Below are 120393 nucleotides of genomic sequence, written 5' to 3' on the forward strand. Positions count from 1 at the left end.
GTCTGAAGATAATGGCTTATCTGTACAACACTACAAATACATACTGTACCACAGCCATTGTTACATAGCATTAGAATTAATTAGAACAGACATTCCCATCCAAAGCAGTGATTGGGTGAACAACAAGTAGCCTCTTTTCACAGGTGATGTATCTCTGACACAACACCTCTTATCCTTGATATGTGCTTTCTGAAATGGACCTCACAAAAATTCTTAGAACTACTGAGCCTGAGAAAGCTCCTTCCTCACCCCCAAGGCAGAGCATTTTACATTACATTTTAGTCATTGAGCAGATGCTCTTATCCAGAGCGACTTACAGTAGTGAATGCATACATTTCATACATATCATACATTTTTTTTTCCTGTGCTGGCCCCTCGTGGGAATCGAACCCACAACCCTGGTGTTGCAAACACCATGCTCTACCAACTGAGCTACAGGGAAGCCCCTCACAGCAATGATCTAAGGGCCTATGTCTCCTCTAGTAATTCTAAGGTCTATACAAATCTCTAAAGCAGGGTTTCACAAACTGCCCCCCCAATGCACGTATTACTTTTTGCCTTGGCACTAAACAAGTGATTCAAATAACCAACTAATCATCAAGCTTTGATTATTTGAATCAGCTGCGTAGTGCTAGGACAACAACCAAAATGCGCTCTTGCCATTTCAGTGGAACTGTTAGCCTGGTTGCATGGCCGCCCTTCAGACGTTCTTTGGGACTGTAACGTTGGAGCCAGGGAAATTTCCATCTGCAAAATATGAATAATTAGTCAGATGCTGTAAAAGACTAAAGTACAGTAATAGAATATGAATTAAAAAATACATTCTCAATATTTATCTTAACTTCAAGTACTAAGTTTCAATAAAAATGCCTTTAAATAGCTAAATGAACCATAAAACAGTACATACCTTGCATAACCGCAAACCCAGTCACCTCTATGTCAAGATCTCTAACAGTTCACTTGATCAATTTACACATTTAAATATTACAATTTCAACATAAAAAGGTAAGTATCACTAACATTTTCTATAAATAATGTGCTTTTGTACACTATATACCTGTTTAATTAAGAGAACAAAGCAAAAAAAGAGAAATGGTAGTTGTTACAGGAGTCTTCGAGTGTTAAGTGGAGTGGAGATGCAAACCGCTGTGCTCCCTTGCCCCCTGCTGGTGGCAACAGGCATAAACCATTCCCAATTGAAATCCTTGGAGGACTCATCCCAAAATAATAGTGGATTAAAACCATATTCAGACCGTCATAGATTACAACAATATCTAAACGATGTTTTAGAAAAACAATGTGATTCCATAACCTCATGGGCAGCCACAACTATAGTGTACGAAAATAAACATCCATACTTAGTTTTCTGTGCATTTTCAAAACGTGTACATCACAAATTATAATCCTACAATGGTCTATGACATCTCAATCTAATTTCAAAATGAGATGGTGACATCTACAGTAGATACGAAGATCTGACAAAGTAATCATAAGGTTTCCTAACACTAAATGAAATTAGAAAATAATTCATCCCTACATGTGAAATGTATGTATTGCTTTAAAATATATGGCATGTAAAAATAAAGAAGTTTCTGGAACACATTTCAAAGCAACAACATTTTTTAAATAAATCTGAGTACATTTTTCATGATGAAAATACATATTCATATTATTCTTTTTGTATGGGGGATGTGAGATGTATATGTTATTAAACTAGATCATCTTAGATTTTAAAATGTTTGTCAGGTTTATATGGGTTTTAAATATACGATCATAAATTAAAATATATGTCACGGTCTTTGATTTATAAGGCCATATACACTTCGGAAAGTATTCATACCCTTTGACTTTTTGCACATTTTGTTACGTTACAGCCTTTTTAAAACTGATGAAATTCTTGTTTTTTATCTTCATGAATCTAGACACAATACCCGATAATGAAAAAGCAAAAACAGGTTTTTAGACATTTTTACAATGTTTTTAAATACAAAAAACGGAAATGTCACATTTACATAAGTATTCAGACATTTTACTCAGTACTTTGTTGAAGCACCTTTGGCAGCGAACACAGCCTCGAGTCTTCTTGGGTATGAAGCTACAAGCTTGGCACACCTGTCAAGTGCTGTCAGGTTGGATGGGGAGCGTCGCTGGACAGCTATTTCCAGGTCTCTCCAGAGATGTTCGATCGGGTTCAAGTTCGGGGCTCTGGCTTGGCCACTCAAAGACATGCAAAAACTTGTCCCGAAGCCACTCCTGTGTTGTCTTGGATGTGTGCTTGGGTCGATGTCCTGTTGGAAGGTGAACCTCCACCCCAGTCTGAGGTCCTGAGGTCCTGAGTGCTCTGGAACATGTTTTCATCAACGATCAACGATCTTCCCTGCCACTGATAAATATCCCCACAGCATGATGATACCACCACCATGCTTCACCGTAGGGATGGTGCCAGGTTTCCTCCAGACATGACGATTGGCATACAGGCCAAAGAGTTCAATCTTGGTTCCATCAGACCAGAGAATCTTGTTTCTCATGGTCTGAGAGTCGTTTAGGTGCTTTTTGGCAAACTCCAAGTGGGTTGTCATGTGCCTTTTACTGAGGAGTGGCTTCTGTCTGGCCACTCTACCATAAAGGCCTGATTGGAGGAGAGCTGCAGAGATGGCTGTCCGTCTGGAAGGTTCTTCCATCTCCACAGAGGAACTCTGTAGCTCTGTCAGAGTGACCATCGGGTTCTTGGTCACCTCCCTGACCAAAGCCCTTCTCCCCCGATTGTTTGGCCGGGCAGCCCGCTCCAGGAAGTGTCTTGGTGGTTCCAAAGTTCTTTCATTTAAAAATAATGGAGGCCACTGTGTTCTTGGGGACCTTCAATGCTGCAAAAATGTTTTGGTACTCTTCCCCGACACAATCCTGTCTCGGAGCTCTAAATCAAATCATATTTTATTTGTTACATGCGCCGAATACAACAGGTGTAGACCTTACAGTGAAATGCTTACTTATAAGCCCTAACCAATAACGCAGTTTAAATTCCAAAAATGGAAATAATTAAAGAGCAGTAGTAAAATAACAATAGCGATGCAATTTACAGGGGGTACTGGTACAGAGTCAATATGCGGAGGCACCGGTTAGTCGAGGTAATTGAGATAATATGTACATGTAGGTAGACTAATTAAAGTGTCTACAGACAATTCCTTCAACCTCATGGCTTGGTTTTTGCTCTGACATGCACTGTCAACTGTGGGACCTTATATACACTGCGTGCACAATTATTAGGCAAATTGTATTCCTCGGGATTAATTTTATTGTTGAACAAACACAATGCTCTCAGTCAATCCAAAATGTTATTGAACCTCAAACCTGAATGTTTTACAAAGGAAAAGTGAGTTTTGTCTTTCTCAGGGAAATATATAAGTGTGCACAATTATTAGGCAACTATTAGTGTGCAGAATTATTAGGCAACTAAATTACAAAAATAATTTCTCTCAACTCACTTGTTTATTCTCAATTTTTAGAGTAAGTGTAACAGATAAGTAACACAAAATGACAATTATATAACATTTTTGGCCTTTCAGAAATATTCAGTGACCAATATAGCCACCCTTATTTTCAATAACTGCCATGAGCCTTCCATCCATGGAGTCTGTCAGTTTCTTGATCTGTTCACGATCAATTTTCGCTGAAGCAGCAACCACAGCCTCCCAAATGCTGTTCAAAAAGGTGTATTGTCTTCCATCACTGTAAATCTCACGTTTGAGAAGGGCCCACAAGTTCTCAATAGGATTTAAGTCAGGTGAGGAAGGGGGCCAGGTCATTATTCAGGCATCTTTGAGGCCCTTGCTGGCTAGCCAAGCAGTGGAGTACTTGGATGCATGTGATGGAGCATTGTCCTGCATAAAGATCATGGCCTTCTAGAATGCTGAGGACTTCTTCCTGTACCACTGTTTGATGAAAGAATATTCCAGAAACTGGCAGTAGGTTTGGGAGTTGAGTTTCAGTCCATCTTCAACCCGAAAAGGTCCAACTACCTCATCCTCAACGATAGCAGCCCATACCAGTACCCCTCCTTCACCTTGCTGGCACCTGACTCAAAGTGGTGCCCTGTGTCCATTACTGATCCAGCCACGGGCCCATCCATTTGGTCCATCAAGAGTCACTTTCATTTCATCTGTCCATAAAACCTTTGAAAAATCTGTCTTCAGGTATTTCTTTGCCCAATCTTGACGCTTCAACTTGTGAATCTTATTCAGTGGTGGTCTTGTTTCAGTCTTCTTGACCTTGGCCATGTCTCTGAGCACTTGACACCTTGTACTTCTGAACACTCCAGGTAGGTTGCAGTTCTGGAATGCGGTGGCACTGGAGGATAATGGGTTCCTGGTAGTTTGACGTTTAATTCTTCTCAAGTCTTTTGCAGTTCATTTGCACCTTTTCCTCCCCATGCGTTTTTTGCGCCCCAGTTGACAATTCGCAACAAAACGTTTGAATGTCCGGTGGTCACACCTCAATAGTTTAACTATTTAAAGAGTGTCGCATCCGTCTGAAAGGCATTTTACATTTTTGGCTTTTCAGTGTCAGTTAAATTAGTTTTTTGGCCCATTTTACCTGAGGTAATGAGGCTGCCTAATAATTATGCACACCTTGATATAAGGCGTTATTCACTTTCACCACACCCTCCCTCATTACACAAATACATATCACCTGAAAATGATTAAATCCAATAAGCATTCAAGTTTATATGGTTTGGAGTTCAAAAATGTGAATAGAAACAATGATAAGATCAGAATACTCACTTGCTTAATAATTGTGCACGCAGTGTAGACAGCCTTTTGAATCATGTCCAATCAATTGAATTTACCACAGGTAAATTGTAGAAACATCTCAAGGATGATCAATGGAAACAGGATGCACCTGAGCTCAATTTCGAGTCTCATAGCAAAGGGTCTGAATACTTAAGTAAATAAGGTATTTCTGTTTAGAATTATTAATACATTTGTACACATTTCTAAAAAACTGTTTTTGCTTTGTCATTATATGGGGTATTGTGTGCATACCCAATAATGAGGAATTATTTTTTTAAAGTATTTTTTAGAATAAGGCTGTAACGTAACAAAATTGGGAAAAAGTAGAGGGGTCTGAATAGTTTCCGAATGCACTGTCTGCACAAAAGTATGTGGACACCCCTTCAAATTATTAGATGTGGCTATTTCAGGTGTATAGAATCGAGCACACAGCCATGCAATCTTCATATACAAACATTGGCAGTAGAATTGCCTTAATGAAGATCTCAGTGACTTCAACGTGGCACTGTCATAGGATGCCACCTTTCCAACAAGTCAGTTCATCAAATTTCTGCCCTGCTAGAGCTGCCCCAGTCAACTGTAAGTGCTGTTATTGTGTAGTGGAAACATCTAGGAGCAACAATGGCTCAGCCACGATGTGGTAGGCCCCACAATCTCACAAAATGGGACTGCCGAGTGTAGAAGCGCTTAAAAATTGCATTCTCTGGAGTGATGAATCACGCTTCACCATCTGGCAGGCCGACGGATTAATCTGGTTTTGACGGATGCCAGGAGAACGCTACCAGCCAAAGGCATAGTGCCAACTGTAAAGTTTGGTGGAGGAGGAATAATGGTCTCGGGCTGTTTTTCATGGTTTGGGATAGAACCTTTAGTTCTAGTGAAGGGAAATCTTAACCCTACAATGACATTCTAGACAATTCTTCGCTTCCAACTTTGTGGCAACAATTTTGGGAAGGCTCTTAACTGTTTCAGCATGACAATGCCCTCATGCACAAAGCGAGGTCCATACAGAAATGGTTTGTCGAGATCGGTGTGGAAGAACTTGACTGGCCTGCACGGAGCCCTGACCTCAACTCCATCGAACACCTTTGGGATGAATTGGAACGCCGACTGCAAGCCAGGCCTAATTGCCCAACATCAGTTCCCGACCTCACTAATGCCTTTGTGGCTGAATGGAAGCAAATCACCACAGCAATGTTCCGACATCTAGTAGAAAGCCTTCACAGAAGTCACAGAAGAGTGGAGGCTGTTATAGCAGCAAAGGGGGACCCACTCCATATTAATGCCCATGATTTTGGAGTGTATTACTTTTCCGTGTGGCTAACCATGATTGTGTTCCAACTCCAGTGCAACTCAGTGTAAACAAGCATAACGGTAGGGTCGGAATTTTCTGGCAACAACCCCAGAGGCTCTGTAAGAGGCCTATACACTACTGATAAATGGCTGAATCAACACGCTCAGTCGCTCAGCACGCCTCCTACGTTGCCGACTTCTATTCTGACATTGCTTTTGTGCCAGATGATTTGTGCCAGAACCCTGATTTACCAGGAGTTGGCCAAATGCGGTACTGTGGAAGTATTGTTACGAAACCAGCTAGCCAGCTTTCTGAAATGTCTACTCTCGCTATGTTTAGGGTTCTAGTCCTAATTAACTTAACCTGTCTTAATGTGTGCATTTAACATTAAAGTAAGAGTCCATAGACAGAGTGTTGGATGCATGTGTCTAGGCAACAGATTACTCATCAGGGTCCAGGGACAGCTTTGTCTGGATGCCAACAGCCAGCCAACCCAAGCAGGTTATGAATTGCTGGCCTTCCGACACTAAAGATTCAAACAAAAGCAGAAAGGCCCCGCCAAGTTCCAGAGGCTACTGTTCAGCCTCACTGCTCTCACCTACCACTCCCCTGCACCTATAAAGCCTGGCCCCGTTGCTGCTGCCACCTAGGTGTGGAAGTGTAAGGGTACTGTCTACCTGTGCACCTAATCACTTCCTTACATGACTACCCTCCATTCCTGAAAGTGTTTACACTTTGATTTAGCTTATGCTATAACCATACTGCAGTGTGTGATACTATGTCTTTTGAAAGTTAACATCATCATTCATTCTCTTCATGTATACTGTAGCTAGTAAGAGCTGACAGAACATGTCCCACAACTCTGATGTTTGAATGAAATCCTAGAGAAAAGCATGTGTTGAATCATTATAGATACCGTACGTCATAGATACTATAGTTTCAGATGAGAATGCACTTGTATAAATATTTATTGGATGTGTATTGCCTGCACATGGAGAGAAGAATCACTGTATGATCAGAGACCCAACACTGAACCGACAGAGGTTCTCAGTCAGATAAAGATGAAAAGGAGAGGCATGCAGGTTAAGTTGGGTGTGATGAAGCCAGGTTTCACAGTGGCTGCAGCATTAGCACACAGACAGGCAGGCAGTGTGGTGGAGAGAGACAGAGTTTCTTCATCCCCTCATTCTCCTGTAAAACCCAGGGTTCTGCCCTACTGGGTGTTACCCTCCCCGGCACCCAGGCACATTTTTTACAATGTGCGCTTTTCTTAGAAATAATAAAATGTCCCGCCAACTGGGAATTCACTTTTGTTCTCATGTAGCTTGGGAAAAACATAGACTTTATGTTTATTTCCCTCTTGTTTTATTTGTCTTGGATTCTTTTTGTGTGCAAGAAGCGGGACTGTTGTGTGACTTTTGTATTTTTCAACTTTGTTGCTACTTTACACAGAAATCCAGCTCATCTTTGGATGGGTGTTTTATGGTTGTTCTTCCAATTAATTCATGACAACAGCCAAATCTAATTGGCTAATGACCACTGTGTGTACTCACAAAGACAGATAGATATGCAATTTAAAAGTATGGAAAGGATATTATCCATATGGTATGTACACCATTACGACATGTTTTTCAGTGAGCTATTTCTCTTTTACTTTATGGTGTTCATACAACGTGAGTCACATATTAAAGTGCTGAATTTTCTCCATATTTCTCCAGCATTCCGTAAATATAGTAGAACACTGGCCTCTAGTGGAAGCCTTTCTCAATGACAGTAATAATATCCTGATGGACTCATTAAAAAATATATAAAATTTGGTGGGTGCTTATATTTGTTCTATTTCACACATGTACACGTTTATTTATACACGTGTGAATTGGAAATGTGTTTTTTAGCATATCCCAGCTACATATTTACCAGTGACAGTTTATACAAGTGTCATTTGTCTCTGATCTACTGTAAGTGTAGAGTGACAATGGGTGAAACCACCACATGGGAAAAAACTAGCGTAGAAAATGTTAAAACTTAAATTACATAAATTAATATCTTATCATATTGGAATTTTACATAAATGAGCCATTTTACTCAAATCTCACAGGAACAAGAGTATATAAACAAATAAATATGTTAATTTATTACACTATCTAAAACACATTGTGCATGAAATACAAATAACAGAATAATCACTGTTAAAACATTAGGGTACATTTTGTTTGGTAAAAGTATGATCCAAAATATACAGTATAATTACTACATCTCAAGAAAATTAAGAGAAAACATATAGACATTACATCCATTCTTATTTACAAAAAGCTTTGCCAGGTAATATACTATAATGTGAATGGGGGAGGACCATTCAAGTCCCTACACTTTCAAAACTAGGTAGTAAAAGACAAGTCATTTTCTCCAGGATAACCGACGACCTTTAGTTTGACTTTCTAACTGAGCCCCTTGTGCTCATAGCACCAAGCCATACTGTACTACATGTACCTGTCCTGATGTGACATCAGGAGGACATTGAGCGTGTGTCTTCAGTGTCTGAGGAATCACACTCGTCTGCGGACTCTGTGAGGGCAGGGTAGGGGCGTGGCTGGTCCAGATTGACATAGGTGACCTTGAGGCTGATGTAGTGCTCCCCCTCAAGGCCAGACAGGATGGTCAGGACAGCAGACACCAGCGTTGCAAAGCTGGGTCTCATCTCTGGGTCTGGATCCCAGCACTGCAGCATGATGGCATACCTGGAGAGAGTTACATATAGCACTTACTATGGGGCTTTCTTCTAACAATAGAAGTACAAGTCATACACTACCATTCAAAAGTTTGGAATGTCCTTGTTTTTGAAAGAAAAACTTTTTTTTTTGTCCATTAAAATAACATCAAATTGATCAGAAATACAGTTGTTAATGTTGTAAATACAGTTGTTAACATTGTTAATGTTGTAAATGACTATGGTAGCTGGAAACGGCAGATTTTTTATGGAATATCTACATAGGCGTACAGAGGCCCATTATCAGCAACCATCACTCCTGTGTTCCAAGAGCATGTTGTCTTAGCTAATTCAAGTTTATCATTTTAAAAGGCTAGTTAATCATTAGAAAACCCTTTTGCAATTATGTTTGCCTTGCTGAAAACTGTTGTTCTATTTAAAGAAGCAATATAGCCTTCTTTAAACTAGTTGAGTATCTGGAGCATCAGCATTTGTGGGTTCGATTACAGGCTCAAAATGGCCAGAAACAAAGTCATTTCTTCTGAAACTCATCAGTCTATTTTTGTTCTGAGAAATGAAAGCTATTCCATGCGAGAAATTGCCAAGAAACTGAAGATCTCGTACAACGCTGTGTACTACTCCCTTCACAGAACAGTGCAAACTGGCTCTAACCAGAATAGAAAGAGGAGTGGGAGGCCCTGGTGCACAACTGAGCAAGAGGACAAGTACATTAGAGTGTCTAGTTTGAGAAACAGACGCCTCACAAGTCCTCAACTGGCAGCTTCATGAAATACTACCCGCAAAACACCAGTCTCAATGTCAACAGTGAAGAGGCGACTTCGGGATGCTGGCCTTCTAGGCAGAGTTGCAAAGAAAAAGCCATATCCTCAGACTGGCCAATAAAAATAAAATATTAAGATGGGCAAAATAACACAGACACTGGGCAGAGGAGTTTGAGGTGTTTGGATCACAAAGAAGAACATTTGTGAGATGCAGAAAAAATTAAAAGATGCTGGAGGAGTGCTTGACGCCATTTGTCAAGCATGGTAGTGTGATGGTCTGGGGGTGCTTTAGTGGTGGTAAAGTGGGAGATATGTACAGGGTAAAAGGGATCTTGAAGAAGGAAGGCTATCACTCCATTTTGCAACGCCATTCCATACCCTGTGGACGGCGCTTAATTGGAGCCAATTTCCTCCTACAACAGGACAATGACCCGAAGCACAGCTCCAAACTATGCAATAACTATTTAGGGTAGAAGCAGTCAGCTGGTATTCTATTGATCTGTTGTGGGAGCAGCTTGACCGTAAGAAGTGCCCATCAAGCCAATCCAACTTGTGGGCGGTGCTTCAGGAAGCATGGGGTGAACAATTTGACAACTAGAATGCCAAAAGTCTGCAAGGCTGTAATTACTGCAAATGGAGGATTCTTTGATGAAAGCAAAGTTTGAAGGACACAATTATTATTTAAATTAAAAAATAATTATGTATAACCTTGTCAATGTCTTGACTATATTTCCTATTAATTTTGCAACTAATTTCATGTATGTTTTCATGGAAAACAAGGACATTTCTAAGTTACCCCAAACTTTTGAACGGTAGTGTACAAATTGCTTAACTGAAATAAAACAATATTGTGCAGGCTATGTACTTATTTCAATTTAGGGACCGAAATGACTAAGCAAAAGCAATATGGAGACGATTTATGGCTTTTACATATTTGATGTGTTTTTTCCCCACACAGAAAAGTCAGCCATTATGTTTTGTTATCCTACTCTACTGTTGTTTTCTCAATTGTTAATCTGTATTTCAACACTTCCTGTTTTTCACTGGGAGAAGGGACACATTAGATTAGACTGTAGGATGTATCATTGGTAAGTGAACGAGGACAAATGGAAAAACATGTTGACATTCAGATGTAATCTCACACCAGTAAATGTGTGTGCGTATGAGGATATCTTTCAAGTGAAGCATATTGATGATCATTAACTCCCAGACGACATTGCTTAACAATATTTGGATATGTGTGTGGTGGACATTTACAGGTTTAACACTGCAGGTTGACCTTTACAACATCCTTTAATTACTGGCTATACTTTCCTGTTCCTCTTTGGTGCAACTGTAGAGGTGGAAAATTCATCCAGAACCTTCAGATTTTTTTAAGCATCTATGTTACTGTATAACCATATTTACTATAGACATATCATTTGTTTACTTTGAAAAGGGCTTCTCTTTTTCTTTTGAGTTCTACTATGAGGATTTTCAACAAAATTAACTGTTATCTAGACTATCATTACCACTACTTACAAAGGGTCAGGACAGAACTGGGGTTGGGGGAGTCTCCTGCCTTTCAGCAGGTAATGTGTGATGTCATAGGGGTCCACCTCTGGGTAGGGGCTTGCTCCTCTGGTTATCATCTCCCATATCAACACCCCAAAGGACCACTGTAATAGGAGGTCATAATGAAAGTTAGCATGGTGAGAAAAGATTTGGGTGTAATATAAAGTTGCTCTTATTGCTGTGTAGTAACACTGTAATTAATCAAGTAACAACATTGCCAGTCCTAATTCCACAAATGCTGCCTAATTCTTATTATGTTATCAGAAAGCAATTCCTTCACTTACTACATCTGACTTGGCAGTGAATTTCTGTGTCTGTAGGCTCTCAATGGCCATCCACTTGACTGGTAGCTTGGCCTTCCTGTGGTCCTGAACACTGTAGTACTCCTTATCGAACACATCCCTGGCCATGCCGAAGTCTGCCACCTTCACTGTATACGACTCATCCAGCCTGCACAGACAATAGTAAGGGCAAACGTATGGGTCACAGATTGGTGATCTGTGAAAGCAAGCCTGCAACTATAGTACAGTAGCATTGCTAAGTAAAATAAAACCAGTTTGCTTATGTCAGGACTAATGTATAGTTTAAAGTGGTGACTAGCCCCAGTCACAGAGAACTGAAGTTACTGCTCAACCCTGACTTACATGCAGTTGCGTGCTGCGAGGTCTCTGTGCACAAATTTCATATGTGCTAAGTACTCCATCCCCTTGGCAACCTGAAGTCCAAAGCCAATCAGGTCTTTCACCGTAGGGTTCTATAGGAAGAATCAATACCACACAATAAAGATGTCGGTCACATAAGCCTTGAGATATATCACTGAGGTGTTAAGGAGATCCCTTGTACGCTGATCAAAGTGAACAGGTGGTAGTATTGTAGCTACTGTTTTGGCGCCGGCTTCCTCACCCTTTTCTCACAGCGTATGAAGTGGCGGAGGTCCCCGTGCTTCATATAAGGTAGCACCACCAGGGGGAGCCCCTCCTGAGGCAACAGGATGCCCAGCAGAGAGAGAACGTTGGTGTGATGGAACCCCTTCATCAAGATGCCCTCCTTCAGAAACTGCTCTACCTCTTCTACATCTGTTATCCCTGATATGGCACACACACACACACGACACATGCACAACACACACACACATACAAATGCATGCTCATATGCAGGGCACACACACACAAATTAACGTAAAAACTGCTTATGAACAGTCAACATTTACAGATAAAGCTTAAAAACCCTAAACAAACCACATTAAACCTAGTGTACATGTTTAATTATTCCCGCGTATGAGCAGGGTTGTTCCATGTTTACCCAGCTGGTCACATGTACAGATGACTAATGCTCAGTCCACCTGGTTCAGCTCTAGAACATTGTGAATCAGGAAGGAGGCGCTCACTGTTCAATGACTTGACAGCACAGTGTATTTCTCTGTTGTTATGGTCTGTGAAGTAGCCATGGTAAACTGTGCCAAAATGACCTGGGGGAGATAAGAGAACATTATTATCATCAGAAACAAAATTCAACGACATACTGTATATCACATCATCGGTGTGAGTCCCTATTATAATCCATGAACTTTAAATTGCTGATTTATATGCTATAATAACACCCTCTATCCATCAGTCAAGGTGGTATGGGAGTAGTAGCCTATGTGCATTTGATTACATATGTACACACTGTAATGAGACTGACCCTTGCCGATGATCTGGTGGTGCTGGACGATGAGCATGTCTGCTGGGATGAGCACGTCCTTCACCTCCTCCAGGAGCTCTGGTCTGAAGCTGGAGATGGAGATCTTCTCAGGGGGCATGAGGGGGGTGAGGGTGGGGTCCATGCTGCCTGCAGCATAGGCCGGGCTGGGGAACACCACTGGGCTTCCCAGAGCCGAACTTGATCTCTGAGGCAGGACTACTAGAGTGGTGAGGGGCAAGGTCAGTAGAGTTACTTCAGCATGTGTAGATAATTAATTTATGTCAGTATGTGTAGATTTCAACCACTGTTGTTGAAACCTAAGAATAGAAATTGAATGAGACAAAATGGATTGATAGATTCCCTACATAAAATATTATATTAGCCAATTACAGTCTCACCTCTTCTGTAGTCCCCTACAGGGGACAGTTCCACACTACTGCTGCCGGAGCGGTTGTGGTTATGGGCCAAACGGGTCTCCACCTGAGAGGCTGGAAATGAGTTTTCAATCATAAACCAAGGGAGTAGGGAACAGCATCAAAAGTCAACAAGACAATGTTAGCTACCACTGTCACTTTGCATGGCTGTGGATGTCCTACTGAAACCAGTTGCATAAGACATCCTCATTACCAGTCATTGGGGTTGTGTAAGATGGCCTGATTAAAGTCCAGACAGACAAGGAAACCCACCTTTCTTCTGCTTCCTCAGGTGCTTCATGACTACGAAGGCCAGCACGGCCCCCGCCACCAGGGCCCCCAGTATCCCCAGTACGATGCCCACCATGTAGTGGTTACTGACCAGGACCACTGTCCCAACGTTGTGAACCTGCCCATTGATGGAGATCTGGGGGAGGAGAGACAGTGGGTCAGATCAAGACTGCTGCCAGAGACTACTGTCTTGTTCTCCTCACTTAAACACATATTTAGGGAAAACAACCAATTGGAGCCCAATAGTAGGATGTTTATTGTTTGAATCTATGTAAAGCTGTTGACATACTCTGATGTTGAATGGACAACATAGTGTCCAGTTACTGACTTACCTTCACAGGCAGTCCACTGATGGTTACGTTTCTAGGGATCCTGCAGGTGATTTCATTGTCCAGAACTTTCGCGTCACAATCCACTCCTCCCACTGTCATAGTGATTGTCATGCAGGAACTCACAAGATTCAGTTTCTGGTGCTGTGAGGGGGAAGAAAAAGAGAGTTCTGAGTTTTTCTTCTTGAAAAGGTTTAAACAGTATGTAAGCAATAAAAACAATATTCTTACTCCTTCTGACAGTAAGTTGCAGTCAAATAGACATGACACCATTAACATTTTGTTGTTATGGCACTGTTGTATTTACATGTAGTGACACTTCATCTTGTCCATGGTACAGCCTAAGTACATGGCCCTCAGTTTCAAAGGGTATTGGTTCGCCATAGGGGTGGTAGGAGAACTCTCCATTCCACAGTCCAACAGCTCCATCCATATCAAAGGAGAGCTCCCCTTCCTCTGTCTCCTCCCGGGGGAAAGCAGGGGTTATGCACTCCATCCGTGTGGGCAACGACTTGCCTTTGCACTCCTGGAGGGAATTAGAAAAATAGCTGTGTGAATATGATTATATTATGTATACTATAGAGATAAAACATGTCTTCATCTCTATCATGTACACAGTATGTGGTAGTATAATCTTACAACGAGATCTTACTCTGGTGACAGGCTTTAGGTGGCTCTCCTTGGGCCTAAAGCGGATGATGGTCCTGTATACAGAGTCCAAGTTCTTCCCCTCAATGATTATCTTTGACCCCCTGGAGAGTGGAGAGACGATAACATAACAGATTCTACAGAGACCCAGCAGCAGGGCTTAGATCGATCCATCTTGTCTCATGGTTGAGGTGGTAACACTGATCATAGAGACTGGTCATTCCATATAGTGAAGAAGCCTCACTGGCTTGGCCTACCTGTCAAAACTGCAGTCTGGGAGGACGGCTGTGACCTCGGGGTTCTCTTTGTAGTAGAAGACCTTGGTGGTGAGGACAGGGGACTTGTCTATGAACACACTGAGGGGGACGTCCCTCACCTCCGTGATGGGCTGAGACAGGCAGATGATGGAGGACATGTTCCCTCTGGGCGCTGTGACACTGGAGACAGGTGGAGTCGAGAGGAAGTCCAGGGTTAGTGCTCCTACAGGCTATACTATAGGATTTAGGTTCACCTCACTCTACATGTGGCTTTCACATCTGACACATTAAAAAGTTTAACAGACAACTTAAAAGATATAAAGATATATTTCCACCACAGTGAGTTAGTCATCAAAACAACTCGTTTTTCATTCACTCCCTGTAATTGAAAGGTTTAAAGGTAAAACAAATGTAATAATAAGTAGTCTGAGCACAGTCAGATCAAAATCAGTTTCCAATACTAACATTACTGTACAAACAAATGCTGGGACAAGCATGCGGCTCTCACATGTAAATAGTATACAGTGAATTATGTCATAAACTCTTAGAAAAAAGGTGCTATCTAGAACCTAAAAGGGTTTTTCAGCTGTCCCCATAGGAGAACCCTATGAAGAATCATTTTGGGTTCCATGTAGAACTCTTTCCACAGTGGGTTCTACATGGAACGCAAAAGAGTTCTACCTGACACCAAAAAAGGTTCTACCTAGAACCAAAAAGGATTCTCCTATGGGAACAGTGGAAGAACAATTTTGGAACCTTTTTTTCTAAGCGTGTACAATCAGGTATTTTAGAAGTCCAGGTTAGAGAAAACAGACTTTGGGTGAAAACATCACAAGAGAGACATAATAACATAACCAGTAACTGCATCTGCCCACCTGGTGATTGGGCAGGGCTCTCCATTCAGAGTGACCCTTCTGGTCTTCCCAGCGTCCAGGTGAGGCCCAGTCACAGTGATCAGAGTTCCCCCAACACGAGGCCCGTAGTTGGGCTGGATCTCTGTGATGTTGGGAATCTGCCAGAGGGAGCAAAATGTCACCAATTTAATCATAAGGCCATTCATCAAGTATTGCTGAAAAAGTGATGGTGACTTTGTATGTACAACAGAGGATACTTCCAAACTCACTTGATATTTACAATATGTTTCTGTTACATGCAATAATATATCTTATTATTAACAGAGGCATAATCAAATGAATCACCCAACTACAACTAAGCAGTTAAATCAATGGTAGGTTCAAATTACCACAAAGGTAAATCCTGGCATCTCTGCTTTCCCGTGGATGGAGTAGCGGCCCTCCACCTTCCCCTCTTGCACCTCTACAGTGATGTTAACTGGCTTGGACAGCTCAATGGCCCCAGAGCGAATCTTACACACCAGGCTAAGGAGCGGCACAAGAACAGGCTCATCAACATGTCAGTGTCAAACTAACATTGATGCAGGAGAAATCACCACGAGACATGAATAAATTTCAGTTCAATTAACATCTATGCTGCATTACTAGTTGAGTAAAACCTACCTACATATAATAAACCTACTGCATACACTGAGTAAACAAAACATTAAAAACACCTGCTCTTTGCATGACATAGACTGACCAGGTAAATCCAGGTGAAAACTATGATCCCTTATTGATGTCACTTGTTAAATCCACTTCAATCAGTGTAGATGAAGCCTTAAGACAATTGAGCGATGGATTATGTATGTGTGCCATTCAGAGGGTGAAGACCTGCAATGCTGCTGGGTTTTTCAGATTCAACAGTTTCCTGTGTGTATCAAGAATGGTCCACCACCCAAAGGACTTCCAGCCAACTTGACACAACAGTGGGAAGCATTGGAGTCAACATGGGCCAGCATCCCTGTGGAATGCTTTCAACACCTTGTAGAGTCCATGCCCCAATAAATTGAGGCTGTTCTGAGGGCAAAAGTGGGGATGCAACTGAATATTAGGAACGTGTTCCTAATGTTTGGTATACTCAGTTTATGTCAATATGTCTAATATGATTCACTGTGTATCTCTGTCATTGTGAGTGGTACTCACTGAGAGTGTTCAAACTTAGTCCAGGGCTAAGAGAGTATCCACACTTAAACATTCTAAAGTGGGCTAGCACCAACCTTGGCCCAGGACTAGCTGGCCCTGCTTTGGAGCAGGATTAGCACCGACTTTTCGGGGCTAGCCAATCACAGAGTTCTATTGTTACCTAATTTGAATATTCTACTCCAGAAAAGTGACAGTTGGTTTCAGTTAGTCCTGCTTGTGTGAACACAGGCTAAGTTAACCCAGGGCCAGTCTTTGCCTGGGGCTAAGAACAATGAAGTGTGAAAAAGCCTACTGTGTGTTGTTGCTCTTCAGCGGCAGCACAGCACAGGCTGTCTGTCCCAGTCTGACCAGGTGGGTTCTGGAGCTGATGGCAGGCCTCAGGGGAGACTGGAACTCCCAGCCACACAGAGTCAGCTCTGACTGACCATCAGGGGGAGCCATCTTGGGGAAGAACTAAACCAAACAGGAACAAATAGACTCAGCATATGACCAACAATAATAACTTAGCATAATCACAACATACAAATACAAAGTTATGGTGACGTTATGCTCAGGTAATCTGTGAATATGGACCATCTCAAACAAATCTTTATGATAACCAAACATGCATATGACTAATTACATTTCTAGCCAGCATTAACAACCATGGTATTGGTGGGTAGCAAATTGCTCCAATCTAAACTGCATTAAACAAACACATCCCTCTTCCCAGTTCTTCTCACCCCGGTGATACCAGGGGGGCAAGACTCATTCCTCCAGTGGCCACTGCACTCCTCCTTCCAAGAGCACTCTCCAGAGCACCAGCCACAGCCCATGAACTCAGGGGCCATCAGGCACATTGCACAGGTCATGAAGTGCTGGCAGCCTGGCCCCCTCTGAGGCACCTGGATCACCTGCCAGCCAAAGAGAGAGATTTGATTAACTTTGATAAAATCAAAGAGTCACTTTGATTGCTGTGTACAGTGTATTTACTAATTGTAACTGATTTTGAACAGGCTTTTCCATACCTTGTCTCCAACCACAAACAGTAGAGATTTTGACGAGTACACAGCAGCAATGGAGGAGACCCTCTGGTTCTCTACCAAGGTGTAATTAGCAAAGATAGTAGGGCTTGATCTTCTCAAAACAAGCTGACAAGAAGACAGAGCAGATAGTTGGTAATCTATCAAAGAAGGGCCGGACTGTGTTCACATTTTTCATTCATTAGATCAAATGGATCAGGATCACACACTATTGGGAGCTCTCTGTCCCCCTCCATACCTGCAGGAGCCGTCCAGTGGAGGTGCCAATGTGTGCCACGGTCTTGTTCTCAATGGTGGTGACCAGCAGTGAGGTGAGCAGGACATCATTCATCTGCTTGTTGAAGAGGTCCACTCTGTAATAAGGCTTAGATACCATGCTGGGGTGGTCCCTGCAGGTGGCGTTGTTCTCCATGCTCTAGTAACAGGGAGATAGGCCATAGTAGATAGGGAGACGATGTACGTTTTTAGTAGGGCCAGGAGTTTTTTCTGACCACGGGCCCAGACCAGGAAAACATTTGGGGTCCAAGTTATAGCCCATAACAAGGGCCCAGGGTTTTTCTGGTCAGGAAACCATGTCCTAGTTATGAGTAGTATGAATCTATCAGAATCCTTCTGGGCTTCAAACAGAGGACACTTAGGGGTATGAAGGACACTGCATATATAAATCTACTTGTGCTCTTCAAATAGTAACATAAAAAAGTACATACACAATATTTAGATAACACTCTTAGAAAAAAAGTTGTTATCTAGAACCTCAAATGGTTCTTCGGCTGTCCCCTTAAAAGTACCTTTTGAAGAAACCTTTTTGGTTTCAGGTAGAACCCTTTCCCAGAGGGTTCTACATGGAACCCAAAAAGGGTTCTACCTGGAACCAAAAGGGTTCTACCTGGAACCAAAACGGGTTCTACCTGGAACCAAACGGGTTCTACCTGAAACCAAAACGGGTTCTACCTGAAACCAAAACGGGTTCTACCTGGAACCAAAACGGGTTCTACCTGGAACCAAAACGGGTTATGTTATGGGGACAACCAAAGAATACTTTTGGAATAATTTTTTCTAAGAGTGGAAATAACAGAAAGCAAAAAATATATTATCTTGATGCATGTACAAATTGCGTTCACATTTCGCAACAAAAGTCCTCCAGATACAACCTGTTGGCTAAAGTGCTTTAGTAAACGTAGGGCAGTAAATGAGGGTACTTGACATTAGGCCTTGAGGCACTACAGCCTACTGCTGTTGTTTTGTAAACAAATGTGGCATGAAAGTTCTAGGAACAAGGAACTGGATGAGCAGCTTTTCTGATGCCAAGTGAACAAGGAAGAAAAAGTTGTAAAGTAAATGCACCCAATCTTGTAACTCTTTAGAAGGGAACACTTTGAGAAAAGGCTAACCAGTGAGTTGCTCCACAGTTCTGATGCTATTATTATGTCAGTTGTAGTCTGTGCATCATTATTGACTCATTCTGCCCACCTTCCTCATGAGACCAGAAAACCACAATGGTGTCTGGCCTCAGAGGCCACAGTGATTCATAGTGCTACTATATTCTAGTGATCATTCTGACGTGGTACAATTAAACCTATTATTCGATCCATCTAAAGAGGTACAAATAACATGATAAAGAAGCAATCATTGTCTCAGATTTCAAGTTACAACAGTCAAGAATATGCACACAAGCAGTTGTGCAAATTAGGAATTCTCCAAAAAGGCAGTTGAATCAAAAACTAGAAGAAGAAGGATATAGCCAAGGAACAGTATATGCTCATTAGTTCACCAGAACTGCTTGTGGTGTTTGGGAATCAGAATCTGTACTACTGACACAAAATGGAATATGTCGTATGATCAGAGTGTTTTTTCTGACTGTCTCGGGAACTTATAAAAAAAGTGTTTTCTCCCACAATACTGTACTAGGAAAAGATTGGTTAAGGTGGGTTTATTTCCATGGTTTCATAACATCTGGGTGTGCTGGAGGTAGAGGGCAGACAGTGTGGCAAAGACCAGTCAACAGTAAGCACTCAATGCCATGGGCCAGTAATAGTACACTGAAACAGACTTCAAATTATACAGTCGGGGCCCAAATTATTGGCACCCTTGATAAAGATGAGCAAACATTTTTACACATTCTATTATTTAAATTATTTACATTTTAATACTAATACAATTGGTCAGAGGTTTTGTTTAACAACTAATAACCTCCGCTTGCGAGGATAATGACACAGCATTTTTCTCAAATATTTTATGAGATTGGAGAACACAATGGGAGGGATCCTTGACCATTCCTCCATACAGAGAGATCATTCCTCCATCTTTCCAGATCCTTGATATCCTTAGTGTGCACTTAAGGACTTCCTCTTCAATTCAAACTACAGGTTTCAATGGGGTTCAAGTCCGGAGACTGAGATGGCCATTGCAAAATGTTGATTTGTAGTCAATTTACCACTTCTTTGTAGATTTTGTTGTGGGTTTGGGGTTATTTTTCTTGCTGGAAAATCCACTTGTGGCCAAGTTTCAGCCTCCTGGCAGAGATAACTAGGTTTTTGACAAAAATGTCCTGGAACTTGGAAAAGTTCATGACGCAATTGACCTTAACAAGGCCCCCAGGACCAGTGAAAGCAAAATAGTCCCAAAACACCATATTTTGCAGTATGAGGTTATTTTCTGCATATGCATCCTTTTTTCGACAACAAACCCATCACTGGTATGTGTGGCCAAAGAGCTCTGTTTTCAAGTCTTCTGACCACATAACAAAATATATCCACTTCAATAATGCCTACTACACAACAGATAATGACACTAAAAGGAAGTGTAGTTGTTCTTGTGAGAAGCAGGGTTATTGGTTATTTTGGAGAGGAAGGGGCCAGGTTTTCAGATTCCTGTAAATTCCACCTGGCAGGCCACTCCTGCCCTGAATTGTGAAAACAGACAGGAACAAAAAAGTACTGTAAAACATGGTAGAGGTGGCCTCAGTTGCCTTCACCTGGAATTGTAGTTTTGCAGAATGAGAATCTAATGAAGGACTATCATTCATCCACCCATTTAATGTCAAGTGTGACTAATAATGGAGAAAACTACACAATCAACATGTTAGGTCTTGAGCTTCTCTTAGCATTCAGCTAACGATGTCTGAAAGCGATCTACCTGAAACGATCTACCTGAAAGCCACATCCATTTTTCCTCCCACAAGTTTCATGACACTTGGATTAACATTAAAACTATGTTTTTTAATTCCCTATTCCTGGGCCATAATATTTCAATTTTATATCAATGTTCCGTGAGCACAGGAGTTCGTTGGCAAGTTCTTAATTTGGCATAATACTTCGCTTATAAATCTGGCAAAGACAACATTTCAAGCTGTCATCCATCTTCAATATCATTGGAACCTCTAAATTGAGGCAATAGTTATCTGATCAAGTCAAACTCTCCAACGGCCTTACAGGAACCTTCCACATTCAAGGAAGTTCATGGCCAGGCTTCCTTCAGTTCGCAGGAGGCTGAATGTATCTCACCGGAAAAGCATCCGAGTGAGCGAAACAGCACCCCTCTGTCTCAGTATGTGTACGCCCTCTATCTGATGCCGTCTGGTCAAAAAGAGTATGACATTTTTGCCACCCGTAGCATTGAATGTAAGGGAAGCCAGCGAGCATTTCGCTTCCCTTGATAATTAAAAAAATATAATAACAGCCAATCAACGTTGAGCTAAACTGAGTGAGCTCAACTGTGAATGATCCTGGCACACCAAAAAAACGTGTCAAGGGAAGCCAGTTTGGATTTGGCTTCAAACCAATCACAAGCCAAACGTAATTTACAGAAAAAAATGGAATTATTGCATCTCGTTGTGTCATTGTCCTCCGGTGGCTAACTAGCTAGCTAAAATCGTCCCTTTCCTAAATTACCCATGGATCGAGATAGGGATTTGGGCAAGTGGTTTTACTTAATTCTCCGTCCTGGCAAATTATTATAATGCCGATTCTATATTCTATATATTGTGTCCCTGGCCTGAGAGGATGGAAGTTCAATATGTAGCTAGAGGTAGTAGGCTAATGTTAAACTAGCTGGCCTGGCGCATCGTTGCCCATCAAAGGAAGTTAGACTAACGAGCAAGCATTTTAACCAGGTAACCTAGGACAACAAAAACTAAAAGTGTGTACTGTATGACAGAGTCATGAAAGAGAGGAGGATGGCATTTCTGGGTGAGTCAACATGTTTTTTTCTACTTGAACGCACACACACACACACACACACACACACACACACACACACACACACACACACACACACACACGCACACACATAAATCATTACCATGGACAGCCATATCATATCTAGCGTACGTTGACTGGACTAAATCGTTTTTGGTATCTTAGTTGTCACTGTATTAGACTAAACATAGGTGATTTGATGATGTTGAAATGCTGCTGGAATAGTGGAGGCAGCTCCTGTTTTCTTTGCAACTTGCAGTAACACTCTGTGGTTCTAAATCAATCGTTCTTTTAGTAGTCTGAAAATGTTGGAAACATTAACTTGCTTGACCATGCTGTAGTAGGTCATGTAACTGTTTGTTTTGTGGGCTTCACCAGGCCGATGTTGCTCTCAGATTTTGTGATGAAACAAATGTGTGGTTGAATATTTCCGCCACTGTGGCTTCTTATTGTCTCAGCCTTAGGTCTATATATCACGGTGTCAATGCATATGAACTAACAGGTTATAGATCAAACAACGCAATTATCACAACACATAGGTTGTAATATGGCTTTTTTTCCTGGCTTGGCTTCTTCAGTAATTTTACCTATGCACCGCTACTGCACAAAACATTGTATTTTACCCAACTTAACAGAAGAATGTCCGAACCAGAGATCTGTAGAGGTCTGGGAATGTTTGCAGAGTCAAATGAGGTGTCATAGTGACACTCATTGGCATGTTTTCAGCTACGCCTATTTGCTGACTTTCTTGGTCTTACACAAATAAAATTAACAACAACAAAATGTACAATCAACAATGTTGTTTAATTTCCAGATTAATGAGGCATAAAATTCATTTGACTGACAATAGAACCTTGCCAAAGGCACTGTTAAAGTACATGTGCCATCAGAGATTTATTCAAAGACACATATCTGGAAACAAGTTTAAAACCTAACTAACTCACAAATACATTGGCCTCTGTCCAAAATCCGGTTCCTTTTCAGCTGTTTTCTTGTGTTGGAATAATGGTGTGTCCTTTTTCCATAAAGCAGTTTCACATCCTAAAAAAGAGCTTCCGGACAAATTGATTGCTCCCTAGAGGAGTCAAGGAGTCAGAAGTAGGGTTGCAAAGCTACCGGTAGTTTACCAAAGTTACCGGAATCTTCAGGTATTTTGGTAATGAACAGAAAATCTATAGCAATCTATGGTCAATTTTGTAATTTATACTTGAATAACTTAAAATATATATATATTCATATATACTATTCATTTTTTTATATCAGTGTCCATATTGTCCCTGAGTTTCTAATTGATACGCCATATGGTTCAAGAGAAAATTGCCTTTTTAATGAAAAAAGGATCTAATCATCAACAAAACAAAGAAATCACAACTGCCACTGGTTTGATGCCAAAACATTGACAAAAAAATACATATTGACATTGTAAAATAAATAAAATTGTGTAAAAAATATATAAAGGATATTTCATGCTGAAAACCTCATACTAAACACCAATGCTATTCACTAAGTTGAATAGACAAAATATTAGCTGACAACAGAAGAATTTTGATTAAGCCTTATGGATGTGTCATCAAGGCAAAGGGTGGCTACCTTGAAGAATCTCAAATATAAAATATATTTTGATTTGTTTAATACTTTTTTGGTTACTACATGATTCCATATGTGTTATTTCATAGTTTTGAAGTCTTCACTATTATTCTACGAAGTAGAAAACAGCAAAAAATTAAGAAAAACCCTTGAATGAGTAGGTGTGTCCAAACTTTTGACTGGTACTGCATGTAAGGTATTATTATTTTTATTATAAATTTGCAAAAATGTATAAAAACCTGTTTTCGTAGAATAAGGATGTAACGTAACAAAATGTGGAAAAGGTCAAGGGGTCTGAATACCTTCCGAATGTACTGTAGAATATACAAATGATCTTATATCTTCATCTACACAGGAATGAGAGTCGTTAAAATAATCTGGGTTCCTGCCATAAGATTAGTACCGAATGTTCCAGTCCTCTAGACAACTCCCACTTGTCTCCTGGTGCACTCATTATCCTTCACACTGTTTCATACTTCTGTAAAACTTTTTTTATATAGTTATCAGTGGATCACCCACTCTCGCTGACTTCACAGACATCCAAGTCTCCATTTTACCAGTCCAGCCAGGCATGTACGCACGCATCTGGGCTTCCTCTCTGTACTGCTCAAGCAGCCAAACTAACTAACGTTTACTCAGTCTGTCACAAATATTAGAGTGCAGTAAGCCTGTAAGCGAAAAACTACATGCTATATATGCATTGTGGAGACATACTGAACAGACGGAGTATACATACAGTATATAACACAATTTATCAACACCTCTCTGGAGAAACCTGTGTGAGTGCTGAGTGGGTGGGCTGGTGAACTCACCTCATGAGGACAGCTCTCGCAGGCCTGGAAGTGGCACAGTCCCCGGGACAGCTGCTCTGGGCCGGACTTACAGCAGTCATCCACCCCGTCATCGATAGCCTTGTTCACGTTGTCCATGGGAAAGGCACAGAGGGCTGAGTCGTGTTCTGTGACCCCGTTGTCATCTGTGACAGCAAACACTCCATACAGGATGTCATCCTCTTCCTCTGCCCCTAGTTCATCTGCCAGCTCCCTACCTGCCTTCCCAAAGTGGGCTGCCTGCACCACATTGTAAACCACATCCTTAAAGGCCTCGTTCCCGCTCACCGTGTTCCTCCTCCTCCTCCGCTTGGGTTCGAAACGGCACTCCAGAACCACCTCCCGGTACCTTCTCATCTCCCACTCGCTCCTCGGCAGGCGGCCCAGCCGAGTCTGAAACGGGGAGAACTCCTGGTCAGGGCTCTCTCTCTGGACGGACAGGAAGTAGACAAACTCCTGGGTGAAGAAGCTGTAGACATACTCAATGTTGTAGGTCCTGCGCAGGCTAGGCAGAACGGTCAGTCCCCGCACGTCGCTGTAGAACCCATCTTCTGTTGCCAATGGTCGTCGCACTGATATGGACTTCCTGCCATATCTCTGTGTAACACTGTCGTTAACAGTGGCAGCCACAAAAAAGTATACAGTCTGCCCCTCCTCCACCATGGTGACTTTGGTGCCCAGCGGGCTGGCAAGGCAGTCAGGGCAATAGGCAGCAGAGTTAGATTCTTTTCTGAATAAACATTTTGAAGAATTCTTATTGGGTGCTTGTCCATCTGTCTTAAGTTGGTGAAAATGGCACACACCATATTGAGAACTCCCACAAGAATATAAATACATAAAGAACGTATCCAACAACAATACCTCATTGTCGGTGTTCTCTAGGAAGTTGGGATCCTTGTCAACATCACACAAATTGCAAATCTTACACTCAGGGCTGCCCACAGGGCCTGTAGGAAGCTCCCACACCTTCTCCAAACTCATGTTCACAGCTTCGACCACATTCTGAGATGCAACATACACTTCCTGGTACATTGAGTTGGTCACTATGTTTTGGATGGGGCTTTTTGTTTGGAAGAAGGGCATGGTGTAGACCACAGAGAAGTTGACAGGGCTAGGGGCTGTGGAGGGACAGGTGTCCAACGCGGAGGCCAGGACAGTCTGGAGCCAGACACATGTCAACCACTGGGTGGCCCAGTGGACCATCTCCAATCTGGGACACAGAGAGAAGGAAGCACTGATGTCTTTGGGTTACCTCCAGGTCTGATGGTTGGACAATGTCATACTTATTGAGACCAGCTGCAGATCTCTGAAGAGACAAAAAATTATGAATTATTAAAGTAGGACGCCCAGACAGTCCACAAGATTGCAGTCAATATGACTCCTGAACTGTAAACATAATGGGATTTTATCTGAAAAACAAAGAGCTGAGTACTTTCTGGTCAAGCCAAATATGAGAGACAGTGCTGAAGAGATGTGTGGTGATAAAGAGCCAATGTTAAAAGCTTCTGCTGAATCATAGTAAATAACACCCTAATAGGAAATGTTTAGATACCGGTAGCCAAAGAGAGCTGTGTTGGTGTTACACAGTATGTGTCTGTGAAACCTTTTCTTAATTAGCAATCTGAAGTATTTCATACAGTGCCTAAAAATGTCATGCTCTGTCCTCTGTCCTCACAACCTAATAATGTAAAAGCCCTAGTAGTGTCAAAAAGCATCTATCCCAATGTGTTCCATGTTCTCATACAAAGGTTATAGTAATTCAAACCCTCTGTCTTTCTAGTTCGATACAGATCAATAATCCAGACTTCTTCTAATTCAAGAGGATAGTAATCTCCCTGGAGGTTTTAATTTCCCTAGAGGTCTTTACATTCAAATGATGAATTGGTTGAAATAAATAATTGCTAATCAATACTGAACAATGTAATTACAGCTAGTACTGAAGTTGACCAAAGCACGCCATGTCCCCTGGACATTCTGCATTTGAATTGAGCCTGATCCCCTGGGTTGATGTTTAACTGGATACATCATAGCCATGTAGTACTCAGGGACCTGGGCCTCTCTACTTTGCATTCCTGTCACAACCACTACGTGCCTTTCTGGGAAAAAGATGCACACGGACTGATGGTCATACAATACGTGCCTTCTAAGTCCCACATGAACATGGGAGCTTCTCAAAAACGTGTTGTGCAATTTCATCAACAGAATAATTCTAATGAGGTTAACTACCGGTATAATCTTCATGATACAGTAAAAATACCTAGAATACTTTGCCTTTAGACTTGATTGAAAATTGGAAATATAAAATGTTGAGTCTATATAAGACATCAATAATTCATAGAATTGCACTGGTGTACATGTTACATCTTAACACCTGCAACTTCATGTCAAACCAACTGAGGTTTAGTGTTTAAAACCAGAAGGGACATGGGTATACATATTAATAGGACTGATTGACTTTCTGCATGCTCATGGTTAATAAATCAAAGGTTTGAAATTGAGTTTCCATTCATTCACATTTTTAGGTAGGCATGTGATGCATTGTAATCTGGTTTTGGTAATTGAAAAGTCACAAATAGCATTACCTTCGCCTTTTCAGGTGCTTTCTACAAATGCCATTAGGAGAGTAGAGCATTACAATAGGCTATGTATCAATGAATACAGCAGAGTACAGTACTTTGTCTATGCAGCTTGGTCAACTGTCTGAGCCATGGGTCCGCCTGGGAACATCTCCAATAGCACTAATGTAATAGCTATCCAACTAAACTGAGATGTGATTAATAGGTTTATAATTCTCACAGCTGCCCTGTTAAACATGCAATAAGGCAATAAGAGTTTATCTGAATTGCAGGAAATGCCATGTGTATATCATTATGGAACAGTTAAGGTACACAATTCCTCCATAAAACCAGGTAAATACATACAGTAGTAGTCAATACACTATTATATATATATATATATATATATATATATATTTCAGCATATCTCAACCTAGTTCTAAGACTGACAAAAACAATATAAACAGAAAGAATGTTGTCCAAGTGGAGTAGAAACAACACACTTGACACACACTTACTGATTGAATCAACGTTGTTTCCACGTAATTTCAACTAAATTAAATTGAACCAACGCGGAATAGACGTTGAATTGACGTCTGTGCCCAGTGGGAGGTTTGAAACACCCAACGTAGACCAGTTACTGGGAATCAAAATCGTAGATTATATTTCAGATTATTAAATCATATCAGTGTGAATATAACCTTCTTCTGAATCCAAATTGAATACATTCGATGATGTCTAAATCACAGTATAGTTGGGTGAGGAGGGAGAACGAGGAAACTCATCTCACATTATATAAAGCATTTTACGACACCATAGCGTTTCGCTACTTACCTGTTTGAGCTAATGAAAATAGATCACGAATCTCTCATTTGTCTCTGACTGCATTGCCAAACTCTTGACGGCGCGCGGACTTGAACATGTAAGCCTACTTTTTCACTCCACCGATAGGCCTATTGATTCTAATACAGCATTACATGAGCCTGAATTTTCCCAAATAATATAGCCTACCCTATTCAAAAAAGTATATTCAAAAATGAAAACAGTTCTTAATTCCATGCACAAGTTGAACCATAGACTACATGCAATACTCCTCAAATGAGGGAACGCACGCCCCTTCTCTTGGCGCGCACTAGTAATACAGTGTAGCATCTGCCAAGTGCATAAAATGACAGTGAAATTGACGACGCTTGCCACTTGACTTCAAAAATGTATTTCCTATTTATTTATTCACAAAGAAAAAAATGTTTTTGATTTAACATAAATATATGAATGAGTAGTCCATGTGAAATTGTTGAAAGTAACAAAAAACTATAAAAAACGAATTACAATAAAATCTTACCAACGAGGGGTTAAAAAAAATATGTCTCTTGTATGTGGTTAAATAGTTACTGATGTCAGTTGTCCTATAATAGCCTACAGACAAAATTCTCACAATGTGTTGTATTCAGACATGAACACCTACACATTACATATGTATTATTTATCCTAATATTAAGTCACTAATCCCTAGGAACATTTGTAAAATGTTAGCAGATCTACAAGCTAGACTTGTGGCACAAATGAACAGTGGAGTAAAGTACTTAAGTAGTACTTTAAAGTATTTTTACTTAAGTATTTGGGGGGGGTATCTGTACTTTAGTAAATATATTTATGACAATTTTACTTTTACTTCACTACATTCCTAAATAAAAAATAAATGTACTTTTTACTCCATACATTTTCCCTGACACCCAAAAGTACTCATTCAATTTCGAATGCTTAGCATGCAGGAAAGTGGACTAATTCACACACTAATCAAGAGAACATCCCTGTCATCCTTACTGCCTCTGATATGGCGGACTCACTAAACACATGCTTCGTTTGTAAATGATGTTGGATATCCATAAATTACACAAAACAAGAAAATGGTGCCGTCTGGTTTGCTTATATAAACCCAGCCAAAAAATAAACGTCCCTTTTTCAGGACCCTGTCTTTTAAAGATAATTCGTAAAAATCTTCATTGTAAAGGGTTTAAACACTGTTTCCCATGCTTGTTCAATGAACCATAAACAATTAATGAACATGCACCTGTGGAACGGCGTTAAGACACTAACAGCTTAGACGGTAGGCAATTAAGGTCACAGTTATGAAAACTTAGGACAATAAAGAGGCCTTTCTACTGACTGAAAAACACCAAAAGAAAGATGCCCAGGGTTCCTGCTCATCTGCGTGAACGTGCCTTAGGCATGCTGCAAGGAGGCATGAGGACTGCAGATGTGACCAGGGCAATAAATTGCAATGTCAGTACCGTGAGATGCCTAAGACAGCGCTACAGGGAGACAGGGCGGACAGCTGATCGTCCTTGCGGTGGCAGACCACGTGTAACAACACTTGCACAGGATCGGTACATCCGAACATCACACCTGCGGGACAGGTACAGGATGGCAACAACAACTGCCCAAGTTACACCAGGAACGCACAATCCCTCCATCAGTGCTCAGACTGTCCTCAATAGGCTAAGAGAGGCTGGACTGAGGGCTTGTAGGCCTGTTGTAAGGCAGGTCCTCACCAGACATCACCGGCAACAACATCGCCTATGGGCACAAACCCACTGCCGCTGGACCAGACAGGACTGGCAAAAAGTGCTCTTCACTGACGAGACGCCGTTTTGTCCCACCAGGGGTGATGGTCGGATTCGCGTTTATCATCGAAGGAATGAGCATTACACCGAGGCCTGTACTCTGGAGCGGGATCGATTTGGAGGTGGAGGGTCCGTCATGGTCTGGGACGGTGTGTCACAGCTTCATCGGACTGAGCTTGTTGTCATTGCAGGCTATCTCAACGCTGTGCGTTACAGGGAAGACATCCTCCTCCCTCATGTGGTACCCTTCCTGGCATGACCCTCCAGCATGACAATGCCACCAGCCATACTGCTCGTTCTGTGCGTGATTTCCTACAAGACAGGAATGTCAGTGTTCTGCCATGGCCAGCGAAGAGCCCGGATCTCAATCACATTGAGCATGTCTGGGACTTGTTGGATTGGAGGGTGAGGGCTAGGGCCATTCCCCCTAGAAATGTCCGGGAACTTGCAGGTGCCTTGGTGGTAGAGTGGGGTTACATCTCACAGCAAGAACTGGTAAATCTGGTGCAGTCCATGAGGAGGAGATGCACTGCAGTACTTAATGCAGTTGGTGGCCTCCAGATACTGACTGTTACTTTTGATTTTGACCCCCCCCTTTGTTCAGGGACACATTACTCCATTTCTGTTAGTCACATGTCTGTGGAACTTGTCCAGTTTATGTCTCAGTTGTTGAATCTTATGTTCATACAAATATTTTCACATGTTAAGTTTGCTGAAAATAAAGTTTTTTTTTTTAGTTTATAATATTTGAAATGATTTATACTTTTAATTTTGATACTTAAGTATATTTTAGCTATTACATTTACTTTTAATACGTGAGTATATTTAAAACCACATACTTTTAGACAAGAAGGATTTTACTGGGTCACTTTCACTTTTGAGTCATTTTCTATTAAGGCATCTTTACTTTTACTCAAGTATGACAATTGGGTACTTTTTCCACCACTGTAAACTAATCAGCTACAATACCCTAAAACCCTAACAAGCTCCAGCCATCACACCCTATTAGCTTAGCACAACTCTGAAGGTAATTAGGTAAGGCATGAAACATGAGGGAAGGCTTTTGATGACTGTCAAGGTGAATGTGAAAATTACAGTATTTTTCTTAATCAAATGTGATGGACCCATGAAACACTTATAATTTGTGAGATAACAAAAATCATATTAATACAGACAACTCAGAGATTCCCATCTTAAAATAAAGATACTTTTCCATTTACATCATCTTTGACGGTGAAAATCCATGATCAAGACATTAATCCAAGCAAAAAATGAAGACAAATTATCATTAAAAAAACTTTCAAAATAATATTTTGAGAAACAACAGTAATCATGGTAGAATTTTCACATTACTCTTGCAGTATGCAGACAAACAAAATAATGAAATTAATAAGTATATTTTTAAGTATGTGGATATGTGCCTAAGTAGCGAGCATGGGGCTAACTGCATTAGTCATTAAGTGAGATTAATCTTTTTTTGGTTTCATCAATTATTGAGCTAACGATAAGGGACTATTGACAATATTGACTCTATTAAGTCACAGGAATGTGCTTTCCCCAGAAAGTTAACCGTTGCCCTTGACATGCATCCCCTAGCCAAGCAAGAGCATCTTGGTAAACATAAAACAGCCCCTCAAGCGCATACTAGAGTTAGATAAAAACAAATGTAGTTCCTTTTCAAGATGGTCAGTCTCTATTGGCTATGTTTGTAGGTTACTGCTAAAACAACACACAGCATTCCTCATGTCCAGGTAGTGATTCCATACAGTGAGTTTAAAATAATAATCTTATAGCAACACGGACAGCATCACAGATGTTATTGTTATTAATTGAAATGTCTGCTGCGTAACTCTCGATTCCAATAGGGCAATCACCGTAGTTGAAGCAAACAATTAAAATAAAAAACTTATGTTTGATAAAACATAGCTGTACCCTCATTGTGATGATCTCATTGGACCCCCTGATGACCATAGACTGAAGGGTCTGCAAAGAGGAAACACAGACTGCATATGCACAACAGTGATGCATGATGGTTTGTTGGCATTATATCCATGGCCTCCAATAGTGTCCATCAGACTTCAACGTCATGAGGTGGGTTTAGAGGGCCAGGGCTTCTTGGAACTGTAGCTAGGTCAGATGGGGGCTCAGTATGTCATAGGACTAAGGATGAAGAGGCGGTCCTCCTCCCTCCTGATCCACTTCAGCAGCTTATTAACAGCAGCCACGGCCATGGCCTTGGTCCCAAGAGGACTGAAACAGAGGTAGAGCTCAAAGCCACTGGTCACCTAAAGGAGAGGTAGGGTAGAGGTGGTGGAAGAGGGTTTAGAGGGGAGATGAATAACAATGGTACTACAGATACCCCCTGAAGAGATCCTTATGAACCAATATCTTTATTATGCACTGCAAGACTGAATTGTAACATCTACAAGATGGTATCAATAAGATGAGATGTATAACAATGCAAATCTATAGATTGGTATAACACTATGCTTACCCAGGCCAGCAAGTTCTCAGTCTCTCCACAGCGGTAGATGGAGCGCAGGGGACGTGTCGGTTGGTGCAAGCGGCTGTGGAGGTACTGGTACAATCCCATCAGCCTCTCCTGCTCCTCTAAAGATTGGTATGGCAAGGGTAGCTCAGGGCTGATAGAGAACACAGAAACAGAATGGTTTAATTGGTGGTAAGTCAGGATAGGAGATCATGTGTGCCATCATGTGTGTCTGATGATCCATACTCACCTAGTGTAGAGCCCTGAGCTCTTGGACTTGTACAGAAAGTGCCTGAGCTCTGGGATGCCGACTTGGGTGACAGAGTAGCTGGGGCACTTCAGCGCCTCCTTCAGGGACTGGTAGGCTGTGCGTCGGCTCAGCCGCTCCAGGAAGCGGCGCTTGCAATCAGACAGGTTAAAGAAGTCTTCCCGATCGGTGGACACCAGGATGAGGCAGAGGTCAGAGGCAGGCTCCAGGTAGGAGATGTGGGCGTGGAAGAAGCCAGCAGTGTTGAATTTAGGGAGGCAGATGGGCGTCCAGCCTTCACCCTCGCGGAATGATGACGAGGAACCCACCAGGTTGAAGAGCAGGTGCAGGTCCATGTGGTGCAGGTACTGGTCCTTCTTGCGCACCAGGGTGACCAGACGGTCCCCAGCCAGGAGGATGGAGAAGACCAAGCTCTTGGCCTTGGCGGCCTGAAGGCTGGAGGAGACCAGGTCGCGGGTGGAGCTGGCCAGGGGGAGGCAGGTGACAGCACTGAGGAGCAGGCCCGGGTCGCGGTCCAGCAGACGCAGCAGGTTGTCAGTGAGGTGCTCGGAGCCTGCCAGTAGGCGGCGCAGGTCGTAGTTCTGTTTGTGCTGGAAGATGTGGTTGAGCTGGGTGAGGGTGAGCAGGCTGACAATCTGGTAGTAGATGTACTGCAGCTCACGCGTCAGCTCTCTGTCTGACTGACAGGTCTGGGATACGCCCACCAGGACCAGAGGAGTTTTGCGAAGGAACACCACTTTGTAACCGTCTTGAACAGAAGATTTGAATAAAAGGGCAATGAAACATCTACAGTACTAGTAGATAGGTGCAGCCTTTCTTGCAATATGGCATGTCTTACTGACAGAACTACCGACTGAGCTTTCAATTATGTAGCCTACTTCATAGTTGTTCACCATGTTTCATTGACAAAAACTGCAAGGCTACTCTAACTAATTTGCCCCTCCACAGATACTCCCTACATCTTCTACTTACCTGCGTGAATGGAGCGGATGATATTCTTATCTGCCTCCACAACAGAGACAAGTGCCATCATGACCCCCATGGTGCTGGAGAGGGCTTCCTCTGTGCCGTAGCGGGTGTAGATGGGCTTGCCTGCCTCGCTCAGTACAAACACATGCTTCCTGTGGCTACGCCAGACCTCACTGCACACATCCTCTTCCTTACTCCTGTTTTCTGGGCGCTCCTCCTCTACCTCCACCTCCGGCTGCTGTTCCTCCTGGGTCTCCTGCTCAGCTCCCAGACATAGAGCCTCCTCCTCTGCTGACTCTCCAAGCACAGTCTCTCCTTCAGGTTCTGGCTCAGTAGTCGGCTCACTGTCAGCAGTCAGGTCCTCAAAGGACTGTGCGTGAACAAACATGGCACTCTCCTGGCCAGCACCTGTGGAGATGAGATCATGTTTTTAATACAGTGATTCTGTACATAAACCCATCCTCATCAACATCTGAATACAGGGGGGAAATGTATGGCTTAACTGACTGTCCTGACAGCAAACCCTGGGTAAAATATTGGTATTTTATAATATTAATTGATGAAACAGTGACATCTAGCAGGCAAAAATATTAAATGAGTACAAGCGTAATAAAGCAAAAGTGAAATCAGTTTATGGATGTTCTTGGAAGGACAGAGAACTGAACTGCTTTGACTACAACACTAAAAGCCATTCCAGACAGAGGTCATAAGTGGTGTGCATTATGATAGCCTCCAGGAGAACAGCACTTTGACGTGAGTGCCTAAGGGGAATGGGAAAAAGAGGGAGGCCATCTTTCATTGAATGATGTAGGAATGTTTCCTGGACAGCAAGTCATATCCTATTTAGATAATCTAATCTAGATGACACTTCCATCTGAAGTAAGAGTTCCCAAGCCTTTTCCCAGGTCAGACTAGGATTTAAGTTCTCCCCTGGAAATATACAAAAACAGCATGCGAGAGAATCTGAGGGGGGCCGAAATGATGTAAAAAAATATATTTTCAGCTTTGCTTTTCCCTGGGTGCTCTTAGTCTTTGTTATTTTAGCTAATTTTTTTTTTTTATATATATTACATTTCAGCTTTTGGTTTTTACCATGGATTAGTCTCTACAGTCCTCTTGTTCTCTGCTTTTACTGTTTGAACTCCCATGACTTATCTACAGATTGTCTGTCACGTGCTCTTTTTATTGTTTTTATACATTTTCCGGTAAAGTGCATTGCGTTGCATCCGTGTCTGAAATGTGCTATATAAATAAAGTTGGATTTGAAAAATGAATGTACCCCTGTTAAATGCCCACATCAGTTGAAATAAATGTTTTCGTACTGAAAGACAATGGCCAGTGCTTACCCAAGATGTTTCACAACAATTTAAGTCGATAAGTCATCGTTTTAGTCAAAGTATGACATACTTGGGCTTGAAGTGACAAATCCGAACTGCCTACTTCTTGCAAATCCGTGTGAATGTTTTTTCCTATGATATGACATACAAATTCTATTCAACCTACATTTCAGGGCTGGGTTTTATTTTAATGTTACCACCTACCAGCATGGCATCGTTAATTAAATAGAAACAGCAGCTGCAAAGTTATTCCTCTTAATGACTGAGATGAGCCAAACAGCCTTGTGTCCACTTGGCCACCTGAGCCATGGAACAAATAAAAATAGGGGCTGCAAACTTGTGTTTATGCACATCCACTTTTTTATCCATCTTTCAATAGTTATCCATATTACCCGAGCGTCATCTTATTTTTTCTAACTATTTCTATGGCGGATTCGCAGGCGCAATTTATGGAAGATGTCAACATTTTGGAGATCGCAATCTATTGTTAAGTCAAAGATGTTTCCATCTGTGGAAAAGTTTTCCCAAAATCAATGCTTCTCACAAATCCAGCTCCAGAACCAGCCACAGAGCCAACTGGCTAATCTTTTGAATACAGTGTAGTAACAACAGATAACATTAGCTAGCAAGATAAGGTTAACATGCTCGCTAGCTACACTGACAGCTGTCAGTGCCCTATTTGTTAACGTTTACCAAATCAATGTGGAAATTCCCACACCCAATTCATGAATACGTATAAGCAGCCTTTGTTATTTTTCAGAGGTGGAACCTCAACGTGCATTTCATCTCTAGGACAGGAAATGACGTCGATGCCAAGAGGCGGGCCTTTGAAATGTTCCTTTCCAGGGCCCGAGACTTAATAGGTTCATTGGCCATGCACTGCCAAAGTATTGGTAAAACTCATTGTATGCCATTTTTATCCCACTCAAGTTGTGTTCTGATTATGACGGGGTCCCTGAAGAATTTGCTATCATAAAAAGGGGTCTCCGGCCCCAAAAGGTTTGAGAACCCCTGCTTTAAAAGAAAGTTGAAAGTCATAAACCAAAAAAGAAAGAGATTCAACACTGCAAGCCAACAAAAGGTTCCCAGTCGTAATGTTGTCCTATTTTCTCAGTAATGCTGGTGTTTTAATCAGCAGAGCCAGCAGCATGAATCACTCCTGAAGAATAGAGTACTGTAATTCCTTCCCCAAAACAAATCTGTATCATGACCTTCAGAAAAGGCAAATAAACAAACGTACCATATCAATCATAATCCAACATACTCTCAGTCTGACACAGAACAAATAAGACAAGCAAAACCTACCACTTATTTCAAAGACCACTTATTCTAAATCCAGGAAGCAAGATATGTGGATGAGAAAGGATACATGTGAGCTCTTGTGCAGCGACATTCCTACTCCTTCTTATCCAGCCAACACACACTGAAGGTGTGTTCACAGAGGTTGCATGGTTCAAAATGTGTCAAAGCGGTTACTTGGAAAACGTCACATGATGAAATTGAGTTAATGGTAGATTCAACAGTTATTTCATGCTGCCGTCGCTCTCGTGACATTGTGGCACAGCAAGAGCTGTTAGCCCAATCAATAGAACATGTGGCTTGTAAAGTATTTACTTGAAACTATTTCCAATGAAGTAAAATAATAATAATAATTAGGTCCATAGTTGGCCAAGTGCAATATTATAAGCAGCCCATTTACCCTCTGATCAAGTGGACACATATTGCAATTAGAGAAATATTCATTTTCTGTCGCCATAAAGTGGCATTGTTCAGAACTATGACTGGATGTGTAATTCCGACAGGGGAGCTGGTCTGTAGGAACATGACATCTACAGTAAGTAGGCTACAAGTGGATATCGGTCACTGGAAAGTGATGCCATTATTAGAGTTGCCATGCCCACCTGGTTCTGTGCCCACCACCAGGCCTGGAGTGGGGCTTTCAGACCTCTCGTTGCGGAGATGGTCCACTGGTGCCAGGGTGCCATTCTGCTGGACCTCCCACGGTATACCTTTGTTGTGGACATATACAGCCATCACTGCTGCATAAGTTACTACAGGGACAACCACCTGTAACACGGGATAGTAGATACCAAATCTGTCAACATCTGAAACAGTGAGTTTCAGTATTCGCATCGGCCTAGTCTCGTCTTGTTGTACACATTGACTCCAAGTTGAGTATACTGACTGTGTTTTTCTGTGACTATGCATGCATGTAATGTTAAAGCTGAGAGGGAAAGACGATTGGTACAACAGTCGACAACTTGAGCGGATCTTAGAGCTGTTCTTGCTGAGACAACACTTAGCTATCTAGCTAGCTAACGTTAGTTTGTTAGCATAGCTAGCTAGTTCTGCAGGTAAATAGGATATTTAGCTAGCTATTGCATTTTCCTGTGTACACATTATTTTGAAATCATAGCTAAGTTACCTTTAATTTCTTCCAGAAGAATTTAAATGCATGTTAAATGTTGTAACGTTATCGTAAACTGTTGTTTGACTCTGTGTGTAGAATAATACCACCTCTAGCGGGCGCGCATCTCCTGACGGAAGTACAGTGCCATTATTATTGAATTATGGGGAATGAAGTAATTTCTCACCATTTTGAGTGCATTGGGTACGTTCCCGAATGCGTCTATTTTCACTTTACGAGGGTTTGCATGATGCTGCGTAGATTTGTTCATATTTTGTACATTTACAATTTTCAGTGTGCCTAACTCGCTAGTTTTGTGGTGGTTAACAATATTTCAATTTAAAAAGTATGCGATGGTCTAGCTCAGACTAATCAATTTCACGGCATAGCTCAGACAAAGAAAGCAAAAAAAAGATATCTGAACGTACCCTTTTGATGACAAGGGGCAGATACTTTTACTTAAACCTGCTAGGTAAAATCGCAGTTCAAGTAAAACAAAAAAACACATAAATCAAATCCTTTACCTGTTTTTTTTTTTTGTCTGCCTGTTTTTCCCACAGGGGGTTTCCCATGAGCACCCTCATAGATATCACCCTGACCAATTTGCCCTCTAAATACACCTCTGCTGTCTTCAACCAGGATCTCAGCGATCACTGCCTCATTGCCTGCGTCCGTTATGGGTCCGCGGTCAAACGACCACCCCTCATCACTGTCAAACGCTCCCTAAAACACTTCTGCCTTTCTAATCGACCTGGCCCGGGTATCCTGGAAGGATATTGACCTCATCCCGTCAGTAGAGGATGCCTGGTTGTTCTTTAAAAGTGCTTTCCTCACCATCTTAAATAAGCATGCCCCTTTCAAAAAATTTAGAACTAAAAACAGATATAGCCCTTGGTTCACTCCAGACTTGACTGCCCTTGACCAGCACAAAAACACCCTGTGGAGTACTGCACTAGCATCGAATAGTCCCCGCGATATGCAACTTTTCAGGGAAGTCCGGAACCAATACACACAGTCCGTTAGGAAAGCAAAGGCTAGCTTTTTCAAACAGAAATTTGCATCCTGTAGCACTAATTCCAAAAAGTTTTGGGACACTGTAAAGTCCATGGAGAATAAGAGCACCTCATCCCAGCTGCCCACTGCACTGAGATGAGACTAGGAAACACTATCACCACTGATAAATCCACGATAATTGAGAATTTCAATAAGCATTTTTCTACGGCTGGCCATGCTTTCCACCTGGCTACCTCTACCCCGGCCAACAACTCTGCACCCCACCCGCAGCAACTTACCCAAGCCCCCCCCCCCCCCCTGATTCTCCTTCCCCCAAATCCAGACAGCTGATGTTCTGAAAGAGCTGCAAAATCTGTATCCCATGAAAATCAGCTGGGCTAGACAATCTGAACCCTCTCTTCCTAAAATTATCCGCCACCATTATTGCAACCCCTATTACTAGTCTGTTCAACCTCGTTCGTATTGTCTGAGATTCCTAAAGATTGGAAAGTGGCCGCAGTCATCCCCCTCTTCAAAAGGGGAGACACTCTAGACCCAAACTATTACAGACCTATATCCATTCTGCCCTGCCTTTTTATAAAGTCTTCGAAAACCAAGTGAACAAACAGATTACCGACGATTTAGAATCCCTCCGTACCTTCTCCCCTATACAATCTGGTTCCCGAGCTGGTCATGGGTGCACCTCAGCCACGCTCAAGGTCCTAAACGATATCATAACTGCCATCGATAAAGACAGTACTGTGCAGCCGTCTTTATCGACCTGGCCAAGGCTTTCGACTCTGTCAATCACCGTATTCTTATCGGCAGACTCAACAGCTTTGGTGTCTCTGACTGCCTCGCCTGGTTCACCAACTACTTCTCAGACAGAGTTCAGTGTGTCAAATCGGAGGGCCTGTTGTCCGGACCTCTGGCAGTCTCTATGGGGGTGCAACAGGGTTCAATTCTCAGGCCGACTCTTTTCTCTGTATGGACCCTCTTCTTGGATTGACTCTGGGGGGAGGAGTAGATCTCTCCGCCCCAACCCTTCATTCCTCCTGACGGTTCTGTCAGACTGACATGTGAACATCCCTTTTATCCTGAAACGTAACCTTCATTACGTTTCACTATATTGGATTACTCCAATCCTCTACGGTGCTAGAGGCGCCTCAAAAATGATGTAGAGAACGTGTGTCGTGGCCTTGGGGTCTATATATAGTGGTGGACCCCTGCCGTGACACAGGTGTACACAGGAGTAAATCTGTAAATCTTCACCTCGGATGTATCCCTCCGCCACGGAGTGATACCAATATATTGGAGTGATACATACGTAACCTTCGTTGTCTAGTTATTGTTAAATGAAAATAGTTTTTACCCCTTCTGCAATAGTCTTCAGTGGTTTCAGACTGCTCCCAACAAGACCTGTCCACAATGTAGAAAACAGGTATTTTATTTTACCTTTTATATAACCTCTTTTGGCGCATGAACCGCTAGCGGAACACCTACGACAACATCCGGTGAAATTGCAGAGTCCGAAATTCAAAATAGAAAAATTGTAATATTAAACATTCATGAAAATACAAGTGTCATACATCATTTAAAAGCTTAACTTCTTGTTAATCCAACCGTGTTGTCAGATTTCAAAAATACTTTACTGAGGACAGCGCCCCACACCAAAATACTTTTTCAACCAGCACAGGCGTCACACAATCACAAATGGCGATTAAATAAATCACTTACCTTTGAAGATCTTCCTCTGTTTATAATCCCAAGGGTCCCAGCTACACAATTAATTGTCGTTTTGTTTGATAAAGTCCTTCTTTATATCCAAAAAAGTATGTTTAGTTGGCGCCAACGATCTCAGTAATCCACTCTTTCAACATGCATACAAACGAATCCAAAAAGTTACCAGTAAAGTTCATCCAAACAAGTCAAACGATGTTTCTAATTAATCCTCACGTACTCTAATATCTAAATAAACAATAATATTTAAGACGGAAAATAGTATGTTTAATAGGGAAGATAAATAACGAAGAGCGCGCACCTCATTCACACGCCAAGACCACTTTTCTAATGAGAGACCTTGTAGTTCTACCAACTACTTGTTCATTTTTCAAAAAACAAGCCTGAAACCCTTTCTAAAGACTGTTGACATCTAGTGGAAGCCATACGAACTGCAATCTGGGTCCTATCTATTTGTATTTCCCATAGGCAAGCACTGAAATGGCCTGTGACCTAAAAAAAAAAATATTCCCGGATGGATTTTCCTCTGGTTTTTGCCTGCCATATCAGTTCTGTTATACTCAGGCATTATTTTAACAGTTTTAGAAACTTCAGAGTGTTTTCTATCCAATACTACCAAGTATATGCATATCCTAGCTTCAGGGCCTGAGTAACAGGCAGTTTACTTTGGGCACGTCAGTCATCCGAAATTCTGGACAAAAACCAGTATGCTAATGAAGTTAACTAGGCAAGTCAGATAAGAACAAATTATTTACAATGACAGCCTAGGAACAGTGGGTTAACTGCCTTGTTCAGGAGCAGAACAACAGATGTTTACCTTGTCAGCTCAGGGATTTGATCTAGCAATCTTTCAGTTACTGGCCCAATGCTCTAACCATTAGGCTACCTGCCGCCCCAGGTAGGACTCGCTATACTTGTGTCCCCTTCTGAACACTGGTATTTAAATCTGCATGCATTACATCAATCCCATTCATCTCAAAATGACTCTACAAATTCTTCTTCTGCATCTTTATCTTTATCTGGACTCTACCCTCAGGCTAGCATCAGACACATCAACAAGTTGTTCTTTGACATTCATGGTGAAGAAGAGGGATCCTCTGCTGACCCAGAGAGTTTGCAGGTATGCCTATACCAGGAGGAAACACTATTTACTCATGTTGTGACAACATTGAATAGCCTATTGTCAGTGTCACTCATGGCATGTGGATTGGGGTTAATATTATTGTATGATTTGGCGTTTATTCAGTGTTTCGTTAATTTCTTCTGCAGAATGAGCTCGATGGAATGAAAGCTGTTTTAAGTACCGAAGGTAAGAGGCCAGTGAATAAAACTGATGCTAGCTTTGATAGACCATGTGTCATTATGATGGTGTAACTATTTTGCATTTGGTACGGCTGAAACATTTACTTGTATTTTTATTCTCAGAGACTCGATGGACAGACTGAAGATAGTAGGGGGCTTAAAGGAGACTGTGGACAGGCAGAAGACCTGGACATTGTGAGGAAGGAGATTGGAGATAAAGAGATTCTCAGCTCACAGGGTAGGATGCCAAGTTGTCAAACACAAAGCCAAATGTATTTACATGCTCCTGTCTACCTGCCATGTCTCTGACGTATAGTTTTTTTTTTCTTTACCTGTCCGAAAAGGATGAAATACCTGGAGAACCAGCAATGTGAGACCCAGGCTGCCAAGGAGGAGGCCCGACGACTCCGGACCAAAATGAAAACATATGAGAGGTAGCCCGCAGCACACTCACACAATAATAATTAGCACACTATCATGCCAACATTAACCATACTTTGCTGGTTAGTATATTTTGTTTGTGTGTGTGCTTCCCAGTCTGGATGTGGTGTTGCAGGGTCAGAGAACTGGGGTGGAGTCCATGATCACTGACATGGGTGTTGGCCAGGCTGCATGTGGAGCAGCTTTCCATCTACTGTATTTCTCTCAAGAAGTAAGGAACATCAAACTCATAGCTGCTGTGTGTTACTGTTGCACTATACATTGTCAGGGGCATCAGTGTTATGTAAGTATATTTATTAAGTAATCCTATTATCCTTGGCAGAGAGTATGACAAGCCGAAAGGGAGGTGTTTGCTTCAAACAACAAGGTAATGCATGTAAACAAAATGCATGAATTGAAATTTTCTGGGATAATGTTGGTTGTGTCTCTACTTCTGATCTCAGACTGACCGTTCCTCATATCTCTGTAGTTGCATAAAGCCACAATGGAGTTGAACAGGACCAAGGATGACATGAAAGCTGTCCAAAAATGACTTGACCAACACAGACAAAGATTACCGTAAGAAGCCCCCCTTCTTGAAGTTATAAGCACTATATAATTTGCAAAGCTATGTTTCATTTGTATAATAAAAATACAAATTTAGTTTACTACTCACTACTTTGTCTTTTTAATATTATGTTAGTCTGAAGAAAAAGTTGTGATTGTTCAAAAGACCCTGAGCACACTAACCCACACTAACGAAGCTTTGAGCCGACTAGTCTTCGAGAGGTTTGTCACTTCACCAATCGATTCTCTACACAACACGTTACTTAGTATACAGTGCATTCGGAAAGTATTCAGACCCCTTGACTTTTTACAACAACAAAAAATGTTACAGCCTTATTCTAAAATTGATTAAATTAAACATTTTGACAAATTATACCCCATAATGACAAAGCGAAAACTTTTATTGTTATTATTATTGCAAAGGTATAACCCCCCCAAAAAAATAAATAACTTATTTACTTAAATGTTCACACTGTTTGCTATAAGACTCGAAATTGAGTGCAGGTCCATCCTGTTTCCATTGATCATCCTTGAGACATTTCTACAACTTGATTGGAGCACCTGTGATAAATCCAATTGATTGGACATGATTTGGAAAGGCAAACACCTGTCTATATAAGGTCTCACAGTTGACAGTGCATGTCAGAGCAAAAACCAAGCCAGGTTGAAGGAATTGTCCGTAGAGCTCAGAGACAGAATTGTGTCGGCACAGCTCTGAGGAAGGGTACCAAACATTTTTTTGCAGCATTCAAGGTCCCCAAAAACAGTGGCCTCCATCATTCTTAAACAGAAGAAGTTTGGAACCACCAATACTCTTCCTAGAGCTGAAACATGGTGGCAGCATCATGCTGTGGGAATGTTTTTCAGCGGCACTGGGACACTAGTCAGGATCGAGGGAAAGATGAACGGAGCAAAGTACAGAGAAATCGTTGATGAAAACCTGCTCCATAGCGCTCAGGACCTCAGAGTGGGGTGAAGGTTCACCCTCCAACAGGATAACGACCCTAAGCACACAGCCAAGAACGCAGCAGTGGCTTTGGGACAAGTCTCTGAATGTCCTTGAGTGGCCCAGCCAAAGCCCAGACTTAAACCTGATCGAACATCTCTGGAGAGACCTGAAAATAGCTGTGCAGCGACTCTCCCCATCCAACCTGACAGCGCTTGAGAGGAGCTTCGGAGAAGAATGGGAGGAACTCCCCAAATACAGGTGTGCCAAGCTTGTAGTGTTATACCCAAGACTCGAGGCTGTAATCACTGCCAAAGGTGCTTCAACAAAGTACTGAGTAAAGGGTCTGAATACTTATGTAAATGTAATATTTTAGTTTTCCTAACCCTGTTTTTGCTTTGTCGTTATGGGTTATTGTGTGTAGATTATTTAAGGAAAAACACAATTTAATACATGTTACAGCCTTATTCTAAAATAACAATGTGGGAAAAGTCAAGGGGTCTGAATACTTTCCGAATGCACTGTATAGATACCTTCTTGGTAGATCTGGTGTCAGTCACTGATGGGTTCTTTCCCCCCTTGTCTTTCAGCCCTGCCCCAGTGGAGCTGAAACAGCCCCGTCTCCACCAGCCTGCCAACAGTGAGGACATTGCCCTCAACATGACCTTTGACATCATCACCCCTGACCCGGTGTATAAAAGGTTGCCACAGGTCCCATCCAAGAAGATGTGTCTGGACCCAGTTGCGTAAGTCTCCCTCTAGTGTGTCATTGACGAGGAACATGTGCTACTGACACTTATTTTTTTAATAAACAGTTCTGATTAAGTATTGATCATAATTATCTTATGTTTTTGTTTCTCAGGTTGTCGTCCTCACCGACCAAACACCAAGACAAAGCCTTGTTTGGAAGTAAGGTATTTTACCACTTCCAAGGGTTCACTTAACACATGAACAGACTTTTCTCTGGATAGGATCATTTGTGAAATTACTAATGTAATGTTACATTTTAGCGCAAGGTGTGTTGTACATTAGTGTGCATGGCATGCCATAAGCTTCTGTGTTTATGAATTCTCTCAGGCCAGAGGAGGCGGCGCCCATGGATACCTCCTTCCGTAACGCCAACCTGTTCAGGAAGAAGACCTTCGTCAGCATGCTGGACCCCAAGAGGATTAAACTGGGAGCTGTAGGTTTAACCTGACTCCCTGTCTTGTTCTTGTCAACGATATGACAATGTATCATTATCATATTCCAGGTCAGAAGTGGTTACGGTGGACTTGGGGGAAGAACCAAATTCGTCCAGCCTGTATCTTTTCTCAAACCATACAATTCAGGTGTACTGACAGGTATTTTTATTGATATGGGTATTGAAGTAAATATTGTGACTATTTTATCCTCTGTCTATTGACAAATATATGTCGTTATACATTTTCTTTAACTAATCTCATAGGAAACCATAGTGGAGGAACACGTGAATACCATTTGTTATGGAATACCACTTTCCTTAATTCAGCCCCCCACACCAGTCTCTTTTGTCAGATTCGCCCGCTCATGATGAAGGCCAAGAGAAAAAAAATGGTTCCCGACCAGCTCCTCCCAAGATCTCCACCTGCCTTACTCTTAACAGTTTTCTGGTGTGACCTTTCCATCCCTGACTGATGCATGTGTGTCAGTTGCACCTCTGACACTAGGGACCAGCCCGTCTGGGGCAATATAGAGGAGCAACCTGAATAGGTTTACCAGTCAGGTAAAAAATAACTGACCTCTTACTGGAGGGCCTGCTCCAAGCTTTGGGCATGAATGGGCATAGCTGCTAGTTTGAAAATATTTGTTTTGGTGTATTGAGACTTCATTTGGCTCATGAAACCCCCTGTCTGTGTTTAGTAATTTTGTGTTGAGACATTTCATTTTTTTCTGGTTTATAATTTTGAGTGTGGAAGAGTTATCTGCTGACTGAAACATATTATCACTAGCATCTGTGAAATGTCAGGCATTTGCCTCTGTGGCACATTACACAAATCCAAATTTTATCCATCTTTCACACTTGAACATTTCTTGATTTACTTACTGTCTGAATATTGTAATACAGCGTTGTATTGCATATTTAGAAGTTGTTTCCCACTTGGGGTGGCAGGTAGCCTAGTGGTCAGAGCGTTGGGCCAGTAACCAAAAGGTTGCTAGAGCGAGTCCCGGAGCTGACAAGGTAAAATCTGTCGTTCTGCCCCTGAACAAGGCAGTTAACCCACTGTTCCTATGTCGTCATTTTAAATAAGAATTTGTTCTTAACTGACTTGCCTAGTTAGATGGATAAAAATAAAAAAAATCCCCATAACAGCATCTTGTTCCAAGTGTAATTTCTTTTAGATGCTTACTTTTACTTGTGATTATTGCGTAAGATCTCTTGTTTGTCAAATAATAAACTTGTTTTTTTCATAAACTGTTGATTGAGTGTGGTGTGTTAAACTGTTTGTTTCTCCATTCTACACAGACCTGGATAGGGTTTGCTGCAAGATGTCTCACTATGATACTGTAGTGGAGACATCTCCACAGGGCAAGTAATGTGCCACACTAGTCTCCACACTACAGAATGGCTAGCTTACCCAGTAAGTAGTTCTATTTTACTGTACAGTTTCACTAAATCTCCCACAGGGGGCAATGGTAGCCTCACTCAATGGAAGAAAGCTATAGAAGTACAATACTTAGGTGGAATTGTGGGGTACTATTGGGCTTTATCAAATGGAGTTGTCATTATTCATATCTTAGTATATAACCGTATTTGAAAATATAAAATGCCTATCAATATCATTTAAATCACCTTTTTCCCTTAACCTGAGCATAACCCCGGCAAAGTAAAACATCTTACTGCAAATAACAATGTTGCAAACTGAGCTACCACTGCATGGCGTTCGAACTCACAAAATAGAAACTCAGTACCCCTCAGCACAGAGTGAATGCTGCATGTGTTCTGGGACTGCTAGAAATGTGACCTTAAATGGGCTATCGTGGTTTTGTGGACCATTATGGTGCCAGAATATTCATTTACAAATAGGTTTACATAAAATCACAATGTAATTTCAATTAAGGAAAACTTAACATTTTGATACAACAAACCTGTGATTTTATGGCACAATATTGAAGAACAAAAGTAGTCATTGGAAACACAAATTATATTCCCAGTGAAATCTAGTGTTACCATAACTGTTCTCACAATCACAACCCCAGCAGCACTAAAGATATTTGGAACAATCTAGGGAAATGCCATTGTTTTGTAGTGTCTACCATAAGTTGTTCTAACAACTCAGGTGCCTTACAGAACACAATATCCTGTTCAGAATAACTGGTTTCCTGTTTAGAGACTGCAGCAGCATATACAAGTCATTACCGCTAAAACAATTAACACCAAACTGAACCAAAGCATTTACTGTAGATGTTATATTAAAATGGTCCCTTACATGAGGTTTGATCTGGTAGGATTGACGTCAGTAATCAAAATTCCCTACAATTGTTTCTCTCTAAAAGTATGTCCTCCAAGAACCCTACACGTATTCCAGGATTTAGTAGTGTATAGAAAAGCTAGTTCCTTCCGGTGAAATACGTAAAAAAGAACGAGTCAAAGTCGTAACACTCATACACACAATACTATGGAAGCATTCATATAATGTACACACAACCCATGCAGTGCTGATAAATCAAGCAAACAAAGTTTTCAAAATATCCTACTTTGGATCATCCAGTCAAAGGTTTATCATTTGATCAACTACTGACCCAAATAATTGTCCTGAGGAGAACAATCTGACTATTTCATTGCCATGGTCAATTTGAGATATCCTACTGTAAAAGGAGACAGTGTCCTGAAGTCTGGCAAAGCTGTCTTCAATGTTCATTGTGTTCTGTTCAGGAATCAGGATGATCCAGGAGGATGATCCAATGCATCAACTGTTCCGTTTACAGTCAGGTCACAGCACTTGTTGCGAGTCAGTCAGTGTTTATTTAGAATGACAAAGTTAGCATCTCCTTTTCATTTTATTTCCATCCCACCCATGTGACAGTGTAGCCTTCACCATTAATCAAAAGCTGTGCTTTGTAAGGCGCCAAGTGTCGCATTCATCTCCGGTTTCCTGCTGGGTTATCTAAAGTGATTGAAGAGAGAGACAATTACTATTGTCTTAGTGAAAAATGAACACTAATCTGTTTCTGTCATTGTGAATACATACAGTAACACAGGTGAAGGTTCAGTGTACACAGAAAAAAGGGTTCCGAAGGGGTTCTTCGGCTGTCACATAGGAAAACCATTATTGGTTACAAGTAGTTAACCTTTTCGGTTCCAGGTGGAACCCTTTTGGTTTCCATGTAGAGGTTCTACATGGAACCCAAAAGGTTTCTAAATGGAACCGAAAGGGTTCTACCTGGAACCTAAAAGGGTTCCCCCATGGGGACAGCCGATGAACCCTTTAAGGTTCTAAATAGCACCTTTTTCTAAGAGTTCTGACTGGACACCGTCTCTGCTTTACTCACTGTGATCTGTCAGGGACTATGGCGCTACTTTTGGACTCTCCGTTCTGCTTGTCTTCTTTCTGGGAGAGTTGTGTGGTCACTGCTGAAGCCACAGCCTTGAAGCTGCGTTTGCGTTTCTGTACGTTCTGCTCCGGATGGAAGATGATAACATAGACCTTAGGGATGTACAACATGCCCAGGGACACAGTGGCACTCAGGCTCATGGACACCGTCAGGGTGGTGGTCTGGATGAACATCTGGAGCAGATAGAAGGCAGGGTGAAAGTTAATAAATACCTCAGTATAAACCTATACATTTTACAATAGGGGTTGGATTGCCTGTCTGGGTACTACGTGAATTGCATGTGTTGCATTCATAACTCAAAATATTAATTTTCTTTAAACAATCGATCCTATGCCAGTAATTCCTTCTATTAATCAGAGAATAACCTGAGAATGAGTATATAGTATTCTGAGAATATGCTGAGAATACAGTAAACATTCAATAAACAATGTATGGAGGTTGTCTTACATAATATTTTCCATGGCAATCCCCATGACACCTTTATTATGCCTAACTACTATACGATGTCTGAAGAAGCTATATGATGAGAAATCTCAGAGGTACACAGCATACAGACGTTGTTTCTTCATCTGAATGTTCAGGAGCTGTTCTGGATGACTGTGTGATAATGCTCTCGGTAGCTGATGTGAGCAAGACCTTTAAACAGGTCAACATTCACAAAGCCGCGGGGCCAGACGGATTACCAGGCAGTGTACTCAAAGAATGCCCAGACCAACTGTCAAGTGTCTTCACTGACATTTTCAACCTCTCCCTGACCGAGTCTGTAAAACCTACATGTTTCAAGCAGACCACCATAGTCCCTGTGCCCAAGGAAGCGAAGGTAAGCCGCCTAAATGATTACCGCCCCGTAGCACTCACATCGATAGCCATGAAGTGCTTTGAAAGGCTTGTCATGGCTCACATCAACACCATCCTCTTGGATACCATAGACCCACTCCAATTTGCATACCGCCCCAACAGATCCACAGATGACGCAATCTCAATCGCACTCCACACTGCCCTTTCTAATCTGGACAAAAGGAACACATATGTGAGAATGCTGTTCATTGATTACAGCTCAGTGTTCAACCCCATAGTGTCCACGAAGCTCATCACTAAGCTAAGGACCCTGGGACTAAGCACCTCCCTCTGCAACTGGATCCTGGACTTCCTGACGGAAGGGTAGGCAACAACACATCTGCCACGCTGATCGTCAACACTGGGGCCCCTCAGGGCTGTGTACTCAGTCCCCTCCCGTACTCCCTGTTCACTCATGACTGCGTGGCCAAACAAGACTCCAACACCATCATTAAGTTTGCTGATGACAATAGTGGTAGGCCTGATCACTGACAACGATGAGACAGCCTATAGGGAGGAGGTCAGAGAACTGGCAGTGTGGTGCCAGGAAAACAACCTCTCCCTCAATGTGAGAAAGACAAAGGAGCTGATCATGAACTACAGGAAAAGGCTGGCCGGAAAGGGCCACCATTAACATCGACGGGGCTGTAGTGGAGCGGGTCGAGAGTTTCAAGTTCCTTGGTGTCCACATCACCAACGAACTATCATGGTCCAAACACACCAAGACAGTCATGAAGAGGGCACAACAAAACCTTTTCCCCCTCAGGAGACTGAAAAGATTTGGCATGGGTCCCCAGATCCTCAAAAGGTTCTACAGCTGCAACATCGAGAGCATCTTGACCGGTTGCATCAACGCTTGGTATGGCAACTGCTCGGCATCGAACCGTAACTACAGAGGGTAGTGCGTACAGCCCAGTACATCACTGGGGCCAAGCTTCCTGCCATCCAGGACGTATAAAATAGGCAGTGTCAGAGGAAAGCCCGTCAAATTGTCAGAGACTACAGTCACCCAAGTCATAGACTGTTTTCTCTGCTACCGCACGGCAAGCGGTACCGGAGCGCCAAGTCTAGGACCAAAAGGCTCCTTAACAGCTTCTACCTCCAAGCCATAAGACTGCTAAACAATTAATCAAATGGCCACCAGGCTATTTACATTGACCCCACATTTGTTTTGTACACTGCTGCTACTCACTGTTTATTATCTATGCATAGTCACTTCACCCCTACCTACATGTACAAATTACCTGTAACCTGTACACCTGCACACTGACTCGGTACCGGTACCCCCTGTATATAGCCTCATTATTGTTATGCTATTGTTACTTTTTATTATTTTACATTTTTTACTTTAGTTTATTTGGTAAAATTTTTCTTAACTCTTCTTGAACTTCACTGTTGGTTAAGGGCTTGTAAGTAAGCATTTCACGGTAAGGTCTACAACTGTTGTATTCGGCGCATGTGACAAATAAAGTTTGATTTGATTTGATTTTAGACGGCTGTGTTTTTAGCTGAATAGATTTATAACCCAGTAACTATAAACACTGAGGAGTGGTGCTCTATTCATGGGTAATTTACCTAATCATCTTGGTGTTCCTCTGTTGTCAGCCTGGCAACAACAATAATGAGAACAGACTTGTGGTCTGAGTCCAGTGCACTGACAATTCAAAAGCAGTACACCTCATGAATTAAGAAATAGCTACATGGCACAATATCCTGAGGGGATAACCCACATATCTTTTTATTTCTATATTCTCTGTCCTCTTCTTTGTTATGGTTTTTATTGGCTCTCAATGACCTGGCCAGCACTGATGTGGCAACGCATGAATGAACAGAGAGCACCGTTCACATTCGTTAATATTAAAGACATCACTGACCCCAGGCTAGTGCTAGGTACAGTATGGCTCAGCAACTAAGTGGCATTGAAATATGACAAAGAGCAGTTCTAATGAGACCCAAAGGCAGTACAGACCAGAGAGAGATATATATCTTATCATGTGCATCTGCAATCAAGTCAACCATCCACACCAAAACAACACACATTGAAGCAAGTCAGTAGAAAATGTAAAACCATAGCCAACCCTAAGTTTGCCGTGCTCTCCCAAATCTAACCCCTTCCATTCACACTTCCCTAATGATCAACATGCAACTGTTGACACTTTTCTGAGTACCTCTCAAAATGTAATGCATCAATACCCCTGCATTCCTATCTAATAACACTGTTCTACTCTTATTGTGCTGTTATAATACTGTCTGCAACTAATGCAATCTGACAACTAAATGTTATTGATGCTATATTTAGACATTCTAAGCTATGAGTAACTGTGTAATTGAAAAGCATGTATGGGGTATTTTTTGTCACTCAGGGACCCATTTTGTCCCTGAGCTCATCTGACCTAATTTCTGAGTTCCCCCGTCTTTGATTAATTTCATTTCCATTTGCAGAGGGTAAAATACTTTTAATTCACCTGGGGGTTGGATCATTTCAGTTTGACTGACTCTTAATAACACACCCTACTAGTCTGAATATACTTCCATCTTTTAAATCCTGACCATTGTTCCACTGCTTTGTAAGCATAGAAATAAGCCACAAGCTAAATTGGCATCTGTCATTTAATGAAGAGATACTGAACATACTGTGAGTACGACAGGTAACAAACTAGCATTTGATAACAGTGTTGACAGTTCTTCAATAGAGAAGTTAGCTCTAGAACCAATTCTAGAAAACATAGTTCTATGGTTGCTTTTTTTTAAAGGACATCAAAAATGAACTTTTTTCCTGCAGGGTAAATACCAGCAATTATATAAATATAACATTGAATTTCAAACCTTCTCAGTAGACTGGGCTGTGCCAAAGAAGATGGGAACAAAGGCCAGCCACACGATGCAGGTGGTGTACATGGTGAAGCCAATGGGTTTTGCCTCGTTGAAGGTCTCTGGCACCCCTCTGCTCTTGATGGCGTACACAGTGCAGGTCACCATCAGCACGATACTGTAGCTCAAGCAGAGGACCAGGGCCAGGTCGGACATGTCACATTTCAGGACCCCACGTGCAAACTCTGGGTTGGGCGGGCGCTGCTCCTCATAGTCTATGATGGTGTGTGGGGGCACCACTCCAAACCAGATGAAAACTCCAAGTAACTGTGGATATACACAGAATTAGCAAAATATTGATGTGGCCCATGGTTCAGCAGTTCGAGCTAATTCTACTGTATACCATTCCAGACACCATTTCCTGTTTCTTTAACAAAAAACACTTTTGTATTACTGCCTCGTTTTCATCACATGCGGTAGGAGAGAGGCAGAAACCCACTCACCTGCACTCCAATGAGTATAAAGGTGATGATCAGCTGAGAAGCAGGGCTGATGAACGGAGGTGGCGTGACTGCTTTCTTGCCCTGCTCAAAGATACGGTAAATGCGGTTGGTCTTGGTGAGCATAGCTGAGTAGGTAATACACATGCCCAGACCCAGCAGCAGCCTGCGGAACGCACACACTGGGGCGCTGGGCTCTGCAATCATGAGAAAGGTGATGAGGTAGATGAGGAAGATGCCTGTCAGGAGAACATAGCTGAGCTCCCGGCCAGAGGCCCGGACGATGGGGGAGTCGTTAAAGCGGATGAAGGTGATGATGCATCCAGAAGTGGCTAAGATGCCCAAGACAGCCAGGAACACAGGGATGATGGCCCAGGGGGAGCTCCATTCCAGCTTGATAATGGGTGTGGACCGGCAGCCCGTCCGGTTTGGCATGGGACGCATGTCGAAGGGACACATGTCACAGTTTAGCTCATCCAGCTGGTACTGATATCCGTCACACAGCTCGCAGTGCCAGCAGCAGGGAACACCCTTCACCATCTTCTTCCTCTCTCCTAGCTCACAGGGGAAACTGCACACTGAGTCAGGAACTGCACTGTCCCCACCCGACCACTGCATCTCCTCAGCCTTCCACAGAAACAGAGACAGAAATAATGCTGAAGAACATCAAGTGATAACAACACTGATAAAGTGAACATCAACATAGCTAAATTAAATAGGCCAAAACAAATGTTTACATTGAGTCGCAGATGGTTTGTCCACTGGCCAATACACCGGTAGCCAGGGTTGGTGGTGTTGGAGAGCTGGAACTGGAAGATGTCATAGCGACCAGGAGCATCTCCATTCTCATTGAACATGACCCCAGTCCCTGCACTGCCTGTTGGATAGAGGAGCAAGGATTTTCAACAGGGCTACCCACTATTGGGCAGTATATTTAAGTCGCTCTGGATAAGAGCGTCTGCTAAATGACTTAAATGTAAATGTATATTGTATGCATCATAAAGGGTCAGCAGTGTTCCCTGGTGCAATGCCTTTACCTTTGACCAAAGAAACATGTAACATTAGAGGAGGTGAACCTATAAGACTCGTGTCTTATGCAACCAGGGCAAAGCTGAGCATAAGATTGTTCGTGTGGAGGGTTCTTTTCCATACATGATGCTATTCTTCCTGTACTCTCTGGTCTGTTGCCTTAACACTATAGTTTGAATGTCTGAACGGACAGGCAGGAACAATCAGAGAGAGCTTTCTATACAAAGATCATCCACTAAGAGGGAAAGGGAAATTGCTATGCTTTCATAGAAAGCTCCTTGGACTCCAAACAGTGATAAAGAAAATTATTTTTTATGAAAGATGGAGATAAAAAGAGGAGTGTGTCTTGTGTATGAAGAAAGAAGAGGCAGCCCTGGGGAAGAAGAGTACATTGAAGGGATGTGCTGTGTACTGTGGCTTAGTACATTAGCAGAGATCCCAAGGCTAATGCAGAGTGCAGTGCTGTCTTCAGACTGAACTCCCTCCACACTCCTCTCTTAAACCCATGGGACGTGATGGGAACCAGGAGTGGAAAAGGCTTCACGAAACCATGCATTAGGCACACCATGTCATTTCAATGTGGAAATTTGGGTAACATTTGGTTGAGAAGTTGATCAGTGAGATTTCAACATGTATTCACCCACTCAGAGAGGCAGCCAGAAGGTTGTTGAATTCTCAATGTGATATCACTATGCTTTCAACAATCTTAAAGCACAACCAAATTCCAATGGAAAAACAATGTCAGAATGTTGGTTTAGTTGTCATCTAAATGTATTATCACTAGACTTTCAACCATTTAAAGCACAACAAAGTTAATAACCTTTTACTGCAGTTGGCTAAATCAGGGTCACACAGAGTGTTTCTTGGTAGTCTTAAACAAATCTACTTTGAAACAAAAGTGTACACCTCACACACATGATTAGGGGCTTAAAAAAAGAAGACACCTGTATCACAATATTACACGTTATATAAATCACAGAACACTGAAATATAACAAAACAGTTTGACATAGAAACACCATATTTTCAGTGTTTAAAAAAAAAAAAAATTATGTTGATTAATTACAAAATTATGAAAAATAAAAAACATTCCACCCATGAGTCCACTAAAGGGTGATTTGGTATTTTGACTGCAGGAAAGGTCTACAATGGGAATACAAAGTCAGATATTTTGTATTATATCACTGTGCTTCATCTATTAACACAACTAAATGACCTGGATTGCAGTTGAGATTACATTAAAAGTGCAAGTGATAAATGCCGTTCAAGATTCTGCACAGATTAATGTAGCAATTGTGAAGATCTCCACAGACCTGGGATCTTTGCATGCTATCTCTTCAACATGCACACTTTCTATGATAACATAAGAAAACATTTATAGTTACAGTAACCTCAAAAATGTGGCCATGGACGTATTCCTCATTTTAGGTTGAATAAATACTGATACATTAGTTTGTAAGATAGTCTTAATTTTAGGCTATTTACTGTATTATGAAAGTCATATTGAATTGTACCCAACCAAATATCACAAATTAAAGGAGATTTATCTAATACTTGGACAGTTCCATCTGAGCCTCTGGCTTCATCCTATTCTTTAACTCGTTTTTGGGATTTAGTTAAACTCGTGAATCCAACATATGATTTATTTGTCGACAAGTTCATAGGCTATTTACTGTATTGCAAAAGTTATATTGAATTGTGTTTGGTTGTCAACGCATCAAAATATTAACATTCAAAGGAGATGTATCTTTTGTGCCACGGCTGTCGAAAGGATCGGACCAAAGTGCAGCGTGGTTGTAGTTCCAAATTTTTTTAAATCTGTGAAACTTTGCAAAACATAAATAACTGAATTTACAAAACAACAAACCGTGACGCAGAGAGAAACAAACACTACTCAAAAGATAATCACCCACAAAACCCAGGAAGAAAAACCCCTACTAAAATATGATCTCCAATCAGAGGACCAACTGCCTCCAATTGGAGATCAACCCCCCAAAAAAACATAGAAATAGAAAAACTAGAACTTAAACATAGAAATAGAAACCATAGAAAAACACAAAACATCCCCTGTCACGCCCTGACCTACTCTACCATAGAAAATCACATCTTACTATGGTCAGGACGTGGCACCACGGAATTAGTCTGGCTTTAATTCCAGTTTGTCCGTATTCATGTTTCCATATCAACCAATAATCTAAGTTAAAGAATAGGACTAAATCAAATCAAATGATTTAACGTGCATTTAAAGTTTTATTTGACTTCATCTTATTCTTTAAATTAGATATTTGGTTGAGATGGAGATGTGAATCCAACATATTAATTATTAACTTGAACATTACATTTGAAATCAACTTGAAACCAGCTTGAAACATCAGGGCCTATATATATATATTGTCTATTTTTAGTTTAATTCTAGGTTGAATTGAAACAATAGCTGTTGATGACTTCGCAAATGCGTTATAGGCCTAAACAGCATAATTGATTATACAGTTGAAGTCTGAAGTTTACATATGCTTAGGTTGGAGTCATTAAAACTTGTTTTTCAACCACTCCGCTTATTTCTTGTTAACAAACTATAGTTTTGGCAAGTCGGTTAGGACATCTACATTGTGAATGACACAAGTCATTTTTCCAACAATTGTTTACAGACAGATTATTTCACTTATAATTCACTGTATCACAATTCCAGTGGGTCAGAAGTTTACATACACTAAGTTGACTGTGCCTTTAAACAGCTTGGAAAATGATGTCATGGCTTTAGAAGCTTCTGATAGGCTAATTGGCATAATTTCAGTCAATTGGAGGTGTACCTGTGGATGTATTTCAAGGCCTACCTTCAAACTCAGTGCCTCTTTTATGACATCATGGGAAAATCAAAACAAATCAGCCAAACAATTGTACCACAAGTCTGGTTCATCCTTGGGAGCAATTTCCAAATGCCTGAAGGTTCCACATTCATCTGTACAAACAATAGTACGCAAGTATAAACACCATGGGACAAAAGTATCTATATAGTAAAATTAGTCCTTTATCGACATAACCTGAAAGGCCGCTCAGCAAGGAAGAAGCCACTGCTCAAACTGCATAAAAAAGACAGACTATGGTTTGCAACTGCACATGGGGACAAAGATTGTACTTTTTGGAGAAATGTTCTCTGGTCTGATAAAACAAAAATATAACTGTTTGGCCATAATGACCATCGTTATGTTTGAATAAAAAAGGGGGAGGTTTGCAAGCCGAAGAACACCATCCCAACCGCGAAGCACGGGGGTGGCAGCATCATGTTGTGCGGGTGCTTTGCTGCAGGAGGGACTGGTGCACTTCACAAAATAGACGGCATCATGAGGGAGGAAAATGATGTGGATATATTGAAGCAACATCTCAAGACATCAGTCAGGAAGTTAAAGCTTGGTCGCAAAGGGTCTTCCAAATGGACAATGACCCCAAGCATACTTCCAAAGTTGTGGAAAATAGCTTAAGGACAACCAAGTCAAGGTATTGAAGTGGCCATCACAAGCCCTGACCTCAATCCTATAGAAAATGTCTGGGCAGAACTGAAAAAGCATGTGCAAGCAAGGAGGCCTGACTCAGTTACACCAGCTCTGTCAGGAGGAATGGTCCAAAATTCACCCAACTTATTGTGGGAAGGTTGTGGAAGGTTACCGAACCGTTTGACCCAAGTTAAATAATTTAAAGGCAATGCTACCAAATACTAATTGACTGTATGTAAACTTCTGACCCACTGGGAATGTGATGAAAGAAATAAAAGCTGAAATAAATAATTCTCTCTACTATTATTCTGACATTTCACATTCTTAAAATAAAGTGGTGATCCTAACTGACTTAATTAAGACAGGGATTTTTACTGGGATTAAATGTCAGGAATTGTGAAAACTGAGTTTAAATGTATTTCACTAAGGTGTATGTAAACTTCTGACTTCAACTGTATATACAAAAGCATGTGGACACCCCTTGAAATTAGTGTATTTGGCTATTTCAGCCACACCTGTTGCTGACAAGTGTATCAAACCGATCACACAGCTGTCAAATCTCCATAGACAAACATTGGCAGTAGACAGTGGTGGGAAAAGTACCCAATGGTCATACTTGAGTAAAAGTAAAGATACCTTCATAGAAAATGACTTAAGTAAAAGGGAAAGTCACCCAGTAAAATTTTACTTGAGTAAAAGTCTAAAAGTGTTTGGTTTTAAATATACTTAAGTATCAAAAGTAAATGTAATTGCTAAAATATACTTAGGTATCAAAAGTAAAAGTATACTGTAAATCGTTTCAAATTCCTTTTATTAAGCAAACCAGACGATACAATATTCTGTTTTTTTTTATTTATTTACGAATAGCCAGGGACACACACCAACACTCAGATATACTTTACAAATCAAGTATTTGTGTTTAGTGAGTCCGCCAGATAGGAGGCAGTAGGGATGACCAGGGATGTTCTCTTCGTAAGTACGTAATTTGGACAATTTGCCTGTCCTGTTAAGCATTCAAAATGTAACGAGAACTTTTGGGTGTCAAGGAAAATGTATTGAATAAAAAGTATATAATTTCCTTTAGGAATGTAGTGAAGTAAAAGTTGTCAAAAATATAAATAGTAAAGTACAGATACCCAAAAAACTACTTAAGTAGTACTTTAAAGTATTTTTACTTAAGTACTTTACACCACTGGCAGTAGAATGGCCTTACTGAAGAGTTCAATGACTTTCAACATGGCAACGTCATAGGATTCCATCTCTCGTACAAGTCAGTTCGCCCCGATAAGTACTGTTATTGTGAAGTGGAATCTTCTCAGTAGCAACAACAGCTCAGCCCCGAAGTGGTAGGCCACACAAGCTCACAGAACGGGACCGCCAAGTGCTGAAGCGCATAACACATAAAAATCGTCTGTCCTCCGTTGCAACACTCACTACCGAGTTCCAAACTGCCTCTGGAAGTAACTGTTCGTCAGGTGTTTCATGAAATGGGTTTCAATGTCCCAGCAGCCGCACATAAGCCTAAGATCACCGTGTGCAATACCAAGCGTCAGCTGGAGTGATGTAAAGCTCGCCGCCATTGGAACAGTGGAAATGCGTTCTCTGGGGTGATGAATCACGCTTCACCACCTGGCAGACGGACAAATCTGGGTTTGGCGGATGCCTGGAGAACGCTACTTGACCCAGTGCATAGTGCCAGTTTGGTGGAGGAGGAATAATGGTCTGGGGCAGTTTTTCATGGGTTGGGCTAGGCTACAGCATACAATGACATTCTAGATGATTCTGTGCTTCCAACTTTGTGTGAGATGTTCGACGAGCAGGTGACCACATACTTTTGGTCTTGTAGTGTACTTTATACAAGGTTTGTCTATGTTGAAAATTTGTTACAATGATGACACAATCCTGTGGTTGAAATTTCACCCTCAAAACAACAGTTGATAACTTCTTTCAAATCCAATGTGTTTTCCATTTAGATTCCACGTCACAATACGTTGACAAATTACGTTGACACAACATTGATTCAACTGGTTTGTGCATTTTCTCTATACACTTTCTAACCAATTTTGTTATCATTTATTTTATCAAGAATATATTCTGATTTGACAGCAACAACAAAAATAAAAGTCAGGATGGAAAATGTATTTTCAAACTTGATTTAAACAAAGTCTATAGAACGTTCCAAGACCTGATTGATTGCTGCTCCAATGGAATCCCTCAAGACCCTAAGAGCTGTTGGAAATTACCGCCTGCCTGAAATCTCTACCTGTTTTGGTGGGATGTAGTTTTGGCCTTCCATGGTGACATCATCATGCACTAAATTAGTTAAAAGACCACTCAAACCACTCCCAGAAAGTCCTAGCACAAGTTGTGCTTGAGAAATTGCCCTTTGCTATGAAGCAATTTTTGTACTTAATTGTTATCCAGAAAGGATTTGATATTGTGCTAAAAACGGACCTTTAACGACCCGTGCTCCCTACATTTCCAACTCACCATTAAAGTTGACTGAGCGAATGTATTGGAGCAGCTTACTCCCTTCCACTGGGTCCATCTTCTCACAGACACCCATGGAGCCCGGACAGAGGTCCAGGTTCATGCTGTGTAAGGCATGGGCCATGACATACACCGCGTCAATCACAAACTGTACCTTCCCTTCCTGCTCATACTGAGATTCTTGAGCGATTCTCTCTTCACCTAAAGAAGGGAGGAAGGGTGGCATACAATGGTTAAAGCCAGTGTAGCCTATAAATAAATCTGCTGATTTGAGATATAAAATATGTCAGAAATAACCTCTTCTCCTACCTGTACATTTTCTCCTACCAAGGTCGTACTTGATACCTGCTCGGGTCAGTTTACATTTGAAGTCGTCCTCCCAGTATTCAGCAAACCAGATGTTCCTTCTGTTGTTTTCCAGAGATCTTGAGGTGAAGTAGTTGTCGAACCCTTGGCAAAGAACCAACAGAGGACAAACAGAGCATCACTATCACCATATGTTTAAGACTTTCCCATCACCCACTGAAGTTAAAGTCATACTGAATACCAAAATATAATGTATCTCTGCAATACCTTTTCCATATGTTTTCCTTACCGTCGATGGAGGCCCTCTTAGGGAGGATGGTGACAGCTCCCTCAGCCACATCCTCCTGGTCCAGGATGGGCGAGCTCTTGGCCCCCCAGCTGTCAGAGCCCACAAAAAGGAAGTGACCCGTCAGGTTGGCCCTCTTTGCTGCCTCTAAGACACGTCTGTGAGAAGTGGTGGTAAGGCATTAGCACACTGGTCCTTTAGTAGCTCTAGACTCTATAAGAACTTGGTTCTGTAGAGCTTAGAGAACAAGTAGCATGGTGGTTATGTGACAACCTTCCTAGGGAAAGGAAAGGAAAAGTTACTACTAAGTTACCACTCACCTGATGTCATCCTCATTGGCAAAGATGATGACCCCACGAGCATTAGAGGTCTCCATTAGTCTCTTGATGATCTTATCAAAGCCCCCTGGTTTGGGCTCTCGGGGGATTTTAATGGATTGGGCGATGCATAAACCTCCTGAATAAAGGGAGAAGAAAGACACAAGATCCAAACCATCAAGGTGTTTCTTCATTGGACCTCATATCCTCCCCATACAGTACCATCAATTGCAACACCATGGTGGCCATGGTTACACTACATCAGAAAATGTCAATTTACCACTAAATTCAGTACAAACCTGCCTCTCGAGATATCTGGAGGAAGGCATCGACACCGCTCTCTCCGTAGTTTCCTTCTGAGGCCAGTGTAGATACGTAGTTCCACCCCATAGCCTTGACGATGTCCACCATGGCCTGGGCCTGGTAGGAGTCAGGAGGGACCACACGGGAAAAGAACTCATAACGGCTTTTGTCACTCAACTCTGGAGCCGTGGACGCATAACTAATCTGGGGGATCTGAAAGATACAGATGTTACATGATGTTAATGGCTGCATGTGCTGAATTTTAAGAAGAGACCAGAGACAATCATTAGATTCAAAAGGAAGGTTACTGGATGTTGGAAAGTTACTGAACCATGTGGGCCTTTCTCTGCAGCACCAGACACCATGTGTCATTTATCAAATCAATCTTCGTCTGGATAAATCATACACACAGTTGGTAACAAACGAAATAATACCTTATGATGACACATTGCCAGGCATTTTGTCCCAAAACAACACTATAATGGAGGATGCTGAATAGTTCTCACTTGTCCAGCCAATTTAATCCACTGGAACATTCATACAGTGTAATATTGCTACAGCTTTAACTACTGGTCTTTGTCGGCCATAAAAGCCAACGTCATGGTAAAATACAGATGATAAATTTCACCGCAGTAAAAGCATTTGTTTGGAAAGAAATTGATGAGAAGATTAATTTACTGGTGTGCTACTTCCTTAATGACACAGTTTATGTGAGTGGTCTTGGCTTTGTCCCCACTAATGCCTGCCCATGTTTTAATGAGAGGTTCTTTAGAGGATGAGGAGAGAAAGGTAGACACAAGGGGTTGTGAAGGGAGAAGGAGAGAAGAGGGAGAGAACCATTTCACAGATTATCTGGAAGGATTATATGGGTTTTAGTCAAATTACGTTAAGCACAGAGGGAGAGAGACAGAGATCAAGAGACAAGGTTACCATTTCTCAGCTGTAAGCCATACAATATATTTAATTCTGATGGCCACATGCAGCTTAAATTTGTTGCTTTACTTTCACACTTTCCCTCTAGTGGGAACATTCATATATTACTCTGATACAGATCTAAGATCTTAATTTGATCACCCTGCTGCAAGTGAACTTTCCTACAATGCAGAACATTTTAATCTTGTAGTGTATTTGAGATTTAAATAGGCTTCTGAAGTTTGTAATTTCCACTTTGAAATTACAGACTTGATTTTCCCATAAGAAAAATATATCAACCCCTACAAAAATGTCCATTAATTATAATCCCCATAATAATTCACATTAACTGTTGCTGCAGGATTATTTTCTTGCTGTTGTAAACTGGCTCAAATTAAGATCCCACATCTGCATGAATACCATATATGGCTCTTACTATATAGTCTTCTGTTGGGGTAAGTGAAATTCAATACACCAAACATTGATGTGATCAATGATAACATCAATAGTAACATTCATTTCCAATATTTACATTCCAACACTAATTCCTAAAACAACATTAAGCCTCCTTTAAACCAAAAGACAAGGATGGCATCAAATATCTTCAGAAATCAATTGATTATGGCTGTCAGACAGTCTATCAAAAAATAAATAGACTGTTCTGCTATGTTGCAACCCTATCATGCTATTTGGCCATGCCATGTATATTGTCAGTGCCATGTGTGTTGAGTTCAATGACATTTACAGGGATCTCTGACCTCAACCCTATAGACAAACCTTACCCTTCCCAGAGCTCTTACAATTCACTCTCAAGACCAGGACAACTCAAACGTTTAATAAATATCACAGAGAACATGTAGTTCAGATGTCATGTTAGAATATTATGTATTGTGATTCAAATGAGAGAACAATCATATTAAATCATGAAAATTACAATTTAAACAAATTCTCTCTGACTCTGGTATTAGATAGGTGATACAATGCGTATTAAATCAGACTGAGGACATCACACATCAGACTCTATCTGAGTAACTGTGCAAACTCTAGAACAGTACATTATGGGATGGAACTTAAGGATTTTGGGCACTGGCCAGCTTGTAGACCACAGTTTTAAGTAGCCTAGTTCCAAAATCTGTGCCATGCAATATTTGAAAACACAGTTTCTCTAGTCAGCAGGCTAGTTGGATACATTTTCTACAAGCCTGGTCTAAAAAATACTAGCCTCTGGCTAGCGGGCTGACTTCTATCCCTGAGTACATGCGTACAGGACAAGCCCACCATTTAGTTAAATCTGCAGAACACCGGTTAGAAAGTTGCTGATATCGTAGAACCAATGTCATCCCTCTGGCCCGATGCTCTATTTTCAGACTGGGTCCTGAGCTGCTGAGGGGCTTAATGGAGGATGGGATCTATAATTCTGTAGTTAACATCTTCACGATATGCAATGTGACTCCTTGTTTCACAACTAATGCTCTCCATAAAGAGAATTAACTAGTGACAGAGGACTAGAGATGGTATATGCTTAGCTTCTTGAACCTGAAGATTATTTAACCTAGTTGAAATGGGTTTTCTAGATTACTAGTTGGTTATTAATGAGTCATGTCACTAAGTCACTGAGGGATTTAGGCAGCCTTAGTGTCCCGTTACAGCAATCAGCAGTGTTTCTTATTTTGAGTTTGTGTGAAATGAAACAGTTGAGGAAAATGTCAGGGTGTGAGTTCACAGCTGATTCATCAGAGGGATGACATTTAGATTTAGTAAAGGTATATTAAAGGTCCAATGTAGCTGTTTTTATCTCAATATAAAACCATTTCTAGGTAACAATTAAATAACTTACTATGATTGTTTTTAATTAAAATGGTCAAAAAGAAACAAAAATAGCTTTAATTTCTCAAGAAAGAATTTAGCCAAGATTGTGTGGGAGTGGTTTGAGTGGGGAGAGAAAAACTGAAAATGTGCAGTTATTGGCAGAGGTTTGGAGCTCTCTTTCTTGTTGGTCTATTAACTGTATGGCGATGTCAACATAGAAGGCCAACACTCCTTCCCACCAAACCAGGAAGAAATTTCAGGCAGTTTTTTCAAACACTTCTTACACTAATGGCATTATCATAAGTTCCACAATTTCACAGTATTATTCCAATCTCATAGTACGGAAATATATATAAAACATAGGCAAACCAAGTTTTTGACTGCACTGGGCCTTTAACTCTGATGAAGAATATATATACGTGTGTGAGGATGAGGCTGTAGCATGGGAATATAGTACAGTGAGGGCTGACAATGCACAGCACAAGAAGGAGTCTCACCGCAAAGAGTCTCAGCACGTTAGCCACCATGATGGACACTGAGCTGCCTGATGCCCCGATTACTCCGACCACCCTCTCCGGTTTGGGAATGATGGGTGGTTCGCCATTAGAGCAGCGCACGTCCGAGTTATCCTTCTGGATGAGGGCCTGGACGAAGGTGAGTGACTGCTCCAGGGCGTAGGTGTCTCTAGAACAGGTGTCCAGGATTCTGGCCCCCAGGGTGATGTTAGGCAGGAGGTCAGGGTCACTGTTGATCTGATCCAGGGCATACAGCATGGCCTCCATACGGTGGATACCTTTCTCCCGCTTGATCTCACCACAGGGCACACCGGCTGGCCCACGGGAGTGCACTGGGAACAGGCCACCCAGGGTGATGTCCCCCTCAATCTTGATGGAGTGTGGTTGTGTGCCCTGCTGAGCCCATGTCTCTGGACTTAGACCCAGAAACAACATTAACAGTAACCTGGGAAATGTTGTTACATGACATCCAAACGGTTGACCAAACCCACAGCAGGACTGGGATTTGTGGCACTGTGATGTCATGATTTTGGCCATCAAAGGTTCCTGTATCCAGTGTTAAAGTACCAGGCTCCTCCCTCTACCTTTGATACCTGTGAACAGTTTAATGAGGACATGTTGGTCTTTGGTTAAGTTATATACATCTGAATAGCTTTCATTACATACATTTTAAACTAACACTGCATGAGTCAAATAACTGTTTATCATACAAATTGATCTGCAAATGCTCTAACCATGGCAGCAGAAATTACTATACACTATGTCTTGACATCACTGGCATATATACTGAACAAAAATATGAATGCAACATGTAAAGTGTTGGTCACATGTTTCATGAGCTGAAATAAAAGTCCACAGAAATGTTCCATACACACAAAAAGCTTATTTATCGAAACTTTTGTGCTAACATTTGTTTACCTCCCGGTTAGTGAGCATTTTTCCTTTGCCAAGATAATCCATCCACCTGACATGTGTGGCATATCAAGAAGCTGATTAAACAGCATGATCATTACACTGGGGGGGGGGGGGGGGGGGGCTGAGGAGTATTTCTGTCAGTAAACTAATTGTGTACCCCTACCCAGTCATGTGAAATCCATGGCTTAGGGCCTAATGAATTTATTTATATTGATTGATTTCCTTATATGAAATGTAACTCAGTAAAATCTTTGAAGTTGTTGCATGTTGCATTTATATTTTTGTTCAGTGTATAATATTACCAAACATTATCATTCAAGCAGACAATATAGGACATGCCACTTCAGTTCTTCACCACAGCCTCAAAATGAGCATAACAAATTTGTTTAAAGGTGTGTGTCTGTCCGAGAATATCTACTGCTCCTAGTGTCAGGTGCGTCGTAGAAAGTGGACCAAGGCGCAGCGGGTATTGTGCTCATCTTTTATTTATATAAGTGAACACATAAACAAAATAAATAGACGTAAACCAACAGTTCCATAAGGACTATACGGAAAAACAACTACCAACAAACACAAGAGAAAATAAACCCACTTAAATATGGAGTCCAATTAGAAGCAACGACAACCAGCTGCTTCTAATTGGAGGTAGTTCCCAAAACTAACATAGAAATAGAAAAACTAGAAAACCCACATAGAAATAGAAAACATACACCAAAAACCCCGAAACACACAAAACAAACACCCCTGCCACGCCCTGACTAAACTACAATAACAAATAACCCCTTTTACTGGTCAGGACGTGACACCTAGACTCAAAAATCATCCCGCTCAAACGCCACAGCAAAAAGAGTCTTCATGAGTAAAGGTTATCTGTATGAAAAAGGTTGGACAAGTAAAACACAGCCAAGAGAGCAGCGAAGTACATAGTAATAACATCGCATAAATATTTCACAAAAGCTAACATGGACAGATACAGTGTATGTGTTTTATGTTATTTTTATTATGTTCTGTAATACTGTTTAGGTTTAATGAAACATAGGGGAGACATAGGGGTGAGAAATAGAAGAATTAAGGTGCATGTTCAAGATAAAAATATGAGTTGTGTAAGGAACAAGGAATTTCATCCCGATATGACGCAAAGAATATATAGCTCACAGTTTGACAGCCTATCCAGCTTACTTTTCTTACATTTTCACTATGTGAGGGGGAGATCCGAATAAGTTATAACAATATTAAAAATATCTAAAATATTTGGTGTACCCGTTTCCTGCAGTCAAATGACCGAGTGGCCTCAAGGGTGGAATGTTATATTGTTCATAATTTGTCATAATTAATAAACTTTTCTTTTTTGAAGCTGCCAAAAATCTGGTGTTTCTATGTTAATTTAAACGGTTTTGTTATATTTCAGTCTTCTGTGATGTATATAAAGTGGTATATTGGAATGCAAACTCAAAATATAATACATTACAAATCTATATCTGACATGGTACAGGTGTCTTATTTTTTAAGCCCATAACCATGTGTGTGAGGTGTATACTTTTGTTTCAAAGTAGATTTGTTTAAGACTACCAAGAAACACTCTGTGACCCTGATTTAGCCAACTGCAGTAAAAGGTTATTAAGACATAACCAACTAAAGATATTGAAATTACAATAATATTGTTATGCAAATATGATGTTCCACAGAGTAAGTATAATTAAACCTTTAAACCTTTTGTTGTTGCAAAACAGAGTTTTATCTTAGTTGTATTATTATCATCCAACCAAACATCACATGCTATCATTTGATGCACATATCAATATTGTGCAAACAATGAAAAAACTGTGTTGGATACTGGCCTGAAATCTACACAAATTCTGCAAGGCCTTGAAATAGAGATGTGACACATATTTGTACATAAATATAAGAATTGACTGCTTACCTGAGCATTCCATTTGGACCAGTCTTGATTTGACCCATCATGCCATCATTCCCAAATAGGCCTATTCCCATATTTAATATGTGATGATATTCAGTGCCGGTTTCTTCGTTGTTTTAGCGAAAAGTAAATCTATTAACATCTCAGATATTATATTTATTTTCCCAAAATAACTGTAATGGACTCAAATCGTTCAATAACATAAAAAACGAGTTTTAGTTCATAAAAACATATTGAAAATGTTGGCTTTCAAGGCTTCAGTGTATAGCATCATGTCTAAATCAGTAGAAAAAGTAGAAAAAGCACATTACGCCACTGAGATTCGACAAATCACTGCCAAATCCCTTAAAAGCTCTCCCCCTCTCGCTCTCTGTTTCTCTCTGTCACTCCCCCTCTCTCTGTTGACCCCCCTCCCTCTCTCTCTCCCGAACCCTCTTCTCTCTCAGTGCACTAATGGCCACAGATTGGGATTATCATGCGGGCGTCTGTGAAGAAATCCCTAGGTGGACTAGCCTATATATTTTTATGCAGCTGTACTATATGTAGTCCCTCCCCCTTTTATGATGGAACACCGTCACTCTGTCACTTTGCAGGGGAGATTAGAAAGGCATTGATTTGATTCATACATTCTCATACACACCTGTTAATTCACATGTTGAATTTCATGTAAAGGACATATTCTACCAACTATCAACTGAAACAATACTGTGATTCGCAATCAGGTGCATCTGTTTCTCTACTGCATAGATGCGATCATTTTCTATATCGTCTCCAGGATAAGTCACATTAATCAGTGCTGTTAATATCTGACTTAAGTTTATACCTTAGTCATTTGTTTGATACCCATTGGATTTTTATCAAAACAAAGATTTAAATCTATAAAATTAGTTTAAAGCATTGCAACATAGACCTTTCTCACAGAACCTTTAATAACTAAATGTAGATTTGATACAGTGTCATAACAAAATGTTAATAATTATTTTAAGTTGCTAGATATGGTGTAAGACTTTAGACCATTTTCTGTCTGCCTAAACCGGAAAGAAGGCTATAAATGCTATGAAGTTATGACGGGACCACTGCATGCTGCTTTTTAGTTGTCTGATCTCTAAAAAGGCACACTACTCCCACCTAGTGTATTAAATCCATGTTTGAAAAAGACATCACACTGCTGTAATTCTGCAGCTGTAGAACTGATGGTATTTTCATCATTTGCATAGCAAGACAGCATTGTGACAATGTCAAAACACAAGTACAAATAGTTTTCCAAGGACATATTTGTTTACTCTAGATAACATCAGTTCTACAGGTAAAGAAATGCTTAGCACAGTAAGTTACAGCATGTCATAACTAAGATATAAGGCGGCACTTTAAATTGAAACTAACAAAAAATGTTTTATCAAGAGAGAGTTATAGTGTTTTAAAGCAAGAGGCTCACTTTTTGGCTAGTACCCTAAGAACGCAGACTTCTCCAGGCCGTTCTCTGCTTTAGTGTACTCCAGGTGTGATCTGTAGTAGTGGCTGTTGTAGCGAGAGCTGTTGCGGACGTACTCCAGATAGTCAGGGGTTCCTGGACAGATGACATTGTCTGCCAGCATCACTATGCCTTTCTGTATGAGACCACACTCCTAGAGAGAGAGGGAGATAGGAGGATAGAGTTGGGGGAATGGGAGAAAGAGAGGGAGAAAGAGAGAGAATAATTACATTTGTTTTGTGTTTTTTTGATCATATCAATGTAAGAGTGTAAGACTATCAATGATTCCCTATAATCACAGGACGGTGAAATTAGTTATCTTACATACCTCCAGAGGTTTTGTGTCAGGAAGGTAGCGATCTTTCCAGTGGTCCAGGAAAACTAAGTCAAACGCCTGGACCCCGAAATGCTCCTTCAATCGAGAGATCCAAGCTCCTGAGGAGCTCCCTCCACTAGCTGCACCTGGACAACAGTAATGAGATCTCATCTAAGCTTCTGAGCTACAAATGACCTGTATGTTGTAACATCTACAACCCACCCATATTTATAGGAATGTACATCCCGTTCATCATCATGTCATTATGTTAATCCATCCCAATCTCCTTTTACCTTCTCCTCCAGTCCTGACCATCTGATGACTTGACGAGCAATTGCAGAATAATCTGGGTTGAACTCCAAGGTAATGACACTGACGCCAGGTGAGCTATTCACACTGTTGAGTACCCACAGTAAGTGCCTAACTCCAAGACAGTAACTGGACTCACTTCATTGACCACAGAGTCCGGAATGGACCCTGTAATGAACACATACAGTATATAGACACACACACACACACACACACACACACACACACACACACACACACACACACACACACACACACACACACACAAAGATGTGGCCTGAGTCAAGACCAGGTAGACATGTGGCCTGGGGTGGTCTAGCAGTCTAAGCCTTTGCCTCTGGAACACATACAGTAAATACTGCTCCAGCTACTGCTCTTCTAGCACTATCTCTCTATCCAATAATCATACAACGAGACTGAAAGAAATATATACATTCACCTCCAAAATGATTAGCACCCTTGATGAAGTTAAGCAAAAAAGACTGTATATAATAAAACAAATATATATGTATTGCTATATACTACTACAATTGCTCAAGAAAAATATTTTGTTTAACAAGTATAAAAAAAAAAAAAATGTAAAAACATTTTTGTCTCATCTTGTCACGTCCTGACCAGTATAGGGGTTATTTGTAGGTTGGTCAGGACGTGGCAGAGGGTATTTGTTTTATGTGGTTCGGGGGTTATGTGTATTGTAGAAGGGTGTTTTATTTATGTATTACGGGGTTTTGGTGTATGTTCTGGGTTTTGTATTCTAGGTTGGTTTTCTAGTTTGTTTATTTCTGTGTGGTCTGTGTGGCTCCCGATCAGGAACAGCTGTACGTCGTTGTTCCTGATTGGGAGTCATATATTAGTTGCGTGTTTTCACCTGGGGTGGACTATAGGAAGCAGCGCGCTCGGGAGGAGATGGCATCCTGGTCGCTGGAGGTGTTGGAGTCAAGGATTGACTGGACATGGGAACAATTATTGGACCACTGTGACAACCTGTCTGGGAGGCAGGTAGAGCACGAGAGGCACCCCCAATAATTTTTTTGGGGGGGGCACACGGGTAGTTTGGCTGGGCCAAGGGTGAGCCCTAAGCCAGCTACCCGTGCTTATATGGAGGAGTGTATGGAGTGGAGGGCGCCGAGTTATGAAGAAGTGCGCACGATCTCGCCCATACGCACGCACAGTCCAGTGCGAGTTTTTCCAGCCCCTCGCAGATGCCGTGCTAGAGTGGGCATCCAGCCTGGTAGGAGGATGCCTGCGCAGCGCGTCTGGTCACCGGTGCGCCTCCTAGAACCAGGCTACCCTACGCCCGCTCTACGCACGGTAACCATCAGGCCCCTGCACAGCCCAGTTCACCCTGTACTAGCACCCCGCTCGTACAGGGCTGCTAGTTCCATCCAGCCAGGACGGGTTGTGCAGGAGGTGCGATCAAGGCCACCTGTGCGCCTCCATGGCCCAGTTTTTCCAGTTCCCGCCTCTCGTGCTGACCCGGAAGTGCGAACCTCTAGTCTGGCACGTCCAGTACCAGCACCACACATCAAGCTTCCAGTGAGTCAGCCTAGTCCTACTCAGCCTGTTCCCGCTCCTCGCACTAGCCCTGAGGTGCGTGTCCCCAGGCGGGTACCTTCACTACCAGCCCCACGCATCAGGCTTCCAGTGCGTCAGACCAGGCCCGAGTATCCGGCAACAGTGCCTCATCCAGAGTGTCCGGCAACAGTGCCTCGTCCAGAGTGTCCGGCAACAGTGCCTCGTCCAGAGTGTCCGGCAACAGTGCCTCGTCCAGAGTATCCGGCAACAGTGCCTCGTCCAGAGTATCCGGCAACAGTGCCTCGTCCAGTGTCCGGAACCAGGTGAGACGGCCCACTGTCCGGAACCAGGTGAGACGGCCCAATGTCCGGAGCCAGGTGAGACGGCCCGCGATCTGGAACCGAGTGAGCCTGCCCGCGATCCGGAACCGAGTGAGTCTACCCGCGACCCGGAACCGAGTGAGTCTGCCCGCGACCCGGAACCGAGTGAGTCTGCCCGCGACCCGGAACCGAGTGAGTCTGCCCGCGACCCGGAACCGAGTGAGTCTGCCTACAGCCCGGAGCTCCCAGAGTCGTCCTACAGCCCGGAGCTCCCAGAGTCGCCCTACAGTCCAGGGTCTTTAGTGACTGTCCTCAGGCAGAGGTATGCAGTGGGGGTGGTTAGGTCAGGCAGGGGTTTAAGGCCTGAGCCTAAGCCACCTCCACTGTAGGAGGTTTGGGGAGGGGGGGTGTAGCACAGGTGCCGTCGGTGATGGCAGCCACCCTCCCTTCCCTCCCTTTAGTAAGGGGTTTATTTTTTTTATTTTTTTGAGGTTCATCCGGGGTCTGCACCTTTAGGGGGGAGGGTACTGTCATGTCCTGACCAGTATAGGGGTTATTTGTAGGTTGGTCAGGACGTGGCAGAGGGTATTTGTTTTATGTGGTTCGGGGGTTATGTGTATTGTAGAAGGGTGTTTTATTTATGTATTACAGGGTTTTGGTGTATGTTCTGGGTTTTGTATTCTAGGTTGGTTTTCTAGTTTGTTTATTTCTGTGTGGTCTGTGTGGCTCCCGATCAGGAACAGCTGTACGTCGTTGTTCCTGATTGGGAGTCATATATTAGTTGTGTGTTTTCACCTGGGGATTTGTGGGTAGTTGTATTTCGCACTGCTGTAGCCTGTGAAACTGTCACCCGTCGTTCTTTGTTTGTTTATTGTTTTGTTTCGTGTTATCTTTATTCATTAAATATAATAATGAACATGCAACCCGCTGCGCCTTGGTCCTCTCTACAATACGACAGCCGTTACACATCTCACCATACCACCCAGTTCCAAATTGTTACATTTGTTAATTGATCTCAATGAAGGCTTTTTTATGGCAACCCTTCCAACTAGCCTACTGGCCTAAAAGTGGCATGTAACTGTTGAATTGGAGACTTGGTCACCCCAAGATGCAACCAAGTTCTGTAATTCTCCAACTGTGGCTCTTGGACTTTTCTTTTGTCTCCTGAACCATCTTCCTCACAGTGCGTGGGGACAAGATACACATGAGTCCTACTCCAGGCAGGTTTTAAACTTCTCAATTGTTGTCCTAATAGTGCTAAGAGGTACAGTGGGGGAAAAAAGTATTTGATCCCCTGCTGATTTTGTACGTTTGCCCACTTACAAAGAAATGATCAGTCTATAATTTTAATGGTAGGTTTATTTCAACAGTGAGAGACAGAATAACAACAAAAAAATCCAGAAAAACGCATGTCAAAAATGTTATAAAATGATTTGCATTTTAATGAGGGAAATAAGTATTTGACCCCTCTGCAAAACATGACTTAGTACTTGGTGGCAAAACCCTTGTTGGCAATCAGAGGTCAGACGTTTCTTGTAGTTAGTCACCAGGTTTGCACACATCTCAGGAGGGATTTTGTCCCACTCCTCTTTGCAGATCTTCTCCAAGTCATTAAGGTTTCGAGGCTGACGTTTGGCAACTCAAACCTTCAGCTCCCTCCACAGATTTTCTATGGGATTAAGGTCTGGAGACTGGCTAGACCACTCCAGGACCTTAATGTGCTTCTTATTGAGCCACTCCTTTGTTGCGTTGGCTGTGTGTTTTGGGTCATTGTCATGCTGGAATACCCATCCACGACCCATTTTCAATGCCCTGGCTGAGGGAAGGAGGTTCTCACCCAAGATTTGATGGTACATGGCCCCGTCCATCGTCCCTTTGATGCGGTGAAGTTGTCCTGTCCCCTTAGCAGAAAAACACCCCCAAAGCATAATGTCTCCACCTCCATGTTTGACAGTGGAGATGGTGTTCTTGGGGTCATAGGCAGCATTCCTCCTCCTCTAAACACGGCGAGTTGAGTTGATGCCAAAGAGCTCCATTTTGGTCTCATCTGACCACAACACTTTCACCAGTTGTCCTCTGAGTCATTCAGATGTTAATTGGCAAACTTCAGACGGGCATGTATATGTATTCTTGAGCAGGGGGACCTTGCGGGCGCCGCAGGATTTCAGTCCTTCACGGCGTAGTGTGTTACCAATTGTTTTCTTGGTGATTATGGTCCCAGCTGCCTTGAGATCATTGACAAGATCCTCCCGTGTGGTTCTGGGCTGATTCCTCACCGTTCTCATGATCATTGCAACTCCACGAGGTGAGATCTTGCATGGAGCCCCAGGCCGAGGGATATTGACAGTTGTTTTGTGTTTCTTCCATTTGCGAATAATCGCACCAAATGCTGTCACCTTCTCACCAAGCTGCTTGGCGATGGTCTTGTAGCCCATTCCAGCCTTGTGTAGGTCTACAATCTTGTCCCTGACATCCTTGGAGAGCTCTTTGGTCTTGGCCATGGTGGAGATTTTGGAATCTGATTGATTGATTGCTTCTGTGGACAGGTGTCTTTTATAAAGGTAACAAGCTGAGATTAGGAGCACTCCCTTTAAGAGTGTGCTCCTAATCTCAGCTCGTTACCTGTATAAAAGACACCTGGGAGCCAGAAATCTTTCTGATTGAGAGGGGGTCAAATACTTATTTCCCTCATTAAAATGCAAATCAATTTATAACATTTTTGACATGTGTTTTTCTGGATTTTTTTGTTGTTATTCTGTCTCTCACTGTTCAAATAAATCTACCATTAAAATTATAGACGGATCCTTTGTTTGTCAGTGATCAAACGTACAAAATCAGCAGGGGATCAAATACTTTTTTCCCCCCACTGTATATTTGGTTTTTAAGTCGTTTTTTTGTACCCATTGCCTGATTTATGAAAGTCAACAACCATTTTTCTCTTTTCATTTGTGAGTTCTTTGCATTTCCCCATTGTGATTTTACATGCGTGTTACCTAATTTTGATACCCCATTGAAAGAAGAAACCATGGAAGGCCACAATACAGTTCCTTAAACTGAAATTAACTTCAAGAAAGTATAATGTTATTGCAGATTTGATTTTGTTTGATTTTATTTATTATAATAATCTTTATGGGTGCCATTTTTTAAAACGTTTTAACAAAATCTCTTTCTCTGAGCAATTGTATTAGTATAAAATAATATATATATTTTATACAGACTTTTTTGCTCATCTTTATAAAGGGTGCCAATAATTTTGGAGGTGTCTGTAGATATAAAGAAGATTAAGTATGAAAAGGACTTGGCATTCAGCTGGTTATCGATAACCCATTCAAAGAACATTTAATCCATACAGCACCATTCTCATCGCCCACATTCATGGCCCATTCTCTATGTTTGTGGTCGATGGCTGTGATCACACTCTGGGGGTCTACTACAGCGGCTTTCCTCTGCACTGCCTTCAAAAGACGCTAGATATTTCAGAGGGAAATGACAGCTGGTATTGTAGCTACGATGAGGCATACATTACGTTACATGATTAGGCCTAGATTAAAGGGATGACACACACACTGTCATTTCACTCTGAAACTTTGGAAGGGAAATACTGTCATGAAACCTTTCATGACAGGACTGGGAGAATCACAATACCAACATACTATAGATTTTTTTTAAACCAAAGACTGAACTGTAAATCTGTTTAGAAAGCTCACCTGAGGACGTGATGTCCGGGTCTAAGTGTCCAGAGCACGCTCCATGATGACATCATGCCACAGTAGTGCCAGTCCTCCATGATACTGCATAGCTGTGGGGATCACCCAGCGGTAGAGAGCAAAGAGGAAAGCTGCTCCGCCGATCAAACCAGAGAGAAGGCTCAGCCACATGCTAGGACACACAAGATGAATTAACTGTAATATAAAATATTTTTTGTTTAGTGGCTGCTTGTATTTGTCCTAAGTCTTTTTTGCATATGCCAACTCCTGAGACACCCTCAGAGTATTTATGATAAACACATAAGTACCATGGAAACACTGTACCCATTTTAAAATATTTTGCAATACAGTATGTCCACAAGAAATCTGTATGACCATAGCGAAATGAATAGCTCCTTTAGGCTAATGAAAAGGGTGTTTACTATGTAGCAGATGACACAAACATATCCTCCTGCGTTATTATTTAACCCATGTTGTCATATCCACTCATTACTCTCCAGCAGAGAGCAATTTATATTAATATTATAAACAAATACATGAATGTGTGAATGTGGCAGCCCCCGGCACCTCTCTGATTCAGAGGGGTTGGGTTAAATGCGGAAGACACATTTCAGTTGAATGCATTCAGTTGTACAACTGACTAGGTATCCCACTTTCCTTTCCAGTTAAGTGTTACAAAATAATACTTACTAATCCCACTGGACTATGACAAAGTAACAACAAATATATAAAGTGTCTATGCATTAAGAAAAAACAGTCAACAATATAGCGCTCATATTGAAAATCCAAACCACCTCTGAAACATGGTGGTTGAGTTGAAGAAAAGTGCAAAAAGCATAAGAACTCAGCCTTAATCCAAAACACAGAAAAAAAAGGGATTTTCGGTTTTCTGTGAAAACAGAAAATGTAACGAGTGTCTGAAAGACCAGGAGAGGCTGAGCTGAGGTAATGCCTGTTAAGTTGGGCTTTGAGTTGCATAGCAACGGGCAGAACAGGTCAAGAGCTGTGAAACAAAAGCCATGGCACTGGGGTTGTTAGCATCTTTACTTTGGCTTTCTTACACATGTACTGTATCTACATACATAAAAGCCTCTGGAAATGAATAAGGCATGGTTTGCTCAGTCAGGCGCTTTGAGAGAGTGTCTTCATTCGATGGCAAATATACTTTGAGTTGTTTGATGAAGGAGATTAACTGTACCATATTCCAGTGGGCATTACACCCCAGTGAATCAAGGTTCTTGGTGACTAAACTGAAAATCTATATAAAAGAGAAAATATTAAAGTCAGATTATACTCAATGATTATAAACTGCAATGTACAGAGAGCGAGAACTCAATGAAACTGTCAGGAGGTCTATTTGTAGCTGGTGTATAGGATTCAGGCGCAGGACAGCAGATAAGAGTAAATAAATGTATTTTACTCAACATATAATAAATACAATGCAAAAACGGAGCCCACAATAACGGACCTACCTACATAGAAACAATCACTCACAAACAAACATGGGGGAACAGAGGGTTAAATAATGAACAGGTAATTGGGGGTTTGAAACCAGGTGTGTAAGACAAAGACAAAACAAATGGAAAATGAAAAGTGGATCGGCGATGGCTAGAAGGCCGGTGACGTCGACCGCCGAACGACGCCCGAACGAGGAGAGGGACCGACTTCGGCGGAAGTCGTGACAGTACCCCCCATTGACGCGCGGCTCCAGCAGCGTGCCGACACCGACCTCGGGCCCCTCGATGTCCAGAGGGGGCGGAGGAACCTCCCGCACCTCAGCTTCCTGGAGTGGTCCAGCCACCACCGGCCTGAGGAGAGACACATGGAACGAGGGATTAATGCGATAATCTGGGGGAAGCTGTAACCTGTAGCTTACCTCGTTTAGTCTCCTCAGGACTTTAAATGGCCCCACAAACCGCAGACCCAGCTTCCGGCAGGGCTGGCGGAGGAGCAGGTTTCGGGTCGAGAGCCAGACCCGGTCCCCCGGAGCGAACACCGGGGCCTCACTGTGGTGGCGGACGGCGGTCGCCTTCTGCCGCCTTACAGCCCGTTGCAGGTGCACATGGGTGGCGTCCCAGGTCTCCTCCGAGAGCTTAAACCATTCGTCCACCGCAGGAGCTTCGATCTGGCTCTGATGCCACGGTGCCAGAACCGGCTGATACCCCAGCATGCACTGGAAAGGAGAGAGGTTAGTGGAGGAGTGGCGGAGTGGGTTTTGGGCCATCTCTGCCCAGGGGGATGAACGCCGCCCACTCCCCCGGCCGGTCCTGGCAATATGACCGCAGAAACCTACCCACATCCTGATTTACTCTCTCCACAAGCCCGTTACTCTCAGGGTTAAAACCTGAGGTGAGGCTGACCGAGACCCCCAGACGTTTCCTGAACGCTCTCCAGACCCTGGACGTGAACTGGGGACCCCGATCAGAGACAATATCCTCAGGGACCCCATAGTGCCGGAAGACGTGAGTGAACAGAGCCTCCGCAGTCTGTAGGGCCGTAGGGAGACCGGGAAAAGGGAGGAGACGGCAGGACTTTGAAAACCGATCCACAACGACCAGGATTATGGTGTTGCCCTGTGATGGAGGAAGATCTGTCAGGAAGTCCACCGACAGGTGCGACCTCGGCCATTGTGGAACAGGTAGGGGTTGTAACTTCCCTCTGGGCAGATGCCTGGGAGCCTTGCACTGGGCGCACATCGAGCAGGAGGAAACATAAATCCTCACGTCCTTGGCCAAGGTGGACCACCAGTACTTCCCACTAAGGCAACGCACCGTCCGACCGATGCCAGGGTAACCAGAGGAGGGTGACGTGTGGGCCAAATAAATCAAATGGTCGTGGACAGCAGACGGAACATACAGGCGCCCAGCTGGACACTGGGGGGGGAGTGGGCTCTGTGCGTAATGCCCGCTCTATGTCCGCGTCCAACTCCCACACCACCGATGCCACCAGGCAAGAGGCCGGAAGAATGGGAGTGTGATCCATGGACTGCTCCTCTGTGTCATACCTCCGGTGACAGTGCGTCTGCCTAAACAGAGCCTTCAGGTGACCAAAAGCCCTGCCGACCACTGCAGCCGCACCGGTCCCCCCTTCAGCAGTGAGGTAATGGGAGCTGCTACCTGACCAAAACCCCGGATAAACCTCCGGTAGTAGTTGGCAAACCCTAGAAACCGCTGCACTTCCTTTACCGTGGTGGGAGTCGGCCAATTACGCATAGCTGAAATGCGGTCATTCTCCATCTCCACCCCTGACGTAGAAATGCGGTACCCTAGGAAGGAGACGGACTGTTTGAAGAACAGACATTTCTCAGCCTTGACGTACAGGTCATGCTCCAACAGTCGACCAAGCACCCTGCGCACCAGGGACACATGCTCGGTGCGTGCAGCGGAGTATATCAGAATGTCATCGATATACACCACTACACCCTGCCCGTGCAGGTCCCGGAAACTCTCGTCAACAAAGGCCTGGAAGACTGATGGAGCATTCATCAACCCGTACGGCATGACGAGGTACTCATAGTGCCCTGAGGCGGTACTAAAGGCCGTCTTCCACTCGTCCCCCTCTTGGATACGCACCAGGTTGTAAGCGCTCCTGAGATACAATTTTGTGAAGAAGCGCGCCCTGTGCATTGACTCGATCGCACTGGCGATGAGAGGCAGCGGGTAGCTGTACCTCACAGTGATCTGATTGATACCTCGATAGTCAATACACGGGCGCAGACCCCAATCCTTCTTCTTCACAAAAAAGAAACTCGAGGAGGCAGGTGAAGTGGAGGGCCGAATGTATCCCTGCCCCAGGGATTCGGAGACATATGTTTCCATAGCCATCGTCTCCTCCTGTGACAGAGGATACACGTGACTCCTGGGAAGTGCTGCATCTACCAGGAGATTTATCGCACAATCCCCCTGTCGATGAGGTGGTAATTTAGTCGCCTTCTGTAAGCCAAATCGGCATATTCTGAGGGGATGCGCATGGTGGAGACCTGGTCTGGACTTTCCACCGTAGTCGCACCGATGGAAACCCCCACACACCTCCCTGAGCACTCTCGTGACCACCCCTTGAGAGCCCTCTGTTGCGACGAAATAGTGGGGTTGTGACAGGCCAACCAGGGTAGGCCCAGCACCACGGGAAACGCAGGAGAATCAATAAGGAAGAGACTGATTCTCTCCTTATGACCCTCCTGCGTAACCATGTCTAGTGGAGCGGTGGCCTCCCTAATCAGCCCTGACCCTAATGGTCGACTATCTAGGGCGTGCACAGGGAAGGGCATATCCACAGGAACAAGGGGGATCCCTAAACTAAGGGCAAATGAACGGTCAATAAAATTCCCAGCTGCGCCTGAATCTACGAGCGCCTTATGCTGGGAATGCGGGGAAAACTCAGGAAATGAAATAAACACATACATGTGAGCAACAGGGGGCTCTGGGTGAGCCTGGTGCCGACTCACCTGGGGTGACACAATAGTGCCCTGCCTGCTGCCTCGACTCCCTGAGGAACCCCCCCAGCACCTACCAGTAGTGTGCCCTCTGCGGCCACAGATGGTGCAGGGAATGGCCCCTCCTCCAGTCGCCCTAAGTGCAGCACCTCCCAGCTCCATGGGCATCGGAGCGGAGGTGCTGGGGGATGGAACTGACAGGCCCCGATCCGGACGTCCGCGGGCAGTCATCAGGTTGTCCAGCCGGATGGACATGTCCACCAGCTGGTCCAATGTGAGGGTCGTGTCTCGGCAGGCCAACTCCCGACGGACGTCCTCACGTAGACTGCACCGGTAGTGATCGATCAGGGCCCTGTTGTTCCATCCCGCGCTGGCAGCCAGGGTCTGGAAGTCCAATGCAAAATCCTATGCACTCCTCGTCCCCTGCCTTAGGTGGAACAGTAGTTCACCCGCCACTCGACTCTCAGGCGGGTGGTCGAAAACTGCCCGAAAGCGGCGGGTGAACTCTGCGTAATGGTCCAACACCGTGTCTCCCTAACTCCATACAGCGTTGGCCCACTCCAGGGCTTTGCCTGAGAGGCAGGAGACGAGGGCGGACACGCTCTCACGTCCTGAAGGAGCCGGGTGGACGGTCGCCAGGTAGAGCTCAAGCTGGAGTAGGAACCCCTGGCATCTGGCAGCCATCCCATCATACTCCCTTGGGAGCGCGAGCCGGATCCCGCTGGGACCAGGGGAAAGAGGGGTGGACAGTGGGACCTGCTGTAGTGGGGCTGGTGGAGGCGCTGGACGACCTCCTCCTCTCTCCCAACGATCCATCTTCTGCAGCACGCGATCCATGGCGGTGCCCAGATGTTGCAATATGGTCGCGTGCTGCTGGACTCGCTCCTCTATCTCTGAAGGGAGGGCGTCTGCTCCTGCTGACTCCATTCTTTTGGGTGAGTGAATCTGTCAGGAGGTCTAAGTGTAGCTGGTGTATAGGAGTCAGGCGCAGGACAGCACATAAGAGTAAATAAATGTATTTTACTCAACATATAATAAATGCAATACAAAAACACAATAACGGACCTACCTACATAGAAACAATCACTCACAAACAAACATGGGGGAACAGAGGGTTAAATAATGAACAGGTAATTGGGGGATTGAAACCAGGTGTGTAAGACAAAGACAAAACAAATGGAAAATGAAAAGTGGATCGGCGATGGCTAGGCCGGTGACGTCGACTGCCGAACGCCGCCCGAACAAGGAGAGGGACCAACTTCCGCGGAAGTCGTGACAGAAACACAACTCTGAAGATCATTCCAGGGTGAGGTGAAGAGAAAAACATATTCCACACATATTTAGCTTCAATAACCTCTGATGTAATTATGGCATCTGAAAAGTTCCATTCAAATCTACACAATTCAGCCAGTCAAAAATTGTAAAATGCTCTGCAATATCACAAGATGTTAAAAAAGAGAAGACAATTCCCTGCACTGTTAACATAAAAACACAGTTGCAACCAACAATGCAAGCATGCACAAGGTAGTAGCTATTTAGTTTACTACTTCACGATGCAAAGACATGCAAACGCCATTACATTACACGAATCTCACTTCCATCTGAAGCTTGTCTCTCTCCAATCAGGGTGGTGATATTCTTCCTTCTTCATGCTGCCTCTCACCATAAAACTGTTTCACACCTGCCAGCACAGTTTGTGTCTCACACATGAGCGCACGCTCACATTTTCATGAGACTAACCCCTCCCTAAGCGTCAATCTGCAGTTGCTACATCCATTTTTAGACTTTTAAAGGAATGATGTATACCCATGAATTCTTTGAAGAATATAACTTATTAATGCCTCATGAGCTGTCGTTCCCCATCAGAACAAACTATATATGCTTGTTTTACTCCTTTGTTTGTAAACAATGTAAATTGGAACAAACACTGTATAGCCTTAAAACATGGATGGTCAGTCCTTGTATCTATAGCTCTGTCCATGAGTTTGAGTGGTTACATTTCTCCAGCCCCCTCCCTCAGCTGTTTACCTAATCGGTGGCGGGGTGGCCGCTTTGTTATTGTTTGAACTGCAGATTGCCACTTTAATGTGAACTGAGAGGAATGCGTGGCTGTGGAGGTCTGACTAAAGCACACTTTCAGTCATCAACACATACTCACAGCACACTCACACAGAAAGAAGGGATGGCACAGAAGAAAGCAGTGAAAAGAGGGGAGGTATGGCTTACCCTGCATGGACTGGGTGACCAGGCTACAGTTTTGAGCTCTACACAACAATATCCTAATCCCCTCTGAAGCCACTGCTTCTTCGTCATTCCATTAGGTCTTATACACAGGAGGTTGGTGGCACCTTAATTGGGGAGGACGGGCTTGTGGTAATGGCTGGAGCGGAATTGGTGGAATGATATCAAATACATCAAACACATGTTTTGATGCCATTCCATTTGCTCCATTCCAGCCATTATTAGGAACATTCCTCCCTCAGCAGCCTCCACTGGTCTTATGACAGGATTCAGGTGAATCACATAGGCTGCGTATAGACAGGCAGCCTAATTGTTGATATTTTTCCACTAATTGGTCCTTTGACCAATCACCAATTAGTGAAAAGAATATCAGAATTGGGGTGCCTATCTAAATGCAGCCATTGAGTATTCTGAATTCATACACGATTTGGCTAAATTAACACAATGTCTAACCCTATTTCTATTAATTCTGTCAATCTCTTTTATCGTATTATTCAGAGAAAAGCGGTAGATAATGAAAGCCTTGTACAATCAAATAACATTTATTCAATGAAACTCAAAAACAAAAATAGAGCTTTCCCAGCAGGGGCGGACTGGCCATCTGGCATATCTCTCCAAACAAAAGTTATTTTCTCCACATCAAAGGTTTTAAATCATCAGACAAAATATACTGATAGTTGACTGCTCTCCCTGAGCAAACAGAAAAATAACACTTGCAGAAGATCAGCTGAAAAAATATCACTTGCTGAATATCAGCCATTACCCACTATTCAAACATCATATTAAGGCACTTGTCCCAGCCTGTTTGACACTGTGTCACCTGTGTAACCTCTGTGGCATCGGTAAGACTGCTCTGTATCCATGAGGAGATCCAGATCGGGTTCAGACACCAGGCAGCGGTGGTGAATCTGTGTCCATGAGGAGATCCAGGGGGTTTTTAGACACCAGGCAGTGGTATGATGTCTATGAGGAGATGCAGGGAGGTTTAGACACTGGGCAGTGGTATGATGTCTATGAGGAGATGCAGGGAGGTTTAGACACTGGGCAGTGGTATGATGTCTATGAGGAGATGCAGGGAGGTTTAGACACTGGGCAGTGGTATGATGTCTATGAGGAGATCCAGGGGGTTTTAGACACCAGGCAGTGGTATGATGTCTATGAGGAGATGCAGGGAGGTTTAGACACTGGGCAGTGGTATGATGTCTATGAGGAGATCCAGGGGTGTTTTAGACACTGGGCAGCGGTGGCTCGCTTCTCTGGGAGGGGCTCCAGCATGGTGAGGAGGAAAGCACTGAACTGGACTGCCTGTTCCCGCGGCCACTCAAACTTATCCAGCAGGACCTCACACAAACCCCACGGTTTCAGCCTTGAGATGCGCCGCAGATGCCCTGTGAGCAAACAAGGGAAAGAGTGTTACATGATTACACTAGGGATTGACTGAACAGGATATGTAAATGGAATTTGATATTGTGGGTGAAACTAAAATAAGGGTACTTTTTCACCAAAATATGAATCATATGCTAAAGGAAACCCCTATGGTGGATACACCAATTGTGAATAGATATACCATTGTGATTGAAATATCGCTTGGAGTTTCTCCCTGAGAGGGCAAACTGGGATGGAAGGGGTCCCAGCAACTCAATTATGTGAGCAATGTGATCTGATGGGAGACATTAAAGCGTTTTTTTAAAGATCAAGGACAATCACCAGGAAAAACACAGGACAGAGAGGAGAAAGGATAAGGCTTACCTTCCTCTCGTGAGAAGTTGTCCCCTGAATGGGGTTCAAACAGATACTCCCCGGTAGCCAGCTCAAACGCCTTAATGGAAATGTAAGACTTCTCAGTAAAAGATATTTCGGACAGCTAACATCAACATAAGGGTGGATGTGGTGCTCCTGGGTTCTCACCATGCAGGCTATGCTCCAGATGTCTGCAGGAGTGCCATAGTCAGACCCAATCAGGACCTCAACAGAGCGGTACTGGCAGGTCTGGATGTCTTCTGTGAAATGTTTGTACTGGAGGAGAGCAGAGATGAAGACTTAGCACTCCATACCATAAGCAATTAGCTGATAATAAGCTGTATCATTTGAATGTAATGTATTTTGTCTTCTAAGACACTGTATTTATTAATACATATATTCATTCAAATACATAATGTCTGTAGTCAGATAGTAACTCACCACCCAGCAGGCGTTTCCCAGATCTGCAATCTTGATGCTGATTTTATCAGCATTCTGTGGCTTCAGAAGATTCACCAACAGATCTGTTTCACTTAACCCTGAAACAAAATATAAAGCAGATACCTCAGATAGATATTACTGAATGATTCTACACCTGTCCACTACAATAACGGATGCGCTGTGAGTGCTCTGGTGTAAAATGGTTGATTTGTATGAGGTATTACAACATGCAATATCAATCATATAAATTAACTGAATCATCAGCATATGCATATCATACTATATTGCAAATCATAAAAGTTCATTTGAAAGACGAGTGGACAGGTATTCTGACATGTATATTACAAGGTAATATGCTATTACAATATACTCTAAACTGCTGGCTCCAGAGCAAGACTGACCATGTGATGGTGATGAGGGCTGGTTGTCTCTCTGGGTAGAATGATGTAACACTATAGATTGTCTAGAACAGTGAGACATTGTAGTCAATGATGGTGCATCTTCCATCGGTGACGAGACCGACTCCTTGCTGTCAGAGCCCATTGCTTCTTCATGCAGCAGGGTCCGTCTCCAAGTAGTATGTACAGGACCTGAAGGCTTAGGGGACGAGGTGGAATTAGGGGTGCTACAGGGAGTGGTGATATTAGAGAATGACACATGAGGTTTCTCCCTCTTCTGACGGCCAACTAAAGTGTCCTCGCCCTTCTGCGGCTGTTGTTGTTTCTTCTCCTTCCTCGACAACTTGGCCATCGGGATCCTGGAGACCTTCCCAGTCTATGAGCACAGTCACAGTAGTTTGATGGGAAACTTAAAATGGGATTCACATCTCTCATGTTGCAGCAAGCAACAGTGTTCAAATATATTTTAAAACAATCTCTGCAAATATGGTACATTTTCTTAAATATCAGAACTGCATATCCCCTTTTCATGCAGTGCATGCTAATTATCGATGAGTTTATCAAGGTGAGCAATTTCACTACAAATGCAAAGGTGTAGTTATGAATACTGATTGAATACATAAGGACTATATACAAACAGACATTTGTAGAATACATAAATACTGAATGCAAACAGCAATTTGTAGATAGTACATCTTCATTCAGAAATGCTGTTCTTGTGCAGGTTATACACATTTTAAATAACACACACACACACACACACACACACACACACACACACACACACAACTGCACTGCTTTCATGGTTGAATGAGTAGAAAACCTGAAACAATACCGTAACTATTGACAACAGCCAAAACAAATGATATAACATAGCACATTTCCAGATCAAAGCTTTTCTCCAAAAGGACCTTCTGAGGGCCAATATGCAGTGAATCAGCACACACTCACAATGCCAAGGCCATCTTACCCAAACCCCAAGAGCCTGGAAAGCCACCGTCAATTTCCCGATCAAGTTTGACACAATCTAATACCCAGGTTATGACAGGAGGGGTAGGAGACAGAGGTGATAGATGAGGTAATCAAAAGATGAACAGAATATATTCTTTCCGCCTTTGTAGCACTATGGTTGGTTTATGCTTTGAGACAATAATAAAGAGTTGATTGTCATACCTGCTTTTCTCTTAGACTGGTGTTTGCTGGCATCAGTAGTAGATGAAGAGATCAGCAGGGCACAATAGAGCATGAAATCAAATCATAAAGAAGAAGAAAAAAACAGACCCATCTATTGAAATCATATTAAACTTGTTAATCATCTATTCCTAATAGTCAGCACTGTTATTGTATCGCCATCTCTCTGTAACAAATCTTTTCCATTTCCCTCCATCTATTAATAAAATAAGTCAAACAGACAGAGGAATGCCACAGGGATACGTACTTAGTGATATGTGTATGCCAACATGGAATTGAGAGCAATACTAACCTGAACAGCTTGTGGGAGCAGAAGACACTGGCAGCTCCCATAGCTTGGTGTCGGCTGCCAGCTCCTGGACGTAAACCTCATCCACTCTCAAAAGGATGTTCTCTGGCTTGATGTCTGTGTGGATAATCTTGCATTTAGTGTGCAAGTAATCTAAGCCCTGAAGAACCTGTGATATGAAACAACAATGGTGATATACTGTGGCTACATGACAGCAGGGAACACACAAAGGAGATCATCCATTCACAAAAGCTGCTTTGGATGATAAAATGCTAGAGAGAGAATTTGGAGATCACAGGGGAAAGACACAGCACCTGTCTAAGGATGCTCTTAACGCAGGGCAGGGGAAGGCCAGTGTAGTTGGATTTGATGATCCACTTCAGCAGCTGGTGACCCAGCACTTCAAGAACCATGCATACATCTGACACATAGCTGAATCAAGGAGAAACCATTTATATTAAATGTGCAAGTTAACATATGACACATGTTGTATGATAAAGATATTATGGGTAAAAGGATAACGTATAGGTGGCTTTTAAAGGATACGCTCCCCATTGACTCCAGAGACTTTGAAATCATCAATAAGCTGCACAACAGTGTCACGTTTAGGGTCAGATGGATCACTGTCCCTTACCTAAAAGCAATATATAACAGGACATAACTGGGGAGTAAACATATTCCTTTTTCTTATCACCATTGTGCAACTAATACAATTATATAGTTCCTACTAAACCTGGTTCTGGTTGATGAACAAGCAAGTAATTACACTGATTAGGCCACAGGTTGACATTTATTGTCATGAATCTTGCCCTGGAGGCAGAACTGAGCGATTTCTGCTAGATGGGTCAGCTGCAATGTCACAATTGGCTATATCATAAAAATGTATTTATGAAAACAAAAATGTATTAATTTAAGGTTAAGGATAAGTTTAAGTTCAAAATCTGATTTGATGACTTTGTGGTTATGCCAGCTAGTGACCACTCTGTAGAGCTGCCTCCTAGGCAACCTGTGATTAGGCATACCTAGCAGAGAATAAAATGTTGAACATGGGCATATAATACTGACACATTTCAGAAGCTTGATCTCATCCAAAGCGGTCTCTGTGAAGGTTGGAGCACTCTTTACCAACTTCAGAGCCACGAAACGCCTCTTCCTGCACATAAAATAAACATTGTGAATCACTTGCTTCAGCTGTCATAATCACAATATGAAACCGAATCAATAACAAAATCTATGTTATCAGCATAACTATTATAATTACTCCATGTCCCAGCCTAGCCACACAGTAGAGAAGTGGCCCCATCCCAGCTTCTTCACCACCTGGTAACGGTCAATGAATATCTCTCCAATTTCCACCGGGTAGTACCCACCTACAATAAAAAGTGAAACTTCTTTCCGATCAACAATAAACTGTATACAACAACTCCTTCTACCACACGATTGTATTGTTGTTTGGTTATATTTGGCACACTGGTGAAGTACCTATGCAGTAATCAGATGGATTCTCCTGTTCCTCGTCATCTGATCCCAAAATCTCAAGTGAAGGCGGATATGAATTTAAAGGGTCTGGGCTGGCAGCAGGGGGTAGTTTGATGGTAAGGGGTGGTTTGAGGGTAGGGGCAACTAGTGGTTTAGGGGTAAGGGATTTGGATGTAAGGGGTGACTTGGGGATAAGAGAGGGTTTAGGGGTAAGCGGTGGGTTGGGGGCAGTGGATGAACTGAGGGTAATGGTTGGGTTGGGGTTAACAGCAGGTAAACTGAGGGAAAGGGCTGATATTGCAGCAGCATATCTAGACGAAGGTTCATTGGACATTGTGACAAGGGACACACAATAGAACAGGGAGCCGACGTCTTCTAGCCTAGACAGCACAGGTCATGCAAGGGCAGGATTGAAGAAAATGGAGATGAAGATGGTACACGCAGAAGGCCTAAGGCAAAAAGAAAAACAAACAAACTGTTTACTAAACTTTCACTGTTCACACTATTATAAGTTGACCTAATAGGCATTCATACATATGATATGAGGTTAATTCAGACGACACAACATGGCCAATATATCTACACACTGAGTAAGCCTATTCAAATTCTACATTTAGTAAATCTTATAGTTCGAGGGCCTGGCTGCAATGACATTTGAAAGGGCCCAGTGAATGTGCAAGAGTCCATTTATTTTTAGCTGGGTTTAGATGAATGGCATGTCAACGTAAATAGCTCTTCAAAGCTGGCCTGTAACTTTATTGACTGAGTGCATGCTGTCTAGGAGTCTTTATTGTAAACCTGTGACAATTACAGCTATTGATACGACCGTCTCAGTCAAGTCATTAAGGTGTCAAAGAGTTGTTAAGAAAAAGTCAATCCTTTCACCAATTCAGAACTGCCAAGTCCAACAAACCTAGCTATGTCCCCTAAAGAAAAATAAAATGCTTTGTAACAGATATGATTTACATTTTTATAACAGATTTGTACAACTAACTAGCTAGCTAACGCAACGCGTAAATTAGCCTGAGTCTGTTCTCCACAAAAGTTGTTTAGCTGACGTTATTCGTTACAGATTGTCATTGCTTTGAAGCAACCGACTTCAAATTCGTACAGTTGCTACAATGTGACATATCAAGTAACAATTGCTTATAAACTGCCTGTAACTGTGAAAAAACGCTGTAATATTTACCAAATACTTACATATAATAATGAAAAACAGAGTCCTCCGATTTAACCAGTAAACTGAAGCACCGTTCCTTCTTCGTCAACGTTTGCTCTACTATGCGTCGCGAACGAACGGCTCTTTTGAAAGGATCTTTTTGGTTAACATTGGGAACCGAATCGCATCAGTGAAATATTCATTAATTTGGCTCCCTGATTTGCATACTGCTGCTACTGCTTTTTGAGCTCAAAATAACGTTTTTCTACGGTTACGTTACAAAATAATTACCTAAAAAATGCGAATCCTCACTACAGAAACAATAAATAGTGGGGAGAACGCATCAATCTGGTCCACGAAAAAACGAATCATTTGGCCAGGTAAAAATATATTTGAACGCGCATTTCACGATCTGAGATAATGGTAGCTTACCTTTTGGGCTTTAAATTGGAGATTTGCGGTTTTTCATGGTTCTAGTTCTAGTTTTAAGCATTTTGAACAAAGAGCCGTTTGGGAGCCAAATTAGCCGGCTTTTTTACGTGAACTGAGCAAAATGGGCCAGCCGGCTCACCGAAAAGACTCGGAATGCCCATCACTAGCTGGCTCCGCGTGTGTGCCTGCCCATAAGCACAGCACACGTTCTGAAAATGACATGAGCTTTGCCAGTGTTTGACTGGACAGTACATGCTGTGTGGCTGGCAGCACCATAAGCTACACTAGCAAGCTATTTAAACATGTTTTAAATATGTCAAATTGTGCCAAATACTTCAAACAAAGCCAAAGTCATTAGAATTAGGCTAATAAGGATGAACGATGAAATGACCTATGACCTATGATATACATACTTTATTTGAGGCAAATCACTCACAGTAATTACTGTAAATACATGAAAATCAATATCGTTTTTTAAAATGATTCCAGTCCAAGATGTTGCATTTACCATGATGATACTTTATTTAAAAAATATCAATGAATGTACCCCATCCTCAAACAGAAACTGTACAGTATTTCTCACCCCTTTGAAATATGGACATACTGTAATAGGATGAACAAATTTCAGGAGAAAAACAGAAGGGGATTTCAGTCCCAAACAATTCCAGTCAATCAACATAACTCATTCTCTGAAAAGCTACAACTAATACACTTGTAAATGTTAGTTAACACCGCACTGCTCTGGCTGGTGCTGAATGGGTTTTATGACAGAAGTGTATTTCACAAATAGATACAAAATGTTATAAGTTCATAAATATACAATATATATTCTGGATAAATTTCCTTCGAGCTAAATGTATATTCATTTATGTTTTACAGACATAAGTACATCACCTGAAAAATACATTTACGACCCCCAATGCACAGCAGTTTGGTCATCAGTTTCAGGTTAAGACTAGCTTGAAGAAATTCACACACTAACTATTGAATGTGAAAACACCAACATTTAAAACAAATATAACATTCCATTAAAGGTACTTGAGATTAAAGGAATAGCTTTACCTGTAAAACATGTCAATAGATGAAGCCATGACATTAATCAGTTAAAATGAAAGATCATTATTAGCTACTCATACATTTATTTCCAGAGGTATTCATTTCCTACCATTCAGGTTGTTAGTGATGCCCTTTTATAATGGTATAATCATGAACCTAAGATACACAAGAACAAACAAGCACATGTCATGGGAAGTTTATAAAAGGACTGTTCTTGAATTGCGGTGGTATATGGGAATGGCATTAATTACATGAAATAATTTTTACCATTATGATAACATTGTGCCACCAATAGGAGTAGCGTATGACATGATACAATGGAAACGTATTCTCATACTACCACATTTATGAGTTTTGACATAAGGCCTGCTCATGCCAACAGTCCCATCCCCTAGCCCTGTTCTAGTTAGACCCCTTTTCATTTCTCCACATTAAGTTGACATCAGTTTATAAAGGAATTTAGAATCAAATCTAGCTTATTATCATGATACATACAGATCCAAATATGCGGTTTATTGTTGATAATGTTGTTACAATCTTATAAATACATAATTTTATACACTACATCACTTTGATCGTGAATGTCCAAATGGGCCACAAAAATGTCACCTTGACGTAGACTTGAACATGAACTTCAACCTGGTAACACTTTTCTTATTTGCTCAAACTTCATACGCTGTCAACCATTTTCTGGTTTTAGTGTGTTCTCTCTTGGGGACAATTTCCCCATCCCACTGCTGCAATTGGTTAAGGCTTATGACGTTCATAAAGTGCTCTGAAGGAAAATGTGCTACGCAACTGAATGAAAATAAATGAATAGAAAGTTCATTAAACAACTGTCATAGACCTCTAAAAGTCCTCAGGTTTTTATCTGAACTTGACTATTATGTCGTTTCAGCAGCTGGACTCTTAGGAAATGCAGAAAAAAAGAGCTTGCATGAAACAACAATTTGGCAACAACAGGAATTTCTTTCATTTGTTGATTGAAGACCAAGCTTTGAAAGGATTTGTGTTCACTTGACAAACATGAGAAATAGCAAGCACGTCTGAAATGTGTATGTTTGATGGACAGATGAAGAGATAAGACATATATATTCATGTTTACAAACAGGTTAATTTACACATTCACTGGTGTGTTTAACTACTTTTTAGTTGATATGAGTTCATTATATATTTTTGTAAATCACAAGACACTAAATTACCTCTTTTATATAACTATTCTTTATATCTCAGAAGATACAAAATAGTACTTTAGAATACATATACTTTATTCTGTAAAAAATTATATATTGGGAGATTTGTTAGGTTAAACAAGGAGGATGTTTGTTACATGTGGCTTGGGTCTGACCAACAATAGAATACAATACAGTATACAGTAGCTACAGAATAACAATATATTCTGTGACTCCTGGGACAGCTCCAGTGCAAATCTATTTCTCGCTTTGCGATCTACGGGTCAAAAGTTGGTGGGCATTCAACAGAGGGCATTCAGAACAGCTTTACAGTCTTTTTCTGCTGTGGTTGTAATGTTTTTTTTTAGCTTGTGAGGTCACCTTATATCAGCTCCTTTTACAGTGTTCGGGTCTGTCTGTCTGTCTGTCCGTCCGTCCGTCTGTCCGTGCACATGTGTGTTTGAATATATATTTAGCTACATCAGACCAAAGTGCCAGGGTCAGCACTGGGCTCCTTTGGAGTCATGTCTTGCATCTGGGGATGAATGGGCTCTTGATAGAGTGAGAACTCCATTGACCTGCCATAGAGAGGGCACAAATCATTACAGTACTTAGCAAACAAACATGATAAAAAGTACTCTAATGTGCACCTGTGTGAATGTTACCAACAATCATTCCTAAGTAGAGAAATACTCACCTTCCATGCAGTGGGTGGCCATGGAAGCTGGCTGACTGAGACATCTGGGACCTATGGAGTGGATCACCTTGTATAGACTGAGCCTGGTGCACCAAAGGGTGGGGGTGTGAGAGACGGGAGACCCCTGCATCATGCCCCTTTGATGTAGTGGTAGGGTAGCCGAGGGCGTTCCTCAGATACCAGTCTCTGAGACCCTCCAGCGCCAAGGCTTTATGCAGACTCCTCGTCGAGTCCTCAGGGGTGGGGAGAGAGAACTGGGGAGGCCTGCGATTGAATGTTGGGCCGGACAGCTCAGTCTGGAAGGGGTGCAGGTTGGGAATGGAGGAGGTAGTGGAGCTTGGGGCAGGGTGGGGAGACTCATAAGCAGAGAGCAGGATGGCATCCTGCTGCAGGGGGATGAAGGGTCCGCAGGACTTGGTCCGGGTGACTTTGACTCTGCGAGGCTCTGCCTGGGAGCTACGGATCACCCTGGGACTGTAGGAAGGGGCAGCGCTGGGAAGATGCACCTGGGAGTGGGAGAAGCCATTGGCGTGAGGAGGCACTGCAGCAGTGGACGATCGAGGAGAGGAAATGTCCTGCCAGATTCTACCTGTTGATTGGTACAGCTGGTGTTGCACTTGCATTCTCTGTTGCTTTCCCCAGATGTAATCCATTAGGAGCTCATTGTAACCCCCTCCTTCTGCTGCTTCTACTCTCCCACCCATGGACAGCCGCAGGTTGGCCTGCTCCTGTCTCTCAGGATTGCCCAGGTGGATGTGCCTCAGCTTGCCGTCAGTGAGGGCCTCAGAGCTTTTGTAAGGCCCTCCTCTGGGGGGCATCCCATTCCTGGGGGCTGGGTCCTCGGGGAGACTGGAGCGGTCAAGCAGGGCCTCAGAACTGTTGCTTCGCCGGGCACGGGAGCTGTAAGGGCAGCCTTTGCGCTCCGAGGAGGGGCCTTCCTGGGCCAGGGGCTCCATATGTGGTACATCCAGGCTGCCAGACCACTGTTTTAGTGAAATCCCACCAGAGTCATCTGATCTGAAGGAGCGATGGAGAGCAATGAGCATTTGATGGGCTTATTGTGATAGTGTGTTTACATTATGACAATAACCTATCTTTACATTTTGATTTTCAAATGATTGAATTTGTCATGTCAAACCTATGAATACCAAAATACATTTAAAAAAAGCATGATATAAGTCGATATGACACTAAGCACCTGACTTCTCACAAAATAAATCATCTTGGGAGCCTTGACTGGCATCTTGATAGCCATCACTGGCATGTTCTGTAGCTTAATTACCTGCTGCACTCATTGGTCATTCGGTCAGCCTCTCTGTCATCATAGTGGGTGGGTAGCAGTGGATGTGCTGCATTAAGCAGAAGCACTGGATCAGAGGAGGAATATTACCTGACATGAACACTGATTGGGGCGGTTCGGGCGAGGAGGGGAGTAGCAGGAACACTTCTGCCTTCAACATTAGATGCACTCCTTGGTAGAGAATGACTAGGGCTAGGGAAAAACATCAGAACATAGCATTAGACACAAAAAGATGGAGTGCTTTACCCATATATACAGTCGTGGCCAAAAGTTTTGAGAATGACACAAATATTAATTTTCACAAAGTCTGCTGCCTCAGTGTCTTTAGATATTTTTGTCAGATGTTACTATGGAATACTGAAGTATAATTACAAGCATTTCATGAAGTTGATGCAAAGAGTCAATATTTGCAGTGTTGACCCTTCTTTTTCAAGCCCTCTGCAATTCGCCCTGGCATGCTGTCAATTAACTTCTGGCCACATCCTGACTGATGGCAGCCCATTCTTGCATAATCAATGCTTGGAGTTTGTCAGAATTTGTGGGTTTTTCTTTGTCCACCCGCCTCTTGAGGATTGACCACAAATTCTCAATGGGATTAAGGTCTGGGGAGTTTCCTGGCCATGGACACAAAATATCGATGTTCTGTTCCCCGAGCCACTTAGTTATCACTTTTGCCTTATGGCAAAGTGCTCCATCATGCTGGAAAAGGCATTGTTCGTCACCAAACTCTTTATTCATGGCTGTGTTCTTAGGCAAAATTGTGAGTGAGCCCACTCCCTTGGCTGAGAAGCAACCCCACACATGAATGGTCTCAAGATGCTTTACTGTTGGCATGATACAGGACTGATGGTAGCACTCACCTTGTCTTCTCCGGACAAGCTAATTTTTCGGATGCCCCAAACAATCAGAAAGGGGATTCATCAGAGAAAATGACTTTACCCCAGTTCTCAGCAGTCCAATCCCTGTACTTTTGCAGAATATCAGTCTGTCCCTGATGTTTTTCCTGGAGAGAAGTGGCTTCTTTGCTGCCCTTCTTGACACCAGGCCATCCTCCAAAAGTCTTCGCCTCACTGTGCGTGCAGATGCAATCACACCTGCCTGCTGCCATTCCTGAGCAAGCTCTGTACTGGTGGTGCCCCGATCCCGCAGCTGAATCAATTTTAGGAGACGGTCCTGGTGCTTGCTGGACTTTCTTGGGCGCCCTGAAGCCTTCTTCCCAATAATTGAACCGCTCTCCTTAAAGTTCTTGATGTTCCGATAAATGGTTAATTTAGGTGCAATCTTACTGGCAGCAATACCTGTCAAGGGTGTGCGTACTGGTAGCGAAGTCAGGCGCAGGAGAGCAGAGGGTTGTGAACAGGCGCACACTTTATTGAGGCAGGAGAAACCAACAGACGGACGCAACTGCGTCAAAACCTCCAGCCAATTGGCAAAAGTGCAAGAATGCGCAAACAGTCACAAAAATGTATGTATAACAAATAAACATACCTCGTGAACAACACGGAATATAAGAACACCAGTCTGGTGCGTCACAAATAACACGTAACACAAACAATATCACACAAAGACATGAGGGGGAACAGAAGAATAAATACATGCAGTGTGATTGGGGAATGTAAACCAGGTGTGCAGGGAACAAGACAAAACAAATGGACCAATGAAAAATAGAGCGGCGATGGCCAGAAAGCCAGTGATGTCGACCGCCGAACGCCGCCCGAACAAGGAGAGGAGCCGACAATATCCTTGCCTGTGAAGCCCTTTTTGTGCAAAGCAATGATGACGTCACGTGTTTCCTTGCAGGTAAGCATGGTTGAAAGAGCAAGAAAAATGATTCCAAGCACCACCCTCCTTTTGAAGCTTCCAGTCTGTTATTCGAACTCAATCAGCATGACAGAGTGATCTCCAGCCTTGTCCTCGTCAACACTCATACCTGTGTTAACGAGAGAATCTCTGACATGATGCCAGCTGGTCCTTTTGTGGCAGGGCTGAAATGCAGTGGAAATGTTTTGGGGGGATTCAGTTCATTTGCATGGCAAAGAAGGACTTTGCAATTAATTGCAATTCATCTGATCACTCTTCATAACATTCTGGAGTATATGCAAATTGCCATCATACAAACTGAGGCAGCATACTTTGTGAAAATTAATATTTGTGTCATTCTCAAAACTTTTGGCCACGACTGTACACACACACACACACACACACACTGACATTACCTGATAGAGCTGGTCACAGAATTACGGCGTGTTCTCATTTCATAGTATATCTCCACTGGGGACAGTTTCCTACAGACCCGGTGGTCTGGGCTGCCCAGACGGGGCTGGGACATGGAGCGGTGGTCTTCTGCCACACTGGGAGAGGACTCCTCTGAGGGAGGGAGAATATGGGGTTTAGTCTTAACTAGAGTCACTAACTCACAATTGACACGCAATTACAGTAAACAGGTCATTCTCTTTCATGAACATAATCAGGCAGCAGCCGTGTAATTCAGAATTTAAGGAGGTGAAATGTGATTCTTTGCCCCTCTCATTTTCACGATCTGTCGTCCAGTAACTGATTTATAAACTGTGAATGTGAACAGCACCAAATAATACAATCTCTCCTTTTCTGTGGCATCACAGAATAATGTAATGATACTAACTTTGCCTAGATATTTTAAGAATATTTTGCACAACTGATGTACAGTTGAAGTGGGAAGTTTACATACACCTTAGCCAAATACATTTAAACTCAGTTTTTCACAATTCCTGACATTTAATCCTAGTAAAAATTCCCTGTTTTAGGTCAGTTTGGATCACCACTTTATTTTAAGAATGTGAAATGTCAGAATAATAGTAGAGAGAATGATTTATTTCAGCTTTTATTTCTTTCATCACATTCCCAGTGGGTCAGAAGTTTACATACACTCAATTAGTATTTGGTAGCATTGCCTTTAAATTGTTTAACTTTCGGGTAGCCTTCCACAAGCTTCCCACAATAAGTTGGGTAAATTTTGGCCCATTCCTTCTGACAGAGCTGGTGTAACTGAGTCAGGTTTGTAGGCCTCCTTGCTCACACAAGCTTTTTCAGTTCTGCCCAGACATTTTCTATAGGATTGAGGTCAGGGCTTGTGATGGCCACTCCAATACCTTGACTTTGTTGTCCTTAAGCCATTTTGCCACAACTTTGGAAGTATTCTTGGGGTCATTGTCCATTTGGAAGACCCATTTGCAACCAAGCTTTAACTTCCTGACTAATGTCTTGAGATGTTGCTTCAATATATTCACATAATTTTCCTCTTTCATGATGCCATCTATTTTGTGAAGTGCACCAGTCCCTCCTGCAGCAAAGCGCTGCCATCCCTGTGCTTCATGGTGGGGACGATGTTCTTCGGTTTGCAAGCCTCCCCCTTTTTCCTCCAAACATAACAATGGTCATTATGGCCAAACAGTTCTATATTTTGTGGCAAAGAAGGGGGTCGAGTGATAAATGGCAGATATGTGAGGGCAGAACTAATAAACGGGCTCTGCCCGATCACTAAAATGGCCACCCCGATCAGAACTACAGATCACAAAATGGCCGACTGCCAAAACTACAATTCCCAGAAGCAAGGGGAACCCTCAGAAGGTGGAGCCGACCCACAGATAAAAGGTCAAGAAAAACCAGGAAGAGAGAGAGAGAGCGGGAAGGATCTATGAACCATAGAGAGAGAGACATTCTACATTGGCTGGATTTACCGTGTACGAGCTGGACTGTTTTGGACTTACCTGTTGGCGTTTAGACCTGGACCTACCGAGAACCAGATTTGTGTACCGAACCCTGCTATCCTTGACCTTACCTGCGACCTGGGTGGACCAGGACAGAGAAACAAACATACAGGTACTGTCGTGTTCGAAAGAACTTTAATTCTGGGCTGACTTTGGTGACAGTTTCTCACTTAATTTGTGACAAACGCTCCTAGCTTTGAAGAGGTTTGCCACACGTGGTGGAGAATGTGGGCATTGGATTAACCATACCGCTGGTTAGGTAGAAAAAAAAAAAAAAAAAAAAGTTTAGTTAGCACTCCAAAGGGGAGTCAAGTTTTTTTTTTGTTTGTTTTTTTGTGGCTTTGTTTGGTTAGGACAGTTTTTTCAGGAAAATGAGTATGGAGGGAGCCATACAGGCCCTGTTACAAGCGGTGGCCGCCCAACAAGAGGCAACTAGAGCTCAACAAATAGCTCATCAGGATGCAATGCGAATGTATCAGGACACGTTACAGGTCCAGCACCACACCAACCAGCTGCTCAGAGAAGAGCAAGAGAGAAACACCCGGGAGTTAAGAGAAGGCCTAAAGGGGCTAGCGGACCAAATTGGGACTCAGTTACCAGCTGCAAATACCCAAAGGTGGGCCAATCATTTTCTTCAAAAAATGACAGCGCAGGATGATGTGGAAGCATATCTTACCACCTTCGAAAGGACGGCAGAGAGGGAGAAGTGGCCAAAAGAAGAATGGGCAGGGCTTCTGGCACCATACCTGGCAGGGGATGCTCAAAAAGCATATTTTGACCTGGAGTTGAAGGATGCACAGGATTACGATAAACTCAAGGGAGAGATTCTGACTAGACTGGGAGTGACCGATACCGTGAGGGCACACCGCTTCCACCAGTGGTCCTACAGACCGGGACAACCCCCCCGAACACAGATGTTCGACTTGATTCACCTGGCACGGAAATGGTTGCGACCGGAGACCCGTTCGTCCGCTGAGGTCGTCGAGACCATCGTACTCAACCAGTTTCAGCGAGGTCTACCCCAAGAAGTGCGACGATGGGTTGGCCAGAACGAGGTACTTTCCGCCGACCATCTCGTGGGCCTGGTTGAACGGTATTGTACGGCAGGAACAGCTGAGCAGGCGCAGGAGGAAAGATTCCCATTCCCCAGGCCTGGGCGAACCAGCGGACAGGTTAAGACTGTGCCAACAGGGGGAGGGGGAGGAGAGCAGCGTGGGGCCATGAGGAAAGAATCAGAATCAGGCCGAGACACTAAGGGAAAAACCGGAAACCGGGACTGGGGGTCGAGGAGGTCTCCCCCCTGGAACCCTATTATCTGTTACAATTGTAATCGACCGGGACATATTGCAGCCTACTGCCCTATTAAAGAAGAGCCAATGCAATGTAACCTCGGTGAAAAAGAAGATGAGATATGGTATGCATGTCCCGTGGTAACCACTGTACTTGAAAGATCAAGAAACAAACATATGTGCAGGGTGAAGGTTGAAGGGAAGGAGGTTGAAGCACTACTGGATTCCGGCAGTATGCTAACCCTGGTCGTTGCAAACCTAGTGCCGACGCATAAACTGGATACAAGTCAGGATATCAGTGTTACGTGCATTCATGGGGATACCCGTCTGTACCCCACAGCATTAGTGAGCATACAAACAGAGGACGGTCTGCTGGATTATGAGGTCGGCGTGGTCCCAAAGATGCCATATGATGTAATATTGGGTAGATACTTTCCTAACTTTGCGAAGTTAGGTCAAAAGAACGGCATATTTGAGAAGCCAACAACCCTGACCAAGCAGGAAGAAGCATGGGGCCTTCAACCAAGGCCAAGAAAAGAGGTCTCCCAGGGGCCAAGCCCACAGGTACTAGTAGGGGAGGATGAGGATGAAGTGGCAAACCTTGTTGATAATGAACAGCCCAGTACTAGTGGGGCTGGGGTCGATCTGAATCCAGAGGACGACTATCTAGAACCAGCAGACCTGGCAGGGTCCATGACTAATTTCGGGACGGCCCAACACCAGGATCCAACCCTGCAGCAAGCCAGAGCAGACGTGCAGGTCATAGATGGTACTCCCATAAATGATAGGATGATGCCTAATAGTTTTCCCCACTTCATCATGAAAAATGGTTTGGTGTACAGAGTCTCAAAAATAGGGGTTGATGTGGTGGAACAGTTGTTGGTCCCCACCCGGTACAGAAAGACAGTGCTGGATCTAGCTCATGGGCACATTCTGGGTGGACACCTTGGTATCGATAAAACCCGAGACCGGATTGTAAGGAGGTTTTACTGGCCAGGAATTCAGGCTGAAGTGGCTCGGCATTGTGGAGAGTGCCCGGAGTGCCAGGTAACAGCTCCCCGACCAGCGTTTAGAAGCCCGTTAGTGCCACTCCCCATAATCGAAACGCCATTTGAGAGGATAGCGATGGACATAGTGGGCCCACTACCCAAATCTGCCAGAGGGCACCAATACATACTGGTCATTCTAGATTATGCCACTCGCTACCCAGAAGCCATTCCCCTTCGGACAATGGCTTCCAAAAATATCGCCAAGGAACTAGTGCTATTGTTCACCAGGGTTGGGGTCCCAAAGGAGATCCTTACTGACCAGGGGACCCCCTTTATGTCCCGCCTTATGGCAGACCTTTGTAAATTGTGGCAGGTGAAACAGTTGAGGACATCAGTTTACCATCCACAGACGGACGGGCTGGTTGAGAGATTCAACCGGACCCTGAAGTCAATGCTCAGGAAGGTAATTGACAAGGATGGGAAAAACTGGGATTGCATGTTGCCATATCTGATGTTTGCCATTAGAGAGGTTCCTCAAGCCTCGCTGGGGTTTTCTCCCTTCGAGCTGGTATATGGGAGGCACCCCCGGGGAATCTTAGACATTGCCCGGGAAACCTGGGAACACCAATCCACCCCGTATACTAGTGTCATAGAGCACGTCACGGCAATGCAAAACAGGATAGCCACAGTCATGCCCATCGTCAGAGAGCACATGAGACAAGCACAAGAGCACCAGCGGCACACTTATAACCGGCAGGCTACCCTGAGGGAATTTCAACCGGGAGATAAGGTGTTAGTGCTGATCCCCACGGTAGAGTGCAAACTACTAGCCACATGGAAAGGACCATATGAAGTACTGGAGAGAATAGGAGAAGTTAATTATCGGATCCGACAGCCAGGTCGACGGCCCCAGGAACAGATCTATCACATAAACCTGTTAAAAGCATGGAGAGAGAGAGAAACACTAATGGTCACGTACCCCACACACACTCAGGAGACAGCTGAAGTAAATATTTCACCTACTTTGTCCCCAGCACAAGTACAGGAAGTAAAGACCCTGATCCAGAAAAACAGAGATGTGTTTTCAGAAGTACCCGGCCGAACTGAGGTTACAGCTCATGATATCGTTTCCCTACCAGGGAGAAAAGTGAGCATGAGGCCATATCGGGTACCCGAGGCTCGACAGGCAGCGATTAGAGCAGAGACGGAGAAAATGTTGACAGCTGGAGTGATCGAAGAGTCACATAGTGAGTGGTCTAGCCCAATTGTGATGGTCTCCAAGCCCGATGGGTCTTTGCGGTTCTGTAACGACTTTCGGAAGGTAAATGAAATCTCCAAGTTTGATGCCTACCCCATGCCCAGAGTAGACGAACTACTGGAGAAAATTGGTAAAGCTCGGTACATTACGACCCTGGACCTGACAAAAGGGTACTGGCAAATTCCTCTGACCCCCAGGGCCAAAGAAAAGACAGCATTTGCAACCCCTGACGGTTTGTTTCAATACACCGTCATGCCATTCGGCCTACATGGGGCCCCAGCCACCTTTCAACGGCTCATGGACAAGGTCCTAAAACCGCACCAAGCATACGCCGCAGCTTATTTAGATGACGTGGGGATCTACAGCCCAGATTGGGAATCCCACTTACCCCGGGTACAGGCGGTGTTAGACGCCCTTAGAAAGGCAGGGCTCACGGCGAACCCTGCCAAGTGTTATGTGGGGTTAGAGGAAACGGAGTATCTGGGATACACCGTGGGAAGAGGATTAATCAAACCCCAACGTAAGAAGGTGGAGGCAATTAGAGAATGGCCGAAACCAGTAAATAAGAAGCAGGTTCGAGCCTTCCTAGGGCTGACCGGGTACTACCGGAAGTTCATCCCAAGTTATGCCACAGTGGCCGCCCCACTCACCGACATGACTAGAGCCAGAGGGCCAAACATGGTCAAGTGGGATGAAAGGGCCACCAAAGCATTTAGGACATTACAGGAGGCCCTCTGCTGTAATCCAGTGCTGGTGGTACCAGACTTTGAGAGAGAGTTTGTGGTTCAGACGGATGCTTCAGAGGTCGGCTTGGGAGCAGTGCTGTCCCAAGAGGTAGAAGGGGTGGAACACCCCATCCTGTTTTTAAGCAGGAAGCTGGAACCACGGGAAACCAACTACTCAGTTGTTGAGAAAGAGGCGCTGGCAGTAAAGTGGGCTCTGGAAAGCCTGAAATACTACCTGCTGGGGCGCCACTTCACCCTCATCAGTGACCATGCACCACTCACCTGGATGCATAGGGCTAAAGAGAAGAACGCTCGGGTGATGCGGTGGTTTTTGAGTCTCCAACCGTTTCACTTTGACTTGAAACACAGAGCAGGAAAGGAAATGGGAAATGTGGATGGGTTATCCCGCATGCACGCATATTTTGCTGCGGTAGCCCGACCTAGGGGGTCGGATCTAGGGGGGGAGATGTGTGGCAAAGAAGGGGGTCGAGTGATAAATGGCAGATATGTGAGGGCAGAACTAATAAACGGGCTCTGCCCGATCACTAAAATGGCCACCCCGATCAGAACTACAGATCACAAAATGGCCGACTGCCAAAACTACAATTCCCAGAAGCAAGGGGAACCCTCAGAAGGTGGAGCCGACCCACAGATAAAAGGTCAAGAAAAACCAGGAAGAGAGAGAGAGAGCGGGAAGGATCTATGAACCATAGAGAGAGAGACATTCTACATTGGCTGGATTTACCGTGTACGAGCTGGACTGTTTTGGACTTACCTGTTGGCGTTTAGACCTGGACCTACCGAGAACCAGATTTGTGTACCGAACCCTGCTATCCTTGACCTTACCTGCGACCTGGGTGGACCAGGACAGAGAAACAAACATACAGGTACTGTCGTGTTCGAAAGAACTTTAATTCTGGGCTGACTTTGGTGACAGTTTCTCACTTAATTTGTGACAAACGCTCCTAGCTTTGAAGAGGTTTGCCACAATTTGTTTCATCAGACCAGAGGACATTTCTCCAAAAAGTACGATCTTTGTCCCCATGTGCAGTTGCAAACCATAGTCCGTTTTTTTTATGGCGGTTTCGGAGCAGTGACCTCTTCCTTGCTGAGTGGCCTTTCAGGTTATGTCGATATAGGACTCGTTTTACTGTGGAAATAGATACTTTGTACCTGTTTCCTCCAGCATCTTCACAAGGTCCTTTGCTGTTGTTCTGGGATTGATTTGCACATTTCGCACCAAAGTACGTTCATCTCTAGGAGACAGAACGCATCTCCTTCCTGAGCAGTATGACGGCTGCGTGGTCCCATGGTGTTTATACTTGCGTATTATTGTTTGTACAGATGAACGCGGTATCTTCAGGCGTTTGGAAATAGATGTCCAAAGTAGATGTCCTAACCGACTTGCCAAAACAATAGTTTGTTAACAAGAAATTTGTGGAGTGGTTGAAAAACGAGTTTTAATGACTCTAACCTAAGTGTATGTAAACTTCCGACTTCAACTGTATTTGTGGAACACACAAAGATAACCGTTCAATAATTTTACAGACCAGCTTTTACAGATTCAGTTGTTATTATTGCATTTGCAGCTCTGGCTGACTCACCATTGTCATGGGACGTTGAATCTGACATGGAGCTAGTACTCTCCGACATCACTGTGTCCTCTGGAAAATAAACAAACACAACCTGTCATCACAGGCAACAACAATCTCAGTAATACATAATAAATAAAGATGTTTTATTGTCACATATACTGGATAGGTACAGTGAAATGTGTTGTTTTACACAGTACAACACAGGCAGGAAGTGGAGACCAAATACACAGGCCATCACAGCATCGGAAAGGAGAGGAAACTGCCTCATATAGAAGTTACATTCTATGTGTGCTGAGAGGTTGTTCAGCATTTTCTCTATGGATATCATGGTACTGTAACATTGTGCAATATCTTTATGTATAGCTGGTAATACATCTTGGAACTCTTGCTGTAAGCAGCGCTACCTTACCTGTGTGGCATCCACGGTGAACGGTCCTCCTGCTGTTGGGGACATTCCTGTCTGACTCTGAGTGTCTGTACAGAGCACCACTGAAGAGTGTTTTCATCTGCCTTCGCTGACCTGTCTCATCCTGCACAAAGCAATAACTTAGTCAGTGATGAGTTGATAATCAGTATTAACAGACATATAGGTCCTCTGTGACCAGTGTCATAGTCTCTGAATGTTCTCTGACCTCTCCCTTGGTGTTGTTATGTGCCAGGCCAGCCCTGCGCTGTACAACAGGAGCTCTCTCTCCTGTCTCCAGGGGAAAAGCATGTGGGACCATCCCGGTCAGCTCCTGCAGATATTTTCATACTTTTTTTTACCACTGTTTTCATACGGCCAATGCCAAGTCAAATTTCATACTGTCTGTTATTAAATATATCAAACAGCAATAGGAACAAACGTAATAAACATTTGTATCATACACAGGCTGGAGACTGTAACAGTGTATATTAGAATTAGCTAGAACTAATGCTACTGTGATAATATGAACATTGGTCAAGAATAGTATCATTTGAATGGTAGTGAATCAAACCACCTCATCTAATGCACTAAAGAGTATATAGAGAGCATTTCCATGCATGAATAATCTTAGTCTGGAGAGAAGCTGAGACACATCTGTGTTGAATTCTAAACCAAAATCAGGCGAAATGTGTGAAACAGCTGTGAGTGAAAAGCTGGATTTGGTGCCTGGTAAAGTATTTTGGTCTCTGTCTCTGGAGAAATAAGGCTAACATTCATAAGCTTTCACTACATATTATTGACTTACACTGCTCTGCAAGGGGAACACTTTAAAGGGTGACTGCACTTCCTGATTTTACCTCGTTTTTGATTTGGTTTATTAAGAAAAGCTTGCGGCCATGACTGAATTAGAATGTGAGTTTGTTTAGTTTTTAAAACGTTTTTTTAATTTAACCTTTATTTAAACTAGGCAAGTCAGTTAAGAACAAATTCTTATTTACAATGAGGGCCTATCCCGGACAACTCTGGTCCAATTGTGCGCCGCCATTTAGGACTCCCAATCATGGCCGGATGTGATGCAGCCTGGATTCGAACCAGGAACTGCACTGAGATGCAGTGCCTTAGACCACTGCGCCACTCAGGAGCCTAGGTGTGTGTTTGATGTGGGTGTCTCTTGTGTGTGTTCGCAGGTGGGAAGAGTTAGCCAATTTATTTAGCCAATTAGCTTTAGCCGACTGGTGTGCGACTGTGGCAAAGTTGGTTTGACTTTGGATAGCCTCCGGGGCTAGTTAGGAGCTGTCAATAAATTACACATTGTAAATGAGACAATATTTTGTTGCTCACCTTTTAGTTCTCATTAAATGCTTTCAATATTTGTATATCCATTTCTACAATTTATCGTTGGTTTGAGATTTTTAAGTCATTGAAATTTGGAGCTATTGGAATTTTAACATATTGTTCCATGTACATTGTGTAATTTGCAGATAGTCCCTAACTAGCCCTATAGGGATTTCCAAAGTCAACCCAAATTTACCACAGCATTACAATTGGGTCACATACAGCTGCACTCCGAAATGCTGATTACTTGTGTGCTGCCAGCTGTGGGCATGTGGACATTGGGATGCAATTACGACCACAAGTCTCACAAAACTCTGTTTTTGACGAGAATGACCTTGACCAAAATTATCCTATTTACACTTTGTCAATTTTGACAGTAGAATAAATGTTTCTGACTCATTTCAATGCCACTTAGGCTGTTTTCTAAACAAGAAGTTGCTTTTTAATGGCAGTTGCTCTTTAAACTTTGCTTTGTAACAACAAGTTGCCAAATATTGTTCTTTCATCTGTACAGCCAAACTCATTGAGCCTGATTTATTATTTCAGGTGGTTGAGGTTTACAGGGGTTGAGAGCTGCTCTGTATTGAGTCAGATACAGAAAACAAACCTAACGTTGGTTCTTGCTTTCCATTAATCTGATAAAGCACACATCTCGATAGCATGGCTTGGGTGTATGGAGCCTTTCCCTCTAACGTGCTTTGAGCCCTACAATAGTTAAAAGGTAGGAGAGAGGAACTGACCTGAGCCCGCGAATGGTTAAAAGGTAGGGGAGAGGAACTGACCTGAGACCTACAATAGTGAAAAGGTAGGAGAGAGGAACTGACCGCCTCCAGCAGACACACTTGTCTCAGCTCTCCCATTCGGCTGCTGAGGATGTCCTCCAGGATTTGCTTTCTCTCCTGTAATGCGGAGATGCGCTCAGCTTGCAGCTTGCTGTCCTGATCTACACACCAACAAACACGTCAACATGTTCAGTTAAGACAACAATTATACAATTACTATGTAATAGCAATGGTGTTACTAAGTACCTAATATCAGAAACCCAGAACTAAAATATTGCGTACTTGTGCCAGATGCTCGATTAAGTTCTGGGGGCAGATGTGTTAACCATCAAGCTTCATTTATATAGCTGATATATATCAGACATAAATGTAACGCAATGCACTTAAACCCCCCCCCCCCCCCAGCAGGTAGCCTAGTGGTTAGAGCGTTGGACTAGTAGCTAGATCTAATCCCCGAGCTGACAAGGTAAAAATCAGTTGTTCTGCCCCTGAACAAGGCAGTTAACCGCCTGTTCCTAGGCCGTCATTGTAAATAAGAATTTGTTCTTAACTGAGTTGCCTAGTTAAATAAACGTTTTTTTGTTTTTTTTAAGAACTAGCCCCCCCCCAGAAACAAAACAACAATGAAAATAAAAACATAAATAATTATGTTAAGAGGATAGAAAAAAACGAAAAAATTACAAAAACTGAAATACTAAAAAAGCACCCTAAGGAAAAGCAAAGCTAGAAAAGTGTGTTTTAATATCCCTTTTAAATATGTCCACAGTTTCGGCCCCCCTCAGGTTCTTTGGCAGGATTTTCCGGAGGCTGGGGGCATAGTAACTTAAGGCTGCATCTCCATGCCTCTTGGTCCTAGGCTTTGGGATAGTTAAAAGGCCAGTGCCAGAGGACCTGAGGGACCTACTGGGTACATCACTCAAAAGCATGTCTGATAGTTAGAAAACATACTACAACGAAGAGCGGAAGCAAGGCGGTTGCTCCACCCCCCTTTTTCAGCAAGTTTCAGGCAAGTCTATGGGCCAAATGTCCCATGCCCTTCCGAAATTCAAAAGATGCAAATACCTGCGAAATCAGGAATTGTCCAAATTATCAGTAAGAAATAAAATCTGTACAACGGAACAAAGTTCCTTGTTAGTCGTCACATCCCAGTCTGTTGACAGACACCACGATACCATCCTATCTTACATGTGTCTGTCTACGCAAGATTACTAAATACCACAACATCTCTTTGTGAAGGTGTAAAACTCACCTGGAGACCCCACACCCATGGATGTGATGAGACGCCCTTTGACCTCCATGTGGTCTGATTCGTGAGGTCTTGCTTCTCAAACCTCAGCCAATCAAAACCTCACCTACTGAGAGAGTGCACTGTGGTTACCTAATAGAAATGGGACAAATAATTTGGCATAGAGAACAGGTTGGCTTAAATATTCAAAAACCTTGCAACTTCAAGCATATGTTCTCCAGGTGTCTGGTTAGCCATCTATTTTTGTTAAGCCAGTAAGAAATGTGCCTCTTCCACTAGTCCCCAACAGTAAAGTGATCTTCAAGTGTCTAATGTTAAATCCTGTAACAGAAAGAGACGGATCATTTACATTTTCAGTAATGTGACAAAACACAAATAGGCCTACAGTTAATACAGAATGTGAAAGACTATCAGACCTAGCTTGTCTATGTCCATTGTATGTGCATTATAGAAAAAGTATACTTTTTGGAATTTGGATGGCTTCACGTTATCAGGTTATCAGGCTTATCAGGTTCATTACAAGGACTTTCTTAAGCACGACTGTGCTACTGTCGTAGGGACGAGGCGGAGCCGATCGGCCTGTCTGCCTGCCTGACTATCTATACTATATTTATTTATAATATATATAACATTTATAATATAAATTCAACATGCAACAAAAGATTTTACTGAGTTACTGTTCATATAAGGAAATCAGTCAATCGAAATTACATTACAGTCATTTAGCAGACGCCCTTATCCAGAGCGACTTACAGTAGTGAATGCATACATTTCATTTCGTACATTATTTTTCTGTGCTGGCCCCCCGTGGGAATCGAACCCACAACCCTGGTGTTGCAAACACCATGCTCTACCAACTGAGCTACAGATTAGGGCCTAAATTCATAGATTAGGGCCTAAATTCATTAGGCCCTAATCTATGGATTTCACATGATTGGGAATACAGATACGCATCTGTTGGTCACAGATACCTTAATACATCAGAAAACCAGTCAGTATCTGTTGTGACCACCATTTGCCTCATGCAGCACGGCACATCTCCTTCGCATAGAGTTGATCACTGATGATTGTTGCCTGTGGAATGTTGTTCCACTCCTCTTCAAAGGCTTTACAAAGTTGCTGGATATTGGGGGGGGGGGGGGGGACTGGAACACGCTGTCATACACGTCGATCCAGAGCATCCCAAACATGCTCAATGGGAGACATTTCTGGTGAGTATGGAGGCCATGGAGGAACTGGGATATTCTCAGCTTCCAGGAATTGTGTACAGATCCTTGCGACATGGGGCTGTGCATTATCAAGATGAAACATGAGGTGATGAGGGCAGATGAATGGCACGACAATGGGCCTCAGGATCTCGTCATGGTATCTTTGTGCATTCAAATTCCCATTGATAAAACGCAATTGTGTTCATTTTCCGTAGCTTATGCTTGCCCATACCATAACCCCACCATGGGGCACTCTATTCACAACGTTGACATCAGCAAACTGATCGCCCACACGACGCAATGCGCGCTGTCTGCCATTTGCCAGTACAGTTGAAACCGGGATTCATCTGTGAAGAGCACACTTCTCCAGCGTGTCAGTGGCCATCAAAGGAGAGCATTCGCCCACTGACGTTGGTTACGACACCAAACTACAGTCAGGTCAAAACCCTGGTGAGGACAAAGAGCACGCAGATGAGCTTCCCTGAGACGATTTCTGACAGTTTCTGCAGAAATTCTTCGGTTGTGCAAGCCCACACTTTCAGCAACTGTCCGGGTGGCTGTTCTCAGACGATCCAGCAGGTGAAGAAACCAGATGTGGAGGTCCTGGGCTGGCGTGGTGGTCTGCGGTTGTGAGGCCGGTTGGACGTACTGCCAAATTCTCTAAGACGACGTGGGAGGCGGCTTACGGTAGAGAAATTAGCATTCAATTATCTGGCAACAGCTCTGGTGGACATTCCTGCAGTCAGCATGCCAATTGCATGCTCCCTCAAAACTTGGAGACATCTGTGGCATTGTGTTATGTAACAAAACTGCACATTTTAGTTGGGCCTTTTATTGTCCCCAGCACAAGGTGCACCTGTGTAAAGATCATGCTTTCTATTCAGATTATTGATATGCCACACCTGTCAGGTGGATATATTGTCTTGGCAAAGGAGAAATGCTCACTAACAGGGATGTTAACTAATTTGGGCACAAAATTTGGGAGAAATAAGCTTTTCGTGCATATGGACATTTTCTGGGATCTTTTATTTCAGCTCGTGAAACACGGGACCAACATTTTACATGTTGCGTTCATATTTTTGTTCACTGTAGGTAAAATGTTTCTCTTAGTGCTGACAATAATGTCTTAGAAGACGAGTGAGAGCGAAACAGCATAAATAATGTATGGAGAAGAAAAGATGGAGAGAAACCTAAACCACGTGTGTGTTTAATGTCTCAATTGTCAAATTGTCTTAGTTGTAATACAAAAAAATGAATGAACCAAAATGAACAGCAATGACCTTGCCCTGAAAGTAAGACAAAACATACTGTGTTTATGCACAGTTGCACACATTCACTGAAGACAGCAGGGACCCAACATTTTATATCGTGACAGCATTCTCCACACAGTCGCTCCAAAACTGGTTTGTGTTGTGGCCGAGCCTTTGGGATTTTCTTGTAACTCACCAAATAAACAAAAACAATATTTTTTGTCAGAAACACAGGAACATGGCTCACAAGTGGGTCCTGATGAAGCATTTTGGAAAAGATGTTGTAGGGGGGTACACTACATTACCAAAAGTATGTGGACACCTCCTCGTCGAACATCTCATTGCAAAATCATGAGCATTCATATGGAGTCACTCCAGAGAATGTGATTCCACTGCTCCAGAGTCCAATGGCGGCAAGCTTTACCCACTCCAGTCGACGCTTGGCATTGCGCATGGTGATCTTAGGCTGTGTGCAGCTGCTGGGCCATTGAAAAACATTTCATGAAGCTCCCGACGAACAGTTCTTGTGCAGACATTGCTTCCAGATGCAGTTTGGAACTTGGTAGTGAGTGTTGTAACCGAGCACAGACGATTATTACTCACTACGCGCTTCAGCAGTCAACGGTCCCGTTCTGTGAGCTTGTGTGGCCTACCACTTTGCAGCTCAGCCATTGTTGCTCCTAAACATTTTTACTTCACAATAACAGCGCAAAGTGGTAGACCGGGGCAGCTCTAGCAGGGCAGACATTTGATTAACTGACTTGTTGGAAAGGTGGCATCCTATGACAGTGCCAAGTTGAAAGTTACTGAGATCTTCAGTAAGGCCATTATTCTGCCAATGTTTGTCTATGGAGATTGCATGGCTGTGTGCTCGATTTTATACACCTGTCAGCAATGGGTGTGGCTGAAATAGCCAAATCCACTAATTTGAAGGGGTGTCCACAAACTTTGTATATACAGTGTATATCTGACATCTCAACAAGAACCTTTGAAGCCTGCCGGCATTGGCCAAAGCTTGCTCATCTCAGTCTAAATAAGTCAAGAGGTAGCCTATCATTCTACTTTGTGGTATTATCCTGAATTCCATGAAAGCTTTGTTCCAAATCAGGCCTTATTCCCTTACGTTACAAAGAGAGCAAACAGAAGTGATACTATTTATTCGTGCCAAAGCATCTCTTGCTGAGACTCCAGAATCTCAGTCATAAACAACAGGCAGCTCCTTGCAGTCTACTAAATAATAAAATTATTATTTCCTAAACAAAACATCATCAACAACACAGAATGCCTCTAGGGCTAAGGTTTGATCATTTTTAAGATGTGTACTGATAACGGCACCATATTATCATTGTTAAAAATGTAACATTTATCTACCACCTCAGTCATACAATACAAGAACTCCATGCTTCACACACACTATATGTCCAAAGGTATGTGGACACTTGCTCATCAAACATCTCATTCCAAAATCATGGGCATTAAAATGGAGTTGGTTCCCCCTTTGCTGCTATAACAACCTCCACACTTCTGGGAAGGGTCCCGTGTGGCTCAGTTGGTAGAGCATGGTGTTTGCAACGCCAGGGTTGTGGGTTTGATTCTCACGGGGGACCAGTATGGAAAAAAACATTTTTATGAAAACGTATGAAATGTATGCCTTCCCTACTGTAAGTCGCTCTGGATAAGAGTGTCTGCTAAATGACTAAAATGTAAATGTAAGGGTTTCTACTAGATGTTGGAACATTGCTGTGGGGACTTGCTTCCATTCAGCAACAAGATTAGGCCTGGCTTGCAGTCGGCATTCCAATTCCTCCCAAAGGTGTTCGATGGAGTTGAGGTCAGGGTTCTGTGCAGGCCAGTCAAATTCTTCCACAACGATCTTAACAAACCATTTCCGTATGGCTTTGTGCATGGGGGCATTGTCATGCTGAAACAGGAAAGGGCCTTCCCCAAACTCTTGCCACAAAGTTGGAAGCACAGAATCTTCTAGAATGTAATTGACGCTAGCAGACACTAGCGTTAAGATTTCCCTTCACTGGAATTAAGGGGCCTAACCCAAACCATGAAAAACAGCCCGAGACAATTATTCCTCCAACCACCAAACTTTATAGTTGGCACTATGCCTTGAAGGAGGTAGCGTTTTCCTGGCATCCGTCGGACTGCCAGATGGTGAAGCGTTATTCATCACTCCAGAGTCCAATGGCGGCTTGTGTGCGGCTGCTCGGCCATGGAAACCCATTTCATGAAGCTCCCGACGAACAGTTCTTGTGCAGACGTTGCACGATTTTTACACGCTAATCGCTTCAGCACTCGGCAGACCTGTTCTGTGAGCTTGTGTGGCCTACCAATTCGCGGCTGAGCTGATGTTTCTCCTAGACGTTTACACGTCCCAATAACAACACTTACAGTTGAACGGCGCAGCTCTAGCAGGGCAGAAATTTGACAAATTAACTTGTTGGAAAGGTGGCATGCTATGACAGTCCCAAGTTGAAAGTCACTGAGCTCTTCAGTAAGGCCATTGTACTGCCAATGTTTGTCTATGGAGACTACATGGCTGTGTGCTCGATTTTATACACCTGTCAGCAATGTGTGTGGCTTAAATAGCTTAATCCCCTATTTGAAGGGGTGTCCACATACTTTTGTATATATAGTTTACCTCACACATTTCACATGGGTTTCAGTCCTGGAATTGAGGCGGTCCTGTTTGCTCATACTAGTGTGAAGTTCCCCCTGTGTGACCTCCTATTGAGAGACACAGAGGTGCCTCTTAAACAAACAATTGTCACAGTAACGATTCACTGTGTATTGACACTGACAGTCTGACCCAGCCCATCCCATGAATCCACTCCATTCTTATTCATTTAACTTAATCTGCACTGAAGAGGACATTGTTATTGACCAAAGGGAGGTGGTTTACCAAAATCTGACCTAAATTCTTAACAATGTGCCATTCAAGAGTCTAAAAAAACATGGGGATAAGGAGCAAGACAGAGATTGAGAGGAAAAATGGAGAGACAGACAGGAACAGTTGGGTTTACCAACAGGGACAGCTGGGTTTACCAACAGGGACAGCTGGGTTTACCAACAGGGACAGCTGGGTTTACCAACAGGGACAGCTGGGTGTCCTCTTGGGAGGGAAGTGGCGAGTTGATGCCTGGAGCCATAAGGTAGGCACGGCATCTAGGATTGTTTTCCTTAACACAAACCAATCAATATACAAAGCACAGCAAGGCAGTGTGAGTAGCTAGATCTCAACATTCCACAATCAGTTTAGAATGTTTATAAATAATCAAGGTAAGTTCATAAGTAATCAAGAGAAACATGGCATGAGAGGGGTGAGGACCTGGGGTGTCTGGTAAAACACAACAAGACTCCTATGGTGTGAGTCAGAGGTAACTACTGACACATCAGGATGGCAGATGTGTTCAGAGACACAGGTACAATAACTCAGCACTAAAACCACATTCCTGAGTAAATCCTACAGGAAAGAAAGGAGTTTTAGAGGAAAATCCACACTCAGTAAAACCAAATTAGATGAGAGACAGATCAAAGAAACAACAGGGATGGACACCTGGGAGTTTTAACTCTACCAGAGGTAGAGGTAGAGTTTCTCATGATAAGCTGTAGACCACACCATCTACCTAGAGTTTTCATCTGTATTTTTCGTAGCTGTCCACCACAGACCGATGCTGGCACTAAAACCGTGTTCAATGAGCTGTATAAGCAAACAAGAAAATGCTCATCCAGAGGCACCGCTCCTAGTGGCCAGGGACTTTAATGCAGGGAAACTTAAATCAGCTTTACCTCATTTCTATCAGCATGTTAAATGTGCAACCACAGGAAAATAAATTCTAGACAACCTTTACTCCACACACAGAGATGTGTACAAAGCTCTCCTTCGCCCTCCATTTGGCAAATCTGACCATAATTATATCTTCCTGATTCCGGCTTACAATCAAAAAAAAGCAGGAAGCACCAGTGACTCGGGCTATAAAAAAAAGTGGTAAGATGAAGCAGATGCTAAACTACAGGACTGCTTTGCTAGCACAGACTGGAATATGTTCCGGGATTCTTCCGATGGCATTGAGGAGTACACCACATCAGTCACTGGCTTTATCAATAAGTGCATCAAGGACATCGTCCGAACAGTGACTGTACGTACATACCCCAACCAGAAGCCATGGATTACAGGCAACATTCACACTGAGCTAAAGGGTAGAGCTGCCGCTTTCAAGGAGCGGGACTCTAACCCGGAAGCATATAAGAAATCCCGCTATGCCCTCTGACAAACCATCAAACAGGCAAAGCGTCAATACAGGACTAAGATCAAATCGTACTACATCGGCTCCGACGCTCATCGAATGTGGAATGGCTTGCAAACTATTACAGACTACAAAGGGAAGCAAAGCCGAGAGCTGCCCAGTGACACGAGCCTACCAGATGAGATGAATAACTTATATGCTCACTTCGAGGCAAGTAACACTGAAACATGCATGAGAGCATCAGCTGTTCCGGACGACCGTGTGATCACGCTCTCCGCAGCCGATGTGAGTAAGACCTTCAAACAGGTTAACATTCACAAGGCTGCAGGGCCAGACGAATTACCAGGACGTGTACTCCGAGCATGCGCTGACCAACTTGCAAGTGTCTTCACTGACATTTTCAACCTCTCCCTGTCTGAGTCTGTAATACCAACATGTTTCAAGCAGACCACCATAGTATTCTTGGGCATAGCGACTAAGGTAACCTGCTTAAATGACTACCGACCCGTAGCACTCACGTCTGTAGCCATGAAATGCTTTGAAAGGCTGGTCATTGCTCACATCAAATCCATTATCCCAGAAACCCTAGACTCACTCTAATTTGCATATGGCACCAACAGATCCACAGATGATGCACTCTCTACTGCACTCCACACTGCCCTTTCACACCTGGACGAAAGGAACACCTATGTGAGAATGCTATTCGTTGACTGCAGTTCAGCGTTCACCACCATAGTGCCCTCAAAGCTCATCACTAAGCTAAGGACCCTGGGACTAAACACCTCCCTCCGCAACTGGATCCTGGACTTCCTGACAGGCCGCCCCCAGGTGGTAAGGGTAGGTAACAACACATCCGCCATGCTGATCCTCAACACAAGGGCCCCTCAGGGGTGCGTGCTCAGCCCCCTACTGTACTCCCTGTTCACTCATGACTGCACGCCCAAGCACGACTCCAACACCATCATTCAATTTGCTGATGACACAAAAGTGGTAGGCCTGATCACCGATAATGATGAGACAGCCAATAGGGAGGTCAGAGACCTGACCGTGTGGTGCAAGGACAACAACCTCTCCCTCAACGTGATCAAGACAAAGGAAATGATTGTGGACTACAGGAAAAGGAGGACTGAGCACGCCCCCATTTGCATCGACAGGGCTGTAGTGGAGCAGGTTGATGTGGACGCCAAGTTCCTTGGCATTCATATCCCAACAAACTAACATGATCCAAGCACACCAAGACAGTCATGAAGAGGGCATGACAAAACCTATTCTCCCTCAGGAGACTGAAAAGATTTGGCTTTTTTAATTATTTTTAATTTCACCTTTATTTAACCAGGTAGGTCAGTTGAGAACAAGTTCTCATTTACAACTGCGACCTAGCCAAGATAAAGCAAAGCAGTGTGACAAAAAACAACAGCACAGAGTTACACATGGAATAAACAAACGTACAGTCAATAACACAATAGAAATAGTCTATATACAGTGTGTGCAAGTGGTGTGAGGAGGTAAGGCAATAAATAGGACATAGTAGCGAAGTAATTACAATTTAGCAAATTAACACTGGAGTGATAGATGTGCAGATGATGATGTGCAAGTAGAAATACTGGTGTGCAAAAGAGCAAAAAATAAATAAAAACAATATGGGGATGAGGTAGGTAGATTGAATAGGCTATTTACAGATGGGCTGTGTACAGCTGCAGTGATCGGTAAGCTGCTCAGATAGCTGATGCTTAAAGTTAGTGAGAGATCTATAAGTCTCCAACTTCAGCGATTTTTGCAATTTTTTCCAGTCATTGGCAGCAGAGAACTGGAAGGAAAGGCAGCCAAAGCAGGTGTTGACTTTGGGGATGACTAGTGAAATATACCTGCTGGAGCATGTGCTACGGGCGGGTGTTGTAATGGTGACCAGTGAGCTGAGATAAGGCGGAACTTTACCTAGCAAATACTTATAGATGACCTGGAGCCAGTGGGTCTGGCGACGAATATGAAGCAAGGGCCAGCCGACGAGAGCATACAGGTCGCAGTGGTGGGTGGTATATGGGGCTTTGGTAACAAAACGGATGGCACTGTGATAGACTGCATCCAATTTGCTGTGTAGAGTGTTGGAGGCTATTTTGTAAACGACATCGCCGAAGTCGAGGATCGTTAGGATAGTCCGTTTTACGAGGGTATGTTTGGCAGCGTGAGTGAAGGAGGCTTTTGTCACGACTTCCACCGAAGGTGGCTCCTCTCCCTGTTCAGGCGGTGCTCGGCGGTCGTCGTCGCCGGCCTACTAGCTGCCACCGATCCATTTTTCCTTTTCGTTTGTGTCTGTCTGTTTTGTTTTACACCTGTGTCCTATTAGTTAATTTCGGTGGGTTTATTAACCCCTGCTGCCTGCTATTCTTTGTGCGGGATTATTTGCTGTTGTTGCTACGATAGGGGTGCGTGTTTGCACCACAGGGTTTTGTTTTCTCACGGTCGTGTTGTACAGGTGTAGTTTATTTAGTAGTAGAGGTTTCTCCTCCGTGTGTTACGTTTATTTCCCTGTGTGTGGCGACTTCGTTGGGTGTGTTTCCCCACCTGTTGTTGTCGTGTTTGGGACGTTCTAATAAACGTTTGTGCTTCTGGAAATCCTTGCTCTCCTGCTCCTGACTCTTGCACCTACCTCTCTTAGGAGGCACGTAACAGCTTTGTTGTGAAATAGGAAGCCGATTCTAGATTTAATTTTGGATTGGAGATGTATAATGTGAGTCTGGAAGGAGAGTTTACAGTCTTGCCAGACACCTAGGTATTTGTAGTTGTCCACATATTCTAAGTCAGAACCGTCCAGAGTAGTGATGCTAGTGGGCGGGCGGGTGCGGGCAGCGATCGGTTGAAAAGCATGCATTTAGTTTTACTAGCGTTTAAGAGCAGTTGGAGGCCACGGAAGGAGTGTTGTATGGCATTGAAGCTCGTTTAGAGGTTTGTTAACACAGTGTCCAAAGAAGGGCCAGATGTATACAGAACGGTGTTGTCTGCGTAGAGGTGGATCAGGGAATCACCCGCAGAAAGAGCGACATCGTTGATATATACAGAGAAAAGAGTCGGCCTGAGAATTGAACCTGTGGCACCCCCATAGAGACTGCCAGAGGCCCGGACAACAGGCCCTCCGATTTGACACACTGAACTCTATCTGAGAAGTAGTTGGTGAACCAGCCGAGGCAGTCATTTGAGAAACCAAGGCTGTTGAGTCTGCCGATAAGAATACGGTGATTGACAGAGTCGAAAGCCAAGGCCGATGAAGACGGCTGCACAGTACTGTCTTTTATCGATGGCGGTTATGATATCGTTTAGGACCTTGAGCATGGCTGAGGTGCACCCGTGACTAGCTCGGAAACCGGATTACACAGCGGAGAAGGTACGGTGGGATTAGAAATGGTCAGTGATCTGTTTGTTAACTTGGCATGGGTCCTCAGATCCTCAAAAGGTTTTGCAGCTGCACCAGAGAGCAACCTGACGGGTTGCATCACTGCCTGGTATGGCAACTGCTCGGCCTCCGACCACAAGGCACTACAGAGGGTAGTGCGTACAACCCAGTACATCACTGGGGCCAAGCTTCCTGCCATCCAGAAGCTCATAGGTTGAAACTCAAATTGCACGGCCTCCCGAGTGGCGCAGTGGTCTAAGGCACTGTATCGCAGTGCTAGCTGTGTCACTAGAGATTCTGGGTTCGAGTCCAGGCTCTGTGGCAGCCGGACACGACTGGGAGACCCATGGGGCGGAGCACAATTGGCCTAGCGTCGTCCGGGTTAGGGGAGGTTTTGGCCGGCAGGGATGTCCTTGTCCCATCGCGCACTAGCGACTCCTGTGGCGGACCGGGTGCAGTGCACGCTGACACGTTCGCCAGGTGTACGGTGTTTCCTCCGACACATTGGTGTGGCTGACTTCCGGGTTAAATGGGCATTGTGCCAAGAAGCAGTGAGGCTTGGTTGGGTTGTGTTTCGGAGGAAGCACGGCTCTCGACCTTCGCCTCTCCTGAATCTGTACAGGATTTGCAGCGATGAGACAAGACTATACCAATTGGATACCACGAAATTGGAGAGAAAAAAGGGTAAAACATATATATTTTTTTAATAAAGAAACTCAAATTGCTGGCCCACTTGGGGGTAAATGTAGGGAAAAACCCTGGCTATAGGCTACAGGAAGATAGCAAAATATAGGACAAAAAACAAAGGGAGCCCCCGCTAGCACATGCTAGGAGTTAGACAATGGTTATGGTGATAAAGATGAGCTGCGGAGGGAAACATGCTTATTATAACATGAACTGTACTGTGAGCGCAGGCAGGCAGGCAGCCCCTGTGCAGCATGCAAACCAACCAGGAGTTTAATATTTAATTCCAGGGGGACGGACACAAGGTCAAGGCTGCAGGGCAGGGCAGGCCTCTCTCTCTCTCTCTACCATGTTCACTCTCACAACACCACGTATCCTTACAAACTTAGCTTATTATATGATAATATTCACAAGCTATATAGCCCCACCACTGCAGGTCAGGCTAAAATCCATACACAGCTCAGTTAACAAATTGTCTGTCCAAAAACCTATTAATTTGCATGTTTTAGTGCATACTACTTTAAATAATGTGATATAGGCTACTTCTGTATGTCATTGCCAAAGGGAAATCCTTTGTTATTCATAGCAACCCTTTGCCTTGATACTATTATGATGTTGATGCTAGAAGCAGACACCCACAGAACAGCAGCTGAAATGTGACCTAGGCTCCAGTGCAGATAGACAGGGTAGGATCCAGTGCAGACAGACAGGGTAGGATCCAGTGCAGATAGACAGGGTAGGATCCAGTGACACACTCACTCCTGGTAGTGGCTACAACCATTATTTACACAGCTGCTGGCTGCTTCTGTCATGAACTGTCAAATGACACAAACTCACTTCAACAGATATGCTACATATACACTAATAATAAGTAACCCATTTTTTTAAGTAACATTCTCTGACCAGCATCCTTTTTTAGAAGAGATCTCTCTCATAAGTAAACATTGCTGTATCACACAAATATCTTTAAAATACCGTCTCTCTTCTGTAGCTGTGCCACATTTTCTCTGTGTTCGTTCATGTTACTTTCTTCACCTGACTTAATTACGATAATAATAGTGTAGTGGGTATGCAGTATTCCCGGAGGACAGTTAGCGAGACTAAACCATTACCTTAACATAAGGGGTGGGGGATAGAAAGTTAACAAGACAACTGAGGAAATGTCCACAACTGGGAAGGAACTTCAATTGAAAATGCAGAGTTTGAAATATATATCTTAGCATATGCATTTTGGCCAAAAATAAGTTTTCCATTTTGTTAATTCTATAGTCATTTTAATGTGCTTACCCCTCAAAATGTCCAATGTTGGTTTTGCCCGAGATAGATGCAGGTGAGTCAAGGGGCTCCAAGAGAAAGTAGGCATATGCTTGTTCTGGCTCTAGCTGTTCTCCCTGTATCACTACAATATAATTATTTCCTAATCTAAAGAATGAAGATCACAAAAGACATGAAGTCAAAAAGAGCTAATTGGTGCACTAAAAGTCATGTTTTTAGTAGGCAGAAGGAGGGAAGCCATTTTGTTAGTAAATACAGTCCTCAGGATGTATTATGGTCTGTCTTCCTCTCATTCAACAAACTGCACCTGAACAGCCAGCCACCAGCTGGACCCTGTGGAGGGTTTATAGAGGGTTGGAGGGTCAGGTGACATTCCAATATGATCTCTTCTCACTCTTTGTACCTCCCTGAACTACTGATCATAACATGCTTATCAGCACAGCCCAGGGCAGTTTAGCACATGGGGGCTAATCCTATGGCAAGCCCAGTATTCCCATTTTGAAACCCTTCCCTCTGCCCTTGATGGCTCGCTACCCTATGTCGATCTGAACAACTGTATAGGAGAAAGCAATCCAGTGATTCCTCCCCCTACTAGATATCTGGTAGGTTCAAAGTAGAAGAAGAAAATTTTTAAGAAATTGTATGAAATGTATGCATTCACTACTGTAAGTCGCTCTGGATAAGAGCGTCTGCTAAATGACGTAAATGTAAATGTAAATGTAAGAGTATGGAACGTGTCCCTATGTCCAGGGAGATAATTAATATACTGTTTTCCCATGATCCATAATACATGAAGGGATCTCTATGTATTCCAAATCAAATGTTATGTCACATGCACCAAATACATCGGGTATAGACTTTACCGTGAAATGCTTGCTTACGAGCCCTTCAACAACGCAGAGTTAAAAAATAATAATACAAAGAAGTCCTTGAAGTGAAAATGTCCTCGTAATCGCCAGCGCTTGATATTGGTTCAAAAAAATCTTGACACATCACAATGTGTATGATACAAGGTATACCACTTTGTGCACTTTCACCTATCCAACTGAGACTGGGTCAGTTTGGGTGTGACCCAAGGAGATCCTTGAGTAGATCCTTATGTCCGGCAGCTTATAAGTACTTTCAGGGAACATCAAGCTAGTTGCTCGAATCCTGTCAGTCCGTGTCAGTTGGACATAAATGGCATGGACATGGTGTCTCGTTGGCGTAACAGACACTTATGTGTTTCCACCTGTGTCTGAAAACTCCCTTTCCATGCCGTGAAGTGGAATTGACTGTAAATAGCATACTTTATAGAAAAGTAGAATAATCATTCTACCGAAATTCATATTTAACAATGTCATGAAACCAACCTGTAATTCATACATCAAATGAATGACTGGCTCTAGTTAACTTGGGCTTCAAGAAAACCATGTGCACAAACCATACCCCTAGACAAGCACTCAAAAAGGTTAACTGTCTGCCATCCACTGATTTCCTGACAATGTTTCCTTTACGTTCTGTAACATCCTCTAATTGTCATGCATAATGAACTCAAAGACCATGCAAAAAAGATCACTTCTAAAGTGATCAGTACCAAAAATGTCACACTGCATTGGCAACAACGTAGAAAATCCCTTTCTGAGAACGGGAGTGTTTCTCAGACAGACCAAAGCAACAGCAGTGAATTACCCTGAGGCACTGTCCAGGACAGATTTGGACAAGTCCCTCAGATCCTGGCAGCTCTAGATATCCTTGTTCAAGAATGTGTTCATAATAAGTGTTAATACCAGCGCTGGTTAAATGAGCGTGGGAACATGCACACCTTACAGGCCTCATCTCTAATAACTCCACTGTTAAAGCTGAAATTATAAACAAAGTAACCATCTTAAAAGTTCAATCTGTAGGATAATCTTAGACACTAAAAAGGGACAGATTACAAAAATTGCTTTGGAAAATAAGCAGTAAAAATTACGTTGTAACTGCATTAACTATTGATGGGCCCTGTGTATTGTATGTATGCATGTTCCATATCATCATCCTGTACATGTATGCAGCAACAGCTCGAGGAGATACACGTATGTCAGAAAATCCTACAAACATAGAATTTTGCAGTATTCAGAATAAAATCTTGAAATCTCTTGGCAATTTAGTGTCCAACACGATATGGGAATTCATCAATGTGTCATGATGAAATGTCAAAATGTACGGTATGCTACAACCAGTAGTAATCACGACCCCAAATAGGCAGATGTTTTGGTTTTTCATGTGAGACAGGTTTAGAACGCAGTGGGAAGGCAACAAAAACATTACCGTGTAATTAGTGAGGTTGTCAAATAGTATAATTATAAAAAAATATATTACTGATTAAAAATTGTAATTCTAACAGCGAGAGACACATGGCCATCACTACCATTCAATTAAACCCGGTTAAATAGGCTAATACAGCAATAGCCTACGCAGATGGACACCAACAGTAGGGTTGATGAAGGCATGTATTGCATTTCTTAATTGCGCCAGGACAGACTTTGAATGCACGTTTTGGTTGTAAAGTAATTCTACAAAATTATATTGCAGAAGGTTACTTGCCTGAAAAGGAACCCAGTGATGAAGATTTGAAATCGCAAATTAACGAAGACGTGCCATGAACTCATGGATTGTGGCTACAATATATTCCGTGATGTACACGTCCCTATAGTGTTACAACGAAGAGTTCATAGAGCCTATAGAATCCCATCCCTGAGAATATGACTGATGTGTGCGGAGGTCTCCATGGTGCTGTTCAATGTTGTAAAGCCACGGGAGACTGCCCGATCAAAGCCTCGAGATTATGTTCTTTGACTAAAATGTTACAATGTAGTTTAGCAATTGCCCATTCGCCATAATTTCCAGATATTGTTCTTCTGCGTATCCAACGTGGCTCCATATTCCAATTGAAATTCATCAGCTGCCCTTTTCTCGCGCGTCTACAACCCCATCCTCCCTTGCGTCTATGCCTTGCGCTGCGCATCTCAAACAAACGTGAAATCTGTCTTCACGGGAAAGGTTGTCCTACTTGGATAAGATATAGAATGTTTTTAATAGCATGCTTCATGTCACACATAATTACAATTTAACTCATGTTTTAGAATTAAATAAATACCTGCGTTTTGCAAGAATACATGTCCAATGCCGTGGCGCTCGTGACGTCCTGCATTACTGTTTGCTCAATTCACAAACCATGGTCACACCTAATATGTAAATTAGTAACGCGCTTTAGCCTTAGAACA

General features: G+C 42.9%; 5 protein-coding genes and 2 pseudogenes across 9 annotated transcripts; 1 reads left to right on the plus strand and 6 right to left on the minus strand.

Annotated features, from left to right (window-relative positions):
* Window positions 1–7031: 7031 nt before the first annotated feature.
* Window positions 7032–28082, minus strand: LOC115207569 (macrophage-stimulating protein receptor-like). 2 transcript variants are annotated; one of them, XM_029774774.1, is made up of 21 exons: window positions 27809–28082; window positions 24402–25725; window positions 18045–18221; window positions 17792–17914; window positions 17507–17677; window positions 17077–17237; window positions 15989–16124; window positions 15621–15757; window positions 14746–14925; window positions 14493–14592; window positions 14148–14366; window positions 13844–13984; window positions 13494–13647; window positions 13206–13295; window positions 12808–13026; window positions 12512–12592; window positions 12028–12209; window positions 11769–11878; window positions 11409–11574; window positions 11092–11228; window positions 7032–8819 (listed from the first exon to the last, which is right to left on the minus strand). In XM_029774774.1, the coding sequence occupies exons 2-21, from the start codon at window positions 25620–25622 to the stop codon at window positions 8588–8590; spliced, it is 4137 nt and encodes a 1378-aa protein (XP_029630634.1). In that variant the 5' UTR covers window positions 25623–25725; window positions 27809–28082; the 3' UTR covers window positions 7032–8587. The 2 variants fall into 2 exon arrangements, with proteins under 2 accessions (XP_029630634.1, XP_029630635.1); XM_029774775.1 differs by lacking the exon at window positions 27809–28082 and having other exon boundaries at window positions 8588–8819; window positions 12808–13023; window positions 24402–25622.
* Window positions 28083–30712: 2630 nt separating this feature from the next.
* LOC115207571 (MON1 secretory trafficking family member A) lies at window positions 30713–37288 on the minus strand. The gene is made up of 6 exons (XM_029774777.1): window positions 37086–37288; window positions 36562–36727; window positions 33327–33731; window positions 32337–33102; window positions 32093–32240; window positions 30713–31883 (listed from the first exon to the last, which is right to left on the minus strand). The coding sequence occupies exons 2-6, from the start codon at window positions 36692–36694 to the stop codon at window positions 31743–31745; spliced, it is 1593 nt and encodes a 530-aa protein (XP_029630637.1). The 5' UTR covers window positions 36695–36727; window positions 37086–37288; the 3' UTR covers window positions 30713–31742.
* A 3369-nt stretch (window positions 37289–40657) lies between these two features.
* Window positions 40658–45220, plus strand: LOC115207572 (E3 ubiquitin-protein ligase TRAIP-like; annotated as a pseudogene).
* Window positions 45221–47519: 2299 nt separating this feature from the next.
* On the minus strand, window positions 47520–66355 carry LOC115207570 (metabotropic glutamate receptor 6-like). The gene is made up of 11 exons (XM_029774776.1): window positions 66052–66355; window positions 63198–63808; window positions 59976–60192; window positions 59680–59815; window positions 59363–59517; window positions 59077–59217; window positions 58768–58968; window positions 52496–52635; window positions 51762–52385; window positions 51274–51585; window positions 47520–47783 (listed from the first exon to the last, which is right to left on the minus strand). Exons 2-11 carry the CDS (start codon window positions 63750–63752, stop codon window positions 47544–47546), a joined length of 2721 nt encoding a protein of 906 aa, XP_029630636.1. The 5' UTR covers window positions 63753–63808; window positions 66052–66355; the 3' UTR covers window positions 47520–47543.
* Window positions 66356–67490: 1135 nt separating this feature from the next.
* Window positions 67491–71152, minus strand: LOC115207188 (catechol O-methyltransferase B-like; annotated as a pseudogene).
* A 9728-nt stretch (window positions 71153–80880) lies between these two features.
* LOC115207573 (SRSF protein kinase 2) lies at window positions 80881–87656 on the minus strand. 3 transcript variants are annotated; one of them, XM_029774780.1, is made up of 16 exons: window positions 87098–87656; window positions 85901–86346; window positions 85680–85788; window positions 85484–85571; window positions 84965–85052; window positions 84733–84839; window positions 84422–84587; window positions 84112–84137; window positions 83909–83965; window positions 82942–83314; window positions 82541–82638; window positions 82268–82375; window positions 82109–82178; window positions 81927–82019; window positions 81561–81747; window positions 80881–81368 (listed from the first exon to the last, which is right to left on the minus strand). In XM_029774780.1, exons 2-15 carry the CDS (start codon window positions 86229–86231, stop codon window positions 81563–81565), a joined length of 1899 nt encoding a protein of 632 aa, XP_029630640.1. In that variant the 5' UTR covers window positions 86232–86346; window positions 87098–87656; the 3' UTR covers window positions 80881–81368; window positions 81561–81562. The 3 variants fall into 3 exon arrangements, with proteins under 3 accessions (XP_029630640.1, XP_029630638.1, XP_029630641.1); XM_029774778.1 differs by having other exon boundaries at window positions 80881–81747; XM_029774781.1 differs by lacking the exon at window positions 83909–83965 and having other exon boundaries at window positions 80881–81747; window positions 82942–83137; window positions 87098–87655.
* Window positions 87657–87986: 330 nt separating this feature from the next.
* On the minus strand, window positions 87987–105653 carry LOC115207574 (coiled-coil domain-containing protein 120). 2 transcript variants are annotated; one of them, XM_029774783.1, is made up of 10 exons: window positions 105278–105653; window positions 105088–105193; window positions 103881–103999; window positions 101948–102052; window positions 101725–101845; window positions 101325–101384; window positions 93930–94080; window positions 91804–91905; window positions 90414–91430; window positions 87987–90294 (listed from the first exon to the last, which is right to left on the minus strand). In XM_029774783.1, exons 2-10 carry the CDS (start codon window positions 105134–105136, stop codon window positions 90198–90200), a joined length of 1821 nt encoding a protein of 606 aa, XP_029630643.1. In that variant the 5' UTR covers window positions 105137–105193; window positions 105278–105653; the 3' UTR covers window positions 87987–90197. The 2 variants fall into 2 exon arrangements, with proteins under 2 accessions (XP_029630643.1, XP_029630642.1); XM_029774782.1 differs by having other exon boundaries at window positions 105088–105653.
* Window positions 105654–120393: the final 14740 nt, after the last annotated feature.

Source organism: Salmo trutta, chromosome 14, assembly GCF_901001165.1.
Source record: "Salmo trutta chromosome 14, fSalTru1.1, whole genome shotgun sequence".
NCBI lineage: Eukaryota > Metazoa > Chordata > Actinopteri > Salmoniformes > Salmonidae > Salmo > Salmo trutta.

What these genes read in the sequence shown, in the direction of transcription:
- LOC115207571 (XM_029774777.1), bottom strand. Translation starts at nt 36,694, where the DNA reads ATGGCTGTATATGTCCACAACAAAGGTATACCGTGGGAGGTCCAGCAG. An exon ending in CATCCGCTCCATTCACGCAG is followed by an intron (nt 33,103 to 33,326) that starts GTAAGTAGAAGA and finishes CTTCTGTTCAAG; the next exon opens with ACGGTTACAAAGTGGTGTTC. An exon ending in CTGAGAACTTGCTGGCCTGG is followed by an intron (nt 31,884 to 32,092) that starts GTAAGCATAGTG and finishes CCTCTCCTTTAG; the next exon opens with GTGACCAGTGGCTTTGAGCT.
- LOC115207569 (XM_029774774.1), bottom strand. Translation starts at nt 25,622, where the DNA reads ATGGTCCACTGGGCCACCCAGTGGTTGACATGTGTCTGGCTCCAGACT. An exon ending in TGTTTGTGGTTGGAGACAAG is followed by an intron (nt 17,678 to 17,791) that starts GTATGGAAAAGC and finishes TTTGGCTGGCAG; the next exon opens with GTGATCCAGGTGCCTCAGAG. An exon ending in TGCCAGGATTTACCTTTGTG is followed by an intron (nt 15,758 to 15,988) that starts GTAATTTGAACC and finishes TCCCTCTGGCAG; the next exon opens with ATTCCCAACATCACAGAGAT.
- LOC115207574 (XM_029774783.1), bottom strand. Translation starts at nt 105,136, where the DNA reads ATGGAGGTCAAAGGGCGTCTCATCACATCCATGGGTGTGGGGTCTCCA. An exon ending in AAGTGTGTCTGCTGGAGGCG is followed by an intron (nt 102,053 to 103,880) that starts GTCAGTTCCTCT and finishes AAATATCTGCAG; the next exon opens with GAGCTGACCGGGATGGTCCC. An exon ending in TCACCGTGGATGCCACACAG is followed by an intron (nt 101,385 to 101,724) that starts GTAAGGTAGCGC and finishes TTTATTTTCCAG; the next exon opens with AGGACACAGTGATGTCGGAG.
- LOC115207570 (XM_029774776.1), bottom strand. Translation starts at nt 63,752, where the DNA reads ATGGCCAAAATCATGACATCACAGTGCCACAAATCCCAGTCCTGCTGT. An exon ending in TGGTAGGAGAAAATGTACAG is followed by an intron (nt 58,969 to 59,076) that starts GTAGGAGAAGAG and finishes TCCCTTCTTTAG; the next exon opens with GTGAAGAGAGAATCGCTCAA. An exon ending in CAGCCCAGTCTACTGAGAAG is followed by an intron (nt 47,784 to 51,273) that starts GTTTGAAATTCA and finishes TATCTGCTCCAG; the next exon opens with ATGTTCATCCAGACCACCAC.
- LOC115207573 (XM_029774780.1), bottom strand. Translation starts at nt 86,231, where the DNA reads ATGTCCAATGAACCTTCGTCTAGATATGCTGCTGCAATATCAGCCCTT. An exon ending in AGATCAAGCTTCTGAAATGT is followed by an intron (nt 85,053 to 85,483) that starts GTCAGTATTATA and finishes TATTGCTTTTAG; the next exon opens with GTAAGGGACAGTGATCCATC. An exon ending in GCGATATTTCAATCACAATG is followed by an intron (nt 81,748 to 81,926) that starts GTATATCTATTC and finishes GTTTGCTCACAG; the next exon opens with GGCATCTGCGGCGCATCTCA.